Source organism: Delphinapterus leucas, chromosome X (assembly GCF_059928025.1).
Source record: "Delphinapterus leucas isolate spDelLeu-1000000601 "Yukka" chromosome X, BTC_Dleu_Yukka2, whole genome shotgun sequence".
Lineage (NCBI taxonomy): Eukaryota > Metazoa > Chordata > Mammalia > Artiodactyla > Monodontidae > Delphinapterus > Delphinapterus leucas.
In genome coordinates, this window is record NC_143150.1 from 14,071,692 (window position 1) to 14,215,870 (window position 144,179).

General features: G+C 40.1%; 1 protein-coding gene and 1 pseudogene across 1 annotated transcript; one reads left to right on the forward strand and one right to left on the reverse strand.

Moving 5' to 3' along the window:
- The first annotated feature begins 13,793 nt into the window (after nt 1–13,793).
- On the forward strand, nt 13,794–81,589 carry FGF13 (fibroblast growth factor 13). The gene is made up of 5 exons (XM_022554242.3): nt 13,794–14,631; nt 16,538–16,648; nt 22,224–22,327; nt 78,802–79,000; nt 80,207–81,589. The coding sequence occupies exons 1-5, from the start codon at nt 14,445–14,447 to the stop codon at nt 80,341–80,343; spliced, it is 738 nt and encodes a 245-aa protein (XP_022409950.1). The 5' UTR covers nt 13,794–14,444; the 3' UTR covers nt 80,344–81,589.
- A 44,401-nt stretch (nt 81,590–125,990) lies between these two features.
- Nucleotides 125,991–126,384, reverse strand: LOC111164573 (prefoldin subunit 4 pseudogene; annotated as a pseudogene).
- Between the last annotated feature and the right edge of the window lie 17,795 nt (nt 126,385–144,179).

Consider the following 144,179-nt stretch of genomic DNA (forward strand, 5'->3'; position numbering starts at 1 on the left):
GGCATTTGGGTAGAACTATCCATGTGTAGAGCTCCGAGGAGCTATCTGAGCTGATGAAAGTGTAGGGGAGGACAAAGTTTTCCTCAACCCTTTTGGGTTTCAGACCCAGCCTCAGCCCTGGCTGGGTCTGAACAGCACACAAAGACAAATTAGCAAGAGAAAAGCACACAAAATTACTTAGCGTCAGGCTTACGTGACGTAAGAGTCTTCATAAGGAAATGCAGACCAGAAGGAACAATTAGACCTGAGTATTTTTATGCTAGTTTTGATGAAGAATGGGCAGTCATGTAGAAATATAATAGGCCAAGGAGTATGAGGTAAGTGTTGTAAACTGGGGGAAACTCAGCAAGGCCTTTGGAGACAATGATGCTCCTTTCCCCTGGGTACGAGAAGGGCACTTCTCACATGAGGGTTTTTTTGTTTGTTTGTTTCTTTGTTTTGCGGTACGTGGACCTCTCACCGTTGCGACCTCTCCCGCTGCGGAGCACAGGCTCCGGACCCGCAGGCTCAGCGGCCATGGCTCACGGGCCCAGCCGCTCCGCGGCATGTGGGATCTTCCCGGACCGGGGCACGAACCCGTGTCCCCTGCATCGGCAGGCGGACTCTCAACCACTGCGCTACCAGGGAAGCCCATCACATGAGGGTTTTATGATGTGTGTCTGGGGAGAAGGGAGGATGGAAGGTGAGAGTGACTTTCCTGCTTTTGCTGTTTTCTCAAACTCCTTCAGCTTAACATTTTCAATGTGCCATATTTAGGGGCATGATGTCCTGAACTCCATCAAAAATGATGGAAATTTCTGGAGTTGTTACAGTAGAAAAGGTAGTTATTTCCTACACTATTCGTGAGACTGGGTCCCTATCATATATCAAGAGTCAGCTAGGTGTCATCTCCTTTTAGAGTCCTTCCCTGACTTTCCAATCTCAATTAGTTTCTTTGGTATTACTCTCGACTAGCATTCTGTTCTTTCGTTTTATAGCAGCAATCACAATTTATAACTACTTATTTATGTTTAAGAGTTCACTCTTTGGCTCTTCGTGGGACTCTCGTGTCCATGTGAGCCCGATCCCATCTGCCTTGTTCACTGCTGTATACCTACAACTCAGCCCGGCACATAGTAAGTACTCCAAGAACACTCGTTGAGTGGATGAATGAAGAGTAAATACCTACAAAGAGGAGAATGAGGGAGAAATTACACAGCTTAAGACAGAATCCTAAGGAACTCAAATGGTCAGTAACAGGAAGAGGAGACTGAGAAGGAGTAGTGAAATATAGGTAGGAGGAAAATCAGGAGAACAGAGCCTCGGAAGCCTATGGAAGAATGTCAAGAAGAGAATGGTCAATGGCATCCAATGCTGCTGAAGGGTTGTGTAAAGTAATGACTGAGAAGCAGTCATTGCAAGTAACAATAAGAAGGTTATTGATGATCTTAGTATAAGCAATTTTAGCGTTATGGTGGAAATAAAGTTTGAATCAGGACTTCTAGTCAATATGTTGAACTAAGGTCTTGCAGAAGCCCCTATCCTTCCATAAAAACATAGAAAGAGTGGATAAAACAGAAGCATGTCTTTGACAATATGAAAGAAAATTCAAAATCTAAAAAGAAAACTTTCCAGGTGACAGAAACAAGGCAGCAATTCAAAGCCAAAGCAAAGTGCAACCGTTAAAGCTACATGGCCATCAAGAGTACTAGACTTGGATATATATCTTGGGGCTTAAGGTGAAGCCACAGCCCTGATGCAGAGCCTCGAGCTTCCTGCATAAAGCTAGGAGCCAGAAGTCCTGTCCAGCTCATGATAAATCAGGACTCAAGGCCTGGGGATGCAGAATATGGGTGGAGTGTCCATTCTGGGCCTAGAGTGTAAGAAATCAAAGCCCCACGTCTTAATTGATACTAAAAAGCTGGGAAATTAAAATTTAAAAATGGACTTTGATCCAGTGGAACTCAGAGAGTACTGGCAGACTGGCAGAGAAAGAACACAGAATTGTAGAGATGGATAAGTCTGCTATGCAGGGTTCACATAGGACTTCTACAGAAAAGAACTCTCCTGCTGAAGGTGAGCCCACAGTCAAATTTACAGAGCAAGAAGGGAAATAAGACACTGCAGGGGTAGTCAGAAGCGACAATAAACAGGGTGATCTATATTCCAGAAAAGTTGTGTAATAAGGCAATATGAAAGAGACTTTAACATAAGCATCTTCAAAATGTTCCATAGGATAAAGGAAGGAAGAGAACCCATAAGGTATAAACAGCATGCTGTGAAAAAAATAGCAGACATATTAGAAAAGATGAAACAGACATTATAAAAAGTATATATGTGTATGTATGTATGTATGTATGTATACACATGCATGTATGTATATACATATATAATTTTTAATATGCTGTATGTAATTTATATTATGTGATGTATAATACAGTATTTGCGTGTGCATCAGTGGAATAAAAACAAAATCAAGCAATAGACTAAATCCAACTAGAGAGGGAATCGGTGAAGCACCCCGATTCTACAAAGTTAAAGAGATGGGACTAGGAAAGAGAAGTAAGAAAGAATGGAGGAGAGAATGACGTCTCACATACACCTAATAGAAGCTTCAGAAGAAGAATAGACACTTAAGGGGAAGCAGTAGATGAAGAGTTGATGGCTAAATTTCCAGAATTGAAGCAAAACAATTGAACGATTGAAGGAGCATAAGAAGAGGAATGCAGTGAGTAGGAATATTTTTGATGTTTTAAATATATTCAAAGGTCAACCAAATACTAGTTGCCCCTCTCTAAAAGGGATATTGAAATCTATAGGGAGGAATCGCCAGGAATATATACACACAGACACACACATAATATATGATAAAATTAGAGTGAATGGTGAATGTGAAGAAGGGAAGTGGGTATTGTTGGTAAAGATGTGGGGTATTTGTTGCCGCGCGCAGGTTCTCTCTAGTTGCGGCGAGCAGGGGCTACTCTTCGTTGTGGTGCGCGGGCTTCTCTTGCTGCGGAGCACAGGCTCTAGGCGCGCAGGCTTCAGTAGTTGCAGCACGCGGGCTCCAGAGTGCAGGCAGCCTCAGTAGTTGTGGCGCACGGGCTTAGTTGCTCCGCGGCACGTGGGATCTTCGCGGATGAACGCTCGAACCCGTGTCCCCTGCATTGGCAGGCGGATTCTTAACCACTGCACCACCAGGGAAGCCCTGCAGGAGACCTTTAAACTGAGGGATTCTCCAAAGCTGTTAGTTCCCTTGAAGCTACTTTGGCAGGCCGTTCTGTCATTTTAATGTCACCACTAGAGGCGCTCTTTTGTAGTGCAATATAATATTGCCTCCATAAAATCTGTTAGAATGAGCCACTGGCGGGGGGCAGGGGTCATGAGGACATTATTAGTAATCATTAACCCAGCACCGATGAGGGGAGCTGAGAGTAGCTGTCTTATTGGAAAGCACCGACCCAGGGATGGGATATGGGGAAGGACAATATTAATGAAGGAGAAGAATTAGGACAACCTGGATGCTAAAGTCTTATCTGCAAGAGCTGGGGCCTCATAAGGGCGGTGGGCATCTGGGCTGAGGTGCTGGCTTTACAGCATTGCCTGAAGCCTACACGGAGTGTACACACACACACACACACACACACACACACGTACATACAGCATGTTGTCTTGGTTCTTCTTATAATGAAATAGTGCACTGTTGTTTCCCTTAACAATTCTGTTTAAGTATATTTTTTTCAGACCAAAGGATACCAATATTCTGATAGAGAAAGTAGGCACTGGTATTTTAGCGGCAGGAAGAGGAATGAGTAAGTAGGAAGATTTTTTCATTTGTTTTAAATATATTCAAACACTAACCAAATCCTACTTGTCCCTCTCCAGTAGGAATACTGAAATCTACATAGAGGAATTACTAGGATTATGTGGCTTGGACAGTCATTTCCCCATAAACTTTTTTTTTTTTTTTTTTTTGCGGTACGCGGGCCTCTCACCGTTGCGGAGCACAGGCTCCGGACGCGTAGGCTCAGTGGCCATGGCTCACGGGCCCAGCCACTCCGCGGCATGTGGGATCTTCCCGGACCGGGGTACAAACCCGTGTCCCCTGCATCGGCAGGCGGACTCTCAACCACTGCACCACCAGGGAAGCCCTCCCCATAATCTTTAATTCATTTGTTAGCTTAAAGTTTTATCATCATCATCAAATTATTTAATAACTGCCCACACGCAAATCTCTGGTTGCTAAGCTCACCCCAGTTATTGCAGGAGGAGAATGCATGACTCACTGTGGCATACATGCCAATTTAATTTTCATTTTGATGGGCATCTTTCCAAAAGGATTACTTCTACTAAACCCTCTGCTGATGGCAGTTGTAAATCGATCAACTACTGTACACTTGAACATCACCATTGACAATATTGTGCGGAACACGATCAGTGAGTGGGGAAGGGAAGACAGTTGGTTTACAAGCAAGAAATAAACAACTCACAGACGTGCATCAGAGCCTCCACCTAGCACAATCCCCAGAATGCTTCACGACCATACCTGTAATCAACATTTCACAGAAAAGTACACTCCTGGAGAATGGTTACAATAGGGGATCAACTTGTTGCCAAGTGATTCAAAGTGTAGGGGCATCATAATCCAAGATTGTGTAAATCCTCTCACCTGAGGTGAAGTAACATAGCCTGGTAAGAACTCAACACCAGGAGTCAGTTTAACCCAGGTTTGAAGTCTGGCTTTACCCGGTTTCATTCCCCGACTTCCTAGCTCTTTCTCATCCTCCAAAATCCATCTTTAGTGGGATGGTTTTGTGTGTGTGTGTGTGTGTGTGTGTGTGTGTGTGTGTGTGTGTGTGTTTTCTGAAGCTGACGACTTCTACCCGCAGTTAGCTGTGCCTCCTTTTGCATGCTCCCAGCACTTTGGACATTGGTACCACTCTTACTGTGCTTCATCACATTTGGTTTTAGTCATTTTATTTACTTCTCTTTCTCCTCCACTTGAGGCCAGGGACAGTCACTGGAGAGGCAGTAGAGCAGTTTTAAGAACATGGGATGTAAGTCAGAATGCATGGATTTGAATCCTCCACTTCTTACCTGAATGAACTCATTAACCTCTTTTTGCCTCAGCTTCTTCATCTGTAGAATGGGGATAAGCCCATAAGGTGGTTGTTAAGTATTAAGTGAGTCAATAAGGGTAAGGTACTTAGAAGAGTGCCAGGGATATAGTTAGTGCTCGATAAACCCATTGTAGCTATTCGTACCTTTGCGTCTTTCAAGGTACCTTTGCACCCCTTCAGGGTGTAGCTTGGTACATGGCAAATGGTTCTCAGTCGATTTTAAATGAATGAATGAACAATTTGGCCCAGGACAAATTCATTTAACTTCTCTTGCCTCAGATCTCTTCTCTAAAATGAGGTTGTTAATTGAGCATCAAGGCCCCTGTTATGAAATCAGCTTCTCAAATTGCTTGAGGTCTTCAGTGGTTACAGGAGAAGTTAGTAAATAGTTTCAATCTGTTGATTATACTTTTAGCTGTTTGTCAGAAGGGAAAAGTTAGAGCAAATTAGTTAGAATGGATACTGGAGAAACCCGATTGCAAAAGAATAGTCACGGGCGTCAGAGCATGGAAGTGAATACATTGTGTGTAATATTTTTCTCTCTTTTGGCTGAACTCAAGCTTCCTGTAGCTGGAAGCAGATGGCACAAAAATGCTTACAGTGTGGAAAGCCAGTTTTCCCTGTATGAAAAGAACTGAGAGAATTGGGAGTAGCTTTAACTTCTTGTCTCCACTAAGTAGGGGTGAAGAAAAAGTCCGGGGAATGTCTTTTGGGTCTCATAGCATCCCCAAACCCCAGATTACCTGAGTCAGACCAGGCCCTGGTGTCAAAGTACTCCCTGGGCTGAGAAACCCAGAGTAGCATTAAGCAGTGATTTATAATCATTGAATTTTAGTGAGAAAGGTAGTGAAGTTTTCTTTAAAAAAAAGAAAAAAGCATAACTGAGTTGAAAAGCATGCCATATTCCATCTTTTTCTGTTAACCAAGCCAAGAGATAGCCATATCCGAGCACCACTGTTTAGCGACCCAAATTCCAAACCCGGTGCCAAGAAGAAAAAGGGCTGGCCTTGTACACATAACATTGTATTGGCTGAGGATCTTTAGTTTAAATATGGGCACTGCCACCTACGTACAGGCCAGGAAACCATAGATATATCGCTTAGTCTCTCTAGACTGCCCTCTCCTCTTCTATAAAATGGCAATAATGACAACACCTACCTTACAGGTGTTGTAAGGTTTAAGTTGCTTATCCAATTATAACCACAGTATTTATCGAGTGTTATCACCATTTGAAACCCCAGTTTGGGCAAAAACAACAACAACAACAAAAACACAAAACCCAAACCGAAAAACAAATGAACAACAACTAAAGCAGAGTGGAGAGTTTAAAAATCCTCTAGGGTATCTGCACAGTTCTCAGGGGGATCATCGACCTGGCCTTTGACCCCTCCTTAGAATCTGGAGGATACCATCTTCTCCAAATTCGGCAGGTTCTGCTGCCCAAATTCTGGCTGCTGCCTGAAAAGAGATGTGTTAAGACTTAATCCTGAGAGAGCACTGAAGTAGTTTCCCATACCTCTCTGCTCCTTTCAAAGATGGCAACTCTTGACAGGAAGTTGATGGAAACAGTGCCATTGGCAAATAGGAAATCAATCCAGAGTTCCTTATACTGCTTATGAATCCTGCCCCCCTATGCTGAGTAACAGTGAACATTAGATCATTTGTAAACACTGCATTCCCTTCCACACATCTTGAGTTTAGGTCACCTTCCTCCAGAAATCCTATTTCCTGAAACAGCTTAGATCCAGAAAAATGACTGTCTGCTTCTGCCTCAAATCCTCCATTCTTTTTCCCCCTCGCTTTTCGTTTAGATTACTTGCTTCACTGGGCAAGAAATGAACCCAGTGTTACAGATATTTTGCCTCTGAGTTTTGCACATTTCTCATCTGCCGTAAGTGTTTCATCATAGAAACACCTCATTTATGTTTGTTAGCCACCAGTCACCTCATAAAATAACAACTGTTCCTTCAAGATCTTCAAATATTATTGAATAAAACTAAATTGATCTCAGAGAAGCTGGTGCTTTTGCTGGCTCTGGATGCTCTGTCGCCACTGGGGCAAACCATGTAGTAGAGAATAAATGTATTGTATTACAAAGTATTACCCACACGTTAAACGAGAGAAACTTTAGAAAATGCGTGCGACTGCCTTGACCCACATGTTCCAAGCTCACCCAATATGATCTTCCAAAGGCAAAGGCACTAGTTATCTCCATGCCCCATCAGACAGGACCTTACGCTTTCTCAGTAATGGTGTTGCTACCCTTTTCCTCGTGACCCCTTCTTGGTTGCAGGTCATGGGTATGTGAATGTGTAGTTTTAATGACAGAATGAGAGCCTTGAGTCCACATATCCACCAAGGTAGATAAGGTTTCTGTTGTAGTCACTAAAGCTTCTATAGGAAAATCAGCAATCAGCTATGGTATTTGACAACCCTTGCTGAAAAGAATGTTTTCCTTGTACAAAACTTCAATCCCCACATCTTGAAGCTTAAGCTCATTTTCTTGTGATCCTTCCTCTCTCCGAATGATCAAGGGAGAAACTTCCACCCCAGCAATCCGATATTTTTCTCCAGGTTTTCTTTTTCTTTCTTTTTTTTTTAAACATCTTTATTGGAGTATAATTGCTTTACAATGGTGTGTTAGTCTCTGCTTTATAACACAGTGAATCAGCTACATATACATATGTTCCCATATCCCCTCCCTCTTGCATCTCCCTCCCACCCTCCCTATCCCACCCCTCTAGGTGGTCACAAAGCACCCAGCCGATCTCCCTGTGCTATGCGGCTGCTTCCCACTAGCTATCTATTTGACATTTGGTAGTGTATATATGTCCATGCCACTCTCTCACTTCATCCCAGCTTACCCTTCCCCCTTCCCGTGTCCTCAAGTCCATTCTCTACGTCTGCGTCTTTATTCCTGTCCTGCCCCTAGGTTCTTCAGAACACTTTTTTTTTCTTAGATTCCATATATATGTGTTAGCATACGGTATTTGTTTTTCTCTTTCTGATTTACCTCACTGTGTATGACAGACTCTAGGTCCATCCACCTCACTACAAATAACTCAATTTCGTTTCTTTTTATGGCTGAGTAATATTCCATTGTATATATGTGCCACTTCTTCTTTATCCATTCATCCAATGATGGACACTTAGGTTGCTTCCATGTCCTCTCCAGGTTTTCTTGATTAAAGTGACCAAGCAGGTAATCAGGGACCTTGAACTCTTGATGTTGCAGCTGCTATGGCTAATTAAAATGGCAAGGAGCTGAATTCATAGATATGATTAATAGCATCAGGGTGCTTTATGGTTTTAATGTTCATAAATTATGACTGCACAATGAAATTTTCATATGGGTTATAGGATTTTTCCTCTTAAGGATCAGATTAGTGTGTTCCCAATTGATTTTATTTATTTATTTATCTATCTATCTATTTATTTATTTATTTGATTTAAATATAAACCAGAGGTGGCTTCAGTACATTCTATAGCTTAAGTATTTAGAGAATGATCTCAGAAAGGGGACTTAATGAAGACCAACCCCACTATTCTAGAGCAGTGCAAGCCTAGGGTTCCCTGGCTTTTCATTCCGAATGCAAATCAGGAGAGAGCCAATCAATTGCTAAAAAAATTGATTCTGGAGATCTTTGTTTCTGAAGCATAATTCCCCTAAATGATCTGACTAGGAGAGACTCTTTGCCAGCTAATACATTTGTCAGGTTATGTTACAGAATACAGTAGTCATTCTTTCTGTCTCTAGAATTCCCGTGTGACCTTGACGAGATTTCCTTAAATTTCATTTTTCTTCCTGGTTGGAGTTAAGTGGCCGGAGCCTTTGCTAATGGCGTTTCTCTAATCTCCTCATTTGTATTTCTATCCAGTCGTTTCTCTCAGCTTTTGGACATAATTAAATAGACGACAAAAGGTGGTACTTGCTGCCCAGTCTCTTCAATACCCCCTCTGCTGCCCTACTCAGTTACCAGCTGGATCCCAGTGCTGCTTGACCATGGTGCACTTGAACCTGCCCCCCTTCCCTCCCTTAGCTCATCAGCAGTCCTTGCCCTGGTAACTAGCTGGTCACTGAGATGTTTTGATGGACTGTCAGTGAAGTTGGAGAGCCAACTGGCAAGTGGCTCTGAGTGTGTTTATCTTCACTTCATGGAGGAAGGGTGTTTGAAATCTTTTCAGAAAGACAGCCAGTTCCTTCCTGCTCAGAAAGTACTGAGGCTGCTCCTGATTAGGCTGTCTGAATTCTCTCGTTTTTACTCATCACAGTCACATCTGTTTGGGTTTCTGCCTCTCTCCTGGAGATGCCTCTTGAGAGCAGGTCCCCCCAGCTTCTTTCCAGCTCCGCCAAGGCCTGCCAAAAGAGATTGGCAGACAACAATCAGCATTCTCTCCTCTGATAACTCACATAACTCTCCCTGAAAAGAATGCCAAAGCCTGCTTCTCAAGTGAAGCCGTGAAGAATGGAGCCGAAGAGACTCGTATTTTTCTTGGGGATCCCATGTGGAGTTTATATTCTGATGGGATGGGAAGAGAAAGGGCAGAGGGCAAGTATGAGGAGGGCAAGGTGAAGAGGTAGGAGGAACAGGCAGAAAAATCATAGGCTCCCAGGGCCCAAAAGACTTTCCAGAACATCTCATCCAGAGGTCTTCAAATGTTTTGTTTTTAGTAGTGGAACCTTTTTATTTTTATCTTTTTCATAAGAAATCACACAATGAGTCCCAATATATAAAAGAGAGGAAAGAAGTGCTATGGTTGAAACACGGGTGAGGGAACTTACATCTGTGTGCTCTTAGGGCTCTGCAGGATACGATTTGAAAGCCATTCATCAAGTCTCAAGGATGATTTTAAAGATGGGAAAGCTTGGACTTCCCTGGTGGGCCAGTGGTTAAGACCCCATGCTCCCAATGCAGGGGGCGTTCGATCCCTGGTCAGGGACAAGATCCCACATGCCACAACTAAGAGCCTGCATGCTGCAACTAAGAGATCCCACATGCCGCAACTAAGATCTGGCCCAGCCAAATCAATGAATAAATATTTAAAAAAAATAAATAAAGGTGGGAAAGATGAAGCGCCAGCAGGAGATACGACATGTCCAAGGTGACACAGCCAGTTAGTGGTAGGGACAGGATTCAAAGGTATGCCTCCTGTCTCCCAGGCTAGAACTCTTTGTGAGTTGACTTGGAGAAAGGAGCCAAGGATGCTTTCTTCCTGAATCTGATGGAGGAGAGAGCTTGGTAGTTAGGGCAGTGGGGAGCAAAGCTCTGGGAGGAGCTGCAGCGAGTAGGCCCACCTAGCATAGAGGAGTTGGGAGCCTTGGAGTTAAGCAGGGAGAATTGAAACTCTGGATCTGCAGGAGATCCAGGAAGTTCCCTAACAAGGGCGCAGGGGGAACTGGTAGGAACAGAGCAAGACAGGAGCAAAAGACACTTTGGAAGTGTCAAAGGAATGTTCTTTATTCATCCTCCCACTGAAATGTCATGCTGCTGGCCTGAGGTGGCAGTAAGACAGAAAGGAAAGGCAAAATATGCTTCTCTAGGGTGGCCTGCGAGTCTTTCTTTCATTATTGCCTTCCCAAGATGAATGGGGTTTTGGGACTTCCCTGGTGGTCCAGTGGTTAAGACTTTGCCTTCCAATACAGGGGGTGCAGGTTCAATCCCTGATCAGGGAGCTAGGATCCCACATGCCTCGCGGCCATAAAACAGAAGCAATATTGTAACAAATTCAATAAAGACTTTAAAAAATTGTCCACATCAAAAAAAATCTTTTAGAAATAAAGAAGATGAATGGGGTTTTAGCACAGATCTGCTTTGAGGGTTTCAGAGTTATATTCACACTCTTCTCTGAGAGCACCTGGGAAATACACACGAGAGTTAGGAGAGGATGAAAATACCTGCTTCATTAGTGGTTAACGTGATTGTACAATACAGTTTGGACCCAAAGGCAAAATGGCTTTCATTTGGTCCCTCCCTGCCGCCCCCTGCCCACCACGATCCCTCTCCGGTGATAGACCTCTGTGAGTTCTCTCACTGAAGGAGACAGGAGAACACATGTGGTCTGTAGGCAGACACACCACAGAGAGTTAGCTGCCCCTATCTCCAGTCTCACCCATCACACGTCATTCGTTTTCCTGTCCATGGAGTTGAAAGAATAAAGGGGGGATATAAATAGGCAGAAGTACACTTTATGGGCTGACAGGGACATGGGACACAGAGTCTGGTTCCCCCATACCTCTCATTTTTCAAGAGACGTTAGAGCAAGAAAGATATCTATAAACACCCATAGAATCATTTGGTTATCAGCTTTGACCCAGTGGTTCCATGCTCATGGCATAGAGTTTAATCCTCTAATGTATTTTTTAAAAAAAAAAGCCTGAGGTGGTGGGTAGGGGTTAGTGACAGAGCTGGCGTATTTACATGTTTGTGTTTGTGACTTTGTAATGACGTGCCCCTCCTCTTCATTATATATTCCTGAAGTCTTCTTCGTGCCTGTCTACCTCAAATACCCACCTGAAAATACCTTGTGAATGGCATTTGGACAAGCAAACAATGGGTGCTCTCCCGGTGGAGAAGCGGAGGAAAGAGCCTGGGAAAGCCCTCCTCATTTTCTCAGTACCATTCCCTCATTCTTCCCAAGTTCTCTCCCTTGCCTGAATCAGAACTCTGTCTTTCTTTAGCTTTGTCATGCCTGCTTTGGTTCAAGGTCCCAAGAGAAAAGCAAGAGGAAAGAAAGAAAAAAAAAAAGGCCCTTGGAGTTGGTACTCAGCAGAAGGTAAAAACATGGCCAGTGAGTAGGAATCTCATAACTGTCCGTCCCACACCCCAGATATTTGGTCCTGGTCAGAGCTCCTTTTGACCCCTCTTTTGGTGAGATTATTTCCCTTCGTGGTACTTGGAATTCAAATCACATACACTCTGAGCCAGGGAACATCTTCCTACCCTTCAGAATCAGTATCGATCAGTCATTTGTCAATTATTTTCAATAAACTTTTATTGAGCATAAATCATGTGACAGGAACTGTGCCAGGAGATGGGAATATAGTGGTGACCAAGCCCCAGTCCCAATTTTTAAGGTGTTCAGAGTTCTGTGGGAGCAGACCAGGGTTTTTCCCCTGTGAATTCAGGTCTGAAGATACTTCCGATGGGCTTGAGGTGCTAAAACTCTCCTACCTTGTCCTTCCTTTTCTTTTGGGAAAGTGCAAAGCACAAAGGAGCAGTAGACTAACCTGCAGGGGATTTCAGACCATTCGGCATCATTCTCCTGTATCTATCCATTTCAGTCCCTGCACTTTCACCCCCGCCCACTTTAGCAGACACATAATCGTGCTTCTGACAGGGCAAGAGACACTTCAAGGTTGGGGAAAGGTGGAAGGGAGGTGGCAGCAGCCTCCCCGGTGGAGCAATGAAATTTACGGAAGGTTCAAGTGATTCAACTCTGATGGGCTAAGAAGCCTGAAAGATTTCAGTTTCTTAGTTGAGGTTCAGGCAAAAGAGCTCAGGAAAGGACCAGAGTCTAGGCATTTGGTTTTGCATCTGTATCAATTCTGAAAAGATCTGCAAAGGGGTGGAGGTCCAGTAAACAGCATAGTGGTAGCTCCACGTTGGAGCAGACTTACTATTGGGGGGCTTCCTTTCTGGCATCAGAAATCAAGTTAACATAGTAAAACCATTATGTCTGTTTGAAGGGAGAGATGTGGACGGACTATTCTTTTTGTTACATTTGACCTCAAAATTCCTTCTTTCTTCTCCAGATTAAAATATAGAACAGGGAAGGGACAGAACTTGTGAACTGAGCGAAGTGAGCAACAAGCCAGACTTGATTCCTGAATTGAAGGGAGGCAGGCTGCCTGAGCTTGAGGGGGTGGGGAAAGTTAGGGTATTGGAGACGCGCCAGAGCTTAAATAAAGAGGCTCAGCCCTGCATTTCCCAGATACTGCTTATGGTACACCACCCAAGCTCTTTGTTTGGATCCCAAAGCCGAACAGAATGATGAGGGGGCGCATTCTGTTTTGTGGAGAGGAAAAACGGGGTTCGGGCCGCACAAATTGGCCTGAAATGAAAAGTCAGCAAAAAGCACCGGGTGGCAGCGTGGCGTGCGGGCGCAGCTCTGCAGTGCCTTCTGCTGCTGCTGCCGCTGCTACTGCTGCTGCCGCGGCCGCGGGGGCTAAAGCAGTCTGCGAGCCCCGGCCTCCTTCCTCAATGGCTACAAGTGTCGCCATGCGAAAAACCTCAGCGAGTGTGTGTTTGGAGGGGAGTGGGTGTTGTGAGTCCGAGCCTGGGGCGGGGGCTCCAGCCCGGGCGTAACCTGGCCAGCTAAGAGTCACACACTAACGGAACATCCCACTCCGCCGCCCCCATCGCCAAGCAACCCCCGGCTCCTCCAACCCAACTGCCTCATCCCAGTGCCTCCTCCATCACTGTTTCCTCCCTAAGCTCCTTCGGGGAAGAGGAGGGGAGAAGGGTTTGGGAGATTGAGCCCCTACAGGTGTTAGCCCGAGCGGCCCGCCGGGGACTTGGGGGGTGGGGCGGGTGGGGGCGGCCCGCGGCAGGGAGCCAGCGGGCTGGGCTCCGGGAGGGAGGGGCCGCCGGGGGAGGGGGCCGCGGGAGGCCGTCGCGCTCTTCCGGAGGGTGCCTGCGGCGACGGAATTCCTATACTGAGTCTGTGCCGCGCCCAGAGCAGCAGCGGCGGTAGCGGCGGCAGCGGCGGCAGCGAAGATGCAAGGCCATTACCTGTTTGAGCCCCGTCGGAAAGCTGGCACAGGCCAACTTTTCCCGATCGGCAGGCCAAGAAGTTGCAAGGACTAGTCGGAGGCTCGGAGGGGCCAGGGCGAGGGCGCGCTCCCCCGCGCGCTTCCTCCATCCCCCCCTCCCTGCTGCCGCCCGCGCTCCCGGCCTCTCTCCCGCCCGCGCTCCCTCCCTCCGCCTGCCTCCCTCCTCCGGCCCCCGCCGCGCGGCACCGGGCGGTGGGTGCCGCCAAACTCCGACCCGAGCCACTTGGACTCGCACAGTGTCCTCGGGGCGCAGGGGCCGAGCGCACGCACTCGCGCAGCTCTGCCTCCGCCTGGCAGTCTCGCCCGCGATCCCGGCCCGGGGCTGTGGCGTCGGCTCGGACCCAGGCAGCCGGCAGCCCGCGCGGGATCCGGACCACCGCCGGAGGAGCTCGGCCGGCATGCTGAGCCCCCTCCTCGGCTGAAGCCCGAGCGCGGAGCAGCCCGGGCGAGCGCCGGCTCCGGAGACGAAGGCGGCGGAGGCGCGAGACCGAGCGGACGAGCGGCGGAGGAGCGGGGGGAGGAGGCGAACCCGGAGAGGGGCCCGGAAAGAAGTGGTGGTGGTGGGCGTCGTGGCCATGGCGGCGGCTATCGCCAGCTCGCTCATCCGGCAGAAGCGACAAGCCCGGGAGCGTGAGAAATCGAACGCCTGCAAGTGTGTCAGCAGCCCCAGCAAAGGCAAGACCAGCTGCGACAAGAACAAGTTAAACGTCTTTTCCCGGGTCAAACTCTTCGGCTCCAAGAAGAGGCGCAGAAGGAGACCAGGTTGGAAGGGGCTCTTGGCTGGCTTTTTCGCCCCCCCGTACTTTACGGGTGTGGAGGGGGCTGGGGGGCGTGGATGGAAGCGGAGGTGAGTTTGTCGGCGGCCCATCTAGTGCGGATGTGGCCACCTAGCCGGTGTGCGTGCGTGGGAAGCGATCGCTTTCTCGCCTCCTTCGTAACAGTAACAGGCTTGCTGCATTGCAACCGCCGTGGGACAGGCGCAGAGCCTGGGGGCATACCCTGCCCAGCGGGCGCGCAGTCAGCCTCAGGCAGGCCACATGTGTGCAAGCCCGTGGGCTCTGGGCAGGCGTGACCCAGACGTGGCTATCGCGTGAGTGGCGTGTAATTGCAGGCGCGGAGCTGGGCAGACCCCTGCCCACCCCCCACCCCAGGAAACCCGGGGAATCCCTCCCTTGCCTTCACCCCCGAAGCTCTGACCCTTCCCCTCCAGCTTCCACCCCCAAGGGCCGTGGGCTTCCGCTATCTAGGCATTCTGTTTCTTTGATCACTTTTAAGCTTATCGGGACAGACTTGTGGTGCAGCGTTGAAATATTTGCTGGAGAGAAGGGGGTGGATTCCTAGAACCTGTGGCAAAGAGCTTAGTGATCTGGTTGAGACTAGTCAAACTGTGGTTACTTGCTACTAAAATGCAGGATTGAAGAGAGTTTAAACTCAGAGCCAGATCGTGGGTCCTTTTGAGCCTGTTCAGTGAGAAGAGTAGCGCGGTATTCCGGTGCCAGGGGAAATTCACACAGCTAGAGGTGTCGGGTTGCGTCAAGGTAGACCTTCAGGCGTAGAGGCAGCTTATTTGGCTATTCTCAACCAAATGTATCCTTTAAGCTGTTTCCTTCCTTTTACTAGATAAATATCACAGAATTTCAGACTTATTCAACAATCTGTTATTTCGCTATTTGTGTGTTCTACACATCCTGGAATAGAAATGCAGACACACATTTTCTGCTTGCTCGAAGTTTTTAAGGCATTAGCTGTAAATTAGGCTTGTTTTTAAACAGGTTTAAGCTGTGGTAAAGCATGATTATGTGGCCTGAATAATCACGTAAATATCATTTCAGTGCAGGTGTCTGTATTCAATAAAAGCAAATTTTGGATAACATGGCTGTTATTGATAAATGAGGCACTTCATTAATCTATGGTGATTCATAATTGAAAATCATTTTGAGAATATTTTGGATAATTATATTTGATACGAAATTTGAAAATAAATATGAACTAATTTTCTTTCCTCCCCACCAACCAAACCCCTGCTCTTTGCACCCATTTTCCCTAAGGATAATTAATACGATAGGGTATGATAATGGTTGTTTTATTCTCCCCTCCCCCTTTTTTTGTATCGCGGCTCAATTTTCTAAATAGAAGTCCTTTGATGGGGTTCCGGGTTATTTATGCGTTTTCAACCTTCTTAGAATGGAGGGAGTTCTTTATTCTAATTGTGGTATTTCTGAGGGAAATCATTGGTAGTGTGTTTTTGGCCCCTGCTTGGTAAACCACTCTAAATCATCTTAGTATTTCTCCTTTTCCTTCCACATAAGAAGTAGCACGTTGTTAAAAGGCAGAATATGCCATTTGCCAACCCATTTCGAATGCTCAGTGAGATAGAGTGCCACTCTGTAAGCCAAAGGACGCGCTATCAGAAACTGTCTCTGCTGTCAGTAGCTTTAGGGCTTTACCAGTGTTACCAGGTAGAAATCAAATGTTTCTTCAGTTCGGAGATTGGTTCTGGAGCTTGGAGTTTGTTGGTTTGTTTTCTTTCTTTCAGGGGACTCTTTAAAAGTGTCATCTGACCTTTTCCACTAAAATTTTTAAATAAAATTAGAGTTCTGAAATCTGAGTCTTTTCAACTATACATGTACAACTTATCAATTGATCCAAACCATCCTTCTCCTTGCAGAGCCTCAGCTTAAGGGTATAGTTACCAAACTATACAGCCGACAAGGTTACCACTTGCAGCTGCAGGCAGATGGAACCATTGATGGCACGAAAGATGAGGACAGCACTTACAGTAAGTGACTGCAAAATAAATAATAGTATATCCCAGCATGTTGTTGACATTGTGTTTTCTTTCTTTTTTTTTTTTAAATTAACAACCCTTGCTAAATCCCAAAGCAAATCCAAAATAGAGTCAACACTATATAATCCTGTTTCAGCAGGTTAACCTAAAGGAAGGGGAACATGAAAATATCTAGAATAGTGAACTGTAGCAAATAATGTTGACACCATTCTAAAGAACAATCCAAATGTCATCTCCATGGTAATCTGGATAGATTTATGGCTGTCCTTTGGATTTTATTACTTTTTTCCCACAGAAAATTTACTCGCCCACACACTGATCCTGAAATAGCACGGTTATCTCTACTCTTAAGAACCGGTCTCATCCCAAGAGAGAGGAGAGGTTTCATGTCAGGAGAATTCATCATTACAAGCTTTCACTTCTGCTCCCCCCACCTCCACAGACACTGATAACTCTCAGACTAATTGGGATTTTAACACTGAGATACCTCCACAGGTGGGTAAAGACATTTCTTTGAGTGCTTTATTTTTAACCGTGGTCTTAGGACCGAATTGGAGAGTCTCCATCATGGTGAACCTAAAAGAGAAACACATCAAAAAGAAAGTCAATTTTATTTCCAATTACTGAAGGATAGTGATTCCAAGATATTATATAACCTTTTGTTACATATGCTTTATTCATTTGGAGTCATCAAAACATAAACTCACAAATAGTAACGCCCTCTTCAATGGTAATAATTGGTGGGGTTTTGCAATTAGCAGGTTGCTGCAGACCTATTCAATGTTCCATGAGGCTAAACCACCTAGCTCTCACCACTCCTTCCCGATTTTCCCTAATTTATATTGCATTTCCCTCAGGCTTTGTTATTTTCCCAGAAATAGTCCCATTGCCAAGGAAAGCCCATCTGAATGCTAACAAGTCCTCTGCAGCATTTTCAGAGATGTGGGGCTAGAGACAACAAAGCCATAGACAAGGGTTCCAATGTTGAGTGTTAAAAGAGTTTTCACATCCTTTAAGAAACCTTCCTGGGCTGGTGGGCTGATTGATGGCCAATGCAAGACCTCAAGAGGAAGTCACCTTTAATTACCCTTAAGGAAAGCTCTGTTGGTACCTAGGGTGAAAAAGTTCCATACTTAAATGGTTTACTAGTTTTTTTGCACTGTTTTGCAAAATGCAGTGTTACTGTTGTGATACTGAAGTTCTACAATGAGTATGCTAGATGTTCTTTCATGCATACTCTCTCTTCTATTTGAAAAAAATGAGTCAAGGGTAACTAGAAGGTTTTACTGCACTCCTATAACAGACATGAGTCCATTATGACCAGTAATAAAACATTCCCATAAATTGTATGTTTAAATCGGTGTTTGGGAAAGAAATTAGGGGATGTAAGCTGCTCCGTTTTCCAAAGTGCCTCAGCAAAACAGATTCATTGGGCATTATTGGAAGGAAGTTCACGATCAGCTGCGAATGAACCCCACCCGGTCAGGTTTTCCCCCATCTACTTTTAACTTTTTTTGCAGATGGAAATCAGTGAAAAACTTATTTTTGGTCCAGTGTTCACATGCGTTTCCTGAAAAGGGGAAAAAAAAAACCCAGACAATTCATTTGTTTATAAACAGCAATATGGCACACGCATCAAGATCACACTGTATATGTAGTCATTTTAGGATATTACACACACATAGATATATACACACAGACACACACACATATATGTATGTAAATCAAGGTTCCATTTCTTAACTATGGAATCAGGTAGTAGGTTTTACTTTTCAATTCTTGCATATGCATAGCTTGTGCCTTTTGGTTGTCCTATAACTGACTGATATGCATGGCATTTCTGTATACTAATGATATTGTCAGGCCTTTAAAGAGACAGAATCTGTGTTTAGGCACAATGAAATAATGAGAGGTGCGTCAGCTGATGGTATTACCATCACATGAAGCATACAAATGAAAAGTATCTCAAAATAAATAGCAGGTCTGTGGGGCTTCGCTCTACCCATGCTGCCAAGTATAACCAGGGGCCAGAGAGCTAGCTTTTCTTCCCACTTAAGTACATTGTAGGGTGTAAGTCATCATGAAACAAGAATGTTTAATGGTTAAAGTGATCATTAAAATGATCATCATTGAAATGGAAGTTTAGCCGTGCAGATGGCTTCTTTTTTTTTCCCCTAAGCCAAGCAATTTTCTTGGCATTCATTATTTAATTAATTATTTTAAATGAGTGGAACAAAAATACAAGTTTTTTTCCCCAACTATCACTTTTTCATTTTAATACTGTTTCCTTAATATGCATTCCTGGTATTATGTTTATATTTTTCTTAATTTTTAGGATTTTTCATTTTTTTCTCGCTTAATTCAACGTGGTTGATTTTATGATATTTTAATTCTGACACGGTAAGCCAGATCATGGTAAAACAAATCAGTTCACGTTTACCCAGATACATCTGTTTCTAAAAACATGTTTGATGTTATGCATTCAAGCTGACCTTAGGTAGCTTTAGTACAGTGATAAATGTTAGTCCAATGAACTCTCATCATGAGCAAGTCAACCATTGTAAATTATCTATTGCCCCCTGAAAAGGAAAAGATGATAGACATTTCAAGGGAGCGGTTTTATTATATCTGCCATGGGTTCAGTGAGGGCGATGTTAGAATAGGCAGCTTTCCTTTCAAAACTCCAGTAGTGTTACCAGTTCAATGGGTCAACTCTTTCCAAGCTACATTAATATATACTTTTTAAATTACTCCCTTTGAGAAATTGATCTTAACCCAACTGATAAAAAAGGATGGCCTCGCTTTCGTATTCGGCAAACACTGAGTGCCAACTGTGTGCACATCTCTGAGAAAAATGGTCCCTTCGAGGTAGAAGGAGTTTGTTTTTACGTAGACACAACAGAAAACAAGAAACAAAGGCCCTTTTATTTATTAAAATCTTCAAAATTTTGGCAGAAATGGAAAAAGATATTAGGTGTTTAGTGAATGTGTTTTAGATACACAAATAAAATCAATTGTTTTCATGTTCAGCATATTTTCATCCTAATCAAAATAATATCGTAAGTCCATGAAGTACTCCAGATTTAGAGAAGCAAAGGCATATTGGAGAATATTGAACCTGTGCAAGCTCACCCTTGATGTAATTTCTTTGCATTTTTATCTGGAAATACTGTCCCTTTAGACAGACTTGAAGCAAACCTGTTTTATGATCTCTCTTGAATGTCGAAAGAAAAAAGATTGGACTGGTATCACCCGTCACTCTCCACTTTTGCTGCTCTCTTCAATTTTTTATTTTAGAGTGGTATTTTTTGTTTCTGAATCAGGCTTCACAGAAATTTATGGTACGTAGTGAAAAATCCATGGCCACTATAGAGTTCATACCATTATTCAGGAATACATAATGCCGGGCATGGGTTACTGATGTTCTTTGCTTCTCTTCCTCCAACTGCTATCTGATGTTTGGGACTTAAGCATTTTATTGCCCATTAAAACCCACATCAGAGAGGAGTTAGGGCACACGGTGAAAATCAAATATTTCTCTCTCTCTTTCTCTGTTTTTTGCTCGTTACCACCTGCATTCAGAGAACTAAGAAGGTTCAGAATATTGTAAAAATGGAAGTTCTAGAAACAATTCTGAGGGCCCTTTATTACCTGTCATCTATCATCTATTATCATCTATTAGTTTGACTAAACTAGGATTCAGACATACACTGGTGTTCTAGTTGTCTAGTGGTATGGCTTTTAAGCCAAACCCATATGGAGGTTTTTGTTTGGTTTCATTTGGTTTTTTAGATATCAGAATTTAAAACTATGAGCTTTTATATAATGGGATTGTGATCGATTACATTCCCCAAATGTAATATTATCATGGTTTCACCATACAGATTGCTAGCAGTCCACAAATGTGTGTTGAGCACCTGCCGTGAGCAAGGTACCATCAACAGAAAGAGATAGAACGTATACCTGACATGCTCAATGAGATCAGACTTCATTCCTGGGCACTGCATGGTCAAATATAGCATTAGATCCTGGCTCGCAATCTGTGCAATTACTTTCCTTCACCTCACATAACAGAAGGGCACAGCTTCAAATATGATGAGTATTGAATGAAATGCCATCAGTGGCATGTGGTAGGAACACTTGTATTTTGAACCGTACAATGTCCTAGCTCCTCTCTGGTGACACGCTGACTTTAAGGGAAAGGTACATTGTAGGCTCGCCAAGGAATATTGAGTTCTTCATTAATATTTCTCAACTCTGTAACCCCACCTACTGTAGTAGAATATACATACACCAAGATAAGAGATCTGAGAGAAACTATTCTTACCCACGGGGTGACTGCTTTACGTTCTCGTTCACAGGAATGATAGCAGACCAATTTATCATCCTCCATAAACTTACACACCAAGGCAAAAACCGTCAACATTGGTCTAGGACTCTTGAGAGAAAGGTGCACAGGCTATTTTCAAGAGATGTGTGTGGCAAGCACCACGTTTTAAAAATGTACCGTTTTATTTTTATTCCTGGTGTAGGAGGGAGTAGACAGCTGGTAGGGGGAAGACGCCCACTGGTTTCATCCAGTGAGTGGTGTGTAAGTTTCACGCAATCAAACCTTCAAATGGAGAAATGAAGGCCTCCTGGGCACCAGCCAGCTGCCCACTTACAACTATTTAGGAAAAAAAAAATGAAATAAATAAACCTCTCAAGTTCATTGTTTTTATTCCTATAACCTTTGCTCCCAGAGACTAAAAGACAACCTATCTCAACCCAATCATAGAAAATGTTCTTTAAGAAATACTACTGTGGGAACAAGACTCCTTTTTTTTCAAGGCCTGGAACTCTTCTTTTCTGCTTGCGTCGGAAATAATACAGATAATTTAGGTGAAGGAGTTGGACTAGTGTCTTTTCTAAGATTCTAGGAATCTCTCCCCAGCTGATAGATCATATCTGTGTCTGAATTTCAGCAGTTGTCTAAGGGAGCAGTTTAAAACCTTGGCTGGTTGAAAATAAAGCTATTTAATATGTAGACCAATTTCTGGAACTGGATCTTTACAGAAGCATCAAGATTTCCCACCTCCAACACTATACAAACCATGGAATTGTCTTCCATTTTCTCCGGGGTGTTTAAAAATATGTAGCTATAGTCCCCGTTATATGACTGCAACCATGAATCAAGAATACTGAAAGGGGGCTTCCCTGGTGGCGCAGTGGTTGAGAGTCCGCCTGCTGATGCAGGGGACATGGGTTCGTGTCCCGGTCCGGGAAGATCCCACATGCCGCGGAGCGGCTGGGCCCGTGAGCCATGGCCGCTGAGCCTGCGCGTCCGGAGCCTGTGCTCCGCAACGGGAGAGGCCGCAACAGTGAGAGGCCCACGTACCGCCAAAAAAAAATACTGAAAGGTAGAAGAGGCCCTATCTATCTGGAGTTTTATATATATATATGTATATATATGAATATTCCTACCAAGCACACATTACTCTTGGAAGACCAGACAGTCCTGCTGGAAACATTGAAAAGCTATGGAATTCGAAATCATAACCTTGTTTTCAATTCTTTTTGGTTGCAGCTCTGTTTAACCTCATCCCTGTGGGTCTTCGAGTGGTGGCTATTCAAGGAGTTCAGACCAAGCTGTATTTGGCAATGAACAGCGAGGGATACCTGTACACCTCGGTAAGCCTTTCACTGTGTTCATGTTTTGATTATTCTAGTTTTCACCTGATATGAAGTGAAATAGGCTGCATATGTGTTATCCTTGCAGATTTGTGTGATTTGAGGAAGAGTGGTCTGGATGGAAATATCTTTGAATCCCAAGACATTAATTTCCAGTGAAAATTATATCTATTACTAATTAATCATTTGAAGCTAGCATTTTGGGTATAAAATTCAAAGATTCACTACACATTTTTGCATACATTGGCATATGGGTGGTTATTTTGTGTAGCACATGATATAATGGTCTATCTTGCTGTAGTGCTTTGCAGCTGTGGGAAGCAAAGCCATTTCTATAACTCAGTTCAACATATATTTATCCATGTTTACTCCTAAAGAAATTAATGAAACCTCATCCTCAAATCCACTCTAGGACATAAAGAACAGTTTTAGAAGTGTTTCTGTATCTTATCTTCAGTTCAGTTAGGTCACATTTGCTGCCTCTACTTTAAATTCTGTTTTTCCATCAAGCACAGTTCAATCTCTCCTTACAAATTCCTGCTTGCCTTTTCTTAAAAGTTTATAATGTACAGAGTACAAAATGAAACTTTTTCCAGGAAATTTATAAACAATGTAGACAACAGTTCAGCTAGGAACCTGGGGCCACATTAAACTTTTAAAATTTTTACACTTAAACATAAGCAGAAATGGTACAGTACCAGGGTTAGGATTTTATTCTTAGCAGTAGATCTAGATACAGAGTACAGGAGACCACTTAATATATGAATATTTTTTAATCTTTGTTTTGAACTTCATATATTCTAAGAAAAGGATAAGATGTTAAAAATGGAGAAAATTGCTTCTCAAACTTCCTTCTAGATAGCCTTGAAGTAGGCTATTACCATGACTAGAGAAATCTGTTCCTCAAACTGCAAAAGTGGTTACCTTTAAACACTCTTGCCCTGGCCTGTTCCTTAAATTTATTTCAAAGCCAGGTATGTAGAAAGACTCTCAGACCTGGTGAAACCATGTCATAACTCTGTTTTTCAGAGACCAAGATGGGAAAGAGGGACGGGAGAAGAGTGAGACCAAAGGGCCTATTCATTTGGTAAACCTGGGTAGTGCATTTCAGATTCCACAATAAAAGATTGGAAGCGTAATCTTCAAATCCTGATCACGATCAGCATTCCTATCAGGCCATTTCAACTGTCTTGTTGTTTAATAAATGCAGGGGTTTTATTCTTTTTACAAATGCAAGATTTGAGTTTATTGCAAACTTCATGACATCTGTCACTTTATTAATACATGGCCATTATTATAAACAGTAGGAAAGGGGATTTGTCTTTCAGATTTGTGCATTAAGATAATTTAGTAACAAAGGATTTTAATTAACCTCATTTAGATCAACAGACTACCTCATCAGGACCAGATACAAAGGTAGGTTTTTCATAAAATAAATGACTGCTTTCTGCAACTACTATGCAGGTATGGGAAGGAAATGGAATATACAGGGCATACTTTTGAGAAGGTAATACCAGATGGCGTAGGAAATCATTACTGGTAAAGCATCCAGAATTTCACTGAGCTGTGCGGTCACCATTGCGGTGCCCTGATGAGAAAGGTTGATTTTTTAAAAATCTGGCAACAGTAAATTTTTTAAAACAGTTTGCAAATAATATGTAAGTTAAAATGAGAAAATGGCATGTAAGTTAGGCAGTATGTCACGTGCTCCCACTCAAGAAAATTAGGGCATGCAGTATTACATGTAGGGAATTGATGTCAAAAACTCACAGCCTACCATTCAAGTTGACCGTTATTCTAGCAGATGGTAAATGTCAACGTGAGCTCATTTCTAAGGAAGGCTTTCCAGGGGAATCAGCATTGTAGATGGATGGGCTTCCTTTCTTTGGTGGGCAGGCCAATATACAGCAAAATGTGGACCACTTTGTATGCATTTCCTATTAAGGAAGGGAAACCTTAAGTAAGTGTTTCCTATTAAGGAAAAGAAACGAGGTTTTCTTTAAGGAGGAGAGATGTCTGATTGATAATCCTAGAGTTCGTAGAGGAAGAAATACCCAAATTAGTCTGCTCCAGGAAAGAATCAGAATCTTCTCCAGGATAAATTACCCAGTTCTTCTCATTACTTCTTACTGATTGATTGTGGTTTGGGGTCCCATCACCACGTTGATCACTATCCTCAGTGGGTACTCCATTTATTATCATCTTTTAAAAAATATTGGGCTTCCCTGGTGGCACAGTGGTTGGGAGTCCGCCTGCCGATGCAGGGGACACGGGTTCGTGCCCCGGTCTGGGAGGATCCCACGTGCCACGGAGCAGCTGGGCCCGTGAGCCATGGCCGCTGAGCCTGCGCGTCCGGAGCCTGTGCTCCGCAACGGGAGAGGCCACAGTAGTGAGAGGCCCGCATACTGCAAAATAAATAAATAAATAAAAGTAAAAATATATATATATATATAGTACTCAGACTCTCTCAGGATATTGTCTGTCTTAGTGACTTCAACAATACAAGACCAAAAAGCTAAATGAAATATCTTGCTTCATCAGGAAGAGAGGGTCGGTCACCAAAGGGAAAGCTTCCCTTACATAAAACTGTGGCACTTCTGCTACTGAAATACTGTATGCAATTTTGTTAACAAAGAGAAAATAAGATTGGACAAAGACCTTAGGGAGGAAGCAAAAATAAGAAAAGGAAATAGAGGCTACTGATATGGGCAAGTAAAAAAATCTGTTAGGAGGTTATTGAAAATTATCTTGGTGAGGGCTGACTAAGGTCTGCCTTAGAACGTTTTCAGTGGCAATGGCTAAATGGAGATGGATTTGCGAGGCATTTCAGAGGTAGAATCGTGAGGATTTGGTGGCTGATTGGATTTGGATGGAGAGTAGCAACACCATGTATGGTTGAACATGTATAGTTGCCATTTACTGCACAGATGGAAATAAAGTATCCTCAGGTAGACATTTTTTAAAATTTGCACAGCAGTGGTTATTAGGGTCCCTGAGGGAGCGTGAGAATTTTACCTTTGGTAGTTGAGTTGATGGTGAGCTATTAACCAAGATGGAGAATAAAGGAAAAACTACAGATTGGGGGGGGAAAAAAAGATACCTGAGTACAACTTGACATAGATGTTTGAAAATATGAACCTAGAGCTTGAGGAAGAGATGTGAGCTAGAGATAAAATGCGGGAGTTACCACATGTAGGTCGTGGTTGATGCCACGAGAAGAGTTGAGGAATACATAGCGTAAGGAGAAAAGAGAGTTTGTCGAATAATATTAGGCAGTACTAGCATGGAAGCGGCCAGCAGCAAAAGAACGAATTGTGGCAGATATCATAGCATTGCAAAAACCAAGTGGGGAGAGAGTTTTCAGAAGAGTCAACAATGTCAGAAGCTTCGGAGAAAACAAGTAAAACAAGAACTAGGAATACACCGTATGAAGGTCTTCAGCAGTCTTGGCAAGAGCACTGTCTGTGGAGTAGTGGGGACAGAAGCCAGACTGCAGTGACTTGAGGAATGAATGGGAAGAGAGGAGGTAGAGGCAGTAGGTGTAGACTTTCTAAGGGAAAGGGAGACATGGGTGAGTATTTAGAGGAGGACATGGGATTGAAGAAGGCTTTGAGGGTTCTTTGGTTTAAACTCTTGAATGTATTTGTTAGCTGAAGGGCAAGAGCTAGTACCGAGGGAGGTGCTAAAGACATAGGAGATGGGACCCTTTGTGGAGTAGGGTCCCAAAGGAGTCAGAGAGAGTGATGGAACTGAGTAGAAGTGAGAGGATTAGATTCACCTTGAAGAGATGCTGTTTCTACAACAGGAGGCAAAGAGATGAGGACAGATGCGGAAGTAGGTGTACGTGTACCAAGTCTGCAGGTGATGGACAAGGAAGTTGAAGCATTTCCAGCCAGATGACCTGTATTTTCCCACTGAAACAGGAAAGAGAGTCATCTGCCAAAAATCAGGCATAGGGAGGACATAGGTGAAGGTTTGGAACAGCTGTTTTAGGAAAAGGGAGGGGAAACAGTCTAATGACCAGGGGCGGATAGACTGTGACCCATGGGCCAAATCCAGCCTACCACCTCTTTTTGTAAATACAGTTTTATTGGGACACAGTAACACCCATTCAAAAGTCTGTGGCTGCCATCGCGATACAACAGCAGAGTTGAATAGTTGCAACAAGAGCCCTTGTGGCCCATAAAGCATAAGTTATTTACTATCTTGTCCTTTTTACCAAAAAAAAGTTTCTTGATGCCCTAGTCAGATGATAGTTCACAAAGCTTAGTTACCTATTGAATCACCTGAGGACCTTTAAGAACATTCCATTCTCTGTGCTAAACACGAACCAATAATATCACAATATCTGAGGGTGGAGTCTGTGCAGTAGTATTTTCCAAAGCTCCCCAGATGATTCTAATGTGTAGCCTGGGTTGAAAACCACCGATAGACAACTAAGAAAAATGATTGCTGAATAGCACTGAGAACTGCCCCCCGCAATGAAGTCAGAAACCATGAATTTATAGGCACTTTTGTCCTATATCTGAAATTTCTGAAGCTGACCTTCTTTTTCTGTTCTTGTGAACAAATTGCCTTTACATTTCTAAAGGCTTGTTTCTTGAGATGAAAGAAAATGCTGATCCTTCGGAGAGATTCCTTTTCTTTTTTTCTATCTTCTTTTGCATTTCTGCTTCTACATCCCTCGATTTCTTTTATTTTTTTCTCCTCGATTTCTTTTAAATTCAGTTTTACACTTTTACCATTTCTTACCCCCTTTGGTCATTAAATAAAGAAACAATACCTCCACGTTGTTATTGCTACAGAGATAGCAATTTGCTTTCCATGATTAATCTCAGGATTCTTGCACCCTTCCCCCTCCCTTTTTTCCTTGTTGCCATGGGGGACAGACTTGATGTAGGCTCAAGTGGCAGTGAGAAACCATCTGTGGCACAGAGACTCATAATTAGCCATTATTTCATAACATATTTACTTTTGTCCATGATATAACTAAGTCTTTCTAGAACTGTAAGGAAATTATTACTCATTGTGTATAGAGAACTTTGTTCATACCTTTGGTTTTCCTTTACTAAGAATAATGAGTTGGACCCAAGCTTTTGAGAGTTCCTGAAAACTTAATAGTATAAAGCCATTTGTAATACGTATTTCAAAACTGCTTGAAATAAAGGAACATTCGCTCTAGGAAAACAAGAGTCTTAAATGTAAAAATGTTATTAATGTCCTAGTAACTATCTTAATAGAGGAGTAATAACAGATATTAGAAACAAGATAATAAAGACTCAAAGCTGAGCCCAAAGCATTTTCTTCTGCTTTTGGAAGATTCCAGAACTTGGCAGCAGCATTTTTCCCTGCCTAATTATTTCCTGTTCTTCAACACTAGTTTTCCATTTCCAGAGTACACTGTGATGCTTGGGTTGTTGTTGGGATAGCTAACATGTGTAGACAAGTAGAAATCCTTTGACAAGTAAACCTTTTCCATTCAGATATTTCTAGAGAGGGCTTTTAGGAGTGATTTCACTGCTGTGTTTCATGGTCCTGGGACTATCACAGCAAACTAGATGCAAGACCAGGAAGCCGGTCTCTCTGAGAGTCCGCCTGATGCCATGGGAATGAGGCAGTGTGTGTTACTGATCCCAGGGCCCCAGGCAGACTTTGAATCTGAACTAAGGGGGCATATTTTCCTTCTCTATTGAATTATTTTTACTTAGCTTAAACTTAGCAAGTTTCTTCTCCCCTCACAGATGTTAATTTTGATGATCCATTCAAGATGTTGACTGATTTTCCACTGTGTAGTTGTTGCTTTTTAAAATTTATTTTATTGTACCTAGTAAACAATCCATTGGGAGACACTTTGAGTAAATACCTGCTCTGAAGAACCCAGTTTTTAACATTATATTTTCAGGTATCCCAAATCTCTTTAGAAAAATAAGATAATTAGTCAATAAATTGAGAAATGACCATTGTTTTTTGTTTTTTTAGATAGGCCATATAAGTTTACTGATAGCTAAATTGAAGTAGAGAAAATTTAACACATTTGTCCCCAAATGAACAAGTGTCATAGAAAATAGGATCCAACAGCAAGGATTTCCTGGGTTCACCATTCTAGTCACTGGGCTTCCATACCATTATTTAATGGAAAGTTAGTTTAAATTGTCCAGGTGAATTAAAATCGGTTCTGATACATGTTTTGATTTCATACTATGTGTGGGGTCTTGGTTTATGTTAACATGCCTCAGATGTTCAGGACATTTCGCTGTCAGCTGCGACCTTACTCATTTGCAAGTTTCTTTAGTTCCTCTGATTTTAGTGTATGACAGTTTAAGATCTAATTTTCAGTGATATGGCTTCACAGCTCAAGACCATATTGTAGTACAGAAAGGATGTTAAAATTTAGATGAATTCATCGATCACTTCAGAGTGATGAATGTTCTCCCAGCAAACATTTGTAGCATGTAAAATGTTTGAGTTATGTCAAATCTGTATATCAGCAAGTTCGTATAATTTAACTTCTGGGGTTATTATCACAGAGACTTATAAATTCAATAGAATTAAATGCAAGGGCACTGGTTTAAACATTACAGCTCTTTAAGGGGGTGGGATTGACTCAATTATAAAAGGAAATATATTTAAAATGAACATGAGCGCTATCATATCCAATATAGAAGAAAATGATCGTTACGCGTTTTGCATATAGCCAGTAGCCATCATATATATCACCCCCCTGCAAAACGAGTAGACACGAATAAATTCTAACTTCTAACTACAGCATTAGCTTATTTGTATATTTCAGTTAATTCACAAATTGTTGAATTTGATTTGTTTAATATAAAATTTAAAAAATGTTGGCTCTGAAAACTTAGATTCCCAATTTTGGTGCCTACATCTAGAAAACTTTTTCATTTTCAGTGGCTATGGGGTTAAACAATTTTGATGGGCATTTTCAGTTCAGACTAATGGATTGTAAGGATAATTGTACACATACACCCCTATTTCTGAGTGGTATCACCAAAAATGGAAAATGTAGATGCGGAATTATTTTACAGGAAGAAAAGCAGAGAAAACAAGCAGATTTTATTTGCTAATGAATGGCTCTGCTAAGCTCAAGCAGACAAGTTTTATGTTTTAAAGAGGCTTTTGTAGTTATTGTGTTGGTGCTATTGTATTAGAGGTCATTACAATTATTGTATTGAAAAATATACCAAGCTTTCTGTATTCGTCTTAGATATTCCTTCAGAATACCAGTGAATCAGCATAATTTTCAAACCCAAAATAGATTTCCCAAGTCACAGATTATTTCACATGTTTAGTTCTCTTTGCAGTTAATGGAAGTTTCATTCAAATGTGAAAGAAAATCTAGCTTGACATTATTTGAATGTGAAATTAGATGACTCTGGTTGGTTGTGCCTTCAAAGTCAAGGGCTTTCTCTTTATGGTCTCTGTAAAAAAAAATAATAATAATGACCAAACTGAGAAATTATTCCGGGTGAAGGTCTTAGTTTCTTAGATGGAAAAAATGACCAAGGACGATACTCCCTCAGAAATCAAGGAGACAATAGTAGTCATGGCTAAGTAGAGTAAGATTGGCTCTGTATTGCGTTTTTGAGGCCAAGTTGAAAAAATAATCCAAATGAAAGGTCATGGGGTACATATTTAAAAGAGTGTCTCATGGCTTTAACTCAGAAGCTAAATTCATAGTTGTAGGAAAAAAGCCAGTCTGTTGGAGCTAAAGAATAAAATAATTGGCAAGAATAACAAAGAAGAATTTTAGCCAATAAAACCAGATATAAGGAGATAATGCACACATGTACACATATATGCACACGCATACAACACACATACACGAAAGACAAATGGAAGAAACCAATCTTATGCTCATTGCTCTGTTGCTATTACGGGATGAGTTATTTTGGAATTCCTAAAATAATTCTGTTTTAAATACATACCCTGCACTGAACGTGAAATACCTTTAGAGATTGCTCTGGCAACATATTCTGTAATGCTTGATAGCTTTATAAAACAGAGCAAATAAGACTTTTTAGCTATATTTCATTTAATCGTTCAGTGAATCTCATGTCTTGGTGCAGACATTGTTTTTAGTCCCTGCCTTCTTGTTTGTATAATTTTAATCCACCATGTGATAGAAAAACACAGAGCCCATCAAGACCCTTTTTCTTGCTATCCTTTTTCTTCCGTGAAAGTTAAATATTTTAAAATAGTTTACCTACCAAATCCTATGCTCACTAAGTAATAACTGGTTTTATTTTTCTCTACCCCCTTCTTAGACATAGAGCAATACCCAGCAAAAATTATCTTTTACATAAATATTCATTAAAATAATTAATAAAGATGTGTATAACAAAAAGTAAAGAAAAATCACATTATTTCTGTCAAGGCTTTTGAATATTTAAAATACGTGAAAGGGCCCAATTATAACTTTTCATGCATTCTCTCAAGTGTTAACGTTTCAAGATTACATAAGAAAGTGAATTACTGAGACACGAGAAAAAAAATGAAGGCAATAGCACTGGTTCCAATGGTTACACCGCTTAAAGGGAATTGTGACTTCTGAACAGGGAAACTTTAAATGAAAGCGTTTCTCTGATCATTATAATAGCTGTAACCAAGGTTAATAACTGGCAAGCCCCCGACTAATATATTTAATATGTTTTGCCCAGGCTGAATGTGTGAATAGATTACACGTCTGTGCTAAAATTCTGATTAAGTTGTTCATCAGATACTCTGATACTAACTGCTTTTGACATTCCTGGAAGTGAAAGTACTGGAAAAGCCTCAATTGATTTCTTGGAAAGATTTTACATATAGCCAGTAGCCATGATATATAACATCCCCTTCCATAAGAGCCTCAGATGTAGGCTCTATAGGAATTCTGGCTCAGCATAAAACAGGAGTAGCCAAAATGAGAGATGATGTCCATTTTTACCTGAGAAAAAAATTATTATAGAGATTTGGAAAAGTCAAATGTAAATAACTGCCCCAAGGTGTTAGAATGTAGACTGTAATAATACAGAGAATGAAAAATGCTTAACAGAGGGAGGGTGTGAATCATCCCATAATAGTCTCATAATTGACAAAGAGACACTAGAAAATGACAGTGATAGCTTTCAGAAGTGAGATGCCAACAGGTAAAACTCCATTGTATATAGCAAATGGTATAACAAAAAATCCTGTGCCTAACAAATCCATTGCTATAGTCTGGTCACAAAATCAGCAAGGCTACAACAACAAAAATGTTTGGTTGTTGGTTTGATTAAAGAATTCTCCAAAATATTGTATACGGTATTCCCTGGTTCCTGCCCACATCATAACAATGATTTCCTGTAATACAAGTGTTAACACTTTGCAGACCCTTTGCGCTGAAGAAGTTAGAGGCAGAGCCTTGGGGAGATCTGAAGCTGAGTGTTTCTATACTGTATCATAACCTTTATTTATTTATTTTTATTTTTAAATTTTATTTTATATTAGAGTATAGTTGATGTACAATGTTGTGTTATCATAACCTTTCAAGTAAAGGTTTCCTGAAAACTCCCTCCATTCTTCCAGTCTCAGAAAGCCCAGTCACACATCTGGGCCTGAAATGGTCCAGGAGCTTCATCAACCAATCAGTGACCAGATATCTGTGGAACATCCACAAGGTACTAGGCAGCCCAATGATCACATTGATCTCTACTGACAATGGCTGGAGTTTACAGTGCACATGAGATTCGTCCTAAGTTCAGAGCCCTAACTGTTAACAGTTGATCTACTGGACGGATCAGCATAAACTGTTTCTCCCCAACTTCCACAGCCTGGCAATGCTATTTTTAGTCTAGAACTCACTGTAAGAAAATCCATATAGGGAAATAATTCGAACGTCCTTGGGGATGGGGGTGAGTAGGGGGGCATCATTATGGAAATTTACCAGTTGTGTTGAATATATATTGGGTGATTGACACCATAGTGTTCAGCGGATCACATTAAGACCACGTTTATATGTCCTAGCAAGGTAAACTTGAATGCAGTGGGAAAATGGTTTTCAGTTATATCAAGAAAAGATATAAGTTGAAGTGCTTTAGAAGTTTTATAAATGTGCAACTCTTTAAAAAAAAAATCTCCCGCCTGGGTAACAGATGGATTACAGTGGATTCAACCAACCAAAGCTTCAAGGTATATCAGAGTCAAACTCACATGTTTGGACAATGACATGGGGACATCTTCCCCTCCATTTTTCTGGAATGTCATGCTGCAGTAGTAGGTAGGCATAGCGAAGAGAAACAATACTGACCCATCGATAGAGATGCGCCTTCTTGGAGTTACAATATGCAAGATATATTAACATCTGATCTTTTGGGGAATACCAAGTGCTCATTTATCCAGAATGGAATTCATTTCCTACCGGTGATTTTCATCACTGATGAGGAAATGGAGCGAGGTTTTGACGCTCCCATCTCCTCTTGCTCTGAGATCCCTGTTACTCAGGGACCATTTCTCTCTGATGAGATGGCTGGTTAGAGAGGCGTTTAACACTAGAGACAGCAAGTGGATAAAAAGCACATTTATTAAAGCTGTTTATTATATTTTCATTCTTAATATCCTTACCGGCAAGGGAAGCCACCTAGCCAGCTGACTTTGTTTCTTTGTACTCCTCTATTCCCAAAGAGAATTATTTGCTCAGACAAAAAAAGTTCTGCTTCCAGTAGGGCTGCCCATAAATCAAAGCACTATTTATGTCACAAGCGTATTTGAATCTCACAATTCTTAAACTTCACGTAAGATAATAGGCTCAGGAAACACATTAAGTGCCAGTGTCTCTGATCTAGGCAGGAGACTTTATTCAAACCAATAATTAACCTGGAGAAAAGAGATCAACAGAACTGCGATGGGTGGTTTTGCTCAGTACTTTCCTTTGCTCTGGACCTTGGCCTGATTTCTGTCCACACTGAGGGCACGCAGAGCAGCGTTTTATTTTACATGATTTGGAAGCTTTTTCGGTGTGCCTTCTCTCCAGATTCTGACGGGGGCCTTTTTCCACTCCGTAATTCATCCTTTTATTTGCCAATCCTCAACGGCAGCTGCCTTGAACCTCTCAAGCCTTGGCAAGACTGGTGGATTTCAGCATCAAGGTGAGGGTGGGGGGTGTTTTGTTTTGTTTTTTTGTCTTTCAACATCTATAACACATTCCCTGCCCCCTCTCCGTGTCCTCAAGTCCATTCTATTTCCATGGTTCCTGCTGTCGGAGAGGTAAGGGCTCTGGTCTCCTAGCTTGCTCCTTTGTGTGGACACAGAGAGGCAGTTTGGCAAACAGCTGGCTGGATGGTAGTGTTGTTCTTGTCACTGTGTACCGCCCAAACATCCAAAGGATGCAAGCAAACTGGTGAGGAGTAATAACAGTAAAGAAATAGAAGAATTCCAGATGTTTTTGAAACAATTCTGGTCTAGGTTTGTTTCAGAACTTTCCTTCTGACAGCCGGGGACACCTCAGTCTTGTTAGTTTCAGGGACCCAAAATGAAAAAGGAAACGCTCTTTCTTCCACAAGGTTATTAGTACTCTCTGAAATTCTGAGTAGGCTGTAAGGGCGGTGCTCCAACCTCAGGGGTCAACAGTGTGGGAGCACCTGGCCCAGGCACCGTAATCCCTGTTCCCACCGTAGTGGTAAAGATCTGCCATAATATGGCAGAAATTCAATGAGTCAGTAGAGGAGATTGTATGATGGCAGATCTTTTCAAATAAGTTTACCATCATTGCTTTTTTTTTGCCCATTTGTGCGAATATTCATACAGGTAGCTCTGCAAACAGGTTTTAGATTGTTCGATCACATACCTAAAGCTCAGGCTCTCCTGTTAATTTACTTAGAATTTTCTGTCAGAATATTTGACAAAGTGTTGTGTTTTTTTAATGGCAAATATAGAAGCATTTATACAATAGTCTTTTTATATGGTCGATCTTCCTTTTGGGAGAGGGAAGTACTTGGCATTTTTGTCAGGATAATTGTGAGCTGCCTGAGTTTAAAAATTGGAACCATAATGAGATTTGATCGGTGCTGTGATAGGGTGGTTACTGTACTGACTAAATGCTGATGTAAAAAAGCATGCTGACCTAAGTGTCCATCAACAGATGAATGGATAAAGAAGATGTGGCACATATGTACAGTGGAATATTACTCAGCCATAAAAAGAAACGAAATTGAGTTATTTGTAGTGAGGTGGATGGACCTAGAGTCTGTCACACAGAGTGAAGTCAGAAAGAGAAAAACAAATACCGTATGCTAACACATATATATGGAATCTAAAAAGAAAAAATGGTTCTGAAGAACCTAGGGGCAGGACAGGAATAAAGACGCAGACGTAGAGAATGGACTTGAGGACACGGGGAGGGGGAAGGGTAAGCTGGAATGAAGCGAGAGAGTGGCATGGACATATATACACTACCAAATGTCAAATAGATAGCTAGTGGGAAGCAGCCACATAGCACGGGGAGATCAGCTCGGTGCTTTGTGACAACCTAGAGGGGTGGGATAGGGAGGGTGGGAGGGAGACACAAGAGGGAGGGGATATGGGGATATATGTATACATATAGCTGATTCCCTTTGTTATACAGCAGAAACTAACACACCATTGTAAAGCAATTATACTCCAATAAAGATGTTAAAACAATAAATAAATAAATAAAATAGATAGCCAACAAGGACCTACTGTACAGCACAGGGAACACTGCTCAACACTCTGTAATAACCTAAACGGGAAAAGAATTTGAACAGGAATAGATACATGTACATGTATAAGTGAATCACTTTGCTGTACACCTGAAGCTAACGCAACATTGCTAATCAGCTGTACTCCAATATAAAGTAAAGATTAAAAAAAAATTGCCATTCACTAAAACCCAACTTTACTCTCCATAGTAGAAGGTAATTGTAGACATGTTGTTGCATTTTAAAACATAAAAGATACTTAAATTTGAACGATATTAAAATAATAAATTGCCAAATAAAATTTATTCCTTATTATGAAGAAAACAAAAGCATGCTGAAAGAAGATGGACAGTTAGTGGGTTTGGATTTTTACTTTGCTTTAACCATCCATGCCTAATTGAGTATTTATTATTATTGTTATTTCCTGGAGTGTTGTTATGCATCGTTGAATGGTGACTTAAGTCATCCTTTGAGAGGCTTTACAAACATACATTCTAGCATTTTTCTATGTGTAACTGCTTAATCCTGAAGTATAGGTGTCATTCGTACAGTTTCTGAGTCATTCCTTTAATATGATATAATTTTTCTAGCTAGCAGTATATAGATTTCATCAAACCCAGATTTCAGTAATCCAAGAAATTCTACCAAGACCTCACTATCATTTGTATAGAGGTCTCTCTATATGAAATGTGTCATAATAGTTTGAGATACCAACCCACTGATTTCCTGAGTAAATAGCATCTATTAGTAATTAAATCCTGATTTTTAAATGGCTCAGCAGTCCTCAGCCTGAGGGATCTCAAACTTCATCTGGTGTTTTCAAGTTAGGGGAAATGAAAGTAGGACCCACTGTGAAAAAACCTGGGAAGTCTCATCAGGAAGTTGCTCATTTCTGGCACATTAGTTAATTACTTCACAAATTGTTCATCGTGTTCCCATTTCACTTTTATAATAACACTTTCCTTTTCTGAATGTTACCAACATTTAATTCCTTAATGAATGAATGACTATTTCATAGGTTATAAATTAGCATATGGCTCCACCCAATCAAGTGGCTACACTGCATTTTCAAACATTTGTTGTAACATTACAGGAAAATTGAAGCCAACCAGGATCACTTTTGCGTAAATAATGTATTTTCTCTTAGAATTTAAGATAAAACTTTGTTCTTAAAAGTTAGCAGCAAGACATTAAAAAACAATAACATTTTTCATGGAGAGTTTATCTAAGTACAGCAGTAATAGAGAACATTTGTCTTTTTTTATGAGATTTTATTAAACCTTTATTTGTCATTATTGTTGCCACCAAACCCATTACCATTTCGTCATGAACCAGTGTTTCGTTCAATATACTGAGGAAATTAATCTTTCAGGAAGCCATATACAGAGCTGCTTTACCAGAATCCATGATGAGTCAAAAGTTCATGGGGGACCCTTGATATAAATGTACTCTTTCCGTAAAGGAGCATCCCATTTGAGAGAATTTAGTTTGTGTCATGAGAAAGAAACTTTGTCATAAAAGGAGTTTTATTCTAAGTTTTTCCTGTTTCTAGGACCCTACCAGTAGAATTATAGAGACAACCCAGTGTAATAATAATATCAAAATACATAATATCGAATATGGTGATTTCTTCTTTCCGAGCCCTATTGCTTACATCACGGTATGTGTATGTAACAAACGATCAGGAAAAACTGCTATATTTGGGTTACGATGTTATACTGCTGGATTAAATGCAAAGTCAAAATAGGTATATTTTGTGACAACAAATAAACCAAAAAAGAGTAACGTGAAATTCGTCCTTTTGTCCGTTAAAAGTTTTTTGATTATTGTGGCCTAGAGTCACGCTGAAAGAATTCTTCATGGTTCCAGAAGTCGTAGGTATGTACGCAATGTTTATATGTGAGGCAGTGTGGCCAAGAAATATTAAGTGGCTTTCTTGCAACATACATGAACTTTTCTTTAGTTGTTTCACGCATCTCAATCTTCTGTGGAATTTCAGCATCACCGCCTCTGATACAACCTTGTGGCAGATTCATATATTTTCCAGAAATATAGAAAGTTTTTCTTGCCGTTATGATACCAACTGTAGTCCCCCAAACAATTATGTGGCCGTCCCACTTAATTCAAGGGAAAATTGTTCCTCCAGACAGTTTTATTGTATGTCTTTGTGGTTGCTCAAAGAAGCTTCCTTACCAACTCAATTTTTATTCCTGCTTTTAATTGAAATTTTCTTTTATAAGAATACCTGGTAGTTCATTTTCCCTTCAAGTGTGACATTCTGAATTCAAATGAGATAGACTATCTTGTTTGTTTTGTCTTCAGTCGTTCCCTTCTCTCCTGAATTGCTCGCGGGAGAACTTACAGTCTTCAAATTTTTATTTAGCAGAAGTCCCTTGATAGAAGCTGGATTACACATCCTTAAGGCCCTACTCTGTTTGGCTTCATTAAGCCAATTTTAAATACAGAGATTAAAGAAGCATCTGATAATATCAGACAATTTCCTTGTAATGTTACAACCTTATAAAAGCCTGTAGAAGCATCACAGGGCCTCACTTTGTGTTCTCAGAGCAGAATGTGTGTCATATTTTCATGTACCTCTTTTATTCCCCAGATGTTTCTTTTGTGTAAGTCGGGCACCCCCAAACCATATTTTAAGCTATTTGTGGATGAGAATGGTGCCTTCTCTTTTTATATTTCCCCCCATACCAAATTCATTACTAAATACCTGGTAGACACTTTACTAACACTTAGTAAATGATAGAAGAACATTTCGCTATGTTAGAGGCCAAAGATTGAGAGAAAAGAAATGATTTCTTTCATTTACGTAGTAAGAGATGACTGAATCAAGAATGGTACGGTTTAGTAAGGAACCATGTGGAGAGCCAGACTACACGTGGGTTTCCCCCTTCCTCATGGAGGCTTGCGTGTTTACCAAGTCTCTGTCACCATTCCAAAATAGGGATGAATAAAATGCCACTTGGTTAATCATGTCCTTTTTATTGTACGTGAGAAACGCTGGTTGAACAAGTAGTAATGTCACAGTTGCACGGGGAGTTACAAGGTGAGCACACTGAGCTAGAAGGCTGAGGATGCCTCTTCTAAGCCCTGTTCAAATGAATGTATGAACTCAGGCAGCTCCCTTCCTTATATGAAATGAGAAAATTACATTTGATCCCTATGACTCCTGGAAATCTATTTTGCAAGCCATAAATGCCTCAAGTTTGCATCCATCATTAAGTTTTTTCATAAAATCCTCAGCAGTGGTGTTGAGTAGAGCGCAGACCTAATGAACGCTCCTCGGTACTGGTTGGCGGGGGATCATCTTTGAAATAGATGGGTTGTACCTGGGGAAAGGAACGGTTATTTTCTACTTGTGATCAAAACAATTGTCATCGGTTTCTAATGAATCTTTCATGATAACATTATTTTCTTTTTCTCTGCCTTTGATTATCTGGTTTATTTATATAAAAGTACCATTAGGATTCCACTGGGGACGTAATTGGGCTTGAGCAATAAAGGATGACTGTCTGTGTCTTCTGATCGCCTCCGCTTAATGGTCCTGCTATTCATCCCGCTGAACTGTGGGAAATGTCACATTTCCATGGTCTGTGACTCATATAATAAATGAATGTTTGAATGGTGTCAAAATATGGCAATTTGCTTTATATAAAGGGAGGTAGACAGCTTTTGAAAATGGTAAGGTACATAACTAGGTATTTCTCAACTGCGAACATTTCTCATTTGGGCTTAGAAATAGGCTTTTGTGGTGCACTTAGTTATTACATCACCTAATGAAGGGCTCACTTGCCTAGCCTGTGTTCCTGCCCACTGGTAATGACCCGGGAAACAAGTCGAGTGGACTCAAAGCTTGCATCTCATTACCCCATGCAACAGGAGAAAATACATGATTTCCTCCCTCTGTTAATATCAGGTTTTTCTTTGTGCTGGTTTGTTTAGTTTCCCCCATAGTGCAGTCTTCTAAACATTTGTTATTTCTCTTTTCATGCAATTTGAATTAATGTGGGTAATTGTGGTAGTTAGAGGCTTTCCTCTCTCGGATAGTAATTATCCATTCTATAGTTTCATTCCAAACCCAGTAAAACAGTATTTGAAAACTTGATATTTATCAAAAGGGATCTCTGAGCATAACTGAATATGTACAATTTAACAAATATATAATCAGAGGTCAAATTAAAACAAATTTACACCCAAGGTTACCCTAGTTAATATACTATGTTAACAGGTTTTGTTAGTGTTACTACAAAGTATCAGCAAGCTTCTGATATATTCATGGGCATTTTCTCTCTCTACAAATTTATCAAGTCATGATTCCCTAGAATTTATATCACTTTTTCTGGCAAGAAAACATGCTTGAGATTTCTTTGGAGGAATTGGTAGCAGATAAAACATCCAAACATTGGTGGTCTGAAGGGAGAGGAAGGTCTAATGTACCAGATTTGACTTAGTTTTGCTTATCTATTCCTTTATATTGAATTTCCTCGAGAACCAAAAATGCTGGCCTTTGGGATTTCTGAAAATTAAACCCGAAGAGTTCTGTCCTATTACTTCATAAATGAGCCAGGAAAAGCTGTTTCATAGTTTATAGTCTCCTTGCTTTCATCGATCTCTACATGGCCGTAAAATTAAAGATAACTTTTAGAGGACATAGAATCTGTCATAAAATTCCTATTTCTGCACAAATTATTTCATTGTAGAGAAACACAGTGAGATCAATGTTCCCAGGTCCCTTCTTTGAAAATATACTTGAAGATGGAGATGTATATAATTCTGTTAGGAGCTATGAGGATTCTGAGCACATTTAACTTGTAGGACTGTGCTGAAGAGTTCACGATGGAGCTTTCTACTCTCAGTAGTTTTTTTTCTGTCTTAGGGACACAGCGCACCTCAGTGGTACAATCTTTAGGGGCAGTGTAAATATTCCTTAGACATGGCAATGCTTCAAGTTTTCTATCTCATAATACATTTATAGGAATGTAAGGGAAAGAATTATAACATCCTTATTTTCCATGTTCATAGGGTCACGGAAAATAGAGGACTTAGGAGAACCCACACCTGAGACACAGTACAAACATCTTAAGCGTGTCCATCCTTCACTATCACTTGCCCGCTGTGTGACCTTGGGCAAGTTACCTTTCATTTCTGACCTTCAGATTCCTCATCTAAAACATGGGGTATTATTGGGTTGGCCAAAAAGTTCGTTCGGGATTTTGTACCATCTTACAAAAACCCGAACGAACTTTTTGGCCAACCCAACACATATGTCTGGGGTTCATGAAGGTTACTTCTGTGAATTGTCTGGCATACATAGGTCCTCAACAAATGTTTGCCTCCGCATCGCTGTGGCTGAACGAACATTGGACTTAAGGCATCCTTCTATGTAACAAAAGTTTCAGAAACTTTTCATGAGGCTCGTGCAATTGTAGAATCTAAGATTCAATTTTAGCATATAAGTGCAGCTTATGAAAAGGCAATCGGGTTTTCTTTTTGAGTGTTTTATGAAACTTTTTTATAAAGAAAACCGTCTCTTGTGGGTGCTTTGTTATCCTGTTTTACTTGGTTGAGTGTACTTCTTTGCTCATTATGAGCTGAAAGCTCTTCTAAGTTAAATGAACTGAAGAATAGCAGTGGAAAAACCCAAAAAAACACTACACTCATGCAAGTTCATGTTATATAAGTCTGGGACCATTTCAGAGCTCAAAATTTCCATGGCTCACCTATCTATCATGAAAACCATATGGTCCAGTCATAAATGTGCACAAGTAGGGCATCGCGATAGTTTCACAGTCAGCGCTTTCCTCTTTCGAGCTTTGATTTGGACCCAGTATAGGTGTGAGTGGTAATAGCCATCTATCCAAAGGAACACAGAACACATGAAAGATACTAAAAGAAAAACTGACATGACTGAATCTAACTGCTTAGTTATCCATTTTACAGGATAATTTATTTGGAACACAGCTTTATTTCCTAAGATATCAACCCATAGTTCATCACCAGCTCCACTCTTCTGTTTTGCAGAGATGTTCTATCAGTGCATGACTCTAACAGGCCGTGCATGATGTAGTGAGGTATGAAAAGCTCTCTGGGAAGGAATCAACTAAATTTGAAAGAGCCATTTGCAACGTTAATCATATTCCCCAGCCTTTTAAATTTCTGATTGGCTGATTTATGGGTAGGAGTTCATAATTTTGTGAATTCCTTATAAGGAAATCACTACCGTCTCCACAAAAGTGATCTACTCAAATTCAGATAATGTACCATTTTCCCTTTACAGCCTACCTTTTTTATAGACAGGGAGACTGAGGGACCAGTTAAGGCTTTCTGAATTCAGTGATGCGTACAGGGGAAGAAAACATATATTCATGGAAATAAATCATTGCTAGACATTTAACTGGGTTTCCCAAATGCATTAATCCCATCCACTTCTTGACATGCTTTCGAACCTCGAATGGCCCCATAAACCTCGCCTGTGCCAGTTTCAGCTCACCCTGTTTTCTTAGGCTGCCGGGCTGTCAGATCTTGTAAGGACCAAACAGCTGCAGGTTCACTGAAGTATGGGCTTTTTAGCTTTTTCCTCTCTATGTTTTGTTCTGCTGTCTCTAATCTTTGGTCACCCCCCAGTACCTCTATACTAAGCCATTCTGCTGCAGATTGAAGATGCTTTTATTCATTCAAAACAGCTATTTCTCATCTAGAGCAAAACCTTTCATTAATAGTCATGATGCCTTAACAACTAGCACGTATTTTCTCCATAATTTAACAGGAGCCTGAATTATTACAAAATGCGAAGATTGAGAAGGTACAAGAACAAGAACAAAACCTCTTAGAGGATTCAGGCCCCATCTCTTGGCTCTCATTTCCTAGAAAAGAGGCACATACCCCAAAAGATTAAAGAATGGTTATTACTGCATGGTAGAATCATATGCGATTCTTATTTTTACACCTTTATCAAAGTTTCCAAAATTAATTTTATTATATTACCTTTATAAAAGATAAAAAAGCAAAACAGGGTGTCCTTTAGACAGTGTCTAAGTTACTTCAGCTTTTCACTCCCTTTTGTGTGTGTGTTGGTTTAATTAATATGTGACATTGTCACTAAGATGCATATTAGATGATCAGAATTGCCCCGATGTGAAAATATGTTAAATAATAAGATAGAAAAATCATAAGAATTTTCCTTTCACAGAATTACTGTTGCGTGTGGTATAGAGCGTAGTTTCAAGTGTAGCAGATGACTTACGATTCCTCAAGATTTTCGTGACGAAATCATGAGTAGTTCAAATTTAAGAGGGATTTAGATTTCATTTATCTTTTGCCTTTGTGTAGAGTAAATCCTATTTCTTGGACTAGGCAACTAGGACTTTCTTAAAAACGTGTATATCTAGCAAGCTTTCTGTTTGGAGCTATCACAATGCTTGAGCTCTGCTTTTGCATCATACGGAGTCTAGTTTGCTTCATTGGGAAAAAAGGGCACGAGAGAGTAGCCATAGAATTAACGGGCTCATAGCAGCAGAAGTTAGCAAGTAGCAAATTGATAGGAACAGTGAACTGATTATTTGGGAAAATGGCAAGGGTTTTGGGTGGTCTTCGGAACCATAACCGTGAGAACTCCCAAGTGTTTTTTCTCCATTCTTAGTTTACCCTTGGGCCATACATCACTTTTTAGTCCTGCTTTGATTGTACCTTCTATGAATAGGAGATAAAGGGAGTGTTTCTTGTGTTTGATTATCATTCTCTCCAACACTAATATCCATTGCCCCTTGACAAACACCCCCCCCACATTACTCTTGCTGTAAATCTTGATGATTTCAGTGTCCGTGTAGATGACTCTCAAGTGCTTTGACCTCTCAGTTCCTTGAACTTTGCTTCTCCAATGATCTTGTCCACCCTACCTCAGCCATCCACTCTTAAGGAAAACGTTAGACTATCATTCAAAGTAGCCTTTACCCCCAACGCAATTTCAAGCATCCCATTCTTTGACTACCACCTTCTGCCTATACAGTTCATTCTTTCTAGTCCCCAGACTCTAACAATTCCATTTCCTCACTTATCTCCTTCCCCTGCTTAGGTGACACAATTCATCATGATAATCATTCTTTCATACACTATCAATTTAATTCAGCTTCCCCTCTCTCCCCCCGTTGTTAATCACTGGCAACACCCCCGCCCTCGTTAAATTCACAGCTTTGCCAATTCAACATCTGTACAAGTGCTGCTGGAAGTGAACACAAATGCCACCATCTGATTTCACTTTAAATTCTTGATCATTGGTGGACCATCCATGCTGCCCAATAAGCCTACTACACAGATGAATTGCTGACTTGACTCTGTTTTCTCATCTGTAATATGGGGATAGTAATAGAAAACCAAGTCATAAGGTTGAGGGATTTAAATATGTTAGCATATATAAAGCCGCCTTCTTCTACCTCCTTTTCCATATTAGTATTAGTATTTTAGAATTTCCCTAGTTGAATTACTTGTATACCAACCTACTTAATTGTTTCATACTTCTTTCTCCTGAAATCCTGAATGTCTCCTCCCGCTCTTCAGGCTAAGATTCTTGTTTCACAGAGAAAATAGAAAATAAAATTTCCCTTGTACTTCCACCAGCTTATCTCTTACCCACGTATATCTGTGCCTACATACTCTGCCTTTCCCCCCCCTGTTATTATGTCACTTTTTCCTTGCTCCTATATAAAGCCAGCCCTTACAATTTTCCACTGGATTCAGTCCCACATCCCTTACTCAAGATGATCACTCCAGAAATGATCCCTCCTATGTCATCATATTTTCCTAACATATAATCCCCATTAGCATACAAACATGCTCTCATTTTTCCCATTTAAATAAGGAAAATCTCCCTTGATTATACATCCCTCACCAGCTACCAATCCATTTATTAGTTTCCTGTTACAGCACAACCCCTCAAAGAACTGTGTGTGCATCTCCCCTCATCTCTCATTCTCCGTTAAACCTATTCCAGTCTGGCTTTTGCCAGCCCCCCCCCCCCCCCCATTATTCCACCCAGTTACTCTTCTCGAAATCCCCAGTTACCTCCACATTTCCAAATCTAGTGTCCAGTCCTCACTCTTCCTCTTATTTGACCTAACCCTGGCGGTGGCTGCAATTCACCACCCCTTCCTCCTAAAAACACTTTCTTCACTTGGCCTCCAGGGTACCACACTCTCTTGGTTTTTCTCCTCCTTCACTGGCCAATCCTTCCAAGTTTCCTTTGTTGATTCTTTCTTATCTTCTTCACCTTTAGACTTTGGTGGGCCCCAGGACTCAGTTCTTGGATCTGTTCTTTATCTATATTTACTCTCTTGATGTACTGCTCCCATGACTTGTAAATACTATCCATATATGGGTGACTCCCCAAATCCTCCAGCCTGGATCTCTTATCTAAAATCTAGAATCTTATTTCCAATTGTTTCCTTAACATCTCCATTTCGGTGCGTAATTAGCATCCTTCATTTAGCTTGTCCAAATAGAAATATTCATATCCCTTCCCCAGATTTGCTCTACCCCACAAGCTTCTCCATCTCAATAAATGGCAACCCCATCCTTCCAGTTGCTTAGGTCAACATCCTTGGAGTTGTCTTTGTCTTTTCTTTCTCTAACATTACACACCCAGTGCATCAGCAGATCTTGGCTTTTGCTTCAGGATATATGCAGCTTGAGAACCAAGCCAGTTCTCATCATTTCTACCTTTTAGGTTCCCCCTCTCATACCTGGATTATGGCAACAGCCTCCTAATTAGTCTTCCTTCTTACATCCCATGCTTCCCCACTCGATTCTCCACTCATCCTTTTTAAATGTAAGTCAGATCGTGTAATAACTCCTCTGTTCAGATTCCTCTAATGGCTTCTTCAGAGCAAACTTCAAAGTCTTTAGTATGGACTGTAAGACCCTCTGTGACATGGTCCCCCAGCTCTCTGTCTGACTGCACCCTCCCCATACTCACTAGCTTCTCACTCACCACTCGCTATGCTCAAGTGACAGTGCTTTTTATCCTGTTCCTTCCTCACATCATGACAAGCCTCCCCTGCTGTAGAACCTTCACACTGGCTGTTCCTTCGGACTGGACTCCTCTTCCCTAGCTAGACCCACTGCTCCCTCTCTCACTACCCTCAGGTCCCGATTCAAATATCACCTTATCAAATAAACTTCTCTAATTTATTTATTTATTTATTTTAAATTCATCTTTATTGGAGTATAGTTGCTTTACAGTGTTGAATTAGTTTCTGCTGTACAGCAAAGTGAATCAGCTATACGTATACATATATCCCCTCTTTTTTATTATTTTTTTGCGGTACGCGGGCCTCTCACTGTTGTGGCCTCTCCCGTTGCGGAGCACAGGCTCCGGACGCGCAGGCTCAGCGGCCATGGCTCACGGGCCCAGCCGCTCCGCGGCATGTGGGATCTTCCCGGACCGGGGCACGAACCCGCGTCCCCTGCATCGGCAGGCAGACTCCCGACCACTGCACCACCAGGGAAGCCCTATCCCCTCTTTTTTAGATTTCCTTCTCATTTAGGTCACCACAGAGCATTGAGTAGAGTCCCCTGTGCTATACAGTCGGTTCTTGTTAGTTATCTATTTTATACATATTAGTTAGTATATATATGTCAATCCCTATCTCCCAGTTCATCCCACCCTCCCTTCCCTCTTTGGTATCCATACGTTTGTTCTCTACATCTGTGTCTCTATTTCTGCTTTGCAAATAAGTTCATCTGTAAAGCTTCCCTAATTTAAAATAGCACATTGTCCCCCTTATTCTCCATCTCCCACTGTCCATAATTTATGTAGTATGTATAAATAGGTCAAATCATGATAAATATGTTCAATGTATATTTGTTGAATAAACTGTTTATTTGTATGTTTTTTTGTATCCATATACTAGAACATAAATTATATGCAGGCAAGAATTTTGTTTTGTTCACTGTTTCTGTTGAATGAATATGTACATGTTTATTTATTGTCTCTCTCTACTAGAATGTCAGCTCCTTGAGGGCAGGGTCTTTATTTTGTTCAGTGACCTATTTTCAGTGCCTGGAACAGTGCCTGACATACAGTGGGTGCTTCAACTTCCAAGGGTAATGCTTAAACTCAAATCAGTATGATGGATAAATATCCAAGTTCTGTATGAGGAAGACATATTGATAAGTGTTGACTGTGTTTGTAAGATTCATAATTTTATCCTACTCCATTATATGGAAATGGTGATTTATTTAAAAAACTGGTAAATATAAATATGAAAACCAGAGGTTTTTCTGGCTAAGAGTATCCCACTGTATGAAGTGGAGATGTCATTCAGCCTAATTTGTGTTGAATTCCTATAGTCCAACGATTGATTCCTTTCTCATTTGTTTAGATTTGTTGCTAGGAAACACTATGAGTATTTTAAGTATACATTTATTCCCACTAAGAGTTATATAATCAATTTTAATATCTTTTAATATCCTTTATGATGATGTAGATTAATAATGGAAATGATGGTGGTGGCTGGTGGTGGTGATGGTGGTGATGTGTGTGTGTGTGTGTGTGTGTGTGTGTGTGCCACAGCTAAAGAACAACTTTGAGACTTGCTGTTCAATTCACACACACAGACACACACACACACACAAAGCCCACTCACTACTAAAAAAGAATTACGAAGTGGGTCAGTCTTATAAAGTATTTTTTTAAAGAGATGCAATAACACCTGTTCCCTAGATTAACTCAGACTATGCTTATTCCTTTTTTGGTAAGGGTCCTGAGATGACCTGATTTAATGAAATGATGTATAATTAATGTCTCAGTTGTTTACATGTGAATTCCAGAAAAGTTTGTTCAGAGGTACTTTGTTACTTCTGTTTTTTATTTTATATAAAAATGAAAAGAAGTTAAACATCACCACAAACTCACCACCCAGAGATTTCAGTGTCTGTCACCCATATGCCTCTTTATGTGTATATATATATATATATATATATATATATATATATATACACACACACACACACACATATATGTACTTTGTTGTACATAAATGTGATAATTCTGTATGTGCTGTTCTGTAACTTGCTTTTTTCACTTACATCTTGTGCACATATTTTGTCAGTAAACGTACATCCATATCATTTTTAAAAGCGGGTAATATTCTGTTGTATGTATGCACCATAATTTGCTTATCCAGTCCTCTATTGATGAATGTTTAGAATGTTTTCTTTTTTATTGTTGTCATAAAACAGTCTTTATGCATACATTTTAAAAATTTGATTAACAAATATTTTTAAAGTTTCTTCTTCAGTGTCATTATTTTGTACTCATGTCTAAATTGATCACGAAACAAGGATAAGTTTCTCCCCATTCTGTTTTTAAGTTACTGTAAATTTCAAAGTAGTGAAATTTGAATAAATGAGATTTTACTCTGTACTTTGCCCCAGAACCCTCCCTTAAAGTATATTCAAAGGGAATGAAAGGGCTCATTAACAGATAGAGATATTTGAGTTAAAGATCAAATTTGTTGAACATTTACACTTAAATATACCAATCTTATCTTCTTGACATTTTTTGCTATATTTGATGCTGACAATAAAAACTCTGGAATAAGCTATAATTTCTGCATCCATGAATATTCAGGTCTGAAAATGAAAGAAGAATATGACAGGTTTGCATGTAGCAACTTGCCACCCACACATTTCTTTCCTTTCTGATTCTGACACTTCAGCCTTTGAAACAGTTCCCATGAGCAATACTGAGATTCAGACTATTTAGATCTAAAGGAAAAAACACAAGATCTTCTACTGCTTGTATCCGCACCTGGGAACCTCTTTGAAGGAGTGCTGAAATGTACATCATGCTGTTATTTGTTATGCACACAGGAGAAATCCTAAAGGTATTTTTGGGAGAAGCAGGAAGGGGAATCTAGAGATAGTAAGGACAGCATGGGGCCAGGAGTGGGGGAGGGAGCCCCAATCCACATTATTAAAGTGACATATTTCCAATATATTCTTGTCAGTGTACATGTAGATTGTATGTTGCATGTCATTTTCATGCAAAGGTATCACATTTCGTTCTGAGCTTTTAGAAGAAATCCAGTAAGACAGAAAAAGAGAGAGAGACCTCTTCGCGGAAAAAAGTCTAGGTTTAGCATCAGGTGAGGGGGTTACTGGTAGTTGTCTGAAGTAGACTGGATCCTTTTAACATTACTTTGTTCTGTGCCATATAGAACAAGCCTAAGTCCATAGGAGTACTTTTCCCTCCTCGCCATCCAAAACTCACTGTAATAGCGTTAGGATTTTTTTCATCCTTCATCAAAGAGTATTAATATTGTGAATGATCTTACAGGTCATTCAGTTCAACCTCCCTCTCCCAAAAGAAATCCTTTTCAGGACCAAGCCCTCTATCTTTCCCTTGATTGTGTCATTTCCCAAAGCCATGTAGACCTAGATCCATCAATTATTCTTTTTCCCATACTTTAACTCTCTCCTTGACCACTAGCTTTTTCCCATTGGCATACAGATCATTTCAGGAGTCCAACCCTAAAAAGTCTCTCCTGGGATTCTTTCCCTCTCAAACTGTCTCTTTCCCTTGATAGCCAAGAGCCAACTTTATCTTTGCTGGGTCTGTTTTCTCATCTACTTCTTAATTCCTCAATGCTTTTTACTTTATCTTCTGCCCTTATTACTATCCTTAAACTCCTCTCGCTAAGGTCACCAGTGACCACCAAACAAAGTCCACTGTTCCCTTCAGTCCTCGCCTTATTTCTTCTTCATGCAGCATTGGACTAGGTTCATCACCTCCTCCTCATGGAAACGAACTCTTCTCTTTGGCTTTCCCAACACTCCTTTCTCTCTATTTTTCTTTTGATTCCTCCCTTTCCTTCGTCTCTTCTTAAATGTTGGTGCCGTCGCTAACCCCCAGGTTTCAGCCTCAATGGCTGTCTTCTTTTCTGCACACATTCTCAGATTATTAAATCTATTCACAGGCTCCAGTTCCTATCCATATGCAAACAGCTTCCCTCTTGAGAACCAGACCTGTATATCCAACTGGCTACTGCAGCTCTACATTTGTCTATTGCTAATGGCTTTTCAGACTCAAGATAGCCAACAATGGCGCCGTGGTCTCTATCTCCAAAATAGAACAGAATAACCCTACTTCTCACCCTGTGGCAACAGCCTTTTGATGTCCTGGGTTTAAGCAGGCTCCAGTATCATTAATAAATGACACTTAATATTTGCCTTCAAGATGCTTGCCGAGTTACGAGGGAGGGCTCTGTCAGGTGACATGGATTGGAGACCCAGCTCAGCTGCTTATAAGGTTTCTGATTTTGGATAAAGAAATTAATCTTTCTGTCCTTTAGTTTCCCTATTTCTGAAATGGGGGTAATAGTAGTATAGACCTCATGGAGTCCTTAAGAGGATTGATTGATTAAATGAGATAACACAGGCACAGCATTTTACAGTGTGAAAAGCACAGAGAGTTAATAAATGTTCAACTTATTATTTGCTGTTACAGTCCATATAGTGACATGCTGACTTCAGCCTATAATTCTTGGAAGACTGAGGATCTTATCATGTATTATATTGTCAGATTTTGCCTTTTTTTCTAAGGCCGAATTAAAAAGATTTATAGAAAGTCCAAAAGTACAGTTATTCACAGGGGACAAACTGATCCACATGGTCACGGTCTCCCCTCATCAGCCAGTACTCTTCACTGCAGCAGGACAATTCCAAAGGAAAAGGTAACTCAACGAGCCATCCATTTCCACCTAAAATCACAACTGAAGACAAAATCTGAAGTGGAACGTTTACTCAGCTGCTGTTGGGAGACCCTGGTCTGCACTCTATCTGTATGCTTACTGAAGGGAGCGCAGGGCAGGGTTTCCCATACAGAGGGCACGGGCAACCACTGCATGGCCAAGGTGTATCGGAACTCGATTTCAAAGCCATTTCACCAGAATCTACCCTACCAGTCCGGTGCTTCATGAAAATTCAGCTGGTCTGCTCGTAAGAAGCTCTACCCTCATAAGTCTCTTCAGTAATTATTGAAATATCCTCGTAACTTTCTTATCATCATAGGTGGGACAAGAATTTTGAGCCCCTCCCTCTCTCTTTGTCCATCCCTCTCTCTCCTTTTCTCCCTCTGTCCCGTCCCTATCTCTAAAAGAATACCTGATTTTGTGCATTTTAATTTTCTGTTTATCAGTGTCATGTGTGTTTGTAGAAAAATTGGAAAATACGAAAAAGTATCCATTAAAAAAATCCTCCTAAACAGAGACAACCAATGTTAATATTCTATTATAGTTCCTTTGAGTGGCTGTCTGTTTCTTTCTCTCTCTACCTCTCCCTCTCTACCTCTCTCTTTCTCTATATATAAATATATATATTTAGAATTCTCTATACATACATTTTTTAAAATTTTTACTGGAGCATAGTTGATTTACAATGTTGTGTTAGTTTCAGGTGTACAGCAAAGTGAAGCAGTCATACATATACACACATCCACTCTTTTTTAGATTCTTTTCCCATATAGGCCATTACAGAGTATTGAGTAGAGTTCCCTGTGCTATACAGTAGGTCCTTATTAGTTATCTATTTTATATATAGTAGTGTTACACGTATCATGTTTGAAGCCTTTTCTTTTTGTCATGAATATTCCCTCATATATTCTTCCACATCATTATTTGAATGGCTAAAGAATAATAGTCTATTTACATTGTTTTCTGTTTCTTCAGTTTTGTTTTTGTGAAACACCCAAATGCCTAAATGTGTGCAACCTCTATGTCTAGATCAGGGCACTTGAATCCTTGAAAAAGTGGGAGGAAACAGAATAGTTAATAATGGTCTTTGACTTACAGATTATATATTGTTGTGTATCCTGCTCATGTATAATAATGGTAATTGACCTAGTCTAACACTTTAAAGTGTATAGTGTTTTGTGTTCATTTCTTTGTTTGATCCCTGCAACCACCTTGTGAGATAGACAGGGCACAGCTTATTATTATGTCTTCATAGATGAGGACACATGTTCAGAGAGATGAAGTGATTTGCCAAAGGACACACAGTTCAAAAATAAGTGGCAGAATTGGAAGTGGAACTCAAGTCTTCTGATTCCAAACCAGTCCTCTTTCCAGTCCATTTTGCCATGTCCCAACTTCTCCACTTTAGTTAAATGCTTCTTACTATCATTTCTTATTCAGATATTCTCTTCTTACACATGTTTGATCGTGACTTAGGAGAATGTAGCTTTCTCACCAATTTTCTCATTAGCAGTAAGAGAATACGGCTAGATTCTAACAATAAAAACATTTTTTCCTTTCAGAAATGCAAATATGCTGTGTATTATACTTGGGAAAAAACTCTTAGATGTTGGATTTGCATTGATGATGTTTATGAGGTACCTTATATAGCAACTTGGGCTCTTCTCAGAAAGAGGGAAATCCATTCTTTTGCCCTAACAGTTTAGGGAGGCTGGACTGCAGTCATTCACAGTTGGAACATCTTGATTTGAAAGTGTGGATGGTCAGGTTAAGAAATACAGTGTAAATGCCAGGGAATTAAAGCACAGGACAGAAAGTCCCTATTACAACTTCTTAGAGATAGAGTACGTGTTAAAGTAAAATGGCACTGGCTAACGAGTGAGAATAGCCTACCCTGTAGCCAGACTTGAAGTTGATGTGTGTCATCTAGTCCTCATCTCAGTTAGGCTCCCAGGAGGTAGTGGAACAGGAGTGAGAAATGCACGTGTGTGTGTGTGTGTGTGTGTGTGTGTGTGTGTCTCGGAGACAGAGATAGAGAGAGAGGCTTCATGTGTTTATACCCAGGATGGGGTCCCTCCTCACCTGATTACCTGGGAAACTGATGACAAAGTGCCTCCAGTCCTGTATCAGCCTTAATTTAGTTGATGACATTATTGCTCCTTGCTTTCTTTTTTCTTTTCAGCAAGTTGCTTTTTTTCTTTTAAAATAGCACCTTTTGACGCTCTGTTTTATCCTGGTGCCTGTTAAGAAAGTGGTCGGGCACACACTTTTGCCATCTGTTTTATATGAAGCTAAAGACTTTGCTTTTCTTTCAAGAATTAAGTGCCATTACATCTCAGCCAAACTGCCTGCATGTAACGAGCGCTTACGGGATACTGAAACAATCTACTGCAGAGTAACCTGCATATTCCTCATAAACGGGAATGAAATGCTTTTCATAGTGTCCCTTTGCTCAGAATTAATGTCTGATTAACTATAGTATGCTAGGTGCTTAACATACATTTCCCAAAGGCCCAGCCAGAAGGGCACATTGTAGATACATAGATTCTAAGAGTTTATGAAATCTTCCAAAATTAAGTTCTCTGTGCCTTCTTAAAATGCACAGGTATTGCTCACTCACTATTCCCTCAAACCAAGCAGGAACAATTGCAGTAAGTATAATAGCTGTTCAGCACACAGGGATGAAACTATCTTAATTGCATAGTCAGATCAAAAATAACTTGAAACCACAGGAGCCTTGGCTTGAACTGAACCCCAGAATCAACATGATACTTGAAGGAGAATTGACATGGGTTCCCAGGCCTCACAAGACCAGGGAGAAGCAGACAGCCTGGCTTTGAAAGAAGGAATTAGTTATGAATGAAGGAATTTTAGGCTTAAGTAAGGCCTGGATCTTGACTTGGGGTGACCTCTGCCCACTCTGACCTAGAGAATATTTTCCAGGACTAGCAGGCTAAAGGAGGGAAGGGACTAAAAGAGCACACTCTAGGGCACTGAGAACCCCTTTTGTACAGACAGATCCTGGCTGTGCCCCCTCATTTCCAGGGAGCTCAGTGGACCCAGCATGTCCTTGAGTGTTGAGGTCGATGAACAGCTGAATTTAAAAACAACAGAGGAAGCAAACTGAGTGGGGCAGTGGTGAGGAAGGTAGAAAGGGTGAGAAGGGAACTTCTCTCATACACTTTCTTTTCTTTGCACTTCTCAGCACCAAACTAGTTACTATATGTTGCCTGACTTCTTGCAGCCAGACCATTGTTGGATATTTGTGGACAGAGGTTCAGGTTTTTCATCTCTTTCTTTCTTTCTCTGTTTCTTGGTCCTCCTGCCCCTGTTTCTTTTAAAAAGAGGTATAATAGTTTTTCTTGGCCCTATGTGGGAAACCCTCTGGCATTTTCTAAACTGCCTAGTGTTCCAGAACCAGCCATCTGTGGAAAATTTTTTTTCTTAATTTTTTAATTAATTTTCCTTTTTTTCTCTCGCTCTTACACAGACACACAGACACACACACACACACACACACACACAGACACACACACACAACCTCAGACTAGTGTTGAGGATTAATGAGCAACTAATCTCTCTTGGAACAACTTCCCTTCTTCAGCTGAACTTTATTGCTTGCTTTTCTGAATATTTTCTCCTAGAATATCTTATAAATGAGGTCATTTCACTGGAACAAAGGAATGATGTGTCTTTTCAGAGCCTGTTCAAGTATCAAATATAATATTTCAAAACCAACTAGTAATTTGGAATAACTGAGCTTCATGATGGCCCTGGCCAAAAATTAAAGTATGTAAGGTGGACTTTCACATTATTGTCTTCAAAAGATTGTATTAGCCAAAGTTTCCTTCCAATCTGGATAGGGAACTTCATGTCATAACAATTTTCAGACTTCACTGCATCAATCAAACAGATTGTGCTTGTAGCGGTACTTCCTGGGGAATTCACCAGCTGGGAGTTTGTACCATTGAGCCAAAACAGGCCACTGGAACAGCCATAGTCTTTACTTATTCATTTATGGAGCCATTTAAGAAGACACTCTCGAAGCAGGTGCCTGTTTGTGGTGGGGGGTGGGGGACGGGAGGGGGAGGAGGCAGGGGTGCTAAATTTAAGAGACCTAAATGGGACTAGTAGACTGTCAAATAACAAAGAATACCAGAGAGACAGGTGACTCACAGAAGATGCTGTGGGACTTTCTGTAGGGCTTCCCCACCGTGACTCTGAAATAACTAGTTTCAGCTGCAACGATTTGGTGAAGTACAAAGCACTGAAAATATAGAACAGAGTGTGTGCACGCCTCCCCCTCCCCCCCACTCCAGCTCTTATTTCTCATATAAATTTGGATTTTAGATAGTTTGCCAGTTTGCTTTTTAATAAGTGAAACATGTGCTGGTTTATTTGCATGTCTGTGGCTAAGGTTATCCGCAACCATATGTCCATTCATTTACTATATGCTTACATATTGGAGAGTGAGGGAGAGTAGTTAAGGATGACTCATTTGGGACTAGATACAGAATGCGAATGTAACTCAAATATTGCCATTCTCAAGATTTTAATGGATGCCTCTGCCCGAGGCCTGAGCTTGGAAACAACTTTCCTGGTTTCTAGTGTGGATTTACTGTGTCCTCGTTCATGAAGGGCATCAGCTGCTGTGTAGATTTTGTTCCTTAAGGCTCAGTAGTCAACCTTCAGCTATCTGTGTATAAATAATCAAGGTGACGTTAACTACTTTACAGATTTTGTTGAGCAGTTAGGCTCAGAATTGATTAGAAGCAACTAGGACATGGAAAATTGTGGTTTGTACATGTAGAAAATTTTAAATTCCATGCTATTTCAGCCTTAAACTTCCCAGTTCTTCCTCCGTATCTAAGGAGGCTCAGAAAATACACAATCATTTTAATATTCACCTAAGCAAAATATAATTAGGAAGACAGACTTCTGCCCTGAACACCATGTTGCCCAATACAGAATTCCAAGAACACATTTGAGGTCAATCTGTTCTCTTGAATAACTTATGCTGATTTTGTTTTCTTTCCATTAGTCCAGAATCTGGCTTTTGGGATTGGGGGAGGAGCTGGTCCTGTCCAAGCTGAAGCTCCTTAGAAAGCACAGGTAGTTTAGAAACCCTAAATATGGCTTTGGAGCAGACGATGAAAAAGGAAATGTGAAAGCCGAGAGCCTTCTGGAGCAAAGGGACCCTCCAACTATCATGTCTGTCAGCTGCCTGGTGACAGCACCCAGCAACTACTCAGTGGCCATCAGAGTCTCTGCCCCATAGCCCATGCATTCCTCTGGACTGTGGATGGAAGCTCGCTAAAAGCCATTCTCTCCTTCTTAATGATTATCCACTAGTACGGCGTGGGCGTGTTTTTTTTATTGCAGAGTAGATTAGAAACAATCAGCAAATGGAAAACTGAAGAGGCCCTTGCTGCTTTTAGTGTTCAGAAGCAACTTTTGAACGGAATCCAAATGTTTTCAGAGTCAGACGTGCCATTTTACCTGAATTACATTTTATTCCTCTGTCATGGAGACATGCTTTATTCTACCTAAAAGTGGGAATTTCCTGGACAGGAAGATTTCAGTATGTGTATTGCTGATTGCTGCGATTTATTTTTGGATAATGCTTTTTAGAAAGCATTATTTAGTAAGCTAATTTTTTCGTGCTGAACAATATATAAATTAAAATCATGGTTAAAGCATATTCCAAAGGCGTCTTTTCATTCAGCAAGAATATGGAACCGTATTGACAGCTACTGAGACAGTTTAATCATTCATTGTTAACTGGGAACGTTTTCCGTTTTATTGTACTTGTCATTGCCTATCACTGTGCTCTTGTGTGAAAAGGAACTGTTTCGTAGGAAAAAATAATAAAATTAAAAGGACAATGGATCTGATTTTGTCAGTGCTCAGGAAGTCAATCATTCAGTGCCAGGCCTATAGAAATCAGGAACATCATTAGGACCTCATGAATTTCACCTTGACTAATGTGGAATTTTTTGTATTTCTCACATAGACTTGGATGAGGCTTTATGTAAGTGCAAATTCCCTCATTTCTTATATTGAAGCTTTGTTTATTTGCATCTTATCCTACTTCCTCCAGAGAGAAGCAAAACTTGGTTAATATGCAAGTTAGAATTTTTATTGAAGATTGTGTTTTCTTCTTCCCAAAGACTAAGGTGATAACGATGGTTCAAACCACCTGATGAAATTTGCATCACATTTAAAGAACTAGTGTTTAGTGAGAGAGATCTTGTCATGAACATTTTCACAGCTTGATTCTATTTCTCATTATATCCCAATTATCGAATCAAATAAAATGAAACCATTCCTATAGAACGAAACACATGAAAATGGCAAACTACCCGTGAACGTGAATAAAGAAGTATCCATCTTTATTCCTATATCTTTATCTCACCGAATCTAGCAGTTCTTTCCCTCTCTCATTTTTTTAACTAAAGTAATCATAGGCAGATAAATTAAATTACTATCTAATATTATTGCTGAAACAGAAGGCTATATGAGGAACAAGGAAGACTTCCCGACAGAATCATGCTGCCTCCTGGACTCCTGGGTATGGAAAGCATCTAATACGGTAAAGTAATGCGGCAGCAGTAACATCACCAGAGTTCACAGTGAAATATTTTCATTCATCCCCACTGGGGCTCCAGAGTGCTGAGTGGATTCAGTATCAGAGCTTGGAAAGCTAGAGCCTTACTTCGTCGTAGGTCTCTCAGTAAAGAAGAGAATCACAGTTCAGATTTATGGAATAGGTACAAAGCAAATCATTATTCTGCGTCCACAAATGCCAATTATAGAGGAACACCAAGCATCTGACAGGGTGAGACTTGAGGGTTATACTGCTAATAAACTTTCCCAAGCTCTTATTTATTCAGTGTGCAACAGAAAGAGAAGGCTGAGTAAGACAGCTCTGATAGAGACTGGGGCAAGAAGGGAAAATGACATATACTAGCCAAGCAATCACGCAGTTTGGGTCTCTTGTTATCCATTTACCAGCTCTAATTCCTCCAGAAAATCAGTAGTAGTGGTAATAGACTTCTGGAAAGAACACAGTGTATATTGTCTAAAGGAGCAGAACTCCTCAGATGTCTTTCTGTTGGATCCTTGGACTGTACAAGATGGTCTTTGGTGCAGAAATTATTCTTCTCAGTTATATTTTTGTTGGGTGAATACTAAAGTGAGCATGTATTCCCTATGTAACTCCTGCAAATATAATAAATTGCAAATCACGTATTCTAAAAATGAAAAATATCTTACATAGATAGAGCGGCATTCAAATAGAATGTATTCCATAGAGTACTTCTAGGAAGGGCACTCCAAATCATTGGCTTGCCTTGCTAGACAAGGTGTAAATTATTTAAACAAAATATACAGATGGATTAACAAAAGATTATAAGGCTGCCATCACTTATTTGCAACCCAAAGGATTTTCAGGAAAGGCTATACCATTTCACTTTTAAAGGAGTGGGTTCTAACAATGATTTCCTTTGACAGATTAAATTGGAAATCCAGTTAATTTTATTTCCCCTGACCAATGATGAGTTAATAATCTGTGTGATACCTTTGTTTAGACATGAATACTCCAAGTATACATTAAATTAACAAAAGTACATGGCTAATGGAAACAAGAAAAATGGTTATGTTTCCAATGTTTGTTTTACATTTAATTTTTAAAAAATCACTCTGTGGAACCTTTTTAGGTCATTGATTTAGAAGGTATTAATGTGATGGTGAAGATCTGTCATTCTTTTTTTTTTCAAGCCATTACTCATGTCCTTCACATTTCAGAAGGATTAGAGAGATAAGAAGACCAACTTTCAGGATTATATAAGATTGATAGAAAAAGCAAGCTGGTATTTCACCATCAGTTTGAGTTAAGATCCTATATTTCGCCTTATATCATTGAAGTGTGATGTGGGGCAGTTTCTTTCAATTTGAGGTATTTGTCAGAATGTGCAGGAGATGAGGGCTTCCACTTTAAAACATAACTTCCTCTTTAAAGACGGTTATGTGAAAAACATCAAGCTGTAATTATATGGCTTTGTAGAAATAGTATTCATCACCCCTTAACGTATGAATGAGAAAGGTCAGTATCATTCTTTCCATTACATAAATTGTGAAACCCAAGGTTCAAAGCATTTGCCAGACGTTAGTGAGAGTCTTAGTGAAATGGGGTGACAGAGCCCAGGATCCCTCCGCATTAGAACTCCTTGATCTGAAAGAATGTAACTGGACTTACAGAAGCTACTCCAGACCCTTGAATGCACAAACATTTTTCAGACAAACTGGAAAGTTCTTTTCTGTAATACTTCCGAAGAATGATAATTCTTCTATACCGGTCAATTGAATTCAAATTTGTCATAACTTTTGAATTATCTACCTAGCCAAAATAAATCAAAAATTTAATTTTAAAGGGACAGTTGGAATAATTGGATTAGCTAGGTGCTTTCATTTAAGTAGCCGTACAAAAGGAAACAAGATTTTCAAGGATTAGTTTCCCACATGTGCTGTGCGCCTTAGCTGATAGCTGTTGTAGTGAAGGCGATTTCTGCTCCTAATTGCTGGTTGTATTTGGTCGCACCTTTCTTTAAAGGAAACTTGTCCGTTTCGACAGGCTCACGTTTTTTGCTCATTCTGAAAATGACTTGGGAAAATTACTTGAGTGCAAATGGAACTTATTTCACAGTCTGTACTTTCATGCTGATACTCAAGAAAATAAACCAACCAGTTAAGCGTAATAAATACCTTACTCTCAGCTCACTTTAAAAATCTGAAGCAAATCAATAAGGTGAGATCTTCACTAGACTCTTCTGCTGTCTTCTCTAGTAATTGAGGAGGAAACAGAATCATCAAAAACCTAGGGTCATCAAATATTTCAGGCTGTGATTGGTGGCATCAGAGCAGTAATCATGGTGGGGGCTGGTGATTTCTTTCAGCAGGTGAAATACTGGAAAATAAACTGGATTTCTGTTGTGAATTCCCAGAGTAAGCCTTCATAAAGCCCAGTCATCAGTAAAAGATTTGATTTCTTTAAGCATATAGCCGTACCCATAAAGTGAAAAGTTGAGATAATAAAAAGTAAGCCGTGTTACTCCAGCATCACACGCGATATCATTGTATAACATTGGGTCAAAGTTTTAAAATATTTTCAGATAGATTGTGCATACCCATGTGACTTGAGTGAAGGCTCCTGTTACTGGCTTTTTAGGGGTAAAGGCAAATGTCCATCTTTTACATGCTCACTCTGGTATGAAGTCAGTGCCTGCTAGAGATGAATCTGTGTTTGGTTCTAGAAAGATCATTGAAGAATATGGAGTGGTTAATGTTATTTTAGTAGTTGATGGAGTCACATAGACACCTAATCTGTCAGTTAGTGATTTTAATGGGTTGTGTTTATTCATAATAAATGCGACCCTTGGGGGTCAAAATTAAAACCAGAGGTTCAATTAAATCTTTTCATTCCTTTCCAAGAATCTAGTATAGTACCCTGCCCATAGGCCATCCATGAACCTGTGTCAATGAATTAGCTTTGTTTTTGCTGAGACTGATTTTCTATAACTCCTAAAGACAAGGCTTCCTTCAAGGAGGACGCTATAAAGAAGTCATTTTACCAATAATTGGGAATCGAGCTCAGAGTGTACAGGGGTGATCTATGAAATACCATCATTTCTGAAAAGCTTCAATAGGGGTCATTAAATACAACACTGTCAGTCAGGCTGCGGAAGTTAGGCCTTAACAATGCCTGTAGCTGGCACGTTCTTCCTTTCTGTATATGGCACGTCCATGGTTAAGATGCCTCACCATGTTCCCAAATGAGGATTTCTCAGCCATCTCTGTTTCCCTGGACATTGTGTCTGTATTCTCTCCACCTGTCATTTGTTTCATACTTTAGTAATAGCTACATGGAAGATTGAAGAGAAGGCTGTTTCCTTTCCTCCCACCATTTTTAAAACCATTTTTACCCTCCAGCATTAAGCTAGTGACCTGCTGGCGTCTGCCAGAAAACTTACTCCCATTAGACCCATATACTTCTTTCTGGTGACGGGCACTGTGGAATCACTGGCTGTCACGAGAACCCCAAGGTGCTATGCTCCGCCCTCCAACAAGCTCAGGTGAACTCCTTGCCAACCAAGAGAGAGTGCCACAGGATGCCTCTTGTTCTCTGTCGCTATCAGCTGTGAGAAGCCACTGCAGCCTAGAGAAAGCCTTCTTAGAAAACTTCCCAAGGCAACTCTGTTCTTTTTCCTCCCAGCACCTATGGGATTTCCATATGGTATTTCCTCCTATTCCATAGGATAAGCCCTGTGCATGTTACTGACATCCTGTGAGCATTCAATAAATGTCGGCCATTTCTATTATCAAATATCCAATGTTGTGACTGAGCCTATCTAGTGGCCCTCAGGATAAAATGGCTGTTAAACCTGGGTCTACCAAACTGCAACTCTTTCCCTGGCTAGATAGCTTAACTGTGTGTCCTCCAAGATCCCATAGTGTACTGTGATAACTCCTACTTCAATACTCACCTTGCCAACAGTACTTGCACATTTATCTCTCGTTTCTTTAACGAGACCGTAAATTCCGAAAGAGAAGAAAACAGCTACGTCTCGTCCACTTCTGCAGCCCTAGTGCTTAGCTTAGTGTCTCAACTTTTCATGCATGTAGTAGGTGTTCAATAAATGTTTGCTGAGTGAATGAATAAAGTATCCTAGGATCACAGGTATGAGCCCCACGTGCGAGAGTGGCCCCAAAGAAGGTGTGCATTCTCCAGTTACACCCCCCAAACATAGGGTTAGCATAACAACGTATGTGCTGTGAACAGATGCAAAGCATTAATATTAGCAATTGAGCTCCAAATGTTAACCTCAGGTTGGATGCAACATAATCATTACACTTTCATATTAATAACACATCCTTTGATTGGATACTAAATAATTATCCTTTCACGCCGTCATTATGTAATATCGATACTGATTGGCTAAAATCTGTTTAGGATAGCAGCCCCTAAAAGGCAGTTTCCCTCTCAAGTAACTATCACACGCATAGATCAACCCTGGTAGCCCCTCCTTAGCACATCTTAACCCTTTCTCTCTTCACTTTTTCCGCCTACTGTTGAGTGTCTCACCAAATTATACACCCAATCTCAGCTCCTCTTGTTTTACTTTAGCGGGTTAGTAAGATCCTGAATAAATATGTTTCTTGCTCTCTTTTTTGAATCTTTAGTCCTTCTACTCCTTTCATAATAGATTCCTATAGTATATATATTTCCATCCATCCATCCATCCATCCATTCAAGCAATAATCCACTGATTGCCTGACATTTGGCAAACACAGCCCCTGCCTTCTCTGCGCTTAGAGTCAAATGGAAGAAACAGACTTTGAACTGTTGATTACAATCAAGTGCCCACTCGCAGATGAAGAGTGCCGTGAACAGATCACCGTTGCAGCACAGCACTGAACAGCAATTTTAGACGTCAGCATTAGCAAAACAACAAAAAAGGCCTAGGAACTAGGATGTAGGCAAGAAGGTGCACTAGAAGGAGATGCATTTTTAGTAGTCACTAACCAAATTAAGCTCTTGGAATTCATTGCCTGGCAACAGGAGAAGCGGCTTCACTCCTCAAAAGCTGAGAAAGAGCAGAGGAGTGGAAGAGCATATCCAGAGAAACCCCCCAGGGATTTCTTAGCCAGATGTTCACCAGCTGTTGTTTCAATTCTTGAAGGGAGAGGATCCTAACCTCTGCTCGAAGGACGACTGGTTAAGGACAGAAAGAAAAACCGACTTTACCCCAAAAATGAGTTCACAGAATTTCAGTACCTGCCACCACCCCATTTTCAGAACCAAACGCCTAAAGCATCCCGAAGCAGATGTGATGCTGACCGCAGGCGTGAGTTGGTTGTCAGCCCCGCTCTGGTTCGCACAGGGGAGTGACACGACTTTGTTAGCAGCCAGCACTGCCCCGATGTTTCATTCAGGCACAGAGTAATTGTGCTTTACGTGAATGCCAGTGTCCTACGATAGTGCCCTTCGTTCCTGAATTTAAAACATTTGCTTTAGAAAATTCTCTTCCTTATTATGGGCTAGGCAGCCTAGTCCAAATCTTAACCTATTTAATCCTCCCAACAGCCCTATGAAGAAAATTATTTTTCCCATTTTAAGGGTGAGGAAACTAAGGCCGGAGGTTACAGTACTTGCCCAAACTTACCCGGTTAGACAGATCTGGGTTCTAATTTGTGCTCGGCCACTGTCTGACTTGAAAACCTATTTTCTCAACCAGTGCGCAAAGTTGCCTTAATATAGAACATACAATGAAGAAGAGAGTGGAAAGTACTACAGTTCTGGGCTGCTGTTTGCCATTAGCCTTTAGTTAGGACTGTTTATCCACTTTTCCTTTTCCCCGTGTGTCAAAATCAACAGGCCAAGACGTCTGATTGAAGTGAGCATATCTTACAAACCAGTTTCCATGAAAAGAACAACTAGAGGCCTAATATGCATGTTGCTTTATTTTATAAGGTTCCAGTATCTAGTCCATTAGTTTATATCCAAAAGAGACTATCTCACAGGGAATACAGCCAAACCTCTTCATTACACCTGGATCAGGGCCCTGAACCTCTACTACTGGCAAAACCATCCCAGGCATCTGGTTAGATAAAGTTCCTTCTGGGTCCATATTAAGCAAAGGCACTTGCCTCCTATAATCACCCAGTGAGTGCAGTAGTGGTAAGGTTTGCATTTATTGCCGTTGACAAATGTAAATGTTTATTTATGCAAAGTGTATTCACAATTAAACCATTCTTTTTTCTTTCTCCTTCACTGTGCTTCCTTCCAAATTATTCCTTTCTCTAAACAACATCTAAAGTGTGGCACCGAAGTGGTTTTTGTATCCCATTGTACTTAATTAGCAAGTTGTGGCATTTATCTCTTCTTTAACATCCCTCTTTCTTTAAAAATCGTTATCTTTGTTTCGGTAAGTGGAAGACGAAATGTGGTCCACGGCAAGGAAATGAGATGTGAACCCTTCTACACTGCACCTGTTCAGCCTGAGATGCCTGTGCTCTACACGGGGCAATGTAAGCACAAGTCATATCAGGCATTAAACCCCCATGAAAAACACATCAGAGTGAAGCACTAGGGCCCTAGCTAAACTCTTCTTGATATTTTAGTGTTTTAATCTTTATTTAATGTATTTTAATGAAATCATCAAAAATAATAGCATCTTCTTGGGAAAGACGTATTCTTCATTTATTCTTTTGTTCAGTACAATGAACTGACATTTCTAATATGTTGAGGAGAAGATTGCACTTTCATATGTTACAAGATAAGCCCTTGAAATTTACTAGCCATCAGGATTTGCTGCTTTCAATGATTAATTACCTGTTGGCATACTTTTCAAAGGTATTATTCTCTTTAGCTATTTCCTTTCATCTTGACCTACCATTTTTTATGAATAGCCTTTCATGTATAGTTCAAAAGAATGTTAGTAAAGGTTTATTTTGTTTCTCCGGGTAGAGTTGCTGGTTTATAATTATAATGCAGTTCATAACCACAGTGAAAATGAACGCCCCAATAACTGTACCTCAAAGGAGCCAAAATATCATTTTATGACAAATTAATTCTTTAATACTTATGCAGAGACCTTAATAATCTGGACTAACTTGTCCCTTCAATTTATCACACCACCAGAATTCACCCATCTATTCATTCAGCAAATTTTTACGGCGTGAATACAGAGCTTGAGGCACTGTTCCAAGTACTAGAATACAACAATGGACAGAATATAGTCCCTGTCCTCGTGGAGCTTATGTTCTAGAGCGGGTAGACAGAAGTAGATATAAACAAATTCATACATAATTTGCTTTGGAGAAGAAACAAGCAGGGTTAGGGGGACAGGGCATGCTGAGAGATAGGGGCAGCTTTCATATAGGGTGGTCAGGGAAAGCCTCTCTGTTAAGGTGGCATTTGATGGACAGGAAGGAAGGGTTCAGGTGGACATCTAAAGGAAAAAAATTCCAGACAGAGGTATCAGCAAATTCAAAAGCCCTTAAGTGAGAATATGGTTGGCATGTTCAAGGGACAAGCTAGGAAGCCAGTGTAACTGACATAAAATGAAAAAAAAAAAAAAGGGCAAGTGAGAGACTAGAATAGAGAAGTATCAATAACTGGGATCAGATAACATATGATCTTATTGTCCAAGGTAAGGACTCTGCTTTTGATTCTTGAGAAGGGAAGCCATTGGAGGGTGTTGAGTAGAGGAGCGACAGGATTTGCCTCATGTGGTAAATTATTGTTTTACTACAAGGGTGGCTTTTATGGCACTAGTGGCCACTTACGCAGTCAATGTCAATTAGAGGATGCTATCGAGGAATCTACGGTCTCCCCCAGCCCTCATGGACTTTGCTTTGTTCCGCAGCTGCAGAATAAACATCATGGGCATTTGCTCCATGGGTCACAATGCAGTTGACAAGAATGTGTCATTAGCCCAGTCCATCCATACTGCAAGGAGGAAAAAAAACAAGTACATTCCTTTAACTCAGGCATCAGCAGTGCAGGAAAAACAACTCCTACTGAAGTGAGTCAGTAGCATCTTCATAAATGAAAGCAAGCTTTAATGCCTTAAATGATGGCTCAGTGGCCTCAAGGAAGTAACGCACCTTCCTGAGCAGCTAATTTACTACCAGGCTGTGACTCAGGCTCAGGGAAAATCGAACCTGTTATTGCTCACTCAAAATACAGTAAGCAACTTTGGATAAGCATTAAGACTATTTAAAAGAACAGAGAGTTAATGTTGCTAAGAAGACAAAATGTAATCTGCAGCAGTTCTCACACCGACTCTGTGTTTACGTCCGTCCTTTAGTGACCGGTTGCTGTGTATACACCCATCTCTGCTTTCTCACTGGAACCGCACCGGTAATTTGATGTGTTGGCGCAAGGTTAAACACCGAAGTTCGGATGGCGTCACATCCGTTTGATTTGTCCCCTCCTGGTTCTTTGTAACGCTAGAAAATTAGCAAAGTCCCTGACAACTGGGCATGGCCTATGGAGTCACCCCCAAAGCTCTGAGATTTGAAACTCTGTTAGTGTTCACTCAAAGGAGTATTCGTACTGTCTTTTATTCTGGTCACTTAACTCACAGCCCCCCCGTTCATGCCTTTTCCCTATGATTTTCTGCAAATGTCTGGCTTCTGAAAACATTCTTTCAATAAATCAGAATTGCAGAAAGTATAACTTCAGCGACACCAAAGTGTGTTTACGGCATACTGTTACTGGTGATTGGAATACTAGTAACCTCGCCGTGCAGGACAGTGATTCAACAATGGAGCCTTATTATCTTATATTGGCAGATGGTGTACAGTATCACTTGCAGTTAGTTACTATGATTGAATTAACTCGAGTTTGGCTAGTCATAGAATGTACGGGTTCTATGTTCCTTTAGGTAATATCACAGTGGCAACTTTGGTCATTCTCATGTGATTCTGAAGGATTTGGTTTTAGGTTTCAACATAAGCTATTACCATTCTAATCTATACCTTGACCTGGGATGGTCATACTTTTTCAGAGATTGGTAAATGCTTAGCTGCTGCTGCTGCTGACAGAACACTTAACTGTAACAGATGAGATTACTAAATGAATCCTTTGCAAATGGAATAAATGCTCAATCAGGTTATCGTAGTGGGAAGATATTCACCCACAGTAGGTCTGTATCTTGCTTGGCCACAATAGACTGTGGAACTCAATTTTGGTCTGTTGTCTCTCACCGTAAGAACACACTTGGGGGCATTGCATGAGTTCTGGCTGCAGCTTGGGAAGTGCTCTTTGGACAGCTGTTGGGGGACAGCAACTGCTCTCCCCAGAGTGCTAAAGCACCCTGAGTATCGGCATCTAGTTTAGGAAAAATGGTGCATGTGATAGGCACTCAAAAAATCTTTGTTGACTTGAAGGCATATAACCCCCATAATTATGTAAGATAATTGATCTTCATAAGTCAACCAGAGATGATACTGCACGTTCTGCAAAATAATAAACATTATATAAAGATGTTGTTCAGAGAAGCTCTGATTCACTAGGCGAATCATACTTTGGGATTCTGTACACAAACCAATTCCTTTCCAGGGCCAGAAGTTTTACCTGCTTTACCTGGAGAACAGTATCGAGTAGCTAGGCTCATGTGAACGTCGTTTGATATGAACCAGCACGTGTAATTGAACGTCTTCTATCCTTCCCTGAACAATTGGCATTTGAGAGTCAACCAAAGAACAAGGCTGGGCTTTGTCCAGGGGTGAGCTTCAGAGCAGAGAGGAAGTGGATCCAGGACAGGCCCAAATTGGATGCTGAACCCATACAACCCTCTCCCAGGAGACATAACTTGGGCAGAAAAGGAAAAGGATGTACATCTGGTACACCCTATCTCCCTTCCAATCATCAACTGTTTATTGTAGTCGGAAGTCAGCATTTAACCCGTTCTGCCTGAAGCTCAGTGAGGGAGTTTCATCCTGAGGATTGTGATCTCGCTGAAGGGCCAACTCCTTCTCTCTCTCTTGGGGAAGGAGTGTCGTTTGCACCCTCCTGATGCAGAGGGATATAGTAGGCACCCTCGTGTGGCAACATCCCAAATGTGTTCTCTCTGCGGGTTAAAGAAAGAGAAGCAATCCAACTGCTGATGTAATTCGTGAATAGATGATGCAGCTTCTAATGACTTGGTGATACGATTTATCATGTCCCAATCACGTGCACGTAGAAGAACCTACGTATGGAATCGATAGGAGCCATAAAACTAAATCCAAATATGTTGTGACCATTTAAAGTTTTAGCCCCCTTGATTATCTTTAAAGTAATTTGCCAGTATAGATTTTTCATCACCAGCCGTCTGGTATAAATTAGTATGAGATAAATAATTTAGCTTCCTTCTGTTCAGATACAATTTCATTACCCTCTTCCTCGATACTGTGAAAAGTCTTCAGAAATAATCAATTGTAAAGTGCTTTTGCATCCCAGCCGAAGCGGAGCCTGGAGGTTCCTCGCACGCTGACGTTTGACTCTTTTTCCTCCGTGTGCTGTGAAAGGAAGAGGTGCCGATTATTAGCAAGTGGCCCCCAGAGAATTGCATACCCGGGGGCAGCCCCTGCTAAGTCACAGCGCGTGGAACCATGACATGAGGTTGCTCGGTTGTTCCAGAAGCGCAAGGCGTTTGTTTGAATTAAAATATATAAAATATATAATATAAAAATATATATATATTACCTCTAATCACAGTGACTATCCCAGCTTCCGAAGCACACTAATTGGTTTGGAGGAGATATTTTTCCATTCATAAGAAACAATCTCTGCTCCTTTTGGTCCTGGCCTTATTTCTCCAGTCTGGCTGGTTTGGAGGAATCTTATGCTAAAGTTGTAGGAACACATGTGCGCGATTGTGGAGGGCTTGAACACCAGGCCAGGGAGTTTGGATTTTTATCCTGTAGGCAGCAGGGAGCCCTTAAAAGATTTTGAACAGGAGGAATGTAAAAAATAGGACCTGATTTGGATGCGTGTTTAGTATAAAAGTGCAATGATAAGATATATTAAGGGGGTGTTGTGGTTCTGTTCACAGCATGGATATAACTGGGGGATTCATCTCTACTAGCTTTCTAGTTCAGCTTTTACAGCATGCAAATTTTCAGGGCCAGCTGTAAGAGCTTGATGGTAAAAGAACAAAGTAAGAATTGATAATGTGAATATAATTGTAAAGAGAGGGATTTTAGTGGTCAAGATCACTGGTAACACAGAATAATAAGCATTTTAAAGGGTGACTGTAGAATTATTTGTTATTTTGTTGGAGTTCTTTGAAGTCACTTCTATGCTATATAATTACCTTAAGTTTTAAGTGTTCCCTGCAGGGATAATTTATGTATTTTGCATTCTCGTGCAAATGCTTTAACAGTCTACACTGTTGAAAATGGAAGCTGAAAATTATTGCAAACAGGTCATGGTTGTGCAAAGCTTATGAAGTATTAATCATTTTGATATATCCTCGGAGTTTATATTATATTCTTGCATTGTGTTTTCAAACTCCGGTAATACTTAAGGTAACAAATATTTGAAAATTGAAATTGCATATTTTGATAAAGAACTGTAACTTGCCTATCTCAAAATTGAATGTCATCAAAACCCTTTAAAAAATTAATCTAAAAATGTTGCGGTATTTCAGGAAATCTAGAACAGACCCAATTTAATTTAAACTAAGCTATCAAAAGCTCATTTATGAATTGTAGCTGGATACTCGGCCTAAACACCCCTGTAAAGCATTGCGTTCTTAGAATTCAGGCTTCCCTGCAGTGGTTTCTCCCTAACCATGATACCAGGTGATGCTTATAATAAACGGCATCACAGGTGACCACAGTTTGGTCATAAATAGGGAACCGTTGTCTTGTTTACTGCACCATAGCTACACATCTGAGCATTACATTCCTCTTATGAAAATATAATTCACTTTATGATAGCAACGTTCATCTTTCAAAGTATCTTATTTTAATGAACTTTGCACTCATCCTGAGTTTCTCGAAAGACCTGGATTCCCTTTTTTTCTTTCAGAGATGGATGTACATTACATATAGGAAAATCTCTAGGAAGAAATGGGTTTATTCGTTTATCAGGCTCCTCTATAGATACTAACAGAAGAACAACCTGCCCTAGGTGGCTTCTCAGATTTTACCCTGAGGCCTGAGCACAGCTGGGAATCGGGACAGGAAACAGACCTTCTCCAACAAGTGAGATGGCTCACTTTCCCACCTTCCCCCTTGTACGGGGTGGGGAATAGCAGGCATTTCTCAAAGGCCCCAGGATTACAGAATTGGGAAAAAGAAGAAATCATCGCATGGACTTTCTCTGGGTTCACTTCTTGTTCTCTTTTTGTCTGCCACCCCCGTCTGTCAGTCTGTCTGTCTCTATTGCGAGCGTATGCACATATGCAGGACTCTGACCGGTTACCCACCTCTGTGCCTAGTTTCAGTAAAATTGCTCTGGGGTCATCCCCTAAAAACTCTTGCGTGTAGAGAGGTCCCTGAAAAGAAAAAAAAAAAACAAACCCAAGTGTGCTGAGATTCAGAGATGAGTATTTTGCAGTAGAAGAATGAAGTTTTCATGGCATGAGCTAGGAGAATGTTCCATGGACACATTTACTTAAGATCCATGGGAAGCTGCCTGGCCTGGTGGAGAAGCCAGTGGCAGACAGGCTGGCGGGCTTGGTTTGTGCTTTGAGTTAAAGCTCTTCCTTCTTTCTGCAGCCCAGGGCCAGTTAGCACTGCTGGGTCCTCGGTGTTTTTCAGCCCTTAGAGATCAGGTTGCCTTAAAATAAGGGTCTCTCACGTGTCAACAGCAGCTACCTTAAACAGATTTCAGCTTCCTCTGGAAGGAGCTGCTTCCCTGCTCTGGATTCATTCTCTAAAAGAAAGTGTGAAAGCCAGATTCCAGTATATTAATATCTCTGGTTTCATTTCTTCAACTGTTAAAAAAAAAAGGTCCACCAAATCCATTGTAATCGTTACCTTTCTTATCATCGTCATTATTAAACTGTCCCTTATCTCATTCGAATGCCAAAACTGTTTAAGTAAGCAGTTGTAGAAAACTTTAAAAGTAGGCACTGCTTAAACATAAGGTACTATTAGATTTTTCAGTATTGTTATTAGTAACCTGCATTATGAAAGTAGAACTAGCAAAACACTGGTTTAGAACAAAAGAAATGAGATAATGTTGTACTTTTGTGGCATTAAAATGAGACATGTAGATGTCATTTGGGCCATTAATACTGGATTAGTTCACAAATCTCTTTAATATCATGTGGGTTCACTGATACACATTGCAGTAATTCCAATTTTAGAATCCTAGGATATCTTAAGCCCCATATTAAGAGCTCATGTATTGTTACCCTTGCATAGGAATCACTAACGAAAGCAATCCTCACCCATATAGTTAATGTGTAACATGAACCTCTCTGTGAACTGGAAAGGTGCTTCTCTACTCCGTTTGTTCGCACTGATAACCACTAGTTTTCATACCAGTTTCAAGTTGGGAGGAGGCTGCATTCTCCTTGCTGTCACATGAACAGAAAATTAAGTGAATGCAAGGGATCCCGCAGTCTGTGAGCACCTGCACGTACACTAGGTGCTTTCCATGCCCCCTGCAGTCCTCCCTGGGAGGCACGTGATGCTATTCTCCTCTTAGAGATGCAAGATCAGAGCCCAGGTAAATTGCCCAAAGTCAGAAATCTGGAAGGTGGAAGAGGCAGGTTTGAAGAGAGCTCTTTGGTGTTCAGAGAGCCAGGGCACACGAATAGGAGGAAGGGCGGCTGAACCTTCAGCCAATGTTGGAACTGTCCATTGAGAAGAGAATTGACATCACAGCTCTTGTCTACACAGTGACTGTTTGGGTGAAAAGGCGCACTTGCAGTTGAGTTCATAAGGGAATGGCTTGTTAAGGGCTTCTTTCCTGTGGCTTTCTCACTTGTGAGGTGGTAGAACTCCTCTCTCAGGTCATTCTGAAGCTGGTACAGAGGCCTGCTGTCGAGATTAAGTCAGATCGTTAGATACGCAAAGGGGCCTAGGCTCCCGGGGTAAGGAGTAGTTGAGAATGAATTCTTCCATTTGAGTCTTAACTTAATGAACTGACTACCCCTGAGTACTACTCAGACTCATGGTAAGTGACTGTCGCAAGCATCCTTTCATTAGCTCATTTCAAGGGGCAAATGTTAGTGGAAATGTGCTCTCTACGTAGAAATAGGACTCTGTAAGATTTCCTATCCCCAGAAGTCATTTGCAGGTGTTATGTGATGTGGCAGTCCAATGGCCCTCTACGACATCTTTCTCATCCTTGGTTTATAGATGAGGCCTTTGCACCCTGCCCTGTGATTCCAGGTTTTCTGGTTTGCAGTGGAAAGCAGGCATTAGTGATTTCCTTCTGAGCAGTGGCATTGCTTTCCTACCTGTGCAAGAGGAAAAATAAGAAGTCTTCTTTGAAAGTCTTTGACGAAGTAGACTCCTGGCAATTGTAAATGACTCTCTTCTACAGAGACAGACCCTATCAAATCTAACACAACCGCTATCCAGTACAAATCAGAATTACCACCTTCACAATTGCCTGCAGTACTAGAACAAGCTATGCACCCACGTGGGTATGGTTTCATTTTTAATAGGCCACCTACCTTGCCAGAGTTTTTTCAATTGATCTACGCAGAAAGAACCTTTCTCCTTTACATGACAGCTTGTTGGATGTCTAGGAAAAGTTTTCAGAGTTCCCAGGCTTTGAATTTTTGGACAGGAGCTTGGAAGAGCTATTTAAAAGGATACAGCCTACTAAGTTTATTCTCTCACTGACTATAAATATTCCCAAAGTCATTCTCTTGCCGATGGGCTTAGATCCCCCTGTGAAGTTATTATACAGAAGAATCTTGCCACAAATTAGAAAGCTTCACAGTAATGGAGAATAGTTAGCTAATGGTCACAGATTAATTCCAGTAACCAGCCAAAAGACAGGAAAGTTTATTTTTAGAAATCATATCTGATATTTGGTTCCCCTTTCAAAACACATAGGTCAGCCCTGCTTATAAGAAAAGCCAACACCACGAGTTAATACACATAATAGACAAAGTTGGAGAGAATTACTCACTTTAGAGAATTGTTCTTTGGTTGAAAAAAATGCTTTTCCACAGATTTTTGTTCAACAGCAAGATTTAATCTAGTAAGATTAAAAAAATAATATGATGGCCACAGTCTCTGTAGCATATCTTATGTAAAATGAAATCCATCTTCTGCTAATTGGATTCTTAACCAATCTGTATTCTTCTACAAGGCTTGGGCCAGACTGACACTGCCTTGGGCCAATTATACAGCCCTGGAGACGTATGGCCTGCCCCTCTGCTTCATCACAAGTCTCAGCAAGTTACTTCCATTTCAGAATGTATCTGCTGACCAGGTTTGGAGCTGAGTGAGGCCTTAGGATCATGTAATTTTTTATCACAACAAAAATCACCCCTCTTAGGCTCTGCAAGGGATATGGTGCTTTTGTTTTGTCTCCTGCTTTATTGTAGCTTATTTCAGTGTATTTTATAAAACAGATTGTAAAATTTGACATTGCATGAGACTGCTCTACAGAAATGTATGACAATCCAGAACAAGCCAATGCAAAGGACTCAATGAAACCCAGGGCTAAAATGTGGTCATATCTGCATCCTAATTCTGTTTTAAACAGGGCATCGGTTGACAAACTCATTAACTTTTGGGTTTTTTTTCATTTTTTGTTTGTGAAGAGTTGAGAAAAAGCAATACTCCGCTACCCTATTTTGTGGGCTCAACATAAGGTAAATGAAAATGTCTGTTAGATATCTTGGAATACAAAACTGCTACCAAGAAGTTTCACTATAACCATATGAGGAGAAGTAGTCCCATGTGCATATTCTTAATTATAATGTGTTTCTTTACAAGTGGTTGCCAGTTAGCATGGGTACTTTGAAGTCATTCTGTGGCACGGTATTTGACGAAGCCCATTCTTCAGCACTTCATTTGTTTAGTGCTGTGGCTCGAGGCACTGCAGCCTTTTCAGCCGACTGCAGACCAAAATGACAAATGGAAGGAAGCGAAACAGTTTTCGGGGAACCAGGCCTGGAGGAGAACACTGAGTGTCATTCATGTGCAGTCCTAATTTTTGGCAGGATTTATCTCCTTCCACGTTAATAAAACACAGATAGGCAGATGCTTTCTTTAGAAATTGATTCCAGGGTGAAAAGAACTTCGAAAAGAAGAGAGAATTTATTTATTTTGCCTTGGTTTTCTGGGCATGTATTATCAGAGTAATCCCACGTTTCATGTGTATGGAGCTTTACAATTTTCAGAGCTTCTTTCACATACATCATCTCATTGGCTCCTCGTCCATCCTGTAAGGTCAGGTGTTCCCCCGCCCCTCCCCCCCGCCCTGCGCCATTTTACAAAAATCAAGTTAATAGAATTTAGTTGCAGTGTCTGCTATTTGCGGACCCAAAGACCAAGAATATCAGTCTAATGCTTATATCTTGGTTACCAGGAAATCTCTTTATTCTTGCAGCTTCAGCATCAGTTTTGTCTTTATTGGTCCCCCTTCTCTTCCTCCCTCTCCACCTCCCTCCCTCCATCCTTCCCTTCCACCCCTCCCTCTCTCCTCCCTCTCTCCCTCCCTCTCCAGTTTTTTAAATTGAATTTACCTGTAGACTGCTTTCCTCCTTTTATCACCTACTCTTTCTGCCCCGGCAGGCAAGTTCTGACTTGTCAGTCTCTCCTCTAAAACAGCCCTCTATTCATACCTCGCCATGTTTAACCCTTTTTTGAATCTGTATAAGCTAGCTCCCAAGTCCTCTTCCTGTGATATTTCATTCTTTCTGTTATTTATTTCACCAGAGTTATATTGATCATTGACTCTAAGCCAGGCTCCATGCTACGAGCTGCCCTCAAGTATCCCACAGTCCAGAGGATATCTGAGTGAACAAACCAAACTCTGTTTATCCTGAATTAATAATTTTGTTTAGCTACAGTGCACTGGCTAAGTATTGATTCCCTCTCCCCCATCCTCTCCTTTCTCGCGCCTTGATCTTAGTAATAATGAAGTTCATTCACATCAAATATACCCTGGGAGAGAACATCAAAATCCTGAATGTAATAATTAATCCTGGATTTTGAAATCACCGATAGAGGGGAAGCTTATATAGAGAATATAGGTAGTTACAGTGTCACCCCCCATATTTTAAAGACTCTATTTTGTTTTCTTTTTTAACAGAGTTGAAAATCTAATTTTAATTTGCATATTATTTTCTTTAGGCTGGGGAATAATTGACGCACACAAGTCAGACCTGCTTCAATAACCTGCTAACTTTAAACCTAGAAAATAAATTGTCATCAGAACGTGGCTGAGAATTAGAAGAGTGACCCTTGCTATTGGCAGTAATTGTTAAATTAATTGGATCTTCAGGCTACTGAAAATGTGGCCAGAAGAGAGGAGGAAAAGAGAAGGAAGTGAGAGGATTAAAGGGAGAGATAGATCAGTTATAATATGTTTATAGCACCTGCTGAAAAGAGGAAATCATGTTTCACTAGGTTCATTTTTTAAAGTTTCTTTAAATGCTCGCTCATCGATGTCTAAACTGTTTTCTATGTTCTGTGATGCCAATGGAAATATTACATGTGAATAGAACAAAATGTATTGAGAAACATTCACCTCTACCAGGATTTGTGCGCTTGACATAGCGTATACATATGTGAAAGCTTATATTCAATGTTCAGGCTTTGTTCAACAGTCTAGGACCTTAGTGTTGCCATTTTATGTGTGGACAACCTGAGGAGACTCTGCTGCTCTCTTGAGATGCAAGGAAATCAGCGCAACCCATTTAAAAAAGATTTCTTTTGAGAGAAATGTGTTCAAAGGAAACGTTTACAATAGTCATGGCAGGACCTCCCTGGCTGTCCAGTGGTTGAGACCCCACGCTTCCATTGCAGGGGTCACAGGTTCAATCCTTGGTTGGGGAACTAAGATCCTGCATGCCGCATGGCATGGCCAGAATAGTCATGGCACTCCTCAAAGCCTACTGAGGTACAGACTCAAGTGAAACACTGCCACCCTATCTGTTGGTAGCATAGCTGAAAATACAAAAGCAGGGGGCAAAAGTATGAAAAACCTGATATTAAGGCCTGTGTTTGCCGAATGACTTCTTTTAATCAGGAAGGCACTTAGTCGTGGTGTGTGTATTGTGGTATCGTAGATGTGCTTAGGGCACGGGAATGACGTACATGATATACAGGTGTTTTCGAGCTCTCACCTTTTTGGATATGGCTATTGAGGATACAGTTGCACATCACCTGCTGAGTGATGAGCCCCTTACTTGGCTCCCTTCAAGGAAGCCACCATCACAGCCCATGCTTCTTCTGAACTGGCTCCAGCTCCAGGAGGCCAGAGAGTTACGCATCTCCTCCATACTTTGCCCTTGGTGCCAGGGACAACTCAAGGCACTGTTGCTCCTTCTGACCCTAAAGAGGATAGCAATTTACCCAGGTCCAGAGCCTTTGTTCTGGATCAAGATGCTTTGTAGCACACCATTGTATCTGGGGGTTCTTTGCATGTATCCAATGTTACTGATTGCGTTAATGCCTCTCAAAGTCTGTGTGGAGGTATGTCCTGATAAGGGCAGCTGACCATCACCATTTGTAGCTGTAAGTATTCTCCTATATGCTCTACTGACCTGATGTTGAGGGTTTCAAATGTTTTCTTCTTGTCAGTGATATTTCAACCTCCAAAGAACTATTTTGCCGTTAATAGTGAGTAAATTGGTAAAAAAAAAAAAAAAATAGAGAGGTATTAGGTTTTGCTCCTGGATCTGCTCATTCTGCAAATGTAGATTCTTCATTCGTCACCCAAAATACGATCACTGTAACTAACTAGTATGGATTCCTTGGATAAGAAGTTCAATATTCAGTGAACCTTGAACTTTAAGGGGAATAGAGATGATTACAGAGAAGAGATTTTAGAGAGATTGAATATCTATATTTTTTTCAGAGTTATTCCTCTGAACATTACTAACATTATTCCTCTGAAATTAGTATAGATATGCAAGAGAGGTAAACAACTTTTAAGAGAAATCGATGCATAAAAGGTTAGAAGATATAAAGCGCCTTTTCTTTTGTATTCATGCCAAATAATTTCTTAGTGGCTGTGCAAGGAATGCTTGACATCTTTTTAATTCATTTATTATGATAACAGGTATTTATCTAATGCATATTAAATACAGAGCACAATGACTGCTGCCTCTGTTTAGTGCCTACTGTGTATCAAGGCCACTACGGTACCTTTTTCGAGAGCGCTGATAATCAGCTTCAGGTCAGACAAAGGAGATTGATTCCTTGCCAGATGTCTACCTGGTATTCTCTGAACAGGGCTTCTCTCTGGTTAGGGTCCAATCCAATCTCTGTTATTTCTGTGAACCACTGCTGAGACAGAGAGGCAGCTGCACCCCTCTTCCCTTTGGTGGCCCTTCCTGTATTGGGTGGGATGTTCACGTCTTTCCACATTTGATAAAAATCAAGCCTCTTCTGCCTGTTCCTTCCAGCACTGGATAAAATGACAGCGTCACACACAGAAAACAGAGCACTCCTTTGGTTGCTTCAACATTCTTTTTTTGGCCTCATTTTCCTCCCTCTCTACTGAGTTCTTGAGTCCAAATTTAGTGGTGATGACTAAGAAATTGCCAGGATGTGACAGAGCATTCAGTTCATTGAGTCCTTCCTTGCCATTTTCCAATAGTTGTAACAATTGCCGAGTGTTTTTCCTCCTCATGTTGTAGGTGCCGGTATCTGTGTAGTATCTGTTATTCTGAACAGTTACGAAGTCACACATGCAGGATCTGTCCCTGCAATGACAACCTCCTTCTGTATACAGCTGATTTCGTTCTATGGTATTCAGGAAATTCCCTGCAGACTTTTTACTGGTTGATACTTCTGAATCCTGGAATTTCCGAATTCAGTCTGAATCTCTGCAATGCAGATCCTGTAAGCAATAACCAAGTGGTCTGCTATGTGCTAGACAGTACGACCAGTCCTTTATGACTGGAAGGTGAATTCAGAAATAAGACAAATTCCTTGTCTTCTGGAGCAAGGAATGCACACGCCTGGGTCACGGGGCCATGCTGGAGATGTAGATAGAGTTTCCGGGAGCACAAATATGAGTGTCATCGGTTCTGACTGGGAGAGATCATATATGATTCCAGGGGCAGTCATATTTGAGCTAGACCTTGAGGAACGAGAGGAAAGCCAGTAGGTAGAGAGGTACAGAAATGACATGAATGGCGTCTGTAAAGGCACAAAGGCACACATGGTTCTATGGTGGAGACAAGGCAAGGTAGCGACTGAGTTGTGAAGATTTATTTATTTATTTATTTATTCATTTATTTATGGCCACACCGCGCGGCATGTGGGATCTTAGTTCCCCGACGCCCCCCTGCATTGGAAGCGTGGAGTCTTAACCGCTGGGCCCCCCTGCATTGGAAGCGTGGAGTCTTAACCGCTGGGCCGCCAGGGATGTCCCTGAATTGTGGAGAATTTTAAATGTCACATTAGATTGTCATTTTACGCTAGGCAAGGCGAAACCAACATTCTATACAACTGTCCTCATCCCTGGAGGACACATGGAGACTATTTTAGTCAGAGTTCTTTGTAGACATACCTTGGCTTTCCCTACGTTGAGAATTCTACAAAGAGGAGCGTTCACAGCCCATAAATAGAACACTTTCGTTCCTACCACGTGATAGTTGCCTTCGAAGTACATTGCTTCTTGAGTAGGTTGAATTTGTGTGAATCTTCTGAGGATCTATCAAGTATGCCCCTAGGCTGAAATTATGCCAAAAGATGACTCTGATCTGTGCACCCTGGAAGCCAGATGGGGGAACCAGTGAGATTACTGAGTGAAACAGATTTTGTGGATTTCCAGAAAAAAGTGTTCAATTATTTAACTTTCAGAAAAAGGCTGCCTCATTTGAGGAGTCTGTCCCTCTTTGCTGAAGTGATTCTCTGATAGTAAATCACTGTCTGTCGCTCAGATAGTGTGCTTTGCTTGGAATGCTATCTAACATGAAGGAAGGTAGGACCATGGAGACATCATTCAGAAAAGACAGGTGTCCAGAAAGCTTGCAGTATTTTTATTGCAAGGTGGGTTTTTTTTCAGGGTTTTATCAAAACTTATTCCTGGGCTTCCCTGGTGGCGCAGTGGTTGAGAGTCCGCCTGCCGATGCAGGGGACACGGGTTCGTGCCCCGGTCCGGGAGGATCCCACATGCCGCTGAGCGGCTGGGCCCGTGAGCCATGGCCGCTGAGCCTGCGCGTCCGGAGCCTGTGCTCCGCAACGGGAGAGGCCACAGCAGTGAGGGGCCCGCATACCGGAAAAAAAAAAAAAAAAAAAAAAACTTATTCCTGGTAATATCTCAGCAAAATAGTACAAATTGAATGGCTTCCTTAGTGCCACTTTCACATGTAGCTCACTTCGCATTTTCCTCATCATCTTTTACTCCAAGTGGACCCACTGCTGCTCTATAGATTACTTAGAGATTAAAATCTGCTGTTCATTTCACTTTGCTTATAAATGGATATTTTAAATAGCTGTTTATTGCATACCTACACATATTACAAAACTTGAAAGAAGGTTTTATGGGTTTTTTTGTTTGTTTTCAAAAACAGTCTATTGGGTCAGGAACCCTTCTTTTGTACGGGCAAGTCCAAAGAAACCATGGCCACGTACGTGGCAGGAAACCACGTTGCCGGTTTCAAAGTCTCCTGGCCTGCTCTCTCATGTCTGCTTGTAGAATTACTGTAAATTCCTTGTTTCTATATTGATTTGTGTGAAATGTTACTGTAAGGCAAGGATGGGGTGATGAGGGAATTTTTTTTTTCTTTTTAAGTCAAGGTCCAATGATCTGAAAAAAAAATCAATTTGGTTTATCTAAAAGTAAAAGGTAGTCTTTCTCTGTAGCATCTCTTTAGAAATCTAGGCAGCCAGCATTGTAACAGTATAACACAGATTTCAGCCTGGGGCAATTGAAAATTATAGTACATAGTAACTGGATAATCTATGAAAATTAAGTACAGGGATCGGATGTTTATTTTCTCATTTAATCCGGAAGGGAACAAAGCTCCATGTGACAGTTTTATGCTTGTCTTTTCAATCTTTGGCTCCTGTATTTTTCCAATACATTACACTTAGGTGGCTGGTTCTAATTTTTCCATTACCTTATTACAAAGAGAGCTAATCATTGATCAGTAGCACTTGCACTTAGGGCCTTTTCTAAAGCATCACATGAAATGTTATATATAGTTTTCGTTTCCAATGATAATAGTTTCTGCTATTAAAATAGAACACCAGTCATAACAAGCTCTAACAAAGTATGTCCTGAACTCCTGAAGGATAATGCCATATGGTTCTCCATGAAATTCATAGCTATAAATATTGAGCTTTTGTTTATTTACTTCTCTTGTAGGAACATTTCACACCTGAGTGCAAATTCAAAGAATCGGTGTTTGAAAATTATTATGTGACATATTCATCAATGATATACCGTCAGCAGCAGTCAGGCCGAGGGTGGTATCTGGGTCTGAACAAAGAAGGAGAGATCATGAAAGGAAACCATGTGAAGAAGAACAAGCCTGCAGCTCACTTTCTGCCCAAACCACTGAAAGGTAAACTTGATATTATACCAGCTATGGATTAAATGAGTATCGGTATTGAAATCAATCCTTTTTCACGCTTTCGAAAGTGGAATGTAATTCTTCCATACTAAGGCATTTATACAAAAATTCAGTAACATTTTACACTTAAAAAAACACTAAAGCATTGACAATAGCATCTAATCTCCTGATTTTAACTTTTCCATAGTATATCTGCACGTGGTAACACCTTTCTTATGTGGAAATAGCTTAATTGCTAACTCAGGACAGCCAAGAACCCCAGATTATGCCCAAATGATCCCTGGACAGGAACGCAGGTGCTAAAATGTGTGCATACTTAACACTTATCAGAAAGCTCCTTGGGCCTAGCTCTCTAAGGGCCCAACAGTATTGTCCCAACAATTTTCATTCATTCATAGTTTTGTTTTTTGGTCATTAATAGCAGCTTAGTAGCAAATGAGAAAGGGTGAGGGATAGGAATGGGCTGCAGGAAGTAGGGATGTTAGAAGGAGTGAGATGTGGTGGAGAAGCGGTAGAAAATCCAGGCAGAGAAGAGCGGTTTACAGGAGGGGCAGACATCCAGTCAAATCAACACAGCGCCCTTTGACAGCACATTTTCTGCAGCCAGATTACTTGGGTCCGAAGCCCAGCTTCCGCCTTTAGTAACCAGGTAGTCTTGGGCAGATTATTGAGCTCAAGTTCCTTCTGTAAAATATGGATAAAAACACCTGCCTCGTGGGATTTGCATGTGGATTAAATGAGATAACACACGTGAAGCACTTACAACAGTATCTGGCACGTTCTAAGTGCTCCGTAAGCGTAAGCCAGGGCTGTTATTTGCAGCACAACAATAATATTTACCATTTATTGCGTTAAGAACTGTGCTAATACTTAGAGTCTTGGAGAGTTTCATTTTAAAGTCTGAGAGAAATCAGTGTTTGAAAATGTTTAAACTTCTAAGAGCTTTATTAAATGCATTTTTCATTAATCCTCTCATATATCTAAAACCATCAGTGATGATAGAAATTAGGCATTAGAATTCTCTACACGCTTCTGTACCAAGACTGGATTTTGCTTCATCTGGCCCAGTCCGCTCTCTCCTGAGTCCTTGAAAGCGGCATTTTTCAGGTTTGGCCTCCAGCCTGGAAGCCTAGTGAGCAGAAGGGAAGTTGAGGGCCAGTGCGGTGGCCTTTGATGCCGTGTCTCTGTGCTTTGCAGTGGCCATGTACAAGGAGCCGTCTCTGCACGACCTCACGGAGTTCTCCCGATCTGGAAGCGGGACCCCAACCAAGAGCAGAAGTGTCTCCGGCGTACTGAATGGAGGCAAATCCATGAGCCACAATGAATCAACGTAGCCAGTGAGGGCAAAACAAGGGCTCTGTAACAGAACCTTACCTCCAGGTGCTGTTAATTCTAGCAGTCCTTCACCCAAAAGTTCAGATTCGTCCATGATGTTTACCAAACAAACAAGGCAGAGTTCACTGCTCTAATCTGCCATCAAACCTTCTTCTCATCCGTACAAACGCCCCGTAATTTAGAACGAGCTTGTGCGAAAAAAGAGTGCCAAGCATGATCAGTGAATTAAATCTGGGAGAAGGACTGCCCAATTTTCTCATGATCTCACCTATGCTTTGGGGAAGACAAACCAAAAACATTTCACAGCACTAATGCTGATTAAAAAAATTGCTCTCCAACCAAGAAAATTGAAAAGACCACCATTGTTCTTCAAAAGCAAACAACAAAACAAAACAGAACAAAATTAACTGCTTCAGTGTTTTGTAGGGGCAAACAAAATTCTGTGAACCGTGTTGTTTTCTTGGCTTAATGTTTTCTATCTATGCTCGATTCGTATGTATTCTTTACTTTGGCATAGCGCAACTTTATGATTTCTGGAATTCAATGGTTCTATTGACTCTGTGTCACTTAATCCAACTCAACCAAATTCAGGGTTGAAGCTGAATTGGCATCTCAGGCTCAAGGTAACAGTGTTCTTGTGATTTTACCAAATTTGTTTTTTCCTTTACATTCGTAGTATTCTGATCGCGTTCTTGTGCTGTACTTTGTGCGTAGAAATTGTGTTGTGTTGTCAACCCCAGTCAGTAAAGATTACTTAAGAAAAAAAGATTATCCTCAAGTATAGATTTCTCTTAATTCCATTTGTGTTATCATGTTAAACTACTATTGTGGCTTCTTGTGTAAAGACAGGAACTGTGGAACTGTGATGTTGTCTTCCGTGTTGTTAAAATAAGAAATGTCTTATCTGTGTATGTATAAGTCCTCCTGTCATTGTATTTGGCGCGTGAATATTGTGTACAAGGAAATGTTAAAAGACTGGTTACCCCTAAACAACATATACTTATACCTGCTTCTGGAAAAGTGTTTAAGACTTAGCTAGGTTTCCATTTAGATCTTCATATCTGTTGCATGGAAGAAAGTTGGAATCTTGGCATAGAGTTGCATGATATGTAAGATTTTGTGCATTAATAATTGTTAAAATCTGTGTTCCAAAAGTGGACATAGCATGTACAGGCAGTTTTCTGTCCTGTGCACAAAAAAGTTTAAAAAAAGTTGTTTAATATTTGTCGTTGTATACCCAGATACGCACCGAATAAACTCTTTCTATTCATTCAAAGAAAAATCCTCCAACGTGTATTTGTTGAGCGTCCATTATGTGCCGTGAACTGTGGTAGAAACTGGAGTTGCACACTGAATTATGTACATCACGTCACTGCCCTCAGATAATCTACAGTCTAGAGATTTATATTAACACGAACACTCTTGAAAGTGTAGTTATTGTACTAGTCGTTGTACTTGAACTTCAGATTGGAACAGAAGAATTCTCATTCCCATTCAGTGATGCATCGTACAAAAGACACCTATGTTCTAGTACCCTCCCTGCCATTCACTCTGTCATTTCCCCTCTCTGTTTCTCATTTCTCTCAGTAGAGGGAAGGAACGGGACTAAATACCTCAAGTCCTTTCCACCTCCGAAAACTGAAGGAAAACATAAACATTTTCTTTTTTTATTAAAATTTCAGAACATATATTAAAATTGAAAGATTTTTATAGTGAACGTCGGTAAACGTACACCTGTGTTCCACCATTAACATATTACTATACTATACATCTATCTGTCCATCAATTTATCAATCCATCTTATGTTTGACATATTTCAAAATAAATTGCAGACGTATGTACACTTCCTCCTAATTCCTTATGTATATCTGTAACTAGAGTTCAATGTTCGTTGCAGTTTTTTCTCTTTTTATTTTTAATCTTTTGGCCGCACCACGCAGCATGTGGAATCTTACTCCCTGACCAGGGATCAAACCTGCGCCCCCTGCATTGGAAGTGCAGAGTCTTAACCACTAGACCACCAGGGAAGTGCCTGCAGTTTTTTCTCTTAATATAAAACTTACAATGAAGTGCACGTATCTTTAGTGTATGTTTGTTGAGTTGACAAAGGCATACATTTGTGTAACCATAAACATTTTCAATGTTGGTGACTTTTCACTAGCTCCCCAAAGCTGCCATTGCCTGGTTATGATGCTTTCAGAGTAGTCGATGTAGGTAAGTAAGAGTGGAGGAACAGGTGAAACATAATTGACTGGCACTTTTCAGGGCATCCATCAAATGAAGTTACCCAGGCCCCAAGCAGCATGCTTTTGCACAGAGGGGAGGCTGCCCATTCCTAAGATGTCTGGGCCAGGTTCAGCAGGATCTCCTAGTCCAGCCCAGCTCAGCTCAGTCACCTTGTGATCCCGTCTTAAGCCTTCATCCTGCCAGAGCTCTAAGGTCCAGCTTGCATGAAAGAGGCTGCCTTCCCAGCTTGGACAGGAGCCTGGGTCCCATATACCATAAGTAGACTTGCTCAACCCTGCCCCCTATTCAGTCTCACTCATTTTCAGTCCGTAGAGAAAAGTAGTGCATTGTCTCACTCTTTTTTTTTTTTTTTTTTTTTTGCGGTACATGGGCCTCTCACTATTGTGGCCTCTCCCGTTGCGGAGCACAGGCTCTGGACGCGCAGGCTCAGTGGCCATGGCTCACGGGCCCAGCCGCTCTATGGCATGTGGGATCTTCCCGGACTGGGGCACGAACCCGCGTCCCCTGCATCGGCAGGCGGGCTCTCAACCACTGCGCCACCAGGGAAGCCCTATTGTCTCACTCTTGCTCCAAGGGCTTTAAGGTTTGGTTATTGATTAGTTTGCTTGTGCCTCTTGCTTTTTCATTGTTCAGGAATAGCATAGGTCTGCTAGTCATAAGTCAGAACCTTGGTGTCTTGGGGAGGCCTGGCATAAATAAGAAGGGGCCAAAATGCCCAGGAATAATCCTTTAGTCACAACATTCTCAACGAGCTGCCGCAAGTTGTTTTTAACAGAAGGTGGTGTTTAAATAAATCAATAATTAAATCGTCCTCCAAAATACCTCCCTACAAACAGTGATACTTTCACACATCTTCATTACATACACACACACACACACACACACACACACACACACTTCAGTATCATTTCTCATGGTTGAAAATATTAGCCCTGCCACATGTGTGATGAAATATTTTTGGAAAAACATCACAAGGACTATTGGCTCTCAGACCTTTGTCCACATCAGAAACACCTGGAGGGCTTGTAAGACACAGATTGGTGGACTCCACCTCCAGCGTTTCTGATTCAGTAGGTCTGGGGTGGGCTCAAGTGTTTGGATGTTTACGTTTCCAGGTGATGCTGAGGCCTCTGGTCCTGGGGAACCACACTTTGAGAACCACTGGCCCGCACACTCTCTTTCAGGATTGAAAATGAGCAGTAGCACATTGAATTCTAGAAAGTCTTCTGTTAAGGAAGCCTGCTTAACTTTGGGAGCTGCTGGGATGAACAAACTTATTTGGCCATGAAGCCATAGTGTCACAGAGCACATACTAACCCTGCCAGAGAACGGTGGTCCTCAGGCCTTTGGCAGCGCCAGGACCATCTGTGGTTTTAGGCCAGGCCTGGGAACATGCTGGATTGGGCTCCCACCACAGTCTGAGCCCACTGCTCTGTGGCGCCCAGTCAATCTCACGTCGTCACACTCTCTGTGAGTGTATATCCAATCCTTGCGTTGTATTGAGCCTAGGAGACCAATAAGGAAAACAACAACCACTGCAGCGACTTTCTTCAAGCTACTTGCAGTTATTTAAAAGAAAAACAAATGCCAGCATTTTCCTCCAGGACTTGTGCTTGTACCTGGAGAGAACACGTACTCATTGCCATGGAATCCTTAAAGGATTGAGGGGAGAAGTGACCTGTAGCCCTTGCCCTCACCTCCCTCCGCAGCACACCATCCCAGTCCTAAGCCAGTCCATTTCACCGAAGAACTTTTCAAAGGAGCCAGCTACATGTTTCCGAATTTTCCAAGCACCCATTGTCCAAGTGAACACATGGGGGAAAATGAATATCCAGTAGGATCACCTTTTCATCTGCACCGTCTGGTTGTAACCAATCTGCATAGAAGGGGTGGTGGAATCAGGGCTGATAACCGTTTTGAATAAATGTCATCCAGATGTGCCTTAGAAGCCTCATTTAGCTGAGGTGTGTCATTCACAGGTTAAATTGAAATGTGCCTTCACTGGCACGACTGTATTCCTACGAACAGTCTTTTCAAGGCAATCTAGGCTTTTCCTGTCATGCTTCTCAAACTTCTTCCAACCTCTGGTCAAAGCCATTTCCACATTTTAGGTCTTGATTATAGCAGCATCCCACTACAGTACCAAAATCTCTACAGGGATATGGCAGAGGCATAATGGATGACCATTTCCAATTGAAAACCCAAGTGGAATGGAGAACAGTATGGAGGTTCCTTAAAAAACTAAAAATAGAACTACCATACGACCCAGCAATCCCAACTACTGGGCATATACCCTGAGAAAACCATAATTCAAAAAGAGTCATGTACCAAAATGTTCATTGCAGCTCTATTTACAATAGCCAGGACATGGAAGCAACCTAAGTGTCCATCGACAGATGAACGGATAAAGAAGATGTGGCACATATATACAATGGAATATTACCCAGCCATAAAAAGAAGTGAAACTGAGTTATTTGTAGTGAGGTGGAAGGACCTAGAGTCTGTCATACAGAGTGAAGTAAGTCAGAAAGAGAAAGACAAATACCGTATGCTAACATATATATATATGGAATCCAAGGGGGAAAAAAAAGGTCATGAAGAACCTAGGGGTAAGACAGGAATAAAGACACAGACCTACTAGAGAACGGACTTGAGGATATGGGGAGGGGGAAGGGTAAGCTGTGACAGAGTGAGAGAGTGGCATGGACATAGCTACACTACCAAACGTAAAATAGATAGCTAGTGGGAAGCAGCCGCATAGCACAGGGAGATCAGCTCGGTGCTTTGTGACCACCTAGGGGGGTGGGATAGGGAGGGTGGGAGGGAGGGAGACACAAGAGGGAAGAGATATGGAGATATATGTATATGTATAGCTGATTCACTTTGTTATAAAGCAGAAACTAACACACCATTGTAAAGCAATTATACTCCAATAAAGATGTTAAAAACAAAAAACAAGTGGAGAACTGTAGCTAGGGTAGGCCACTTGTGCCCCAAATTATTAACCTTATTGACAATGACAACTTTTCATACTTTCCATTACTCTATATGCCAACATGTGGTCCCATGGTTTGACTTCATGTGTTTAGCTATCCTGGAACGAAGACACCCGGCCGCTGTGCTAGCTTGTTCTGTCACCTTGGGTACACTCTTTCCCCCCTAGTGAATGGGAATGCTACAAGCATGTACACACAACAGAATGTGCCTCAAATTCTGGGCTGCTCTTTAGCTCTAAATGGGAAAAAAAAAAAAAGGGAGAAAAATCCAGACAGAGAAATAGCATTTGAGTGCTATTCTTTCATGGATCATCACATCCTGGACCTCTTTAATCGCTAAACATTGTACTGCTCTTTAAGGGTTAGTTTGAATTTGTTGCACAGAGAACAATAATCTATGCCAAATCAGTCAGCCCTTTTGCTAATATCACATGAGTACATGGTATTTTCTTCATCACAGTTACTCTAATAATAAATACAGAAAAGTACATGGCATCATTAAGGGAATGTTTCATTTTCTATGTGGGCATTCTCGAAGAGGTTTGCAACAGCTGCAATTCTGTCATTATGCAGGAAGTCTTTCTAGAACACCCAATGGATGGTTTTCAGTATTAGGATTCTAAACTAATTTACCAAATGTCAACCCAATATTTCCTTTTCTGTTAATTTTTGTTTCACACACTCTGCCTCTCTGTCTCTCGTCAGTCGCTTCACACATACACACACACATAGATGTGCCCCCGAAAGTTCTCAGAGATGCTCTGTTCCTCTGGGAAGATGACGTATGTCTATTCAGTAGGGAGGCTGGGACAGCTAAGTTTCAAAAGCCAGGACTCAAGACATAGAGATGGCCAACAGGTACATGAAAAGATGCTCAACATCACTAGTCATCAGGGAAATGCAAATTAAAACCACAGTGAGATACCTAACCTCACACCTGTCAGAATGGCTATTATCAAAAAGACAAGAGGGCTTCCCTGGTGGCACAGTGGTTGAGAGTCCGCCTGCCGATGCAGGGGACACGGGTTCGTGCCCCGGTCTGGGAAGATCCCACATGCCGCAGAGCGGCTGGGCCTGTGAGCCATGGCCGCTGAGCCTGCGTGTCCGGAGCCTGTGCTCCGCAACGGGAGAGGCCACAACAGTGAGAGGCCCGCGTACTGCAAAAAAAAAAAAAAAAAAAAAAGACAAGAAATAATAAGAGTTGTGAGGCCGTGGAGAAAAGGGAATCCTCCTACACTGTTGGTGGGAATGTAAATTGGTGCAGCCACTATGGAGAACAGTATAGAGATTCCTCAAAAAGTCAAAAATAGAGCTACCATATGATCCAGCAATTCCACCTCTCGATATTTACTCAAAGAAAACAAAAACACTAATTTTAAAGAATCTGAAAAAGAATATATATATGTATGTATAACTGAATCACTATGCTGTACACTTGAAACTAACACATTGTAAATCAACTATACTTCAACTGAAAAAAAAGAATGTGAATAAGATAACCTAAAAAAGATATGTGCTCCCCTAAGTTTATTGCAGCATTATTGACAATAGCCAAGATATGGAAGCCACCTAAGTGCCCACTGATAGATGAATGGATAGAGAAGATGTGGTATATAAATATACAGTGGAATACTAGCCATGAAAAAGAATGAAATCTTGCCATTTGTGACAACACGGAAAAAACAAAACTAAAAAAGCAAGACAAAACAGAAACGGACTCATAGGTACCAAGAGCAAACTGGTGGTTACCAGAGGGGAGGGGGGGTGAGGGGATTAAGAGGTACAAACTTCCACTTATAAAATAAACAAGTCACGGGGATATAATGTACAGCACAAAGAATATAGCCAATAATACTTTAATAATTGTGTGCGGGGCCAGATAGTAACTAGACTTATAGTGATCATTTTATAATGTATAAAAATATCAATCACTATGTTGTACACCTGAAACTAACAGAATATTATATGTCAGCTCTACTTCAAAAAATACCAGGAAGAATAAAGTAAGATGGCTTCTGAAGCTATGACACTTCTGTTCACTAAGGAGGATTGCCCAGGTGTGTCCTCACAACAAATGAGCATGCCTGCAACATTCTGTACTCTAAATAATTGTGTGCACTCTTAAAATAATTTGTTTTTGATTCTGTAAAGTTAATGCTTAAAGTAAGAGAAATGTACAAGGGCGATGAATGAGTAAAAGCTTGGCTTCCTGGAGTCAATTGCTCAGGTCGTTGGCTCAGTGGATATTTATCACCTTATAAGCTGTCAGTGCAGCGCGGCACGTAGCTGAGCCGTGGAGAAAGCATTCACGCAAGGACAAATGGATTGAGACTGAGTCAGTCTTGCAGAAAAAGAGAGATTCTGGGGTTTTAGCAACGTGGAAATTTCCCTTCCTTACCGGAATTAATAAAGTGGAATTCCAACTGGAAATAATTGTTCAGCTTTACATTCTTCATATATGTAAACCTCTCCATCACTAATACCCTGGTACAAACTGGATGGTCACAACCCAAGTGTTCTTTTCCTCTTTAAAAGTTGCAAAACTAGGTTCAATTAGTTCTCAAAGGCTGGCTGTACTACAGTTTTCCCTTGAATATAAAACAGCTGAACAAAACAGCTTGCACAACATTTGAGTTTCCTGGGTCTTAGGGACATTTCAAAGTACATCATCATTACGTTCACCAACATACTGTATGCCAAATCCACACAAAACACTGCCCTATGGTGTGTGTGCGTGTGTGTGTGTAGCGGCCAGGGCAGTGAATAAAGAGTCCTGCTACCTGCTCTCGGAGGTTTCAGTCAGGAGGTCTTCAAATCTCCTTGGAGTCACCTGCATCAAGTAGAATATCGTGTGACTAAACTGTGCTAGGAACCAAATACACAGGTTCTACTTTCCAGAGACGCTCAGTCTAGAATAGTAGACATGCAACTATCAAATTTAGTCAGTTAGTATAAACACTGTAAAACGTATAATCAAGGTGTCGGGAGAACACAGTGGAGGAAGAAATTGATTAGGGAAACTGAAAAAGTTGCAAAGAGGAGTTGATCTTTGAGTTGAGTCTTAAAAGATGAGCTAGAAAGGTAGTGTAGGTGGCTCTAGGACAAAAAACAATATAAGCAAAGCATAGAGTCATTAAATAGCATTGAGTGTCCAGAAAACATTAGTTAGCCTAGTGTAGCTGGACGATAGGAGGCAGAGCCCCTGCTATGCAAGTGTTGCTCCGGAGAAGAATAACCTCCCCGCAATGCTTCATTCCATTATGTCTCACTGCCAGAAAGAGGCTGTGAGCCAACTAAGCCTGGATTATTGGCCTCTCTTTGAAACCTAGTTGCTCTATATGTTTTGTAAAAACCTGATGAGTAAATTACTCTCTTCAGTAGACAAAAATCAAAGATAATTGTCTGAGCAAAGTATGATTCACAGCCTTGCTTATTAGACTGGAGTGGATGGGTCTTACTAATTCCCCCTTCTCTATTGAACAATCTGTTCTTTGCCTGCTCTAAAAAGAATCTGTCAAGCAATATGGGTTGTTTGACCAGTACAATCATATAGAGAAAGAAAAGCAGCAGCAAGATAATGAAAGGAAAACTTTCTTCAAGCAAATTCCTTCCATCTAAAATGTACATTTTAATGATTTTTCCTTTGAATACAGTTTATTTGGAATTTTCAGATTTACACATTTATTTAAAATAAACTCTCTCCCTCCCTCTCCATACACCACCACATACATGCACCTACGCATGCCCGCATACACACACACACACACACACACACACACACTATTTGTATACTTCTTTGGGAAGGAGAGCTAAAATTTTCATATAATGTAATGTACAAACTTCTTAAGTGTAACAATTAGTTTGGTTTGACAAACGCATACACCATGGAAAGCAAACTCCTGTAATACAGAGTGTTTCCAGCACCACAGCAAGTTTTCTTGTGCCACTTCCCAGTCAATATGCACCCACCACCCACAGGCAACCAGTGGTCTGATTTTTTTTCACCTTAGATGACTTGTTTTTGTTTTAGAACTTATTACAAATATTGTCATACATATGTGCTCTTTGTGTAAGACTTTTTTTTTTTTTTTTTTTTTTTTTTGCGGTACGCGGGCCTCTCACTGTCGGGGCCTCTCCCGTTGCGGAGCACAGGCTCCGGACGCGCAGGCCCAGCGGCCATGGCTCACGGGCCCAGCCGCTCCGCGGCATGTGGGATCTTCCCGAACCGGGGCCCGAACCCGTGTCCCCTGCATCGGCAGGCGGACTCTCAACCACTGTGCCACCAGGGAAGCCCTGTAAGACTTCTTTGGCTCAGGAAAATGTTTCTGAGATCCATCCATGTTGTCGTGTGTTCAGTCTTTCATCCCTTTTTACTGATAAGTAGTATTACAAAATATGACTATAGCCACAGTTTGCTTACCCATTTCCAGTTGACAACACCTGGGCTGTTTCCAAATTTGGGCTGCTTGGAAGAGAGCTGCTATAAACAGTTTTACACAAGTTTTTGTGGACATAGACTCTCATTTCTCTTAGGTAAATACCAAGGAGTGGATTTTCTGTGTCCTAGAGTAGGTGTATGGTTCATTTTATGAGCCTGTCAGAACTTGTGCCAAAGTAGTACTTTCTTTTACACTCCTACCAACAGTGTATAAAAGTTCCAGTTGCTCCAAATCCTTGTCAACATTTGGTGTATCCAGTCTTGTTAATTTTAGCCATTCTGGTATGTGTGTAGAGGTATCACATTTGGCTTTAATCCGCATTTCCCCGATGATTAGTGATGTCAAGCACGTTTTCATGTGCTTATTGGCCATTCATGTATCCTCCTGTGTGACGTGTGTGCTCCCCTGATTTGCCCATGTATATCGCATTGTCCTTTTATTATTGATCTGTAGGAATTCTTTATATAACCCAGATACCAGTTCTTTGTCAGATATATGATTTGTGAATATTCTTTTCCAGTTTATGGCCTTTGTATTGATTGTCTTAATGGTGTCTTTTAGTGAGCAGAAATTTTAATTTTGATAAAATCTAATTTATAAATTTCCTTTTTTTATTACTGATTTTTGTGTCTTATCCTTAGCTTCTAAATTTACAACTATGATCCAGCTCAAATTAATTTTTGTGTATGGTGTAAGGTCCTAGTTGAGGTTAATTTTTAAATATGGATATCCAGCCCCACTGGCTGAAAAGACTTTTCTTTCCACATTAGGCTGCTGTGGTGTCTTTGACAGAAATCAAATAACCACATATGTGTGAGTCTATTTCCAGACTCTCTATTCAGTCCTACTGGTATATTTATTGATTCTTATGCCAGTACTACACTGTCTAAATTACTGTAACTCTGTAGTAGGTCTTGAAGTCTGGTAATAATTCCTTCCACTTTGTTCTTCTTTCCCAGGTAGCTTTTAAACATTCTAGGTCCTTATCTGGGTAGCTGAAGATGTCCCACAGGCTTGCACTTTAATCTTCTACCTTTCCATCCACTCCAAGTGCTCACCTGATCTCCTGTTTTCACAAATCATTGCTGACTAATGAATCTCCAAATCGTAATATCTGGCTAAGTCTAATTCATGCCCCAAGCCCATGTAGACATTCCCCTAAAGCTTAGCTATTTCTCCACATCAATAACGAATTGAACTCACTAGGCTTTCCCACAAGCTGGCCCAAATCAGGAGTAAGACCATTCTTACCAGCTTCAAGCTCAGAAAAACAAGTTCTTTGCGTTGCCTCTTCATCTCCCATGGCTAATCATTGAGGGTTGCCAAATATTTATTTGCTTTTTGTTTTCTATTTTTTAACCATTCTTACAGCCACCTTCTCTGGAACATTCCACCTGAATTAATGCTATTGTCTCCCACTATCTCCCCTTCCTATCCCAGCTAGATAAATGTCCTAAAAATCCTTTAGGCCATATTATTTCCTTATTAGACAATGTCTGATCAATTCTAAACCTCTGGATTTGGCCCTTGGAGGCTCTTCCACGTTTGGTCTTCCTCCAACTCTCTCACCTCCTCTCCTGGTAGCCTTTATAAATAAAGGTGCTATCTGGTAGTTATTTGAGCCTTTCAACAATGTTTTTCTAAATCCATAAAATTCAGCCTTTCCAGATATTACGAGGTGTAGCTACAAAAAATTTTCTCAGGTCAGAAGGAAAAAACCATTCCTATTATTTAGTAACCACACTACATTAAATGTTCTCACTTTTCAATAATCATTTCAGCATAAACTTCGATTATTTAACCAATAAGTCCCACCTTTTCAAAGTATTCTTGCATCTGTTGATGGTTAAAGCTCCCAGAGCCACCTTAGACCCCTTCATTGTGCTGTCACTTTCTACTCGGCATTGACCATGTCGTTGACCAGTCTGACCATCAGAACTTCAAGTCCTCTGCGACATGACCAAGGATGCTGAACAGGAATTTTCTCTTGGTTGTGTTCCTAGACACTTCTGTAGGGAGCACACTTTAGGCATTCATTCTTTTGTTCTCTTGCTCTAATGACAACAAGGAAGTTATTTTCAAAATGTGCATTAGGAAATACTGACAAGTTTCCTGTTTGTATTTTATACATGTCTAATCCCACACTGCATCCCTCAGTCCATGCTCCAGACCATTCCAGCTCATTGTTTCTTAAAGAAATGCCTATCATTGGAGAAAGAAGCTGAGTGTGGCTTTCATTATTTTATTAGAATTTTGGAGATAGACACTCCAGTTCTAGCCATCTCCCTCACCTGCTTGATGATCTACAATGAGTCACTTCTCTCTCAGGTTTTTTATTTGGAAGATGAGGGTTTTGGAGTCAATGTTTAAGAATACTCCAGTTAACCCAGTCTAGGAGTCTACTGAGGGCTGCTATGGTCTGAACACGTCCCTCCTAAATTTCATATGTTGAACTCAATTCTCAGTGTAATGGTATTAGGAGGTGGGGCCTTTGGGAGGGGCTTAGGTCATGAGGGTGGACGCCTATTGAATGAGATTAGTGTTTTTTAGAAGCCACCACACAGAGATCCATCACCCCTTCCTCCATAGGAGGACACAACGAGAAATCTGCACCCTAGAAGAGGGGCCCTCACCTGACAGTGCTGGCACCCTGATCTCAGACTTGCAGCCTCCAGAACTGTGAGAAATAAATTCCTGTTTTTTACCAGGAAAATACCAGTCTGTGGTATTTTGTTATAGCAACCAGAATGGACCAAGATAAAGGCTTTCTGGGTAACTGGGTGTGAAGTCCTTCCCTCAAAACATGGTACGTAGGCAATTTCCAGTCTATTCATACATTACCTTGGCCCTGGATCTAGAACTGTTCTATCACTGGACCATATTTGGACCTCAAACACTGAAAGTAAAACTCACAGAAATGGTAAAGAGAATGAAATATGCTACCCTTACTATCAAGACTGGGGACCCCAAAAGAAACGTTTTCCAAGAATGATGACCTCATCTGCTACACTCAGTCATTTATTTATCAAAAACGTATTGGGTTCTTACTAAGGTCCAGGCCTTACGTAGGCGCTCAGAATATGGGGATGAAATAAATATGATCCTTGTCCTGGAAAAGAATATAATCTAATGAGGAAGATAGGATGTCTACAATTAAATTACCCTATTGACTAGAATGCTAGGTATAATCTTTAGAAAGTGTTCGAGGACCACGTTCTGATGTTAGCAATATCATAGCAAATAATAGAGTTTCTGCCACCAATTATGGAGCTAGAGTCAGTTCAGTCCCTTGGGTTTTTTAAGGAAAACTCATCTGCCTCTTCTTCCCTGGCATTGCTAGTGTGAGAACACATCAAAGATTTTACATTTTCTCAGAACCAGAATTGTTCCCACAGTATAAAATAGAAATATAGTGGGAAAATGCCCTAGATCTAAAACTACCCTTAGTGAGGTTGAGAGACTGTCATTTTGAAATCCACTATTAAAACATTTACAGGGTAAAATTTTAACAACAAAGACACATAAATAAGCAAACTTATACTCTCACACCTCTCCCCCATTATTACATTATCCTTGTACTTTACTCTCTGATAACAGAAGGTGGAGTTTCTGAACCTTTCTTTCTGCCATGATATTCACTCACATGGATCTATTGTGGTTCCTTTCAATTTCCTGATTACTAGCTCTGACTCCTTCTCACCTCTTCTCTGCACTTTAGGGAAGCTATCAGAATGTAGAGGGCAACATTACAGCTGTAGGACTAAGCACAAGTCTTCTCCGGTTGATTTCTTTATATTTTCGTCTTGAAATAATTATAGATTCATGGAAGATGCATAGAGTACAGAGAACTTTGTGTGCTCTTTACCTCCTTCCCCCAATGGGAGCTATCCTACAATATCAAAACAAGGAAATTGACATGGGTACAATCTACAGAGCTTATTCAGATTTCATCAGTTTTACAATGCACTCGTGTGTGTGAAGATCCATGTAATTTTATCACATGTATGGATTCGTGTAACTACCACTAAGATCCCATGTATTGTTCTTTTATAGTCACATCCATTTCCCTCTCATCCTTCCCATCCATAAAAAGCTGGCAACCACTAATCTGTTCCCCACTTCTATAATTTTGTTATTTCAAGAATGTTACATTAAAAAAAAGAATGTTACATAAATGCCATCATACATAATGTAACACTTTGAGATTGGTTTTTCCCACTGAGCCAAATTCCCTTGAGGTTCATTCACGTTGTTACATGTATCAATAGTGCATTCCTTTTTATTGTTGCATAGTATTTCTGAGTATGGATGTGCCACGGTTGGTTTAATTATCAACCTGCTGAACTACACTTGTGTTGCTTCCAGTTTTCAGCTATTACAAATAAAGTTGCTATGAACATTCACATACAGGATTTTGTGTGGACATTAGTTTTTGTTTCTCTGGGCTAAATGCATGAGTGTGATTGCTGGGTCATATGATAATTAGTTTTGTTTTTGTTTTTTCTTTTTTTTTTTTTTTCTGGTACGCGGGCCTCTCACTGCTGTGGCCTCTCCTGTCGCGGAGCACAGGCTCCGGACGCGCAGGCTCAGCGGCCATGGCTCAAGCGCCCAGCCGCTCCGCGGCATGTGGGATCTTCCCGGACCGGGGCACGAACCCGCGTCCCCTGCATCGGCAGGCGGACTCTCAACCACTGCGCCACCAGGGAAGCCCCTGATAATTAGTTTTAAAAGAAACTGACACACTACATTCCACATGGCTGTATTATTATAGGTTCCACCATAAACATACAGTGATCCAAACTCTCTGCATCGTCACCAGCATTTGCCGTTGTCAATATTCTATTTTATTTTAACCATTCTGATAGGTGCATAACATATATCATTATGATTTTAATTGCATTTTCCTTAGTGGCTAATGATATTGAACATTTTTTTCATGTTTTAATTTTCCATTTTATTATATCCTATTTTTTGAAATGTCTGTTCATGACTTTTATCTATTTTCTATTGGAGTTTTAAAAATTTACCATACAGTTTTATGAGTTTGTTATGTATTCTAGGTATGAATCCTTTGGCAGTTATATAGCTTGCAAATTATCTTCCAGTGATTGGTTATTAAAAGTATATAATTAGTGGGACTTCCCTAGTGGCACAGTGGTTAAGAATCTGCCTGCCAATGCAGGGGACATGGGTTCGAGCCCTGGTCCAGGAAGATCCATGAGCCACAACTACTGAGCCTGCACTCTACAGCCCGCAAGCCACAACTACTGAAGCCTGCATGCCTAGAGCCCATGCTCTGCCACAAGATAAGCCACTACAATGAGAAGCCCGCACACCGCAACGAAGAGTAGCCCCTGCTTGCCGCAGCTAGAGAAAACCCACATGCAGCAACAAAGACCCAACACAGCCAAAAATAATAAATAAATAAATTTATTTTAAAAAATGTATCTAATTAGGGAAGGCCTTTGGGAATGTTGGAGCTAGGGCCTATGAAAATATTTTCCTTCATAAAAGCCATGAGAGCACTGGCAAAAATTCTAAATCGACTTTTTGAGAACTCTGGAAATTAACCAGAACACATAAATAACTCTTACAACTTGACGATAAAAAGACAATAACCCACTTAAAAATGGTTAAGTGATTTGAATAGTTATTCCTCTGAAGACTACATTAAAATGGCCAATAAGTACATGAAATGATGCTCAGCATTGCTAGTCATTTAGATAATTCAAATCACAACCACGATGAAATTGCAGTAAACACACCCAGTAAAATGGCTACATTTTTTTTAAAAGACAATAACACATATTAGTGAGGATGTGATGAAACTGCTATCTTCATACACCAATGGTGGGAATGTAAACTGGTGCAGCCACTTTGGAAAAAAGTCTGGCAATTCCTCAGAAACCTAAACATAAAGTTACCATATGACACAGCAATTCCATTCCTAGGTATATACACAAAAACTTTTTTTTTTTAAGTATAGTTGATTTATAATGTTTCAGGTGTACAGTAGAGTGATTTAGTTTTATATATATATATATATATATATATAACTTTTTCAGTTATATATATATAAAACTTTTTCAGATTCTTTTCCATTATAGGTTATTACAACTATATTCAACTATATTGAATATAGTTCCCTGCGCTATACAGTAGGTCCTTGTTGGTTATCTATTTTACATATAGTAGCTTACAAAAACTTGTACATGAATATTCACAGCAGCATTATTCACTATAACTAAAAATTGGAAACAACACAAACGTCCACCAACTGATGACTGGATAAACAAAATGTGGTGTATCTATACGATGGAATATTATTAGCCATACGGGGACAAAGTACAGACATATCTACAACATGAATGAACCTTGAAAAGATGCTAAGAGAAAGAAGGCAGACAAAAAAGGACACATAGGGGCTTCCCTGGTGGCACAGTGGTTGAGAGTCCGCCTGCCGATGCAGGGGACACGGGTTCGTGCCCCGGTCCGGGAAGATCCCACATGCCGCAGCGCGGCTGGGCCCGTGAGCCATGGCCGCTGAGCCTGTGCGTCTGGAGCCTGTGCTCCGCAACGGGAGAGGCCACAGCAGTGAGAGGCCCGCGTACCGCAAAAAAAAAAAAAAAAAAAAAGAAGGACACATATTTGTACAAGTCCATTTATATGGAATGTCCAGAGTAGGCAAATTGATAGAGCAGAAAGTAGATTAGCAGTTACCATGAGCTGGGGGAAAGGAAGATTGAGGAGCGACTTTTAATGGGTATGGGATTTCCTTCTGAGGTGTTGAAATATTCTGGAATTAGTGGTGTTGTTTGTACAACTTTGTGAATATAATAAAACCCACTAAATTGTACACAACTTTTTTAGCTTTAAAAAGTACATAATTGGGAATTTCCTGGAGGTCCAGTGGTTAAGACTGCGCTTTCACTGCCCGGGCCCAGGTTCAGTCCCTGGTTGGGGAACTAAGATCCCGCAAGCTGAATGGCACAGCAAAAGTAAAAATAAAATAAAATAAAAAGTACATAATTAGCAAACTTTGGTCTTTGAACTAGTATTAGTAACAAAATATGTCTCACATCTCTCAAAACTTATGTGTCAGGTCAATACAGTTGAGACCCACAGCTCTAGGGAACAAAGAGAGAAAGCACTTCCTTAATGCTCTGCTGACAGAGAAGTGGATTTCACCTTGGCAGAGTTCTTTGTGTTGACGTGATCCCCCATTGCTATTTCATGTGCTGGTGTGTCATTCTGTTATTGTAGAACTCCATATCCCTAGGTTTCTTTATCTATTAAATAGGGGTCATAATAGTGCCTTTTTAATAGGTTTCTTATGAAGATTAAATTAAAGAGCTTAGAACAGGGCCTAGCAGATGGTAAATAAGAAAGTTTCACTGTATTATATAACACAAAAATAGAGGTATAAAACAAAAAGGGGGGCTCAAATAAGAGTTTAATGTTTTCTATCATCATTATTGCTGCTGCTGCTGTATGATCCCTTTTGGAAACTGACAGGGACATATTATGTAGTCTATTGGCTTTTGTTGGACAACCCCCTACCAAATGAGTATGTCATTATGGGGAGAGAATGATCATTTTCTTTTTTTAATTATAAAATATGTAATATATGGCTGGGTAGAAAATTTGAGAACTGTACAAAGGCATAAACTTTCTAAAAATATAAAAATAAATAACCACTATGGTATGTGTGTGTAAATACATATATACACTTTTCCCACTTGGGAATGTGGAACCCATTTTTGATGAGAGTGTGGTAATTTCAAGAAATGTCTTGTCACACACTAAAACACATGCTGTAGCAGAATATCAGAGCTAGAAGGAACGTTAATTTAGTACCTTCTATTTCATGCCTTGAAAACATACCCTCTTCCGCTCTTCTGCCTTGTATCCTATTTGTTCATTCCTCAGGTTCACAGTACAGATATTGGATAGTTTCCTATTCTTCTGTATAGTTTGGTTGAGAACTTCACTCTAATCCAAACATTTTTTTTTACAGATGAGAAAAAGGAGAAATTGAAAATTAAATCCCTTTACCTTGGTCACAAACTTCGTTACGTGACCCTCCCGGTCCCAGACCAGTGCACTTCAGACTGTACCTCACTGATTGGACTGAGGTGCATTAGATTAAGTGGCAAATGTCATGTAACAGGACATTTATATTTGGAACTGAGAAATTTAATTTCCTTTCTGAATGTTTATGTGTGTTCATAAGTTTAAACTAAACTTTGGGAACTCTGCCTAAGATGGGACTTGAATAAAAGTGTCTACTTCTTCCCGAGTATCCACCTATGGAATAAACAAAGGTGGCAGGGGATCTATTTCATCTCTGGAAACCAGGTAAGGGTGCTATTCACCTACTTGAAATTTTAAGAAATTTCTTCTAAATATTATGAACATGTCAGCATATTGAAGAAAAGTGCTAATCCTGGTCTTAACTTTCTTCTGAAAAGGCATCAGAGAATTATGGTCATATGGAGAGTCCATCATGGAAAAAGGCAACAGTGGAAGCTGAATCCGGCCTCTGTACCCCGACACTGAATTAAATCTTGGAGACAGAGTTTTGGGTGAAGTAGAAAAGAGTAGTTTTATTGCTTTGCCAGGCAAAGGGGGCCACAGTGGGCTAATGCCCTCAAAACTGTGTGTCCCAACATGGAGGGGAGAGTGAGGAGTTTTATAGAAATGGTTCAAAGAGGTTGTGATCAGCTCATGGACTTTCTTCAGACTGGGTGGTGGTGAGGTAAGTAGGTGTCAGCATCATCAACTTTCTGGTTCCAACTGGTCTGGGGTCGACGTGCTTGTGGGGAGCATACCGTTAATTTCTCCCACCTGGTGGAGATTTCAGTATCTGCAAAACAGTTCAAAGATATTGCTATGTATATCACTTGGGGGGAACCAGGACCCTGCCCCAAGATTGCACTATTGTTTCTTTTTTTTTTTAACATCTTTATTGGAGTATAATTGCTTTACAATGTTGCGTTAGTTTCTGCTGTATAACAAAGTGAATCAGCTATATGTATACATATATCCCCATATCCCCTCCCTCGTGCATCTCCCTCCCACCCTCCCTATCCCACCCCTCTAGGTGGTCACAAAGCACCGAGCTGATCTCCCTGTGCTATGTGGCTGCTTCCCACTAGCTATTTTATATTTGGTAGTGTATATATGTCAATGCTACTCTCTCACTTCATCCCAGCTTACCCTTCCCCCTCATCATGTCCTCAAGTATATTCCTATGTCTGCATCTTTAAACCTGTCCTGCCCCTAGGTTCTTCATAAAAATTTTTTTTTAGATTCCATATAATATGTGTTAGCATATGGTATTTATTTTTCTCTTTTTGACTTACTTCACTCTGTATGACAGGCTCTACGTCCATCCACCTCACTACAAATAACTCAATTTCCTTTCTTTTTATGGCTGAGTAATATTCCACTGTATATATGTGCCACATCTTCTTTATCCATTCATCTGTCAATGGACACTTAGGTTGCTTCCATGTTCTGGCTATTGTAAATAGTGCTGCAATGAACATTGGGGTGCATGTGTCTTTTTGAATTATGGTTTTCTCAGGGTATATGCCCAGTAGTGGGATTGCTGGGCCATATGGTAGTTCTATTTTAGTCTTTTAAGGAACCTCCATACTATTCTCCATAGTGGCTCTATCAATTTACATTCCCACCAACAGGGCAAGAGGGTTCCCTTTTCTCCACACCCTCTCCAGCATTTATTGTTTGTAGATTTTTTGATGATGGCCATTCTGACCGGTGTGAGGTGATACCTCATTGTAGTTTTGATTTGCATTTCTCTAATGATTAGTGACGTTGAGCATCCTTTCATGTGTTTGTTGGCAATCTGTATATCTTCTTTGGAGAAATGTCTATTTAGATCTTCTGCCCATTTTTGGATTGGGTTGTTTTTTGTTTTGATATTGAGCTGCATGAGCTGCTTGTATATTTTGGAGATTAATCCTTTGTCAGTTGCTTCATTTGCAAATATTTTCTCCCATTCTGAGGGTTGTCTTTTTGTCTTATTTATGGTTTCCTTTGATGTTCAAAAGCTTTTAAGTTTAATTAGGTCCCATTTGTTTATTTTTGTTTTTATTTCCATTTCTCTAGGAGGTGGGCCAAAAAGGATCTTGCTGTGATTTATGTCAAAGAGTGTCCTGCCTATGTTTTCCTCTAAGAGTTTTACTGTGTCTGGCCTTACATTTAGGTGTTTATTCCATTTTGAGTTTATCTTTGTCTATGGTGTTAGGAAGTGTTCTAATTTCTTTCTTTTACATGTAGTTGTCCAAAAATACCTAGAAACAAATGACAATGAAAACATGATGACCCAAAACCTATGAGATGCAGCAAAAGCAGTTCTAAGAGGGAAGTTTATAGCAATACAATCCTACCTCAAGAAACAAGAAAAACCTCAAATAAACAACCTAACCTCACACCTAAAGCAATTAGAGAAAGAAGAACAAAAAACCCCAAAGTTAGCAGAAGGAAAGAAATAATAAAGATCAGATCAGAAATAAATGAAAAAGAAATGAAGGAAATGAAAGCAAAAATCAATAAAATTAAAAGCTGGTTCTTTGAGAAGATAAACAAAATTGATAAACCACTAGCCAGACTCGTCAAAAAAAGGGAGGAGCCTCAAGTGAACAGAATTAGAAATGAAAAAGGAGAAGTAACAACTGACACTGCAGAAATGCACTATTGTTTCTGAACTGCTCCTCTCTTGTCTCCGCATCCCCTCCCTTCCCTAATTAGCAACTGCTTGAACCTGCCCTTTGGAACTCAGGGAAGGTCATGGAGGCTGAATGAAGCCTATTTCCTGTAATCAAGAAACGTGGGACACAGAAAGGCTTTTGTGCCCAGGAGCCCCACAGGGTCCTGCTCGGTATCACAGTGACCACCTCATTTGGAAGGACAAGGGCTGCAGGCAAGGAAGAAACATAGGGCAGATGTGAAACAAGCCTCCTTGAGACCCCTTTGCCAATAAAGAGCCATAATATCGACAACTACCCTGGAAAGCTCCAGGAGGCACAGAGCTACCAGGAGCAGATAGTCAGCTGTACAGATGGCTGCATTTCTGACAACAGCCCTGGGAAGAAGGCCAGACAGAGCCATCAAAGAACTGGAATGGAGGCTAAGCTAAAAGACATCTGAATATATAAAGCTGTCCCATTGCTCAATGTCTTTACGAAACAGAAGGAAGATATCACAGTGAGATGGAAATCTCTTTCTGGGACTTCCCAAAGCACCAACTCCTTCTCCATACTCTCCTCCATCACACAGTGCTTTTGAATATATAACAGCCTGTCCCCTTGCATAGCAAACTGGTAAAAAGTAAATGTATAAAAGGAAAATCCACTCACATTTGTCTGTGTGTATCAGGAAACAGACTAGCAGTGTCTAAAAAGATGAGTCTATTTATTTCAGTGATATACTCAGGGATGTCATAAAAAATCTAAGCTTTTTCTATCTTCTTAGTGTGTGGCTTTTCGCCTTCTGGTTGCAAGGTGGCTGTTTGATCTCCAAGCCTCACATCTGAATTTCAGGCAGGAAGACACAAAGTGTCAATGGGACATGCCAACTTAGTATGCTCCATATAAAAAGTTTTCAGCAAGCCCTACTCCCCTAGACACACATTTGCTTGAATTTCATTGTCTGGAAACTGTGTCACGTGGCCACACTCAGCTGCAAGGAAGTCTAGGAAGAAAGACAAGGTAAAGGGTATTATGAACGTCTTTGGGATGTCACATCCCCTGTGTCAGTCACACATTGCAAATGGGGAAATAGTGATCATGGACGACCTCTCCTCTTTCAAGAGAAAGGGCATATTTTAAAAGATAATTAATGGGGACTTCCCTGGTGGTCTGGGGCATGGGTTCAATCCCTGGTCAGGAACTAAGATCCCACATGCTGTATGACGTGGGCAAAAATTTTTTTTTAAATAGAAAAAAAAGAATTTATGGAAGAAAAGAAAAGTACATTTAAGGAAACATTTTTAATGGGTATTATTAAAAATGGACAGTATAAAATAAGAAATTAAATATGAGAGTATAAGAAAAGAAACTTATGGAAAGTCTTTGGCTAAGAGAATGAAAAAATCAAAAGGAATTGGATGAAATAATGAAAACATATAAGGAAAATCATAATTCACCAAGAGAATTAGAATCTTTAGAAGAAGTGACAACAATCAGAACAACACTACAACGGTATCGAGGTTCTGCCAGTTAAAAAGATGATTATGCAAAGGGAAGGAAGGGTGGGTATGAGGGATCAGGCAAATGCAGACAATTCATGCTCTTGTACAAGGAACCAGAACAAGATGAGAAACCAAAATAAGCAAGATTCAAGAAGGAAAATGTTTCTGAAGAAGTAAAGATCTGGATCTGCAAACTGAAAGACTTTTCTTTGAAGATATGGGGAAAAAAATCAGGCAAAAACTTTTAATTTTTATAGTCAAGAAAGCAAGCATGCAGGAAAATATAGTGAATTTGCAGAGGAGGAAAAATCAGATTGGCCTCAGATTATTGAGGCTTATGGAAGATAATGGAGCTTGTTTGGAAGACAACTTTCCAAAATATTTTTTGCTTCAGCAAGTTCCAAGACATTCTCCATCAGAAAAATGTTTTGGGTTTTTGTTTGTTTGATCAAAGAAGTTTATGAAATGCAGCAGGTATGTGTCTGTTTTGGTGGTTCAGTAAAGCAGATTCAATATATTTTAAAATTCTGAGAATTTGTATGGCAAAGAAACCACACAAATTTAATTTTTAAGTCCATAGTTCCTCAAATTCATTTGACCATAGAATTCCCTTTTTTCGTGTAATAGTGATTGGTATTCCACATTCATAGAATGGATTTGGGGAAATGTCAGACATAGTTTATTTATTTATTTATTTATTTATTTATTTATTTATTTATTTATTTGCGGTACGCAGGCCTTTTACTGTTGTGGCCTCTCCCGTTGCGGAGCACAGGCTCCGGACGCGCAGGCTCAGCGGCCATTGCTCATGGGCCCAGCCGCTCTGCGGCATGTGGGATCCTCCCGGATCGGGGCACGAACTCGCGTCCCCGGCATCGGCAGGCGGACTCTCAACCACTGCGCCACCAGGGAAGCCCAGACATAGTTTTGAGAGAAATGTTTTAAGTCAAATATTATCAACTCAAGTAATTTATTATTATAGGTGTAATTTCTGAGCCTTGGCATAACTGAAAAAAATGACCAAAATATCCTTTCTGTTCATCAGCCAAAGTGATATACATCAAAATGAATAGCCCCCAAAATGGAACATGTGACTTCTGAAACCTGTTAAACACTTTGGTAAAAGTCTACAAGGTTATACACATTATAACCACATTACAAGGTTATACACATTACCATCCTTACTACTTCTCTGACCTCATCTCTTATCTCTCTCCCCCTTGTTCACTCTGCACAAGGTACACTGGCCTCCTTACTTTTCAGACTCATTTCTGATTTAGAGCGGCACTTTTCACAAGCTGTTCTATCTGGAACACTGCTTACCCAGATCAAGATCTTTGCATGGCTGACTCCCTACCTTCTTTCTTCTTTTTTTTTAATAAATTTATTTATTTATTAAAACAATTTTTTTTTGGCTGCGTCGGGTCTTCGTTGCTGCACACAAGCTTTCTCTAATTGCGGCGAGCGGGGGCTACTCTCCATTGGGGTGCGCAGGCTTCTCATTGCAGGGGCTTCTCCTGTTGCAGAGCATGGGCTCTAGGTGCGTGGGCTTCAGTAGTTGTGGCACGCGGGCTCAGTAGCTGTGGCTTCCAGGCTCCAGAGCACAGGCTCAGTAGTTGTGGCGCACGGGCTTAGTTGCTCCACGGCATGTGGGGTCTTCCCAGACCAGGGTTCGAACCTGTGTGCCCTGCATTGGCAGGCGGATTCTTAAGCACTGCGCCACCAGGGAAGTCCCTCTCTGCCTTCTTTGAAGCCTCTTCTCAAATGTCACTTTATCAGAGCATCCTTCCTGAACCACCCTACCTAAAATTGTAACCTCTCTTTGCCATCATCACTCAATATCCTCTTTCTCTGCTGATTTTTTTTCATAACACATCACCAACTGATATACTGTAGAAGGTTTGGTTTGATCATTATCTTGTTTCTGCTGTGAGTGTAGAGTTATTGTCTGTCTTGTTTTGTAGCTGGGGACATATCCCCAGTGTGAGGAACAATGTCTGGCCTAGAGTAGGTACTGAATAAATATGTGTTGAAAGAAGGGATGAGTAAATCATTATTTTCAAGTGACATTGTAATTAAAATTGAAATAAAAAAGAGAAAAAAACTGATAAATTGTTAAGAAAAATAAAAGAGGATCTGTTTTAAGAGCAACAGAGGAAAAATGAGTAAGAGCTTGAAAGAAGTGAAAGTTAATGAAAAATAGAGAGAAATGAGGCAGAAAAAATAGAACAGGGATGGGGTAAAATATTGAAAGGAAAGGAACTGCAATGGACAAATCATTAGTGAGAGGATATAGTGATCGTATTTTTGCAAGATAAGAATGTGAGCTTTATTTTTTTGGCCAGGGATGGAGTAGCTGCAGATTTGGGGGGTGAGAATTTTCAATCCAGAGCTACTGCAGTTGGTTCTATAAATTTTGGAGCAAGAGGAACTTGCAATCTTCAGAAAAGCACATGGACAGTTAGGTAAATACCCTCTGTATTACATTTTAACCACATGCTCGGTTTCACTTTGAGTATTATAGCTTAAGAATCTGCCTAGGAAGTCAAGCCATAAATAATGGGGTAGGCTTTGCTGCTTATTTTCCATATGAGTAAGTGCTTTTATATTTTCTTAGCTTTCCTTAAAGAGACATCACAAATAACACTATCTAGAATATAAAAGAGGGTTTATTAAAATTAAATAAATATCAATACCCTTTTTACATACCAATATAATCACTTAAAAATATAAAGGACAAAAGTCCTATTCACTGTAGCAAGGAAATAGAAAATATCAATTATTAAACACAACAAATAATGTTTAGTGTTTGCATAAATAAAATTGTGACATTTGGCTGCATTAGAAATAAAAGCATTAAAATTTACATAAAAATAGAAAGGAGAAACTAACAAAGAGCTTATATGTTCAATAAAGAATTATTTGCTTAATAGAGTGCTCCCTTATCAATAAGGAAAAATTGAATAATAAAAAAATTTTAAAAGTCAAAGTGTGAATAATTGTAAAATTAAAGATTTTCAATAAACATATAAAACTGCACAGCCTCATTAGTATTTATCTTAATGAACATTAAGATAAGACATCATTTTTTATTGGCCTAAGAATTGATAAAGGAAATATAAAAGTAAAGTTAATGCTTTGAGGGAATAGGAAAACTACGACACTGTTAATGAGGGTATAAGTTAGTAAAAGTTAATAAAATCATTTCTTGAGAGAAATTTAGTAATACGTATAAAAATGACTTAACATTCTATATATTCCATGATCAGAAAATTTAATTGTAGGCTTTTAATCTTAGGAAATAGCCATAAAAATGAAAAAATTTTACAAAGCTGTTCACCACAGTTTAACAAAAAAATATTAGAGACAACTTAAATGTCCATCAAGGTTAAATAAATTATGGTTCATCCACATACAGAAATGTGTTCAGGTAAAAACAATCTGGTTCTACAAAACAAATTGATTTGATATATACCAAAATGTTCACAAGAGCATCTATGGTTATGTTTCTACATTTTCCATACTTTAATTAGTATATACTACATTAATATTTATACAAAACCATGAATATTATTTTATTAAAAACAGATGTCATTAAGCCAGATATTTTATTATGGGGAATAATAAATTAAATAGTCCAATTTATTGATTGATTCAACAAATAATTATGGAGCTTATACTATGTACCAAAGATGGTGCTACATGAGGGAGTTAAAGCTGTAAACAAAATTTACAAAGTTCTCATCCTTATAGAGTGACATTCTACAGGGCGAACGATCACTATATAGCACAATACCAGATACTATCAGGACAATATATCAGGGTAAGGTGATGGTGGGTATTTCAGGAAGAGTGGATGTAACTCTGAGGAGTTACAATATTATCAAAGACCTGACCGAAGTGAGGTAGCCAACTATGCAAAAATTGAGAGAAGGAACGTTCTAGTCAAAATAACAGCAATTAGGTGCCATCAGTGGGAATGATGGAGTAAGAAAACTTTGAAAACGCTCTTCTCCATAAAAGCGATGAAAAGATTGTCATTATCAGAATCAACTTTTTCAGAACTCTGAAAATTAACCAAAGGCTGAGAACAATCTGGGAGCATCTGTTCAAGAAAAGTAGTTGAATCTTGGTAAGGACAGCGAGCTTTGTGGCATTTCAATTAGCCCTATTCCTAAGCCCCTCTTCTCCACAGTAGCCAAAAAATTCTGGCAGCCACTGGAGGGGACAGAGTGGCATTGGAGCTCTGTGAAAGCCCCATTCTCGTCATTATTTTACCTGGTGGCTCCCTGGTAGATACAAACCCCCAAAGCTTATCTTTATCTGAGCTGACTCAGAACTCACCCAATGCTAACTACCTTTTCTTGAAGGTCTTTGTTGAAAACAATTACAGCAGTTGTTTAAAATCATAGCTATTTGAAGATGTGGTTAACAGCTGGGGCAAACAAGAGGCTAACCAAAAAGCTTAAAAGGAAAGCTTGGGAACAAGATGTCCATAGATGGCTTTGGAAAGCTCCAATATATTCCTGGAAATCTAGAAGGCTAAGCACATGGGTAGGGCTGCGTGCATCCCCAGGGCTGTGCGAATGCTCAGGGAAGACATGAGAAGGTCCTAAGCTCTCACCTTGAGCTGAACTTAAGGCTCTTCACAAGCAGGAAGTAAAGACTAGAATTGGAAACTACCTGCTTAAGTGTGGACAGCGCGCCAAGCATGAGAACAGAGCCCCTGGGCTCACAATGCAAGCGTTTAAGAAATCTCTGTCTAATCATTAGTCCAACCATTAGACTATCAACTGAGCAGAGACTTCAGTGGTCACACACAACAAATGATTTCCTTATAATAAACACAGACTGGGAATTCCCTGGTGGTCCAGTGGTTAGGACTCCGTGCTTCCACTGCAGGGGCACAGGTTCGATCCCTGGTCAGGGAGCTAAGGTCCCGCATGATCCAGCATGCCACAAAGTGCATGGCCAAAAACAAACAAACAAACAAAAACAAACAACCCCACAGACTTTAGAGAATTAGTTCAGGAAGGTGACTAAACCAGCAAACAACAACAGCAGAAATAGCAAATCCTAAGGAAGAGGAGGAATTTGATTTCCAGCATTGACACATTATATTATGTAAAATGCCCAATTTTCAACCAAAGAAATGTGAGACATGCAAAGAAGCAAGAAGTATGGCCCACAAACAGCAAGAGAAGTAGTCAAGAGAAACTGGCCCTGAAGAAGCACAGATGTTGCACTTTAGCACAGTTTAAATCAACTATCTTCAATATGCTCAAGAGCTAAAGCAAAGTGTGGATGAAGAACAAAAGGACACCAGGAGACCCATGTATCATCAAATAGAGAATATCAATAAAGAGATAAGCACTCTGCATTTACAGCTATAAATTTCCCTTTAAGCGCTGCTTAAGTCCATCTCTTAAGTTTTGGTATGTCACACCAAAATGCTAGTGGTGAGAGCAGGGGTTTATTTTGGGATGTATTTGAAGGTGGAGTACACTGAATTTGCTGAAACACTGAATCCGTGTCCGAAGAGGAGATAAGCCATGAAGGCACTTAAGAGCTCTACTTATGCAATCTGGCTTGTGGAGGTGCTCTTCAGCGAGATGGGGAACACTGGGGGAATTAATTTTGTGGGTTGAAATCAAGGGTCTTGTTTGGGACATTTTAAGATTTAGATGCTTATGAGACGTAAATCTGGATGAAATAATCTAGGTGATAAGATGAGATAGGATTTAGAGATTAGATAAAAGAGGAGGGAAACTAACAAAGGAGGTTGACATGGAAAAGCCAGTGGGGTGTCAGGAGAACCAAGGGACTAAGGAATTCTAAAAACCAAGTGAAGAGACTGTTTCAAGAAGGAGACACTAATTAATTGGGCCAAATATTGTTGATAAATCCTTAATATAAGGAATGAAAATGGATCATTAGATTTGACAAGGTGAAAGTTGTTTCAATGGGGTGGAGGGGGTAAAAACCATACAGGTGTGGGAGGTGAGAAAATAAAGACAGTAAGTATTGGATACTCCTTTGAGTTGAGCTAGAAAGGGAAGCAGAGGACTATGGCAATACCTAGGGGAGTATGGTAGTCAGTCTCTAAACTGCTCTCCCATGATTCCCCGGCTCCTGGTATTCACGCCCCTGTGTAATCCTCTCCCCTGGAGTTCTGGCTGAATTTAGTGACTCACTCCTAAGAATAGAATGCGTCAGAAGTTATAGGGCGTCACTTCTGGGAGATTAATTTACATAAAGACTGTAGCTTCTCTCTTTCTCTATCTCTCTGAACACTGGCACGGGGGAAGCAAGCTGCCATTCTTTCTCTATGGAGAAGACCAGGTGGTGTGGCCAGGAACTAGGGACCTCCGTCCAATAGCCCACGGAAAATCGAGGCCCACCAACAACCTGGGAATTGAGCATGGGCGTGAACCCTTCAGCTCCAGTAGAGTTGGGACTGCAGCCCTGGCCAACAGCTTGATGACAGCCTCCGGAGATCACCTGAGCTAAAGCCGCCAACTCATTTGCTCCCAACTTCCTGATCCACATGAACTGTGAGATAATCCATATTGTTTTCAGCTACCAAGGTTAGGAGACTTTGTTACATGGCAAAAGGTAACAAGTTCGGGGGTGGAGGAGTGGGGAGGATGTCTCAGAAGGGTTTCCTTTTTAATGGAGAGATTTTACAGCATGTTCTTTTTTTCTGTTTGTCATAGATCATTCTCATCAGCATACAATGATGCAGTGGAGAGGGACACTAATTATAATCCTTGTGTAGGGATCCTGGACTGAGGCGGAAGGGTTGCTGTTATATAGGAAAAAAGGATGAGGCACTGTGTTTGTGTACAATGTAGTGGGGTTAGTGGATTTGGCAGTGGGAGGATGTGTAAATTCTTTTCTGATTGCTTCTATTTTCTCTGTAAAAGAAGGAAGGTCACCACCTAAGAATGAAGAGAGACAATGAAACTAAATTAGTGATATGCAATCTTTTATAACAATTAACCTATGGTAGAAAGACAGTTCATATATTTGCGAACAATAAAACCGTTGCCAGTACAAAGTAACTCTGATTTCTTTCAGCTGTTATCAAAATGCTCCTTTAAGCTTTTAGACTGTGCATCCTTCTCCCTAAATTACATAAAGATCTAATAAATATAAACTTTACCACAGCTAAATAGAATTGCCACAGAAATTCCCAGGAAGTTTTCTTTGCAGGATCTATCTGTGAGGACCATATACACAGACAAATAATACGGAGAAGAATATGCATTTGAGGATGTCATAGAGGAACTTTGGCATTTAGAGCTCACACTATTGAGACAAACACTGGAACTGGGATTAGGATTTGTGAGCTGTGATATCTGGGTCTACTAATGTCCAGTCAGTGTAATTTGAAGTAACCTGGCCTCAGTCAGAACTGGAGAACAGGAATTGGCTGGGTGGTCAGCTAAGAATTATCAAGGGTTACAAAATAATGAAAGAATTAGAAATCCACAGATACAAAAGCAAAACCATCTAAGAAGCTACATATATAATGAGGCTTGGAATTGGCATTCTAATAGCTCCATCAATGATAAATGAATAAATAAAACATGCCTCAATTCAAATCCACTGAGAAGTGCTCAGAGCATGATTAAAAGGAATTGAGCAGTAATTCAGTGAACTTGTACTGCAAATAGAAAGCTTCCAAGTATAATCAGTTTCGATGCCCAAGGTCTAACTACCATCCTGAAAAGTTTACTATGAGATTCACTTTCACTTTGCCAGTGTTGGTGGGAAACGCACATTTGGAAGAAAGTTTGAAATAGATAATCACAGTAACAGCAGTTGAACTGACTTGCATACATGAACCAAAAATTTATTCTCTCTCCTAAGCTAAATCATAGATCAAGCCCAATGGCTGATGGAGCTTCTGACTCCATCTCACATTTATTTTTACCTTTCCTCTGCAGTACTACTGGAAATCTTGTACTTATATATAGTGTGAGGTATCTGAAGACCACATCTAGATAGTGGACATGATTCCCATAAAGATGAGTTTGGTTCCACAAACTTGAAGTAAAAGAGGTACCTTTACAGAAAGGAATGGTGTGCTTTTAGACCACCATGGCCAAATAGATCTTTTTCTCCACTAAAGCCCCACAATACTTGATTTCATTTCTCTTTTGGCATTTATTACAATCTGCCTTGTTTTGTAGTTTTTTGTGGGTATGAGTCATAAACTTAGAGTTCCTCAAAGGTATATATTATCTCATATTAATCATCAAACATGGTAGTCATTATAGCTATTCACCAAATATTTCTGATTCTCCTTCCAGAAATGGTAGGAGGTAGGTGACACTTCCCTGTGCCCTTGAAGTTAAGTCCAGCCTCATCATTTGTTGGTCAATTAAATGTGAGTGGAAAGTGCGCGTGTCACTTCCAAGTGAAGGCTTTAGAACTAAGATATGATCCACCACATTCTCATTTTTTGGCTCAGAAATTATGGAAGCACAGAGGTAGAGCTTCCCTTAGCCTGTGAGTGAGGATGAGATGCAGAAGATTTTCCCCAGCCAACATGTGATGGACACGTAGCATGAATGAAAAACCATATTTTTGTCATTTTGACGCTCTCATATTTTGGGGTTGTTTGTTTCTGCAGCATAACAAGCCTATTCTGACTAATATATTGTACAACCCATAGCACTGAACACAGTGCTTTGTGGAGAATGTTCAATGACCAATGGACTTTCAGATCTGAGGATTAGTTTCATTCTCTGAGTTCCTCAGCTCAGTGGCATGGATTGCTATCAGTGTGGAAGCCTATATATTTCTATGATTCCCAGCTTACAGTGAGAAACATGACATTTGCATGAAAAGGATGCTAACGATCTTTCACATCAGCTTCCCCTGCCACAAAGTGATAATGAAATCAACATGAGTTTTTGAACACCTGCTCTTCATCAAAGATAGCTTTGTAATTCTAGGACATTAGATTTGGAAGACACTACATGGAGCTTCTACACTCCTTCTTCATTATACAGATGACCATGAGAATGCCCAATATACAGATGACTCACAATCAGAGAAGGAAAGGCTTAAGGCTGTAATCAGTGGCAGAAAAAGGAGTAAATGTTAGTGACTGAGGTACTTACAACCCAGCGGGGCAGGTAAGAGGAGAATATAAAAATGTAAGTAATGAATAAACTGATACAGGCTATTAATACAATGGGAGCCTATAGATGGAAGAAATAGGTCTATCTATCATCTATCTATTACATACATAAATATAAATATAAATATAAATATATATATATATATATACATACACACACATCAATAACATCATATGAATTTGCTCCATGGCACTTGCGTGAAAGTAACAGTGCATTTCTTTATTTTTTAAAAAATCAAGTGAAACCTATGCAGCTATATGATACATTCAGATACTGTCAGTTCTCCTGCTCACAGCCTACAATTCTCCTGAGAGAAATTCAGCCACCAGGATATCCACTGTCCCTTGGAAAGCTGTGATGCCTAGAGATCAGTCCCTTGCAACTACTACACAAGTACCCCTGTGAAAAAGCCTGACAACTCCTAACTTTGTATGCAAGAATACTACATAGTCTCAACGTTCACAGAGTCCAGGAACCATGCATCCCTTCAGCATTGGGAAACCCAGCTCTTAAACACTTCTTATCAAACAGTCTAGGCTTATATCTATGTGAATCTAGAGACATCTGACAGCAATAAGAATAAAATGTAAAATCTTGAAACCACCAGTGAAAAACATGCATGAGGAAAATTGGATCTATCCATTGGATACGTACTAGGAGAAACATTCACTAAGAAATAGCATTTTAAAACTTACACAAGTTGACTTAATTTCTGGAAAAATATAACATGCCAAAATGGGCACACGGGCCCAGCCGCTTCGCGGCATGTGGGATCTTCCCGGACCGGGGCACGAACCCGTGTCCCCTGCATCGGCAGGTGGACTCTCAACCACCGCGCTACCAGGGAAGCCCCATGGTCACTTTAAAAATATTATTATTATTATTTCCGCCTCAATCTTACCCCTTTACTCCAATATAACAAAGAAAATAGTAGAGTGGGAAAATATTTACAAGGAGGCACACATTTAATTATGTGGATGATCAAGGAAAGGCATTTTGAAAAAAACAATGTAAAGTCATTTTTGCTTATTAAGTTGTAAAAAATTAAGTTAGTCCTAATGTTGACTACAGTGTGGCAGAACCAGTATTATCATATGTAAAAACTTTTATTGCAAATTTTAGAGATCTCTTGGAAAGCAATTATAAAATATGCAGTAAAATATTTATGCCTTTTGACTAATTACTTCCACTTCTGGGACTTATGCTTGGGAAAATTTTCAAAATATAGTAAACGTTATGTGGATGAAAGTACTCCATATAGCATTACCTGAAACAGCCATCTTAAATGTCTGACAGCAGGGAAATGGGTAAAGAAAGTATGATACATCCTTTCATTAGGATATTATACATTCATTAAAAAGATAAGTATAAAGAATAATACTTGAAAATATTTTGGCTTAATATCATTATGATTCAAACTATAAAAAAGAGATTCATGGGAAACTGTAAGAAAACATACAAAAATGCTAGTAGTTATATTAGAGAGGAAAAGGGATTATATATTTACAAAGGATTACCCCCCTCCTTATCTGTGGCTTCCTTTTTCATGGTTTCAGTTACCCAGGTCAACTATGGTCCAAAAATATTAAATGGAAAATTCCAGAAATAAGAAATTCATAAGTTTTAAATTGAGTGCCATCTGAACAGTGTGATAAAATTTCCCGTGCTCCTGCTTGCTCTGGGCCAGTAATTCATCCCTTTGGGTGGCTTATCCACCCAGTATATGCTACCCGCCTGTTAGTATAGGAAAAAGCATAGTCTATATAGGGTTCAGTACTATGCGTGGTTTCAGGCATCCACTGGGGGTCTTGGAACGTACCTCTCATGGACAAGGGGGAACTACTGTACATGAATAAATGTAAGGGGTTTCTAACTTTTGTCCAAAATATTTAAAAAATTTGGAAAAACGTCTGAACCTGAGAAGCCTATCTTGTTTCTAAGATACTAGGCTATAATATTAAAATTAGAGACCCATTTCCTAATGTATCCAGAACTTCTGGCCTGGTGTCACTATAAAGCAATTATTTTCAATCCTGGTTATTCATAAGAATTATCTGGAAAGTTTTCCAAAAACTGGTGATGCCCAGGCCCATCTCCAGAGGTTCTGATTAAATTGGTGTAGGGTTGGGCCTGAACATCAAGGGTTTTATTTGTGATATTTGTTTTGATTTGTTTTGTTTTGTTTTCCATTTTCCAGATGATATTATGTAGCCAGGACTGAGATTCCCAACCTAAACAAATTTGAAAGCCCCTTTTCTTACAGAACTTCAACAGTTACCACAACTCAGCTGCATTTAAAAAGGCATAAGGAGTTTTGTCGTATCGTCAATGGCTGGGCTGTGTCATTCTTTTAATGGTTGTGCCATGCCCCTTACTTCCTGTCTCAACTGGGAGCTGTGGCTTGCTGCCTAGCATTAGGACACAGCCTGATCCGGTGTTGACCTTGGCCACATCAAGGTTGTAGAGCATCTTCACAGCCTGTTTGATCTGGTGCTCATTGGCCTTGACAACCACAATGAACACAAGAAATGATTTCTTCACCATAGGAAAAGAAAATTGAGCCCCCTAAATAAAAATAAATAAAGGAATAAAAAAGTGAATACATGAAAGAACTGAGAAACACACAAGGGGGGGGGAAGAGTCAAGATGGCGTACTAGGAGGACATGGAATTCGCATCTCTGCACAACTAGGGCACCTACCAGGCACTGCTGGGAGACCACGGACACCTAAGGAGATGGGAGGAACCCCCAGCAACCAGTTGTTTCAATTACAGTTTTATTTTTCCTAATATATTTTTTATCTTTCTAATTTTATTTTGTTTTTTATTCTTTGATATTGTACTGCTCCTTTTTTCTTCCTTTCTTTCTTTTTTCACCACACCACGAAGCTTGCAGAATCCTGGGTCCCAGGCCAGATGTCGGGCCTGAGCTCCCATGGTGAGAGCCCCAAGCCCAAACCGCTGGACTAACAGAGAACCTCAGACCCCAGGGAACATTAATCAGAGTGAGGCTTCCCAGAGGTCCTCATCTCAGCACCAAGACCCAGCTCTATCCAACTGCCTGCAAACTCCAGTGCTGGACGTCTCAGGCCAAACAACCAGTAAGACAGGAATACAGCACCACCACCAAATAAATATGTTACAGATGAAGGAGCAAGGTAAAAACCTACAAGACCAAATAAATCAAGATGAAATAGGCAACCTACTGAAAAAGAATTCTGAGTAATGATATTAGAGATGATCCAAAATGTCAGAAACAGATGGAGAAAAAACAAGAAACATTTAACAAGGAGCTAGAAGAACTAAAGAGCAAACAAACAGTGATGAACAACACAATAAATAAAATTAAAAATACTCTAGAAGGAATCAATAGCAGAATAACTGAGGCAGTAGAACGGATAAGTGACCTGGAAGATAAAATAGTGGAAATAACTGCCAGGGAGCAGAATAAAGGAAAAGGAATAAAAAGAATTGAGGACAGTGTCAGAAACCGCTGGGACAACATTAAACACACCAACATTCGACTTATAGGGGTCCCAGAAGAAGAAGAGAAAAAGAAAGGGTCTGAGAAAATACTTGAAGAGATTATAGTGGAAAACTTCCCTAACATGGGAAGGGAAATAGTCAACCAAGTCCAGGAAGCACAGAGAGTATCATACAGGATAAACCCAAAGAGAAACATGCTGAGACAAATATTAATCAAACTATCAAAAATTAAATACAAAGAAAAAATATTAAAAGCAGCAAGGGAAAAGCAACACATAATATACAAGGGAATCCCCATAATGTTAACAGCTGATTTGTCAGCAGAAACTCTGCAAGCCAGAAGGGAGTGGCAGGACATATTTAAGGTGATGAAAGGGAAAAACGGACAATCAAGATTACTCTACCCAGCAAGGATCTCATTCGGATTCGATGGAGAAATCAAAACCTTTAGAGATAAGCAAAAGTTAAGAGAATTCAGCACCACCAAAACAGCTTTACAACAAATGCTAAAGGAACTTCTCTAGGCAGGAAACATGAGAGAAGGAAAAGACCTACAAACACAAACCCAAAACAATTAAGAAAATGGTAAGAGGAACATACATATCATTAATTATCTTAAATGTAAATGGATTAAATGCTCCAACCAAAAGACACAGACTCACTGAATGGATACAAAAGCAAGACCCACAATATGGTGTCTACAAGAGACCCACTTCAGACCTAGGGACACATACAGACTGAAAGTGAGGGGATGGAAAAAGATATTCCATGCAAATGGAAATCAAGAGAAACTTGGAGTAGCAATTCTCATATCAGAAAAAATAGAGTTCAAAATAAATACTATTACAAGAGACAAAGAAGGACACTACATAATGATCAAGGGATCAATCCAAGAAGGAGATACAACAATTGTAAATATTTATGCACCCAACATCAGAGCACCTCAATACATAAGGCAAATGCTAACAGCCATAAAAGGGGAAATCGACAGCAACACAATAATAGTAGGGGACTTTAACTCCTCACTTTCACCAATGGAGAGATCATCCAAAATGAAAATACATAAGGAAACACAAGCTTTAAATGACACATTAAACAAGATTGACTTAATTGATATTTATAGGACATTCCATCCAGAAAAAACAGAAGACACTTTCTCCTCAAGTGCTCAAGGAACATTCTCCAGGATAGACCATATCTTGGGTCACAAGTCAAGCCTTGGTAAGTTTAAGAAAATTGAAATCGTATCAAGTATCTTTTCTGACCACAACGCTATGAGACTAGATATCAATTACAGAAAGAAAACTGTAAAAAATACAGACACATGGAGGCTAACCAATATGCTACTAAATAACCAAGAGATCACTGAAGAAATCAAAAACTACCTAGAAACAAATGACAATGAAAACACGATGACCCAAAATCTATGGGATGCAGCAAAAGCAGTTCTAAGAGGGAAGTTTATAGCAATACAATCCTACCTCAAGAAATAAGAAAAATCTCAAATAATCAACCTAACCTTACAACTAAAGCAATTAGAGAAAGAACAAAAAAACCCCAAAGTTAGCAGAAAGAAAGAAACAATAAAGACCAGATCAGAAATAAATGAAAAAGAAATGAAGGAAACAATAGCAAAGATCAATAATACTAAAAGCTGTCTTTGAGAAGGCAAACAAAATTGATAAACCATTAACCAGACTCATCAAGAAAAAAAGGGAAAAGACTCAAATCAACAGAATTAGAAATGAAAAAGAAGTAACAACTGACACTGCAGAAATACAAAGGATCATGAGAGATTACTACAAGCAACTATATGCCAATAAAATGGACAATCTAGAAGAAATGGACAAATTCTTAGAAAAGCACAACCTTCTGGGACTGAACCACGAAGAAATAGAAAATATAAACAGACCAATCACAAGCACTGAAATTAAAACTGTGATTAAAAATCTTCCAACAAACAAAAGCCCAGGACCAGCTGGCTTCACAGGCGAATTCTATCAAACATTTAGAGAAGAGCTAACATCTATCCTTCTCAAACTCTTCCAAAATATAGCAGAGGGAGGAAAACTCCCAAACTCATTCTGCGAGGCCACCATCATCCTGATACCAAAACCAGACAAAGGTGTCACAAAAAAAAGAAAACTACAGGCCAATATCTCTGATGAACATAGATGCAAAAATCCTCAACAAAATACTAGCAAACAGAATCCAACAGCACATAAAAAGGATCATACAAAAAAAAAAAAGGATCATACACCATGATCAAGTGGGTTTTATCCCAGGACTGCAAGGATTCTTCATTATATGCAAATCAATCAATGTGATACACCATATTAACAAATTGAAGGATAAAATCTATATGATAATCTTACTAGATGCAGAAAAAGCTTTTGACAAAATTCAACACTCATTTTTCATAAAAACTCTCCAGAAAGTGGGCACAGAGGGAACTTACCTCAACATAATAAAGGCCATACATGACAAACCCACAGCCAACATCATTCTCAATGGTGAAAAACTGAAACCATTTCCACTAAGATCAGGAACAAGACAAGGTTGCCCACTCTCACCACTATTATTCAACATAGTTTTGGAAGTTTTAGCCACAGTAATCAGAGAAGAAAAAGAAATAAAAGGAATCCAAATCGGAAAAGGAGTAAAACTGTCACAGTTTGCGGATGACATGATACTGTACATAGAATCCTAAAGATGCTACCAGAAAACTACTAGAGCTAATCAATGAATTTGGTAGAGTAGCAGGATACAAAATTAATGCACAGAAATATCTGGCATTCCTATACACTAATGATGAAAAATCTGAAAGAGAAATTAAGGAAACGCTCCCATTTACCATTGTAACAAAAAGAATAAAGTACCTAGGAATAAACCTATGTAAGGAGGTAAAAGACCTGTACTGAGAAAACTATAAGACACTGATGAAAGAAATTAAAGATGACACAAACAGATGGAGAGATATACCATGTTCTTGGATTGGAAGAATGAACATTGTGAAAATGACTATACTATCCAAAGCAATCTACAGATTCAATGCAATCCCTATCAAACTATCACTGGCATTTTTCACAGAACTAGAACAAAAACTTTCACAATTTGTATGGAAACACAAAAGACCCTGAAGAACCAAAGCAATCTTGAGAAAGAAAAACGGAGCTGGAATAATCAGGCTCCTGGACTTCAGACTATACTACAAAGCTACAGTAATCAAGACAGTTGTGGTACTGGCACAAAAACAAAAATATAGATCAATGGAACAGGATAGAAAGCCTAGAGATAAACCCACGCACCTATGGTCAACTAATCTATGACAAAGGAGGCAAGGAAATACAATGGAGAAAAGAAAGTCTCTTCAATATGTGGTGCTGGGAAAACTGGACAGCTACATGTAAAAGGATGAAATTAGAACACTTCCTAACACCATACACAAAAATAAACTCCAAATGGATTAAAGACCTAAATGTAAGGCCAGACACTATAAAACTCTTAGAGGAAAACACACGCAGAACACTCTACGACATAAATTACAGCGAGATCCTTTTTGACCCACCTCCTAGAGAAATGGAAATAAAAACAAAAATAAACAAATGGGACCTAATGAAACTTAAAAGCTTTTGCACAGCAAAGGAAACCATAAACAAGATGAAAAGACAACCCTCAGAATGGGGGAAAATATTTGTAAATGAAGTAACTGACAAAGGGTTAATCTTCAAAATATACAAGCAGCTCATGCAGCTCAATATAGAAAAAACAAACAACCCAATCCAAAAATAGGCAGAAGACCTAAAAAGGCATTTCTCCAAAGAAGATATACAGATTGCCAACAAACACATGAAAAGATGCTCAACATCACTAATCATTAGAGAAATGCAAATCAAAACTACAATGAGGTATCACTTCACACTGGTCAGAACGGCCATCATCAAAAAATCTACAAACAGTAAATGCTGAAGAGTGTGTGGAGAAAAGGGAACCCTCTTGCACTGTTGGTGGGAATGTGAATTGATACAGCCACTATGGAGAACAGTATGGAAGTTCCTTAACAAACTAAAAATAGAACTACCATATGACCCAGCAATCCCACTCCTGGGCATATACCCTGTGAAAACCATTATTCAAAAAGAGTCATGTACCACAATGTTCATTGCAGCACTATTTACAATAACCAGGACATGGAAGCAACCAAAGTGTCCATCAACAGATGAATGGATAAAGAAGATGTGGCACATATATGCAATGGAATATTACTCAGCCATAAAAAGAAATGAAATTGAGTTATTTGTAGTTAGGTGGATGGACATAGAGTCTGTCATACAGAGTGAAGTAAGACAGATAGGGAAAAATAAATGCTGTATGCTAACACATACATATGGAATCTAAAAAAAAAAAGGTTCTGATGAGCCTAGGGGCAGGACAGGAATAAAAACACAGACGTAGAGAATGGACTTGAGGACATGGGGAGGGGGAAGGGTAAGCTGGGACGAAGTGAGAGAGTAACATTGGCATATCTACACTGCAAAATGTAAAATAGCTAGCTGGTGGGAAGCAGCAGCATAGCACAGGGAGATCAGCTCGGGGCTTTGTGACCACCTAGAGGGGTGGGATAGGAGGGTGGAAGGGAGACGCAAGAGGGAAGAGATATGGGGCTCTACATATGCATATAGCTGATTCATTTTGTTATACAGCAGAAACTAACACAACATTGTAAAGCAATTATACTCTAATAAAGATGTTTTAAAAAAAGGAAAAAAAGGCATAAGATTTGTAAGAAGAGAAATCTTAATCTGATGAGATGAATTTAAGCAAATCAATTTAACACCTTTTCCTCAAATTACACCCCTCCCTTTAAAATACCACAAATAATAAATATAGTACCTTTACAGGATACAGGTGATAGGCTGAAAATTTGCACATAAAAAAAAGACTTAGGTATACTAAGTCTCTATTTTAGTATAAGTCCACAGTTTAAATATAAATGTAGTGCCCACTTGGACTGCCTTAATAGATATTTAGTATCTCGAATGAAGGAGATAAGCCCCCCTCTGCGCTTGTTATCCTTCTCTGGCTGCCTCCTTTAAGATGAGCAAAGGCTACAAGCAAGGGACCAGGATGGTGATGGGCTATGAAACCATGCAGGATCTGGGGACAAATAACTTCATGAAGAGGAGACATAAAAGCACACAATAGCTTTCTTCAAATATTTGCAGCGTTGTTACATGGAAGAAGAACCAAGCAATTTCTGGATGTCTAGAACTTAGAAGAGAGATTAGATCAGTTCTGTATGGTGCTGGATTCAAGTACTAGGATGAATGGCTGAAGATGATAGATTTGGGGGTCAGCATAAACTTGAAATATTTAATAGACTTGTTTAAAAGAGCACTGGACTGCATCATGAGGTAGTGAGATGCCCATCATTGAAAGTGTTCAAGAAGAGGGGAAAAATTATTTGACATGGATGCTCTATTGAAAACAAACACTGGACAAAGGATTCTGAGTTATAAATATAGATATTTTCTAATGTTCCTTCCGATCTTGAAAAGTTCTATGAATTGTTAATATTCCAGATTACCCTCCTTCCCAACTTCAGCTTTAGCCTATGCGGTTTTGTATATCAAATTTCACTTCTATATCAAAAAAGAAAGAAAAAACACAAAGCAGTGGTCCATAATTAGCATCACTTTTTAGTAAATCTCATGGGCTTTCCTTTTCAGTATTATGACACAGGGAAGGTTGATCTTTGTGTAAGGTTACATCAGACAGAAATCTATTGCCAGATACCCCATGGCAGATACTGCTGGTTATTACCTATCGAACAGCCATGCTCCACTGCCACCTTGCTAACAGACTCTGATTTTGTTCAGGATAGGTAGCAAAGTGCCCAGAGAAGGCGGGTGCCTCTCCAATCTAAACCAAGCATGGTAACCCCATTGCTCTCTTGCCAGTGATTGGTTTAGGGTTGAGCATGTGATCCAGTTTTGTCTAAAAAAATGTAAGGGGAACTCTTTCAGGGTGAGAATTTTGTACTTCTGTGAAAGGTTTCCTTCCTGAAGAAGAGCAGAGGATGCAGTAGGAGAAAGTGTCCTCTTCTCACTTTTTGATGAGTCCTCTGACAAAGTGATATATTGAGCTGTGGCAGCTATCTTGCAACCATGAGGGGGAAGCCAAAATAATTACAGAGAAATCAAGTGGGAGTCCTGCCATTACAAACCCCAGGGAAAGTCTAACTATGGAGTTTTATTAAGTGAGATAATAAATCCCGATATTTTAAGTTATTTTTTAAGTCAGGTATTCTGTTACTTGTAACCTAAATATCCTAACTAGCGTCCCAGCAGAATTCAAGTTGAATGAACTGCAGAAACTCTTTGAAAAACACATATATATGGGAGAAACTTCTATACTTGGATGGTAGCATAATTAATTAGCCATGGTGGAATGTAGATTTTGTCTATCAATATCTATGTCTATTTGTCTATTTTCCATCTATCTATCTATCTACCTATCTACCTACCTATCTATAATTCGGTTGCTATAGCAACCAAGTGACACAGCCTTCCTCAGTCTAAACAGTCTGGCTTAATGATCAATTTGAGCTACTTTTAGGACTCATCCCTGCATTGTCTCAGCCATACACCCGCTATGTGAGAGCTTCATCCAGACACCTGCAGATTAATATGTGAACACCACTTTACAGAAAAGGAATCAGTAACCCTGAGTAAGAAATCCAAGGTCATATGTCTAGAAACTGATGAGGGCAGTAAGTAATAAGATCAAACCTCATGCGATCTAACCCCTAAACCTATGTTTTTAATAAGTACACTATACTGCCACCCCCTTGAAAGGTAGCACAATAAAGGTAAGGAGTGAGATATATGACTAATAAATATGAGACGAGGAGGAGGTTCTAAGCCCAGTAGTACCAGCTGCAGTGCACAGGATGTGTTTCCCTGGAGTTCAAAGAATCAGAAAAGAAAAGCTTCCAAATAGAGCCAACTTGCTAGGTCCAAGACTTACAGTTAAGTGAGAGAGAAGTAAAGAGGACACACAATGTCTTACGAAAGAGTGAAAATGTCTTATTCTTCAACGTTCATGGATTTGCACTCACCGCTAGAAACAATCGTTTCCGTGTGCTAAATGGGAATGGCAATCCAGTTAACCTCATGCTGTCATTTTTAAAAAGCCAACTTTGGATCAGAAAATGATGGACTGTTTTCTCCCCTTCTACCTAGAATCCTCTGACTTCTTACTTTTTCTATTTAGAATTCCAAGTATCTCAGGAATAGTTTTGTAATAACAATTTTCATGAACTCTTTTCAAACACTTTAGAAATACTCAGTTATTAGTTATGGTAAAGTTCATTTAAATAATATCGTTCAATTCTTTGGTGCAAATTGCCTAACACCAATACCAATGAGATTGCCTAAAAAGTGAAACATTTTAGCTGCATGTAGAGAAAAAGTCATTTAGGTAGGAGTTAAGGTACGTAGGTGTCAGTTTCTACTACAAGACTTACTCGGTGAATAAGCTGGTAAAAATCACTCAGCCTCTCAGCCTCTGGATCCTCACATGGAAAATGAGGGTGCTAATAACTGTGCTGTGAACTTCTCAGTGAGGTTCTGAGATCACATGAAACAATGGGTTTGAAATTCTTCTGGAAGCATAAAAGCATTCTACATACACAATTTTTTTATTGCTAGTCATCTAAAACATTCAGAAATATCAAATTTTCATTAATCCAAACTGGCCTCTTAAATATTTCAGGTATGCATACATGTATTCAAGATGAAATCAAATGAAACTGTGTACTGGTTTGAAGTCACTGCAGCATTTTTAGGCTGAGAGATGGGTAAGGAGATGGGGGTGGCAGTGCTTGTAGAATTGGGGGCAATAAACACATTCTGAAAAGGAGGGACTATATGGAAAAATGAAGCATCACTAGACAACCAGTGCATTCCCAGGGAAGTCTATTAGTAACTATTCTCTAAAAGTCCACAAGGAAACCACTAGAGGGGTCCGTATCAGAAGGACAATAATATATTCACATAATTTTGCAGGAAATCATGATGGTGTCAGAAATCGATGGTCTTTTTCTTTAGTTTTATCTCCATTAGAGACAGAGGCAGTTGGATTCCATGAAGCTGAGATTTATCTACTGCTTAGGTGCCTAACGAGACACTAAATGCCAGAAAGATTTTTGTGAAAGAATTATGAAATCGTTTTTAGTTTCTGCTAGCTAACGTCAAAGCTTAGGAAGAATAGGCCTTAGGGGGTGTAAAGGACTGACAGGTCTATAGCGGTAGCGCAGGGGTTGAGGGAGCCTGTTTCATTAAAAACTGTCTTATTAGTAAAAGCACCACCACTCTGATAATTTGACCATGTATCTACATTAGCTAATACCATTGCTTATGGTCAGCCCATTCACCTTGATTAGCATAAATTAATCTCAATAAAAGTTTGCTTGAGTGTAGAGTGACTCATCCCTAATTGTGATTTTATGCAATTACCAAATAGGCTTTTGAGCTCAATTTATAGCTAAGGGATAGCAGAAGCAGTAGATGCTCTGATTCTTCTTTCTTCGCAGAAAGAAAATATTTGCTCCACAAATGAGTACAGGACTTCGTTATCATGGGATTTTGCAGTGGCGTCCCCTGCAGGCTGCGTATCGTTCATTTCATTATCTCATAAATATGCTGGGAAGAGTGATTTTAAGACTCTGCTGTATGATCCTAGGTTTACATATTTAATCTTAGAGAATCCTAGTTTTCTCTTCTATAAAATTAGGAATTAGGTTTAGATGATATCCAAACTTCCTTCAATCTAAAAAAAAAAATCTGAGAGTGGCTTTCAGGATTTTTCAGGTTTGTGAATTTGGGTGAGAATAAATCAAAGACACACACAAAACTGAATCACAACTCCTCTCTAGAGCTACATCATTATTTTCGAAAGATAATTTTTACATTTTTTTCAATTCGCTCCATTTCAAGCTTAAAACTGTATAACTTAATGATACATTTGCAGGAGAGCACACATAAGGTATTAGGATTAAAAGCAAATATGTAATTCAAAAGAAGTTTTATTTTGACAGGTCAAAGCAAATTATATTAGGAGAAAATTGCAGTGACCTTCTAAGAAAGCCTCGCTTCCCAATCTCTATAAAAGCCGCATGTAACTAGCCATTTTGTCCATCCATTTTATTACCACTTTAGCAAAAAATTTCGAAGAGTGGTTTTATCAACACATGATATGCCAGAAGTGGGATCTGTGTACAGTTATTTTTTTTCTTGCAGCCACTTTAATTTCTATATAGGTGTAATCAAACTTTCAGGGTGATTTTACCCCAAACACGTTAACAACTACAAGGTGTCTGGATTTCCTGCAGACCAAGAGAGCAGAACTGATTCCAGGGCCTTCAACTTGGGCTCCTAATAATGTTCCCGTTTCAGAAAAGATCTCAGTCACGATTCAGAAAACCAGAGCCAAAGCAGCCTCAGCCCCCAGAGGTGATCTTTGGAAATGACAAAGTTCGTTGTTCCCAGAACCCAGTCCCTGCCTGTCGCATTCCTTTCTTCTGCATCTGGGAGTGGGTTACAGGTCCTCTGTTTCAGAGATCCGGGATAAATACAAAAAACAAGACAATTCCCCCCAATATGTCAGGAATCCATGCCCAGTTTCCTAGAGTGATGATGAAGTGGGAGGAATTACTGGTCTCTGTGAAGCAATATTATAAAAGAAAAAAGGCCCACTTAAGGTACCATCACATATATGACAAGAAAGTTGTAGATCAAGAGAGAGAATTCTTCCTATACATTTAGTTTTAAAAGGATTTCAGGCTAGCATATCTATTGCAGTCTCATACAATTTCCCTCTAAAATGCACATAAAAAGATGAAAACTCAGCAGCAGTGAAAAGTAAGATTGAGAGACAACCTACTGACAGACTCTGGAAAGAATTTCTACCAATTATAAGACTGATTGAGTGACTTCCCTGTTGGTCCAGTGGTTAAGACTCCACTCTCCCAATGTAGGGGGCACGGGTTCAATCCCTGGTGGGGGAACTAAGATCCTGCATGCCATGCGGCGTGGCCAAAAAAAAGAGAGAGAGAGAGACCGATTGAGCACTGAAAAAATGATCAGTTCCCCATCAGCAGCCGTCTCCCCATTTCCCCATGTAACAGGGTAGCCTGGCCTCCCCGCAAGAAGACAGGAAGGCATATTATCTCTTATTTACTACTTGCCCTTTAGCACAGAAATTCCAGGTCTGTACAGACCTGAAAATTGGACAAGCGTTTGCCTATTGTAAGACCCCCTGTGCTTTGAAGTAACCAATAAATTGTTCCACAATACAAGATCTCTTTATTTAATACATAAAATAACATTTACTTGTTTTTCATATTTACAGAAGGGATATGTGTTCACTGTGGAATTTCTGAAAATTAAAAAAACTACAAAGAAAAAAGTAAAATGACTCCTAATGTCACAGATAACTATTATTAGCTTGAGAATGTATATATAGCCTTTCGTTTTTATGCACTATTCTATTTTTTACAAAAATAAGAGCATGTTAGATATATAAAATTTTGTAGCTTGCTTTTAGGTTTAAAATGACATAATTCATGTCATTAAATATGTTCAGAACATGAATGTTAATAAATATGTATGTACATAGTGAATAAATATATTCCATTATTATATACAGTATACATATTATATTCCATTATTCCATTGCATGCATGTGCCATACATATCTTTAACCGGTCTCCTATTGTTGGACATTAAGGTTGTTTACTGTTTTTCTCTATTGTCAGTAATATTCTGTTGAACACGTGTCGCTTTTAATGTACATCTATGTTTATTTTTCTTAGGATGCAGTTTTTAGAAGTGAAATTGCTGGGTCAAAAGAAATGCTTATTTTTTCGTTTTAAACAATATTTGGATGTATTAAATAAAAATTTTAAAGTATATTGGGAATTCCCTGGTGGTCCAGTGGTTAGGACTCTATGCTTCCACTGCAAGGGGCCCGGATTCGGGCCCTGGTTGGGGAAGTAAGATCCTGCATGCCACGTGGCATGGCCAAAAAAAAAGGTATAGAACTTTTAATGCTCATCAGCTTTGAGATTTATGTTGATCCTAATTTTGGCATGTAATTGAACTTTCCAATCTGCTCACACTTGCTGATTTGATTCCACTATGAATTCTAAGATGTCATTTTCCTCTTGCAAATGTTTCTTCTACCATTTATGGTGTTTCTTCTTGAAAACGGCTAGTGAAAGCATCACCAATTGGATAAGGTGTCATTAAGTAGTCATCTGGCAGCGTGATGTCATCACAAGCATCTTCTAGCTTTTGGAATTGTTGCTTTATCACTTCTATTTCTTCCTTTAGCTCTGTTCTTCTAGTCAGTCCATGCAAAATTATCTCTTGTTGATCTTCAAAAGTAATATTGACATCTTCTGCAAGACCCACGGTAATAGTAGCACTCACTCCATGGATTTGTGAGGGTTAAATGTGATTATCCAGGTGAAGTGCCTGCCATGATGATTGATGCAGTCAATGCGACCTTTGGCTTAGCAGATCCTAAGGGCAAGGCCTTGACTGTGAGGTCCTCAGACTCCCCAGGAGCACTCTCAGCAAAGGGAAGGGTGGTCTAAAGCCCACTGAGAGCCTCGGCACTGGTGCCCCATCGTGGTTGGTTGGGTACCTCACCTCCGGTCCCTGGGGCCCCATACCGGGCCTCAGAGCTGCATACTGTCAGCATCCCACGCCCCCCAGCTCCCTGCAGCCAACCCCCAGCCTCTGCCCAAGTGCCCAGCACACCAAGCGCTCCAGGAATGCTTCCTTTTAATTCCTTTTAGATATGATACCAAAAAGCCTCAAGAAAGATTATACCAATTTCAATTTACAAATTTATCAGCAGTGTCTGAGGGTGACTACTTACATGGGCTACCATTAATCCTGAATATCATTATTCCTTTTTATGTCATAGGTAAAAACTTTTCTGTTTAAATTTTATTGCTTTTATTACTGTTTGGTGTTGAATGTTTTCCCATATATTTACTTGTCACTAGTGTGAATGGCATTTTCAAGCCCTTTACCCATTTTTCTGCTATCAGGTGTTTATTTTAGTTCTATGCGTATGTATTGCCTCCTCATCTATGCATCTATTAACCCTTTGTCTCTTATATGGATTGCAAATTTTTTCCCAGTTTGTACTTTGCCTTTTAATTTTGTTTATGACGTTCTTCTGCTATATAGAAGTTTTAAAAGGTTTCTATAAGCTGTAGATGACCTGCTTTCCCCCCTTGCAGCTGATATGACCAAAATGGAACCCCTGGTCTAAGTTGGGTTAATTTGATTCTTTTTCCTAAGAACTTGAATTTGAAACATCGATACACTGGAACACTTATATGATTGAAAAAAAATATAATAGAATGCTGGCTGGGAGTTGCCGCCATGATATACCACAGCCTCATGCAAGTAAATGATATGGAAGAGGGAAATCTAAGAGATTTCAGAGAAAGTCACTTTGTCACTACAAGAATGAAGCAAATATATAGAGAAAAGACAAAAGAGTGAAATGACAGGAGGGATTTTGGACTGGAGGATACCAGATTGAACTGATGAGGCCTGAAGTAAGGTTCTATACTGAAAATAAGGGAATTAGTTACAAGTTTTCATATTGAACACTGAGAGTCCACAGCCCCGTTTTCTCTGTTGGCTCCCAAAACAGGGGCCCCAAAGATTAGAGATCAGAGAAATCCTCTTTGTGAAAACTGGCCTAAACAAAATGCTACACACACACACACACACACACACACACACACACACACACTTAGCTGTCTCCCACCAAGAGTCAGGTTCCTGATTCATGGTCATTTCACATACAGAAAGTCTTGTTCCCCAAATGTAGAAATTCCAGTGAGATTTTTAGTAACTCACTAATAAATATGAATGGATAGCAAATAATCACTACACATTCAAGCAAAGACTCTAATATTAACAACAGAGTTCAGAATGAACAAAAGTAAAGAACTTGGAGGAAATAGAGATAATGCAGTGAATAAAAGAAAACTTTAAATGACATTGTAATTTATATCCCCTGATAATCAGAGAAAATCCCATCACTGAGCATAAACAGGATGGTTTTTTTTGTTTGTTTGTTTGTTTTTGCGGCCTCTTACTGTTGTGGCCTCTCCCGTTGCGGAGCACAGGCTCCGGACGCGCAGGCTCAGCGGCCATGGCTCACGGGCCCAGCCGCTCCACGGCACGTGGGATCTTCGTGGACTGGGGCACGAAACCGTGTCCCCTGCATAGGCAGGCGGACTCTCAACCACTGTGCCAACAGGGAAGCCCCAAACAGGATGGTATTTTAAAGGAATATTCTGAAAACAAGGTAGAGCTCTCAGAAATTAAATATGTAATTGCTGATGTGAAAATTTAATGAAAGATTGGAAGATAAATTTGAGCAAATCTCAGTGAAATAGAAGAAAAAGAGAAAAGGGGAATAAAGGGAATACAAGGGAATAAAGACAAGAAAATTAGAGGATCATTACAAGAAGCCAAACATCCAATTACTTAAAGTTTTAGAAAGGGAGAATAGTAAAATCATAGACAAGGAAATTACAAAGTATATTAGACAACTTCCTGGAACTGAAGGATATGAGTTTCCAGATCAAAAGAACCCACTAAGTGCTCAGCACAATGGGAAAAATTACCCATACTAGGCACATCATCATGAAATTATACAAAACCAGAGCTGGGTCCTAAAATGTTCCATGGAGAAAAAAATAACTGGTCACATACAAGGGAACAGGAATCAAAATGGCATCAAGTTCCTTAAAAATAACATTAAAACTAGAAAACAATGGAGATAGCATCCACTTCTAAAACTGGCAGCTAGACAATCAGAATAATCTTCTATAGAGTACATCTAAAACAAGTTAGATGCAATATAAAACATATTATTAAAGCACAAAAGAACTAGAGAAATAACCAAAATCTAGGAGGAGAACGAAGAGGGAATCCCAACACTCAGAGCCACATTGGCTCTGAGTGTATTTTCCACTGTGAGAGAAACAACTGTGAAACTGACCTGAAAAAACAGCCCTGCATTTTGGGCAACATCCTGGCATGAGGAGGACAGTGATCAAATCCCAGGGTCCTCGTAGCGGGGAAAAGACTGAATAAATTACCAGCCACTCTTAAGTTGCCACACCAAAGGGTTATATCCTCAGGGTAGAGGTGAACCAGAAGTAAACCAGACCACGAATGGTCTTGGGTGGTCTGGACAAACACACACCTTAAATTTGTATTAAGGTGTTCCTGGAAAAGTAATGCCCACAGGCCCCTCCTGTAAGCAAACAAAAAGTCCTCTGGAGGAGGAAGCTATCATTCTAGGCCTCATATAATTCCTGTTAATAAAGCTTCTAACAAAATATCAAGAAAACAGGCAACTAGAACTAGATACATTAGGAAACAGGACACCATGAGCAAGAATCAAGCGAAACTATAGGCAATGGAAACATACCAAATGCGGTAGACAAAATTCTAAGTCCCCAAGATTCCTGCCCTAGTTATTCAATCAAACATTAATCTAGGTGTGCTGTAGTGGGATTTTGCAGACATAATTAAGGTCTCAAATCAGCTGACTTTAAGATAAGGAGATTATCCTCTGTGGGCCTGACTTAATCAGGCCTACAGAGGATAATTTACTGGACTCTTTCTGATGAAGAGATTTGAAGCATGAGAGGGATTTGGCACAAGGGAGAATCTCTGTTGCTGGCTCTGAAGATGGAGAAGGCCACGTGGCAAGGGATGCAGACAGTATCTGGGAACAAGAGCGCCCCCCAGCTGACAGTCAACACGGAAACTGCGAACTCAGTCCTACAACTGCAAGAAATTTAATTCTGTCACAACAATGTCAGCTTGGAAGAAGACTCTCAGCTACACATGAGCATGCAGCCAGCCCAAATCCTGGATTTTAGATTTGTGAAACCCCAAGCAAAGAATTCTGCCTGAATTTCTGACAGGCAGAACTGTGAGCTGGTAATTGGTTGTTGATTTAAGTGACTAAATTTGTAGTAACTTGTTATACAACAATAGAAAAATCATAATCCACAAAGACCTGGGAAATTGGAACAATGTGTAATCAACTATAAAAGAGCTACGCTTGCTGTACTTAAAGAAAGAAAAGAAAAGCTTTAAAAGATCAACACGAGGGCTTACCTGGTGGTGCAGTGGTTGAGAGTCCGCCTGCCGATGCAGGGGACATGGGTTCGTGCCCCGGTCCGGGAGGATCCCACGTGCCGTGGAGTGGCTGGGCCCGTGAGCCATGGCCGCTGAGCCTGTGCTCCGCAGCAGGAGAGGCCACAACAGTGAGAGGTCTGTGTACTGCAAAAAAAAAAAATTTTAAAAAAAAAGATCAACACGAAATAAGAAGCCATGAAATTTGTCACAGAGTTCTACAGTCATCCACAGTAGAGTGATCAGGATCAGATTTCCTCTCCTGGCTTAAGCAACTATAAAACTGGATAAATAAATGAATCAATTGTTTTCAGGCTGGACAACAGGAAGCACAGGACTATTATCATAAAGAGAAAAGAAATAAATGAGGTGCTCCCCCCAATTGCCCCAACTTATTGCTGGGAGGTGTTTTCAAGCTACAGCGCAGAGTGAGGGGGGACCCAAACACAGCCTGAATTTGAAAAGTCAAAGAACAAGATTCAGGGAGGCCTAAGCAGCTGGTAATCATGGGATAGAGTACCAGAGAGGAGAAAGCTGCAGAGAGAAAACTCCAGAGGTCTGCAGAAGTGTTCCCTTGAGTCTTAGGCTTATTACTCCTGTGCATGCATGAGAGGAAACTACCAGGCACAGGAAATAGAATCACTGTAAACCATTAGGCTGAACAATTTCCAAAGCTCCCATAGGGATGGGAATATTCTGTGTTCTCACCAGCCAGAGTGAAAAACTTCATCTCACAAAGGGCATACGGTAGAGTTGTCAGGAAGATAGCACCATAGCAGAGGAGATATATTAAATCTTGAGTAAAGGACACTCTAATAAGGCTTAAAGGCTCCTTAATATTGGTCTTGGCAAAGATTTTTTAGATATGACACCAAAAGTGCAAGCAACAAATGCAAAAATGAACAAGTGGGATGATATCAAACTAAAGAGCTCTGTACAACAAAAGAAATCAGAAAAATAAAAAGGCAACCTATAGAATGGGAGAAAATATTTGCAAGCCATCTCTCTGATAGGGGGTTAATATCTAAAACATGCAACGGACTCATACAATTCAATAGCAAAAAAAAAGCAAAAACCCAAAACCAAAAACCTAACCAATCTGATTCAAAAATGGGCAAAGGACTTGAATAGATGTTTTTCTAAAGAAGATATATGAATGGCCAACTGGTACATGAAAAGTTGCTCAACATCACTAATCATCAGGGAAGTGCAAATCAAACCCACAATGAGATGTCACCTCACACCAGTCAGAATGGCTGTTGTCAAAAAGACAAGAGATAAGTGCTGATGAGGGTGTGGAGGAAAGGGAACCCTCTTGCACTGTTGGTGGGAATGGAAATTGGTATGGTATGGAGGTTCCTCAGAAAACTAAAAATAGAAATACGATGTGATTCAGCAATCACACTTCTGGGTGTACATCTGAAGGAAATGAAAACACTGTCTCAAAGAAATATCCATACCACATTCATTGCAGCATTATTCACAATAGCTAAGACATGGAAACAACCTAAATGTCCACTGATGGATGAATTGATAAGGAAAATGTGAGATATATATATATATATCACATTTAACACACACACACACACACACACACACACACACACACACACTAGAATATTATTCGGCCACAAAAAAGAAGGAAATCCTGCTCTTTGCGACAACATGGATGAATCTTGAGGGCATTATGCTACATTAAATAAGTCAGACAGAGAAAGACAAATACTGTATATTCTTACTTATATGCAGAATCTGAAAAAGCTGAACTCATAGAGAGTAGAGTGGTGTTTGCAGGGGCTGGGGGGTAGGGAAAATGGAGAGATGTTGGTCAAATATACAAACTCCCAACTAAATAAAATATGACTAAGTTCTGGAGATCTGATACACAGCATGGTGACTATAATTAACAATACTGTATTATATATTAGAAAATTGTTAAGAGAGTAGATCTTAAATATTCTCCCCACAGAAAAGAAGTGGTAGTTATATGAGGGGATGGAGGTGTTACCTTATGGTGGTAATAATTTTGTAATATATATGTGTATCAAATCATGTTGTAAACCTTGAACTTATGTACATTATATGACAATAATATCTCAATAAAGCTGGGGCGAAATGTAAAAAATATAGTTTAAACAGACAAAACAACAGGTGGACCTACCTATATCTACAAAAAATGAACTTTAAATGAACATTCACAAATAGGTTGAAAGCTAAAAGATGGAAAATAATATATAAATAATACTATAAGAAATCCAGAGTGACTATACTAAATACAGTTCAAAATAAATAGTTTTATTAGAGAGAAAGAGGGGCATTTCTTAATGATAATAAACAATACATTAGGAGGACATAAAAATTCTAACTCTACGTGTGCCTAAAACACAGCCAAAAATGTCAATGAAACAAATTTGTCTATATTAAAGAGAGAAAAAGATAAACACACAAACATAATCAGAAATAAACACCCCATCTCAATAACTGATAGAGCTAGACAGAAAATAAGTAAGCATACAGAAGATTTGTAGAACACTATCAACCACTTTAACCAAATTGGCATTTATAAAATACAACACCAAACAACTGCAGAATATACATCCTCCTTTCTTTTTACATACGTATGGAATGTACACCAACATAGACCATATACAAGGACATAAATCAAGTTTTAATACATTTCAGAAGTTTGTTTTGAGAGTTTACTTTTCTGATTGCAATGAAATTACATTAGATATCAATTACAATAATAAAGCTAGAAAAGCTCTAATTATTTGGAAATAAAACGACATATTTCTAAATAACTCATGGCACAAATAAATCAAAAGGGAAGGTAGATAATATTTCAAATGGAAAGAAAATGGAAATACGAAATAGCAAACTTTGTTATTGGCAGCTAAAGCATGCTTGGAATTAATTCATAATAAATGCTTATATTACAGAAAAAGAATGGGTAAAAATAATTGTTACATTTCTATCTTATGATCCTAGAAAAAATAATACCAAACTGAATCCAAAGTTAGTAGAAAGGAAATTATCAAGATAAGAGCAGACATCAATGAAATGAAAAATATAAAAACAACATAAAAATCGTACTAAGTCAAATGTTGGTTTTTTTAAGAGGTTAATAAAATAGATGAAACCCTAGCAAGACAGACCAAAAAAAAAAAAAGAGAGAGAGAATAAAACCAAACAACCAGTATTAGGAATGAAGGAGCAGATATCCCTATAGATTCTACAGATGTCAAAAGGGAAATATTATGCCAATACATTAGACAAACGAGATAAAATGCACTTGAAAAACAAAACAGTCAAAACTGATACAAGATGAAATAGAAAATCTGAATAGCCTTATATGTGTCAAAGTAATTGAAATTATTATTAGAAACATCTATGCAAACAAAACCCCAGGCTCAAATTATTTCACTGGTAAATTCTATTGAACATCTCAAAAAGAAATAATAACAATTTTACACAAGGTCTTTCAGAAAACAGAATAACCCTGATACTAAAACTTGTCAAAGGCATTCCAATAAGGGAAGCACAAATCCAAAAATATTGTATCAAGTATTACCAATTGTATCTAGCAATATGTAAAATATAAAATACTTCATGACTGAGTGGAATTATCCTAGCAATATAAGGTAAAAATATTCTACATAATTCACCATATTAACAGAAAGTAAGATTAAATATTGAAAAATTATATTTCATAAAAATTAAAAAGTTCTCCTCCTCACAAGATATCATTTAGGAAATGAATAGGCAGGCTCTAGGCCAGATGCTATGTTTGTCATGGTCTCCAGGTTTCCTGTAAAAACCACAAGCATAGCTGAAACATAATTCTTTAAAGGCATGGTAGTATTGCTGATTCTCCCACACCTATGTGACTCCCCAGAGGGCTTTCCAACATGAGCTCCTAAATGCTCAGCTTCCAAGCTTCACCACAGAAATCAAAGGGTGTCTGAAAGACCTCAGAAGCCTGCCTCCTTACAGGAGTACTTCTTGGCCGCTTCATGGACTGTAAGGACTGATGACCCGGCCACAGAGAATCGCTAACCTTGACATGGTTTACCCACCAGCTATGGCTTCTTGACACCATTAATATCCTTTGTTTTGTTGCTCAGTGACATATCCAGGAGATTATGTTTTGTGCTACAAGCAACAACTATAGGTCAAAAAAGCAGTTTTAAAAAATTAGCTATTTAGCCAACATGCTATGTTCTTAGTATAATGATTAATTTCCTGGCATTACCCACCATAGAGGCATTCACTGTAGGCTGAAGGGCACCATAATATGAGAAACCAATGCCCTGGACAAACAGATACTTCATTTTGGGATGGGGTGGTGGTAGCAGTCTTGAAGGTGAATCTCCACAGGCAGTTATTGGGCACAGGCCTGCTTGTCAACTGCAACGAAGAGCAGAGTAAGGGTTGGGCTTGGCTAATGCTAGGAGGGCTTCATGGGTGCCTATAACGAATCACAAGTTTGTGGTGTGAACATCTGGACAATGAGTGATCTATGAGTATGGTGTTTAATGAAATTATGTGGCAAGAAAGGTTTCTTGGCTCTATAACAAGCACATATTGCAAAGAGCTGTAAAGCCAATCCTAATACTATTTCTTTTATTCTCAGGAGACTGCTGTGTAGCAGGCAAAGGCCGAGATGGGTCCTTCTGCTTGGACAAGTGGTGGAAAGCAGAGAGAGAGAGTAGATCACCAGGCAGTGGGGAGACAAGAGGAGACCTGTGTCTGGACCGTCTAGTTCTCTGTTCTGACTTACCTTCATCGCACTCCTTTGTCTCTCCACGACGTTTAGCAGGGTATGGTTTTCAGAGCCAGTGGCCCAAGCATCCAGTCATCATGTGAGAACTGGACCCAGCTGCACCTTAGGGAAGCACGCCTAAACGTCTAGTATTTATGGAAGAAGCTGCATGTAGCTACTCGTTAAGGGTCCTCTGTGCTAGGCACTGTGCTAAACTGCAGTTTACAGGCAAACATTGCCTTAATCCTTGTGAAAACCCAGAGATGAAGGAACTCTTATTATTCCCATTTTACAGATGAGGAAACATGTTTAGAGGGAATAAATGGATGTCCAAGATCACATGGCCAGTAAGTGGTGAACTGCTATCTTGAACCCAGCCCATCTAATTCTGTTATTCAGGTTATCTGGACAGCCTCTTACCAGCCCTCTATGAAAAGGCCCAGAAGCAGCAGAGGGTTGTCTTTGAGCATCCGATGGTCAAGTGAAAACCTCAAATGTTGACACTCACAGGGGAGGGTGAATAATTACTGTTCATAAAAATGAATCTCAGATTTCCTCACCATGTAATTCGACAGCTATTTTTAACTTAATACAGGGCATGAAAGTGTTTCTAAGAATTGTATTTTCTTTTTTTTTAATTGAAGTATAGTTGATTTACAATGTTGTGTTAATTTCTGCTGTACAGCAAAGTGATTCAGTTATACATATACATGCATTCTTTTTTATATTTTTTTCCATTACGGTTTATCACAGGATATTGTATATAGCTCCCTGGGCTATACAGTAGGACCTCGTTGTTTATGCAGTCTCTATATAATAGTTGGCTTCTGCTAACCCCAAACTCCCAATGCTTCCTTCCCCCACCCCTCCTATGTATTTTCTTTTGAGTTCACCACTTGGAACAGAATTTACGTAGAATATACTTATACTTTTTAAAACAGTTATTCAACTACTGATAATTCTATGGTGCTCTATCAAATATAAGATCATTAGACTTATTGGTGTTTCATCTGAGAATGAGATTAATCATTGTATTTACAATGGAATACATTAACAAATAAATCTATTCATGGGGAGTTCCCTGGCGGTCCAGTGGTTAGTACTCAGCTCTTTCACCACCATGACCAGGTTCAATCCCTGGTCAGGGAACTAAAATCCCGCAAGACAGACAGCACGCAAAAAGTTTGAAAAAGAAATAAATCCATTCATTAATATTTAATAATCATTAAGAACTGCTTGAATTGCATGCCTTAAGGCCAGAGAGTGGCTTATATGTAATATTCCTATTTATGTTTTCACAAGAGAGGACCGAAGGATATATTCCACAGAAAGAATCATGGCACTATCTAACCAATAATCCCTGCTTTGAGCCCTTTTTTGGGAATGAGGCAGGGTATAAATAATCAATGAAATCAGCATGACCATAAGATGTTACAGAAAAACCCAAACAAACTTTTTGGCCAAACCAATATTTCTTCCATCACTCCTCAATCTTCCTGTGTAAGTCTCTGCCCCAAGTTCATGCCAATTGCTGTGCAGCCCTCTGCTCCCCATCCCCATTGCTGTCCCCTTCTGACCTGTAGACATTTGCCCACTACGAATGGGGCCTTCTGTAGCCTAGTCATCATGTTCAGCTCCGCCTCAGCTACCACCATCACTCTGGGAAGTCAACTGTGCCTACAATGCACGCAGCCGACTTCCTGGTGTCAAGCCCTTACTTTCTCAGAGCCAATGAGGGAGTCCTCTTTCCCCACCACCTCAACCCGGTAGTCCCCCCGCCGGGGTCACTCCCCTCACCGTTACCATTGGAAACCGCTCCTCTGGAACCCCTGATTCAAGCCCCCCCCACCCCACTGACCACATCCTCTATCCCTCCAGCTCTCTGTGGAATCATCTTCTCTTGGATGCCTCACACACACCTTCAAGTTAGTAGGATTACAGGTGACAGAAGCCACAAGCACGCCCACGGATTTAAATTCTTGAATAACCTGGACAGGTGTTAGCAGCACAGGGCTTCTTCTGCCGTGAGAGGTTTTGGCGCTGGATGAGGCCATGTGGGACTCCTTCCGGGCGCTGGGGCCCAGGCACCAGCTGTCCTTCCTGCGATACAACATTTCACGAACCTGAGAATTGGTGTCATCTTCAAAGAGGTGACTGAGCTGCGAGTTGTCGGCCACTGCCCTCCAAATCCTGCCGTTGCTGGTGGCTGGAGCTCATGTATTAGAGAATGGCAGAGAGGAGAACCTGCGTGGACAAGCTCAGGTGCTGGGCAGAGCGCTTTTCGTGCGCACGGTGGTCCACGTGGCTCTCAGGGAAGTGTGGCTTGGTTTCCGTGCGGCAGGAGGGTGTATGCTTCCTAAGCCCACAAGAGTTCTGACAGCTTCTATTTCCAGCATGATGGTTTGCTCTGTAGACCTAGCTTGATCGTTCAGTTGGCCTGAGCCTTTCAAGACACCGTCACCGGTGCTTATTCTCGCCAACCCTGTCTCCATAACGCAGCCGCTAGCTGGTCAGGAAGCAGCCCTCGCGACACCATAGACATTGCGACCTTAACCTAGAAGTGTGGGTGTTAGGTCATCCTAATGACTGGACCAGCATGTAACACTAACATACTCTCTGGAATGGTTGATAATACGTAATGTGTGTGAGAATGTAGAACAACTAGAACTTTCCTACATTGTTGGTGATGTGGGAAAAGGTTACAACCACTTTGGAAAAAAGTCTGACCGTTTCTTATAAAACTGACATAGTCCTGCTTTGTGACCCAGCCATTCTTCTTCTGGGTATTTATTCAAGAAAAATAAAATTATATCTACCCACCCACACACACAAGCACACACACAATGTGCACCAGAATGTTTACATCACTTTTATTCATAAGAGCCCAAACTGGAAATAGCTCAGAAAAATGGATAAACAAACCATTGTATCTTCATACATTCAGCAAAAACCAAAACGAACTTCTGAAACACACAATCACATGGATGGATCTCACAGGTACTATGCTGAATGAAGAACAAAAGAGAACATACTGTATATGTTTATGTTTATGTACATGTATATGTTTATGTCTGTGTATAAGTTTATGTATATGTATTTGGATATGTATATGAAGTTCTAGATGAGCCAGAATTCTGGTTGCCCGTGGAGGAGGGGCAGGATTGATTGCAAAGGGAACTCTGGACATGGGTGTAGATTACATGGATGTATCCATTTTTCAAAATTGTGCAGTTGAAATACGTACATTTTAACATATGCCATTCTTACCAATAAAAGAAGTGTACAAATGTAATAATCAAGTAGCTTGGGAATTGGGCGGGAGATATAGATGAAACAAAAATGGCAGAATGTTGATAGTTGTGGAAGCTAGGTAATGGGTACATGGGGTTTCCCATTATTTTGCTTATTCTGTTTCATGCTTGAAATTTTCTGTAATTAAAAAAAAAATTTTTTAAAAGGAAACAAAGGATGAAAGAATGAAGGAAAGAAGGCAGCCATTATTAATCCTCACGGTGTCCTTGCCTTAGAATCCGCTTTAGTCCATGAGTAGTCTCTAATAATCAGTCAGAAGCACATGTGAGATAACGTGTTTTTTTGCCCTTGGCCTGTAGCATACACTTCTGAGTTTGTCACACACACACACACACACACACACACACACACACACAGAGCGAAAAAAAATAACTAGAACAACTTACTCCAATATATTAAACTGTTTAGCTTCAGGTGGTAGGATTATGAGTGATTTTTATCCTCTCTCTATTTTTCTGTATCTTCCAAATATATAACTATGAATATGCATTTCTTTTATAATCAGAAAAGTAAACCGTACAAAAATTTTAAAATATCACTTTCATTGAGTTTCTCCTGTATTGTTACTATGGTTTCAAAAACTCAACAGGCTTTACCACATTATCACTCTCAGGAAAAACAATGCTGCTAATCATATTATTGGTTAGCAAAAAAAGCTTTTGCCAAGGTATGAGCCTCCAGGGTACTTTTTTTGTGAAGATAAAAATGCAATACTGCACAGGAGATCTGCTTATTAGACATTGGGCACGCTCTCTGTAGAACCAAAATAACTCTTCAGAGATTTCCTGCCAAATTCACAGCTAAACTGTTATGCAAATGTAACTACATCTAAATTAAAAGTGCTGAGATGATACAGCCAACGGACTTTGAAGTATGATTGCTTTTGGTGGTGTAGGCAGAAAGGTTGTGATGTTTTAAAGTAAACAAGATGTATCACACTTTATTTTGCTTCCTGTTTGGTCGGGGGTTTATAGTATGCAGGAAAGAAAAAATGATAAATGAAAATAAAATAGTGTGAAGCCCTCGTAAAGGAAAAGAAAAAAAACTGGACATGAACTTAGTTGCAGGTGGAGTCTGTAAGCCTTGGAACCATACATTAACGAAGGATGATAGTCTTTGTGTTATATAGGTTAAATTCTTCATTATTTAACTTTCTTATGTTTATGTCTTGCCTCCCCAACTTGATTTTTTAAATAGCTAGCTCCCAAGAGCAGAGAATCTATCTTTTACTCCTGGCTACTTGTCATTGGGCTATAAGCTCCGAAGAAGGCACACTCCATCTTCTCCATAGTTATACCCTTAGAACCTAGTTCAGTGCCTGAGACATAGTCGGCATTCAATATTTGCTGAATAAATGAACGACTACTTCCAACAGCATGTTTTCTGGTGCCTTGCCCATAGTAGACATTCAGTAGATATGTGTATTGAAGAAGTTATCCATTAATCCATTTATTCATCTCACGAATATTATTGAGTGTCTGCTATGTGCCAGGCACTCTGCCAGGTGCTGAGGACATGTCATTGAGCAAAGTAACATCCCTGCTCTCATGGGACTTACATTCTAATGAAAACAATACCATCTAGACAACATAACAGAATGTAATTTTTACTTTTCATTGACATAAATGACAACTTTTCCCCATTTTCAATGTTACCATACTAAACAACTCTTGGGTGCATTGGGTCAACATTTCACTTCTATGGCACTTCACGTTGGTAGGTGAATGTGATTAAGAGTGGTTTAAGGTGACAAGTATAAGCACACGTAATTATGGCAATTGGAGGACTTTCCAAGGTAACACATGAAAATTGCTACAGAATATACCGTTCTTAAAGACTGCATGCTATGAACCAGGGGAGAGATGGTTTCCAATAGAAACAGAAATTCCTTTTATTGACAAAGATGAATTGTTCCACTATGACTCTCCTCTTTCTAATTTCCTGGCTAGTCGAGATCAATCAATACTCCTTAGACAGTACCCATTTAAGGCTCTGACAAGTGTTATTTTTTTAGAGGTCATTCTTTAAACTTCTCATTAATGAAAAGCAGTATTGTAGCATCTATCACCACTTCCACTCTGTTTCTTAGCCTTATTCCGTCTGGGCCTGATATTACAAACAGCTGAAATCAGTACATTGTGATATTATGCAAATGTCCTTTGGCAGATTGAGCTAAGAATAGTGTGCATTGGGCTACTTCACTTTATTTGGTGCATAGATGAATTTGGCATTTTTAAATTAGAGAACTTTACAGACATTTAAAAACACATCTCTGCATTAGATATGTCTTTCCTTATGAAGGGTTAAATAAACACCAATCTGTGGAACAACTTTAAACTTGCTGAGTTCAAAACTAGGAATTCAGGGAGAAAGAAAAAAGATGGCATCGCACTGGGAAAGCAGATATCGGTGTGTTTCATGTTGTCCTTTTGGATGAGTTACAGAAGCATGGGCTGGATGCCCAGTAGAGCTTGGTGGATTCAGCTGTGGTCGATCTACCGTAGCCAAAAGATGCTGATTATGGCTCATTGCAATCCTGGAGGGAACTTTCTAGTGTCATACATCAGAGCTGAAAATTTGGTCTTGACCTGTTCAACAATTTTTTAATGACTTGGAGGAGGACATCCATAACATATGTATAAAATCTGCTCATCACAAGAACTTGGTAAGGACAGTGAATGTATTTTTGTGACATAATCAGGAGCCTTAAAGATCTTTCCAAGCTAAACACTCCCTCTGAATCTAAAAGCTGAACCTTGACTGATATAAATAAATATATATTTTTTAACATCTTTACTGGAGTCTAACACGCTTTACAATGGCGTGTTAGTTTCTGCTGTATAACAAAGTGAGTCAGCTATATGTATACAGATATATAAATAAATATAAAACTTTATATTTATGTTGAGAAAAAGCCTGTTCTTATTTTAGGGGAATTCTTAGTCAAAGATGAGGGAATACTTCTCCTTTCCAGGCTCTGAATTGATCAACTGATTATTTTCATAAGGGAGCAAGTGAAAGATTTTGAACTCAAAAAAAAAAGAATTTTTCAACAAAAGATAATAGAGATAATATTAAAGAGCAATTAGTTTTGACCTGTAATGGTTTTTCAATCCTATTTATAATGTTTCTTGCTGAAAGTATAAACTCCACCCTTCTTCACTCTCTCAGAAGAACCAAGCTCCGTTGGCATCACCTGTTTATTTCATCTTAGTCTTAATGTCTAATTGGAGTTTTCCTTTCTCATTTGGGACAGCGAGAAGTGGGCTTCCTCTATACTTAAAAATTACAAAATAGCCAGCATACGTATTGCCTCAGGACAGAAAGCAAGATATAGCATTTTTTGCAGAGCACCTCATGTTTTGTTCCCTTCCCTTGTAAAGCGTGCAATGCATAAATTATCATTTGGGAAAAGAATGGCCAAGTACTGGTAATATCACTCTGTAGGAATATGAATGAGAGTTTATTAAACCTATTTTTTAAAAAAAATAAAGGATTGTCGCATGGAAAATTAGCAAAAAGCTCCTGGCTTGGAAGGATAGGATTTTTCAAGTGACTCCTGGCACAGTACTGAAAGGAGTATACTTGGAAAAAAAGAAACTGAAAGTACTGAAAGTATAAATGAGTAAAGTATAAGATGTAGCTTCCCAAAAAGCTAGTGCAGCCTTGGTTTTATTAACCAAAATGACATGTCCAAGAAAAAGAGTTAATGGCTCTGCTTTGTTATATGCTAGTCAGGCCATCCTTGTGAACTGTGTTCTGTTCTGGACACTGTAGTTTGAGAGAGATTGACGATGAGGAACATATCCAAATTCTGCTATCCTTAGAGAGGATGACAATTCTGGGAGTTACGTGATATGGGGAATGGGAGAAGGACCTGGGCAAGTTTAATCAAGAGAAGAAAAGACTAAAGGAGGACACAGTAGTGAACTTCAGTTGTTGAAGCCCTTATGGCAAAGGATGAATGCAATCATTCTCTGGCCTCTACAGATTAACAGCAGGACTGAGGAGGGAAGCAATATTTGGCTCAAATCAGGAGAGACCCATTTAGCAGGACTCTTCAAAAAAGGAATGGGCTATCCTAGGAGACAGAGATGTGCCTACAAATGGAGGTGCTCAAGTACGTTAGGAATGTGTTTGAAGAGGGAATCTCAACATTAGATGGGGTTGGAACAAATTAGTCCTATGGTCTCCCCCAGTCCTAATATTCTAAACTTCGTCAATGACGTTAGAGACCTAGTTCTGAACAACATTAAAAGAATCTTCTATTCTTGCCTAGCACCTCATATCTAATCAGTTAGTGAGTTCCTTTACAATGTGTCTTGTATCATTCTTGCATTATTATTCTACAGTGATCTGAATATTACAATATTCTCCTAATTGAAAAGATATATCAAAATTAAAATGTCCACATTCTTTGGGGAGCATTGTTTACAAAAATTGTTTACAATGATGGTTAAACATCTTCTTCCATCTCTGTACACAGGTGTCATTGTCGTGTAACATTGTTGCAACTTCCATCAAAAGGTGACTTATCTTCCCACTCCTTTAGTCTGGGATGCTATGAGTTTTCTCTGACCAATAGAATGTGGTAGAATTAATATTGTGTGACTTCCGGACTTCCCTAGGGGTGCAGTGGTTAAGAATCTGCCTGCCAAAGCAGGGGACATGGGTTTGAGCCCTGGTCCAGGAAGATCCCACATGCCGTGGAGCAACTAAGCCCGTGCACCGCAACTACTGAGCCTGTGCTCTAGAGCCTGCGTGCCACAACTACTGAAGCCCACGCACCTAGAGCCCGTGCTCCACAATAAGAGAAGCCACCGCAATGAGAAGCCCATGCACCGCAACGAAGAGTAGCCCCTGCTCGCTTCGCTGCAACTAGAGAATGCCCGCGCACAGCAACGAAGACCCAATGCAGCCAAAAACAAACAAACAAACAAATAAATAAATGTATAAAAAAAAATTGTGTGACTTCCAACTCTAGGCCTTAAGAAGCTTTTCAGCTTCTGTTCTCACTCGCTTGTATCACTACAACCTTGTGAATCATCCCGGGCGAATTCTGAGGATGAGACACCACACGGAGAGAGAGATCATGAGGTGAGAAAGAGGGGTCCAGGCATCCCAGTCCTTAATGCTGAGGCCCCTGACAGGGGAGAGGGACATCTAGGAGCAGACAACCCACAAACAGACTGAAAATGCGTGAGTGGGTCCATCTGGCATCGTGGGGAGCAGAGATAAGCCACGCCCCCTGAGCCCTGTCCAAGTTGCCAACCCAGGAAATCATGAACGAACAAACAGCTAGTGTTTGACTGAGCAGTGTGTTATGCAACAATAGGAACCGATATGTGCTTCTACTCAGCAAATTTTGCTTCTAAAAGTAACCCTATGCAAGACATATGTACACATATGGCCACTGGAGTTTTTTCTAATAAGGATAAAAATAGGGGAAAAAAAGAGAGCTGGTTTACAAACCATGGCATATCCATGTAGTGGAATACTCAGTAGCCCTGAAAAGGAATCAGGTGGTTCTCTATTTGCACGTGTGAACAGTTAATCACATTTACGCAAATAGACAAGTCTAGGCACGCGTGCATATGTTGTATCCACATAGAAACCATCCAGAAGGATGCACAAGAAACTATTAACAGTTAGCTAAGGAGTTGGTCTGAAAGTTGAGAGGAAGAGGACTTTATCCTCTTTATTCCTTTATATATTGTCCTTTGAGTGTATATTATTTAAATATATTAACTAAAAAATAAATGGAAGGGACTTCCCTGGTAGTGCAGTGGTTAAGAATCTGCCTGCTATTACAGGGGACATGGGTTTGAGCCCTGGTCCGGGAAGATCGCACATGCCGTGGAGCAACTAAGCCTGTGCGCCACAACTACTGAGCCTGCGAGCCACAACTACTGAGCCTGCATGCCACAACGACTGAAGCCCATGCGCCCTAGAGCCCGTGCTCAGCAAC

What these genes read in the sequence shown, in the direction of transcription:
- FGF13 (XM_022554242.3), top strand. Translation starts at nt 14,445, where the DNA reads ATGGCGGCGGCTATCGCCAGCTCGCTCATCCGGCAGAAGCGACAAGCC. An exon ending in AGATGAGGACAGCACTTACA is followed by an intron (nt 16,649 to 22,223) that starts GTAAGTGACTGC and finishes TTTTGGTTGCAG; the next exon opens with CTCTGTTTAACCTCATCCCT. An exon ending in AGGGATACCTGTACACCTCG is followed by an intron (nt 22,328 to 78,801) that starts GTAAGCCTTTCA and finishes CTTCTCTTGTAG; the next exon opens with GAACATTTCACACCTGAGTG.